Here is a 144,179-nt window from a genome sequence, read left to right as displayed (position 1 = left end):
TGGTGGAATATTTTTTTTTTTTACAGCGTAGCCAGCGAGATAACGGTCATTGTTCTCTTGTTGCTTGCATTTTCAAATCGGGTACACACCCTGTTTACAACAACCCATTTCTAAAAAGTAAGGGTAATTGAGTGTATTTCACAGTATTTTTTTTTTTGTTCGGTCAACTATAGTTTTCTAACCCCCCTGCGAACATTACAAGAACAGCCAGCTAACTGGCTAAATATGTGTTCTGTGTTGTTATGTAATTAGCTACACAGCTAAATGTGACCTTTAAACAGTTTACTTAGGTCAGCAGGCCTATGTAGCCTGCAGTCATACTGTGGTACAATTAGCAGATAACTAGATTATTTGGTCTTTACTAGCCACAGCTAATGTGGCCACAGCTAACGTTACCATTTGTGGCCTGTCTTCAAGAAGAAGTTGTGCATGCAGCATATTCGATTCCTAGATTTTGCTTTATGCACGTTGTCATTATGGAACATTCTCTATTAATCATATTATCTCAGGCACTGCCTTCCTTTGTGTATGATGAATGCTGACAGTTTGGCCTACAGGCTATATACTCTACATCAGTGGTTCCCAACCAGGGGTACAAGGAAGCCCTGGTGTATTTGGCCTATCCACAGGGGGTACTTGAGAAGACTCATGAGACCATAGGTCTACTGGTAAAATGCACATGAGGGGGTACTTCAGGGTTATTCTGGGCAGAGCAAAAAAGGTTGGGAACCACTGCTCTACGTTAACCTACATTTTAGTCATTTAGCAGACGCTCTTATCCAGAGCGACTTAAAGTTAGTGAGTGCATACATTTTTCACATCGCAACATGATTCTGATGTTTTCTTATCAGAGTCCTGCGTCCCCCCGGAGGTGGCTCCAGCGACCTGTTCGGTGCCTATGAGGAAGAAGCAGCTGCGTCGAGACGGCCCCACAAGATGGCCTCCAACCTTTTCGCCCCGCCAGAGCCCCAGGGTGTCATCAGGCGAACCAACCCCCCAGGTGAGCGAGAGAAGGCCCCTTACTGGGTATACAAATTCCCTTTTCACACTACTGGGCTGAATTGATCCAAGCTGCTTTGCACTGGCCTGGTTATGCATCCAAACAATGGGTGGCAGTCTGTTCTTTTAGTCCTTAATACAAAATAAAGGTTACGCATCCACCATAGATGCTGGAACCATGATAGAAAGGACTGTGAAAGGAAAATATCAGAGCCAGGAGAGTACAGTTCAGGTCAGCACAATAGTGTGGAAAGGGAAGATGCTTCCTGGGACTTCCTACCAGGTGAGATGGCCCCTGACTAAGCAAACAGACAAGCAACGACTGCCCTCCCTGGTCCTCGAGCTGTCAGAGCCTTTTCAGGTCTATGTGGTGTGAAAACTGCCACTATGGTGCTACGTTAGCTTTTTTAAAGTTCAGAAAAGGAGCCATTGATAAGTGTGAACTTACTCACTATCTCTTCCCCAAATCCTGTTTGGATCGCATTGACATGCTGCAGTGCTTATGTGTGTATTGAAAATGTGATGTGACACACGCCAGGCTACTATTCTAGCCTAATAACAATCAGTAGTAGGCCATTGTCGTTCCATGCAGTGAAATAACTGAGTGCTTAAGAGCATATTCATTATTGAGTCCAATGTAGGATTACACCCTGGCCAGGGTTTCCGTTAGCCGGTAAATGCCAGCTTTTGGCAAAAAATTAATAATTGAAAAGCTGGTAAATAAAATGGTTGCTGGCCCAATTGTCAGAGAGAAGGAAAAAAAAATCCATTGCAAAACAATGTTGATTGTCCCCGTTTCCAGTGTTCCCACCGAGACGGGATTCTTTCTCCAAAACAGAGTATAGATCACACCTACTTTTACATTTACTTGAGGACAAAGTAACGAGGCTGATGCACATCGCAAGCTTCTCCAAGGAGTTGGACAGTTTTGACTTCCCAACAGCAGCGGCTAACTTTGAGCATGCCAAGGTCCGCCGCAAACGCAAATAAATTAGAGGGAAATTGTGTTTGTCAGGCCCGGTCCTAGCAGTTCTGCTGCCTTCCAGGGCAAGATCAACATATACTGCCCGTGTCGTATAGTATAAAGATTTGGAATGGATTGATAGACTAGAGTAGAGTAATGATGTGTATCAATTTAGCTTATTCAGTAGCTCTTGGAAATGAAACATTGTTGCCAACTATTCACATCGGAGAGTTACAATGTTGCGATCACTAGGCAGCCAACTGCCTATAGTGGGAAAGAGTTATCTATAAGCCACGTACAGTGCATTCGGAAAGTATTCAGACCCTTTACTTTTTCCACATTTTGTTACGTTACAGCCTTATTCTAAAATTGATTAAATTGTTTTTTCCATCAATCTACACACAATACCCCATAATGACACAGCAAATACAGATTTTTTTGAAATGTTAACAAGTCTTTTAGAAATAAAATTGAAATATCACATTTACATAAGTATTCAGACCGTTTGACAGCGATTACAGCCATGAGTCTTCTTGGGTATGACGCTACAAGCTTGGCACACCTGTATTTGGGGAGTTTCTCCCATTCTTCTCTGCAGATCCTCTCAAGCTCTGTCAGGTTGGATGGGGAGCGTCGCTGCACAGCTTTTTTCAGGTCTCTCCAGAGATGTTCGATCGGGTTCAAGTCCGGGCTCTGGCTGGGCCACCCAAGGACATTCAGAAACTTGTCCTGAAGCCACTCCTGCGTTGTCTTGGCTGTGTGCTTAGGGTTGTTGTCCTGTTGGAAGGTGAACCTTCGCCTCAGTCTGAGGTCCTGGGCGCTCTGGAGCAGGTTTTCATCAAGGATCTCTCTGTACTTTGCTCCGTTCATCTCTCCCTCGATCCTGACTAGTCTCCCAGTCCCTGCTGCTGAAAAAGCAGGCCAGAGGTGGATGAACGCAATGCCCTCGTTTGGGTGTGGGACTGATCAGAGCCTGAAGGTACGGAGGTGCCGTTCCCCTCACAGCTCCGTAGGCAAGCACCATGGTCTTGTAGCAGATGCGAGCTTCAACTGGAAGCCAGTGGAGTGTGCGGAGGAGCGGGGTGACGTGAGAGAACTTGGGAAGGTTGAACACCAGACGGGCTGCGACATTCTGGATGAGTTGTAGGGGTTTAATGGCACAGGCAGGGAGCCCAGCCAACAGCGAGTTGCAGTAATCCAGACGGGAGATGACAAGTGCCTGGATTAGGACCTGTGCTGCTTCCTGTGTAAGGCAGGGTCGTACTCTCCGAATGTTGTAGAGCATGAACCTACAGGATCGGGTCACCGCCTTGATGTTAGCGGAGAACGACAGGGTGTTGTCCAGAGTCACGCCAAGGCTCTTTGCACTCTGGGAGGAGGACACAACGGAGTTGTCAACCGTGATGGCGAGATCATGGAACGGGCAGTCCTTCCCCGGGAGGAAGAGCAGCTCCGTCTTGCCAAGGTTCAGCTTGAGGTGGTGATCCGTCATCCACACTGATATGTCTGCCAGACATGCAGAGATGCGATTCGCCACCTGGTTATCAGAAGGGGGAAAGGAGAAGATTAGTTGTGTCGTCTGCGTAGCAATGATAGGAGAGGCCATGTGAGGATATGACAGAGCCAAGTGACTTGGTGTATAGCGAGAATAGGAGAGGGCCTAGAACTGAGCCCTGGATCACACCAGTGGTGAGAACACGTGGTGCGGAGACATTCTCCCCACGCCACTTGGTAGGAGCGACCGGTCAGGTAGGACGCAATCCAAGAGTGAGCTGCGCTGGAGATGCCCAACTCGGAGAGGGTGGAGAGGAGGATCTGATGGTTCACAGTATCAAAGGCAGCAGACGGGTCTAGAAGGACAAGAGCAGAGGAGAGAGAGTTAGCTTTAGCAGTGCGGAGAGCCTCCGTGACACAGAAGAGCAGTCTCAGTTGAATGACCAGTCTTGAAACCTGACTGGTTTGGATCAAGAAGGTCATTCTGAGAGAGATAGCAAGAGAGTTGGCTAAAGACGGCACGCTCAAGAGTTTGAGAGAAAAGAAAGAAGGGATACTGGTCTGTAGTTGTTGACATCGGAGGGATCGAGTGTAGGTTTTTTGAGAAGGGGTGCAACTCTCGCTCTCTTGAAGACGGAAGGGACATAGCCAGCGGTCAAGGATGAGTTGATGAGCGAGGTGAGGTAAGGGAGAAGGTCACCGGAGATGGTCTTGAGAAGAGGGGAGGGGATAGGGTCAAGCGGGCAGGTTGTTGGGCGGCCGGCCGTCACAAGTCGCAAGATTTCATCTGGAGAGAGAGGGGAGAAAGAAGTCAAAGCATAGGGTAGGGCAGTGTGAGCAGGACCAGCAGTGTCATTTGACTTAACAAACGAGGATCGGATGTCGTCAACCTTCTTTTCAAAATGGTTGACGAAGTCATCCACAGAGAGGGAGGAGGGAGGGGGGGGGGGAGGATTCAGCAGGGAGGAGAAGGTGGGAAAGAGCTTCCTAGGTTTAGAGGTAGATGCTTGGAATTTAGTGGTAGAAAGTGGCTTTAGCAGCAGAAACAGAGGAAGAAAATGTAGAGAGGAGGGAGTGAAAAGATGCCAGGTCCGCAGGGAGTCTAGTCTTCCTCCATTTCCGCTCGGCTGCCCGGAGCCCTGTTCTGTGAGCTCGCAATGAGTCATCAAGCCACGGAGCAGGAGGGGAGGACCGAGCCGGCCGGGAGGATAGGGGACATAAAGTCAAAGGATGCAGAAAGGGAGGAGAGGAGGGTTGAGGAGGCAGAATCAGGAGATTGGAGGGAGAAGGATGGAGCAGAGGGAAGAGATGATAGGATGGAAGAGGAGAGAGTAGCGGGAGAGAGAGAGCGAAGGTTGCGACGGCGCATTACCATCTGAGTAGGGGCAGAGTGAGTGGTGTTGGAGGAGAGCGAGAGAGAAAAGGATACAAAGTAGTGGTCGAGGAGACATGGAGGGGAGTTGCAGTGAGATTAGTAGAAGAACAGCATCTAGTAAAGATGAGGTCAAGCGTATTGCCTGCCTTGTGAGTAGGGGGGGACGGTGAGAGGGTGAGGTCAAAAGAGGAGAGGAGTGAGGAGGCAGAGAGAAATTAGTCAAAGGTAGACGTAGGGAGGTTAAAGTCACCCAGAACTGTGAGGGGTGAGCCATCCTCAGGAAAGGAACTTATCAAGGCGTCAAGCTCATTGATGAACTCTCCAAGGGAACCTGGAGGGCGATAAATGACAAGGATGTTAAGCTTGAATGGGCTGTGACAGCATGGAATTCAAATGAGGAGATAGACAGATGGGTCAGGGGAAAAAGAGAGAATGTCCACTTGGGAGAGATGAGGATTCCTGTGCCACCACCCCGCTGACCAGATGCTCTCGGGGTATGCGAGAACACATGGTCAGACGAGGAGAGAGCAGTAGGAGTAGCAGTGTTGCTCAGTTTGGCCGGGCTGCCAGCGCTAGGAAGAGTCTTGGTGGTTCCAGACTTCTTCCATTTTATGAATGATGGAGGACACTGTGTTCTTGGGGACCTTCAATGCTGTAGAAATTGTTTGGTACCCTTCCCCAGATCTGTGCCTCGACGCAATCCTGTCTCGGAGCTCTACGGACAATTCCTTTGACCTCATGGCTTGGTTTTTGCTCTGACATGCACTGTCAACTGTGGGACCTTTATATAGACGGGTGTGTGCCTTTCCAAATCATGCCCAATCAATTTAATATAACACAGGTGGACTCCAATCAAGTTGTAGAAACATCTCAAGGATGATCAATGGAAACAGGATGCACCTGAGCTCAATTTCGAGTCTCCTAGCTAAGGGTCTGAATACTTATGTAAATAAGCTATTTCTGTTTTTTATTTTGAATACATTTGCAAAAATGTCTAAACCTGTTTTTGATTTGTCATTATGGGGTATTGTGTGTAGATTGAGGAGGGGGAAAAAATAATTTAATCAATTTTAGAATAAGTCTGTAACGTAACAAAATGTGAAGGAAGGGGTCTTAATACTTTCCGAATGCACTGTATATCACACATGACGAGTCACGACCCCACGATAGTTCAAATTACAATAAACATAACATTTATTAACATCATCCAGTAGAACTGTAAAGAATGTGATATCATTTGAAACAAGTGCTTTCATAAATGCATGGCACGGGCCTCGTTTCACAGGAGCATTGTAAAATAAGCTTTCTCTCAATGAACCAGCCTTAACGAATTTTGTTTATTTATAAATCGAATTTGATTGTCCAACATCGGATTTATTGGGCTCGATTGGGTCTAATGTAGCAAAATGTGATATTGTGTTTTTTCATTGGATAAAAGTAGAGACTCAGAGCTAGAAAATGGTATATCATACACTACAGTTGAGGAGCAATGGGAAAGTAATTCTGCTTTGAAAATTGATAAACTTGTAACCTCACTTTTGAGAAAATGGCCTTCGAATGTTTTGTCTACACCCATTCAGCATTGTTCACACCCTCTTAAGTATTAGCTCCACCCATCTCTTTAAGGGTTGATCCGAGCGTTCTGTCCTAACAGCAGTGAAGCACTCAAGCTAACTGGCTAAAAATAGCTAGCTACTTCCAGACACAAATGAGAGAATAAATGATAATATGCCATTTAGCAGACGCTTTTATCCAAAGCGACTTACAGTCATGCGTGCATAATTTTTTTTGTGTATGGGTGGTCCCGGGGATCGAACCCACTACCTTGGCGTTACAAGCGCCGTGCTCTACCAGCTGAGCTACTGCTCACTGCTCACTCACCATTTTACTCGCCCTAGCAGAGCTGGTTAGGCAGTTTTTATGTTATCCAGAGCGTTGGTGACTGCAACTGTGCGGCTGGCAACAATTTACGCTTTTTTGGCAACGTTTACTGACACCGGCCATATTCAACGGGTGTTGAGTGTTTGTAAATTCGTCAGTTATTCTGCGCTCTGGCACACTCAGACGAGAGTGCTCTCAAATCGGCGTAGATGGGCAGAGCGAATTTACGCGCTACGTCTATCAACAGTTGTCGCAGTTACATTCTATTGAAATGGTTACTTGCATAGTGGAGTCTTTTAAGACATGTAGCTAGCTAGCTAGTTAGTTAGGTAAACAATGAACCATAATCTCAACTCATGACGTTACTACCCTGCCTGAATCTGCAGGTAGCTAACCAACCAGGTTCAATGTTAGCTAGCTAACATTAGGCTATAACTAGCAAAGCAAATGGCTCTGAGATACGAATAATATTACTACACAGATCATACATGTAACGTTAGCTAGCGAGCCAGCCAGCTAACGTTAGCTAGCTAGCTAACAGTACACTTTAACTTGAAATGAAAACGACATTCTGTCAAGAAGCATGTGATATCTGAAAATGTAGCTAGCTAGACTATCCTACCCGTATACATCATGGATGGACGCTTCTCCCTGTCACGGATGCCATGGTTGCCCTTAGTTTTATTGAAGATGTAATCTGGAGACGGGTGTTTCTCCATCTCCTTAGCGATCATACTCATTCCACTGATTTCAAAACTCGGTCCTCCAGAAAGAGGAGAGCAACACTTATGCAGTTCTACTACACAATATATATATTTTTAAAGCCGCGTTAGACAGGATTACCTACACATACTGACCAGCTCAAATAGACAGAAGCGTTCCACATAGCAGATCAATCCCAACTCATCTCTCGGCATGTCCAGCCCACTCATTATCTCAGCCAATCATGGCTAGCGGGAAGGTTGCTGTCTTTCTGTGGCTAAACCAACTAGGCTCATAATTTAACAATTGTATTCGTATTTACAGATGGCATACGAGTTTGTTATTAAGGCATATGAAAGTTCACATGTTCCAGAAGGCATTTCTGCCAAAAAACGCATTTTGATTTAAAAAAAGTTTATGTTAAAATGGCTTTCCTGTGAAGTAGTGACCCGCGACATATGCTTAGTTTCCTGAAACGAGTCACAAATTTGTTTACATCCCTGTTAGTGAGCGTTTTATCTTTGCCAAGATAATCCACACAGGTGACAGGTGTGGCATATCAATAAGTTGATTAAACAGTGTGTTCATTACACAGGTGCCTCCAGTGATGCTATCTCTTTCATTGTTACCCAACGCTTAGGTTTACCTCCACTTTACTCATATCCTTCCATATCCTTGTCTGTACATAATGCCCTGAATCTTTTCTACAACGCCCGGAAATCTGCCCCCTTTATTCTATGTACCCAACGCACTAGAAGACCAGTTCTTAAAGCCTTTAGCCGTATCCTTATTCTAGTCCTCCTCTGTTCCTCTGGTGATGTAGAGGCTAACCCAGGCCCTGCAGCCCTCAGTATCACTCCTACTCCCCAGGCGCTATCATTTGCTGACTTCTGTAATCGCAAAAGTCTTGGTTTCTTGCACGTAAATATCAGAAGTCTACTTCCTAAGTTTGAGTTATTCACTGCGTTAGCACACTCCGCCAACCCTGATGTTCTAGCAGTGTCTTTATCCTGGCTTAGGAAGGCCACCGAAAGTTCCATCCCCAACTATAACATTTCCCGTCTAGATAGAACTGCCAAAGGGGGTGGAGTTGCAATCTACTGTAGAGAGAGCCTGCAGAGCTCTATCATACTATCCAGGTCTGTGCCCAAACAGTTTGAGCTTCTACTTCTAAAAATCCACCTTTCCAGAAATAAGTCTCTCACTGTTGCCGCTTGCTACAGACCCCCCTCAGCCACCAGCTGTGCCCTGGACACCATATGTGAATTGATTGCCCCCGATTTATCCTCAGAGTTCGTACTGCTTGGTGACCTAAATTGGGATATGCTTAACACCCCGGCCATCCTACAATCCAAACTAGATGCCCTCAATCTCACACAAATTATCAACGAACCTACCAGGTACAATACTAAATCCGTAAACATGGGTACCCTCATAGATATCATCCTGACTAACTTACCCTCTAAATACACCTCCGCTGTCTTCAACCAGGATCTCAGCGATCACTGCCTTATTGCCTGCGTCCGTAACGGGTCCGCGGTCAAACGACCACCCCTCATCACTGTCAAACGCTCCCTAAAACTATTTAGCGAGCAGGCCTTCCTAATTGACCTGGCCAAGGTATCCTGGATGGATATAGATCTCATTCCGTCAGTAGAGGATGCCTGGTTGTTCTTTAAAAGTAATTTCCTCTCAATCTTAAATAAACATGCCCCATTCAAAAAATACAGAACTAAGAACAGATATAGCCCCTGGTTCTCCTCAGACTTGACTGCCCTTGACCAGCACAAAAACATCCTGTGGCGTACTACATTAGCATCAAATAGCCCCCGCGATATGCAACTTTTCAGGGAAGTTAGGAACCAATATACACAAGCAGTCAGGAAAGCAAAGGCTAACTTTTTCAAACAGAAATTTGCATCCTGTAGCACTAACTCCAAAAAGTTTTGGGACACTGTAAAGTCCATGGAGAATAAGAGCACTTCCTCCCAGCTGCCCACTGCACTGAGGCTAGGAAACACTATCACCACCGATAAATCTACAATAATCGAGAATTTCAACAAGCATTTTGCTACGGCTGGCCATGCTTTCCACCTGGCTACCACTACCCCGGCCACCAACTCTGCACCCTCCGCTGCAACTTGCCCATGCCCCCCCGCTTCTCCTTCACACAAATTCAGACAGCTGATGTTCTGAAAGAGCTGCAAAATCTGGACCCCTACAAATCAGCTGGGCTAGACAATCTGGACCCTTTCTTTCTAAAACTAGCCGCCGAAATTGTTGCAACCCCTATTACTAGCCTGTTCAACCTCTCTTTCGTAACGTCTGAGATCCCCAGAGATTGGAAAGCTGCCGCGGTCATCCCCCTCTTCAAAGGGGGTGACACTCTAGATCCAAACTGTTACAGACCTATATCCATCCTGCCCTGCCTTTCGAAAGTATTTGAAAGCCAAGTTAACAAACAGATCACAGACCATTTCGAATCCCACCGTACCTTCTCCGCTATGCAATCCGGTTTCCGAGCTGGTCATGGGTGCACTTCAGCCACGCTCAAGGTCCTAAACGATATTATAACCGCGATCGATAATAGACAGTACTGTGCAGCCGTCTTCATTGACCTGGCCAAGGCTTTCGACTCTGTCAACCACCGCATTCTTATTGGCAGACTAAATAGCCTTGGTTTCTCAAATGACTGCCTCGCCTGGTTCACCAACTACTTCTCAGATAGAGTTCAATGTGTCAAATCAGAGGGCCTGTTGTCTGGACCTATGGCAGTCTCTATGGGGGTGCCACAGGGTTCAATTCTTGGGCCGACTCTCTTCTCCGTGTATATCAATGATGTCGCTCTTGCTGCTGGTGACTCTCAGATCCACCTCTACGCAGACGACACCATTTTGTATACATCTGGCCCTTCATTGGACACTGTGTTAACAAACCTCCAAACGAGCTTCAATGCCATACAACACTCCTTCAGTAGCCTCCAACTGCTCTTAAACACTAGTAAAACTAAATGCATGCTCTTCAATCGAACGCTGCTGGCACCCGCCCACCCGACTAGAATCACCACTCTCGACGGGTCTGACCTAGAGTATGTGGACAACTACAAATACCTAGGTGTCTGGTTAGACTGTAAACTCTCCTTCCAGACTCACATTAAGAATCTCCAATCCAAAGTTAAATCTAGAATCGGCTTCCTAATTCGCAACAAAGCCTCCTTCACTCATGCTGCCAAACATGCCCTCGTAAAACTGACTATCCTACCGATCCTTGACTTCGGCGATGTCATTTACAAAATAGCCTCCAACACTCTACTCAGCAAATTGGATGTAGTCTATCACAGTGCCATCCGTTTTGTCTCCAAAGCCCCATACACTACCCACCACTGTGACCTGTACGCTCTTGTTGGCTGGTCCTCACTACATGTTCGTCGTCAAACCCACTGGCTCCAGGCCATCTATAAATCACTGCTAGGCAAATCCCCGCCTTATCTTAGCTCATTGGTCACCATAGCAGCACCCACCCGTAGTCTGCGCTCCAGCAGGTATATCTCACTGGTCATTCCCAAAGCCAACACCTCCTTTGGCCGCCATTCCTTCCAGTTCTCTGCTGCCAATGACTGGAACGAATTGCAAAAATCTCTGAAGCTGGAGACTCTTATCTCCCTCACTAACTTTAAGCATCAGTTGTCAGAGCACCTTACCGATCACTGCATCTGTACACAGCCCATCTGAAATTAGCCCACCCAACTACCTCATCCCTATATTGTTATTTATTTTGCTCTTTTGCACCCCAGTATCTCTATTTGCACATAATCTCTTGCACATCTAGCATTCCAGTGTTAATACTAATTGTAATTATTTTGCACTATAGCCTATTTATTGCCTTACCTCCATAACTTGCTACATTTGCACACACTGTATATATATTTTCTGTTGTATTTTTTTTTACTTTGTTTTTTTACCCCATATGTAACTCTGTTGTTTTTATCGCACTGCTTTGCTTTATCTTGGCCAGGTCGCAGTTGTAAATGAGAACTTGTTCTCAACTGGCCTACCTGGTTAAATAAAGGTGAAATAAAAATAAAAGGTGCACCCTGTGCTGGGGACAATAAAAGGCCACTCTAAAATGTGCATTTTTGTCACACAACACAATGCGACAGATGTCTCAAGTTTTGAGGGAGCGTGCAATTGGCAGAACTGTATCCAGAGAATTTAATGTCAATTTCTCTTCCATAAGCCGCCTCCAACGTCATTTAGAGAATTTGGCAGTACGTCCAACCAACCTCACAACCGCAGACCACGTGTAAGTGCGCCCGCCCGGGACCTGCACATCCGGCTTCTTCACCTCTGGGATCGTCTGACACCAGCCACCCAGACAGCTGATGAAACTGTGGGTTTGCACAAATGCAGAATTTCTGCACAAACTGTCAGAAACCGTCTCAGGGAAGCTCATCTGTGTGCTCGTCGTCCTCACCAGGGTCTTGACCTGACTGCAGTTTGGCGTCGTAACCGACTTCAGTGGGCAAATGCTAACCTTCGATGGCCACTGGCACGCTGGAGAAGTGTGCTCTTCACAGAATAATCCCGGTTTCAACTGTACCGGGCAGACAGCATGTATGGCGTTGTGTGTGTGAGCGATTTGCTGATGTCAACATTGTGAACAGAGTGCCCCGTGGTGGCAGTGGGGTTATGATACGGGCAGGCATAAGCTACAGACAACGAACACAATGGCATTTTATCGATGGCAATTTGAATGCACAGAGATACCGTGACGAGATCTTGAGGCCCATTGTCGTGCCATTCATCCGCTGACATCACCTCATGTTTCAGCATGATAATGCACGGCCCCATGTTGCAAGGATCTGTACACAGTTCCTGGAAGCTGAAAATATCCCAGTTCTTCCATGGCCTACATACACACCAGACATGGGACAACATTCCACAGGCCACAATCAACTCTATGCACAACAGCCTGATCAACTCTATGCGAAGGAGATGTGTCACGCTGCATGAGGCAAATAGTGGTCACACCAGATATTGACTGGTTTTCTTATCCATGCCCCTACCTTTTTTTAAGGTATCTGTGACCAACCGATACATATCTGTATTCCCAGTCGTGAAATCCATAGATTAGGGCCTAATTAATTAATTTAAATTGCCTGATTTTCCTTATATGAACTGTAACTCAGTCAAAGCTTTAAAATTGTTGCATGTTGCGTTTTTATATTTTTGTTCAATGTATATTATACAAACATTATATTTAGAAGTTACTGTGTAGGCGACTTGTTGTTCTAGGCGAAATGTTTTCTTTTTTCAACTGATATTCATTTATAGAAGGGATGAAGACACAACTGGTAATGTTTTGCTTTTCAGTAAAACCTGTCATGTTGGTATAAGAACGTAATTCTTTATTTTATTACAACTTTACAGGCTAATTTCTATTCTGTCAAGATTAATTACAATAATCTAAATGTGATTTTGAGTACCGTGGGTGGACGCCCTAATGCGGTACACACTCAATGCATATGGCTGTCTGGTAAATTTCTCTAATGTCCGGTAAATTTAAAATCTTGCCGGTGATGTTGTCTGGCGCCAAATTTTCCTAACAGAAACCATGACCGAGATTTTCATTAGTTACCGAGATTTTCATTAGTTAAACGAAGTTTGGGCCACGTAATCTAATGACATCACATGACTGGATCAATATGTCTATATTGAGGCCAATAATTCAAATATGTTATGATATTCTATTGTATCTCTGCACATCGAGCTGGAGGCTACCAGCTTTCAGCCCTTCTGTCTCTGTGGTAGAATGTTCTAGAAAGAATTATGAAGGCACACGCCCAGATATTCAAATGTTATCTTGCTGTGAAATGTATTGCCTCATGTCAGTCCAGGCTGTGCAGAAAGCGCTTCTCCAAAACCATAGCTGTAGCATAGTGAAGGTAGGACTGAGCTTTGTGTGTGGAGGTTTGTAGCCTGGTTCAATTTGGTTGGAGGGAATCAGTCATCATGTTGCCAGTAATGGGTCAGATAGGAGGTTTGATTAGTGAAAATTCAATAGAAATGTTAATCACAAAAAAAGTGGTTTGAGTGTTGGGATTTGACTTGTTTTTCTTTTCCTCAATGTCTTGAATAATGTTCACCTTTAATGCCTTGTGTAAATTATTTAGTTTGTTCTTTCTGTATTGTATTGTAAGGCGTTGTCAGCACCATTTCACCAAGTCACATTCCTGGCGCAGGTGAAAAATTGACTCGCTATCCTTCCTCGATGCAGGGGGTAAAAGCAGTGGGATATTTGGTTCTCCAGAGGCCCCAGCCGAGCAACGGAGACCCGTACCCCCAGGCGGCAACACCAGCAACATCTTCGGAGGGCTAGAGAGCGCCCCTCCCTCGGTCAAAGCCCATTCCAACAAGCCAAAGGTAATCCAGACCACCCCTGTCCCCCAGTCTCTCCCATTCCAAATGACTAATGGTTATGAGTTGCTAATTTGCATGATGTGTAGGGTATATTGACATGTTATCCCTATTATTCCCAGGACAACATTTCTGTGGGTGAAAGTGCCATGCCCATTCCTGAGCCCCCAGGTGAGTTTGACACTGATAATGGCTAACACTTTAGAGCCCGCTGTCTACCAGGCAGTTACTAGAAATTACTTGTTGACTGCGCTAATAATGACCTAATAATTGCGTAGTAATTGACACCAAGTCTTATGTACCATTTGGTACGAGGTAAATCTCGCTCTGTTTCTCCTCTCTCATCTGTTTCTTTTATCCCTCTCTTTCTCTCTCTCTCCCTTTCGCTCTCAGCTCCTCAGCCAAAGGAGAGCCCGGCCAAAGAGGTGAAGGAGGAGGACGTAGCATCCCCTCCCCCCACACCCACCAAAGCAGCGGTGGAGCCTGCGCCTGCTCCCTCGGCCAAGATGCCAGAGCCAGAGGTCTCCCTTAGTGAGCTCTCACTGAAGGACCACGAGCCCCACCTCGGCCCCCGCCCCCGCTCCCACAACAAGGTCCTTAACCCCCCAGGAGGGAAGTCTAGCGTGGTCTTCTACTGATCCAGCTCCTCCATCCCATCATCATCTCTATTCATGTCTACATACCAAATGGCACCCTATTCCCTATATAAGTAACGCTTGTCCGAGCCAGAACGGCGCATAGGGCAGGAGCCTATTTCTTGTTTCTGTAGCGTGAGGCTGCTTGATGCACAAGACTCTAGTTTATGGGCCCTGGTCAAAATGAGTGGACTGTATAGGGAATGGTGCCATTTGGGAAACAACCCATGCCCACCATTTTTCTCTGTTCATTTTCCCTATTCACTCTCTGTCCTTCCCTCTCTTGCACTTTCTAATCTAACCCATTCTTGACCTAACCTCCCCCTGTATTTTTTGATTCTGATGCTGTCAAGCTGGAAGAAAATAATCTCAATCATTTTTGCAGGCTAAATTCCTGTCCAATCATTCAAAATGGTTAAATTCCCGATTCATTGCAAGGGTTCTATTTCTTGCTGTAAATGTTTTTTGTTACATGGTTTTGAATGTTATTGTGTTGATTACAAAGGCAGAGTGAGTTCATTTAGTCAGTTATACCAAAAACAATCACTGGCATCAAGGGTCCAGATGGAAATTCTAAGTTGTGTCGGCATTGAGACCTCTGTTGCCTATGCACACTGTTGCCATGGTAAGCCCTGAAGTGATCACAATCACGCTTTACTGTCCAGTTTGTTGAAAATAACACGTATCCCAAATCATGCTAATTCTGTCCTCCATTTCATCCCACTCCTTTACTCTCTCTCCACTAATAATCAAACTCATCTTAAGTTTCTGTCTGCAACCAGAAACAGAAACTCTTGTTCAGGGAGAAAAAAGCAAAAAATCGACTAACTAATGAATGCAAAGCGAAGAGCTACGGGCAGTACCCATGATGCATTCCCCACCCCCAAAGTTGTTCTTCTTCGGAAGAAATTCCATTATGATTTTATATATCGCCCATGCAAATGGCCGACTGTATTGTATGTTGTGGTTGTTCCCTGCTCTGTTACCATTGCTTGCTGTTTTCAGAGGATGGTATCCACTCGGGGAGGCCTCTATGTTTTAAATTAAAACGGCTGCTGCTCTTGAATAGTACATGACCGGGCAAAACACGGGTGGGGACTTGGGAGACCCTAAGGAACCCTTAGCCACCCACACACCGCACCACGTTCCAGGCTGCCTACGTAGCAGTCGCGCACCAAATCTTACAACGCCTGGATAAGCGTTTAACATGTCAGTAACCAGTATGACTAGTTTCTCATCAATAACGTATAAACCTTTTAATTAAGACTGATGGAAGTCTAGTGAGTTGAGTGTATATTTGGAGGGTCTTGCTTCTGGCATAGCCCGGAGAATTAAAAAAACATGTCAGTAGCTAGGTTACCCTCCAATTGTCAACAGATTTTCATTGAATATTCCAAATCTGCATAAAAACAATATTTGCATTTTCCCACCAGCTATGTTTCCATCAAATTGACTTGTTTTGGATAAAAGGCTGTGCGTGATGACGTAGTGCACATAAACATTTATGTACTGAATAAAAAATACAAGTAAAATGGGACCTAATTTACTCGCATATAAGGTTGGCTGGAAACCTGATTAGTAACTGCATCAACCGACTAGATGGCACGGTATTCAATCATTTGTTGATTTGTGCAGTGTGGCCAGTTTGGAGGCAGTCTGGAACGCGTGCCCCTGTTCAAGGTCTCCTGGTGCCATCTTAACCCCTGAGAGTTGGAGTGCCTGGCAGGCAAAGTTCACAGAGGAAAAGCAAAAAGAGAACCTGTGTATTGCAATAAAACTTATTTTCAGACTGATGTCTTGTCTGTTTGTTTTCAGGGCTTAGGTATTGGCCGTGTCAATATATTGATTAAATAATGGAATCGTGAATCGTCACAATTTTCAATTTTGCTGCTGTATGCTCATTTCCCCCTTTGGGAACTCAATATAGTTGAATATTCTAAACACAAACTAGGCCTTTATCACTGTAATATAATCATACAGTGGGGAGAACAAGTATTTGATACACTGCCAATTTTGCAGGTTTTCCTACTTACAAAGCATGTAGAGGTCTGTAATTTTTATCATAGGTACACTTCGACTGTGAGAGACGGAATCTAAAACAAAAATCCAGAAAATCACATTGTATGATTTTTAAGTAATTAATTTGCATTTTATTGCATGACATAAGTATTTGATACATCAGAAAAGCAGAACTTAATATTTGGTACAGAAACCTTTGTTTGCAATTACAGAGATCATACGTTTCCTGTAGGTCTTGACCAGGTTTGCACACACTGCAGCAGGGATTTTGGCCCACTCCTCCATACAGACCTTCTCCAGATCCTTCAGGTTTCGGGGCTGTCGCTGGGCAATACGGACTTTCAGCTCCCTCCACAAAGATTTTCTATTGGGTTCAGGTCTGGAGACTGGCTAGGCCACTCCAAGACCTTGAGATGCTTCTTACGGAGCCACTCCTTAGTTGCCCTGGCTGTGTGTTTCAGGTCGTTGTCATGCTGGAAGACCCAGCCACGACCCATCTTCAATGCTCTTACTGAGGGAAGGAGGTTGTTGGCCAATATCTCGCGATACATGGCCCCATCCATCCTCCCCTCAATACGGTGCAGTCGTCCTGTCCCCTTTGCAGAAAAGCATCCCCAAAGAATGTTTCCACCTCCATGCTTCACGGTTGGGATGGTGTTCTTGGGGTTGTACTCATCCTTCTTCTTCCTCCAAACACGGCGAGTGGAGTTTAGACCAAAAAGCTATATTTTTGTCTCATCAGACCACATGACCTTCTCCCATTCCTCCTCTGGATCATCCAGATGGTCATTGGCAAACTTCAGACGGGCCTGGACATGCGCTGGCTTGAGCAGGGGGACCTTGCGTGCGCTGCAGGATTTTAATCCATGACGGCGTAGTGTGTTACTAATGGTTTTCTTTGAGACTGTGGTCCCAGCTCTCTTCAGGTCATTGACCAGGTCCTGCCGTGTAGTTCTGGGCTGATCCCTCACCTTCCTCATGATCATTGATGCCCCACGAGGTGAGATCTTGCATGGAGCCCCAGACCGAGGGTGATTGACCGTCATTTTGAACTTCTTCCATTTTCTAATAATTGCGCCAACAGTTGTTGCCTTCTCACCAAGCTGCTTGCCTATTGTCCTGTAGCCCATCCCAGCCTTGTGCAGGTCTACAATTTTATCCCTGATGTCCTTACACAGCTCTCTGGTCTTGGCCATTGTGGAGAGGTTGGAGTCTGTTTGATTGAGTGTGTGGACAGGTGTCTTTTATACAGGTAACAAGTTCAAACAGGTGCAGTTAATACAGGTAATGAGTGGAGAACAGGAGGGCTTCTTAAAGAAAAACTAACAGGTCTGTGAGAGCCGGAATTCTTACTGGTTGGTAGGTGATCAAATACTTATGTCATGCAATAAAATGCAAATGAATTACTTAAAAATCATACAATGTGATTTTCTGGATTTTTGTTTTAGATTCTGTCTCCCACAGTTGAAGTGTACCTATGATAAAAATTACAGACCTCTACATGCTTTGTAAGTAGGAAAACCTGCAAAATCAGCAGTGTATCAAATACTTGTTCTCCCCACTGTATGTATTTTTGCCCCACACTTAAGAGTGAAGCCTTTGTGTGGCTCTCATATCCTTTGACTTCTGTTGGAGTAAGACTGTTCCTCTCACATGACACGTCTCATGGAGCAATGCCGGCCGCCCTCACGTGAATAGAGGCAGTCTAATACATCTGCCTGGCCTTAGGAATTTGGGCTGCTTTCGAGATCAATTGAGATAGTTTACAACGTATTTCCGTTCACTGTCAGTACCATTGTACTTGTACATGTTTGACATTCTGGCATGACAATAAGTTGCATGATGGCACAAACAGACTGGTATCCCGGCTAGCCACAAGGAGGATATAGTTCCAACTTGGAACACCAGAGGGTGCTGCTTTCCTTAACAACTACACTGCTTTATAAAACCAGGACAGAACGAATGGGGCTGCACTAGCGGAGGCTCCTCAGAGGAGGAAGGGGAGGACCATCCTCAGTGAATAAAATAAAAATAGTGAAACATTGTTATCCTTTTTAGATAAAACTACTAAATATATTCACATGTCACAAAATAATTGATTAAAACTCTGTTTTGCAATGGTCTACAATTGCTTCAGCAGCACTCTAGGCTAGCACCATGGTGTAGTTGGAAGACAGCTAGCTTCCGTCCTCCTCTGGGTACATTGACTTCAATACAAAACCTAGGAGGCTCTTGGTTCTCACCCCTTTCCATAGACTTAAACAGTAATTATGACAACTTCTGGAGGACGTCCTCCAACCCATCAGAGCTCTTGCAGCAGGAACTGACATGTTGTGGACCCAATCAAAATATCAGAGAATGAATCTAGTACTGAAAGCATCATCTACAGCTAGCTAGCACTGCAGCATAAAATGTGGTGAGTAGTTGACTCAAAGAGAGAGTTAGACAATAGTTGAACAGTGTAATTTCTTCCAAAATTAAGGAGAAGCGAGAGAGCTAGCATATATATATATATATATATATATATATATATAGATATATATATATATATACACTGCTCAAAAAAATAAAGGGAACACTTAAACAACACAATGTAACTCCAAGTCAATCACACTTCTGTGAAATCAAACTGTCCACATAGGAAGCAACACTAATTGACAATACATTTCACATGCTGTTGTGCAAATGGAATAGACAACAGGTGGAAATTATAGGCAATTAGCAAGACACCCCCCAATAAAGGACTGGTTTAGCAGGTGGTGACCACAGACCACTTCTCAGTTCCTATGCTTCCTGGCTGATGTTTTGGTCACTTTTGAATGCTGGCGGTGCTTTCACTCTAGTGGTAGCATGAGACGGAGTCTACAACCCACACAAGTGGCTCAGGTAGTGCAGCTCATCCAGGATGGCACATCAATGCGAGCTGTGGCAAGAAGGTTTGCTGTGTCTGTCAGCGTAGTGTCCAGAGCATGGAGGCGCTACCAGGAGACAGGCCAGTACATCAGGAGACGTGGAGGAGGCCGTAGGAGGGCAACAACCCAGCAGCAGGACTGCTACCGCCGCCTTTGTGCAAGGAGGAGCAGGAGGAGCACTGCCAGAGCCCTGCAAAATGACCTCCAGCAGGCCACAAATGTGCATGTGTCTGCTCAAACGGTCAGAAACAGACTCCATGAGGGTGGTATGAGGGCCCGACGTTCACAGGTGGGGGTTGTGCTTACAGCCCAACACCGTGCAGGACGTTTGGCATTTGCCAGAGAACACCAAGATTGGCAAATTCGCCACTGGCGCCCTGTGCTCTTCACAGATGAAAGCAGGTTCACACTTGAGCACGTGACAGACGTGACAGAGTCTGGAGACGCCGTGGAGAACGTTCTGCTGCCTGCAACATCCTCCAGCATGACCGGTTTGGCGGTGGGTCAGTCATGGTGTGGGGTGGCATTTCTTTGGGGGGCCGCACAGCCCTCCATGTGCACGCCAGCGGTAGCCTGACTGCCATTAGGTACCGAGATGAGATCCTCAGACCCCTTGTGAGACCATATGCTGGTGCGGTTGGCCCTGGGTTCCTCCTAATGCAAGACAATGCTAGACCTCATGTGGCTGGAGTGTGTCAGCAGTTCCTGCAAGAGGAAGGCATTGATGCTATGGACCGCCCGTTCCCCAGACCTGAATCCAATTGAGCACATCTGGGACATCATGTCTCGCTCCATCCACCAACGCCACGTTGCACCACAGACTGTCCAGGAGTTGGCGGATGCTTTAGTCCAGGTCTGGGAGGAGATCCCTCAGGAGACCATCCGCCACCTCATCAGGAGCATGCCCAGGCGTTGTAGGGAGGTCATACAGGCACGTGGAGGCCACACACACTACTGAGCCTCATTTTGACTTGTTTTAAGGACATTACATCAAAGTTGGATCAGCCTGTAGTGTGGTTTTCCACTTTAATTTTGAGGGTGACTCCAAATCCAGACCTCCATGGGTTGATAAATTTGATTTCCATTGATAATATTTGTGTGCTTTTGTTGTCAGCACATTCAACTATGTAAAGAAAAAAGTATTTAATAAGATTATTTCATTCATTCAGATCTAGGATGTGTTATTTTAGTGTTCCCTTTATTTTTTTGAGCAGTGTATATATACTTTCACTTAGCTAGCTGAATGCAGCTAGCTAGTTTAGCCTACTCAAACACCTGGATCAAACAGAGAGGGATGCTATGTTAGCTAGCTGGCTATGGCTATCCAACACCGGAACTCCAAGTCAAGGTAAGCTTTTGGTTTTATACATTTATTGCCACAGGGTTCCGCCGGTGTAACTGCTAAACTGCTTGCTGACTGTACACTGTACTGCATGATTGTAGCGACTTTACTAACACGTTAGTTCTAGTAGCTATGTTGACTATGAGGTGACAATGATGTAGGCTGTGTGTAGCAGTTTGCAGTCATGATATGATGGTTTGGCTTGGAAAGATTTTTTCGCCTGGTCTCAGACAGCTGATGTGTTGTGCACTGAAGTCCACAAGCGAAGGGAAAAGGTGAGAGGAGGAGAGTGTGTAGATAGTTGCGAGAATTAATTATATATACAAGGAGCAAAGTGATCATGCTGTTTTTATATGGCTGCTATGAAAGTGAACTGTTTGCGTGTGATCAGGGGTCTATTCATTCCGCCGATTCTGTTGAAAAATGTTTCTTAAACGGACGCAAACAACGAATAAGGGATAAACATACCTGAATTTGTCTAATAGAAACTCTTGTTTGCAACTGTTGGACTAATGATTACACCCTAGATCAGCTAGATACAGGCAAAAGTGTGCAAGGAGGTAATGAATGTGTCACTGTCTGTCACCTTGATTACACCAAATTCTCTCGACCTGTGCACCTACGTTGTAAACTTTAATTCATAGGCTAGATTGTAGCAACCTCATGACAGGGAAAGTTTGAGTATCATGTAGTAGCCTAAACCTATCAATGTTACATTGAGCTGAGGGAATGGAATATGAATGACAGTCATCCAATATGCTGTAATAGAAATAAGGCCATGCTCATAAAAAAAACATCCTCATCTGAAATGGCACTGACCGACACTGGGCTGCACCTTGACAATTTCATAAATGATAATAGTCATCAATCACTTAAATGTATTTATAAAGCCCTTTTTACATCAGCAAACAGTGCTTTTACAGTAACCCTGCGTAGACCCCAAAGAGCAATGATAAGCGGAAGCACAGTGGCCAGGAAAAAGTGAGAAACCTACACGGTAAACCCCAATGTGCTGTCATTACTCGAACATTTTTATTCACCTGCAACCTGCATTCATAATGACGCCAGGGTTAGGAACAGTGAGAGGAGACTACCTAAGACGTTTACGCTGGATCAACCATTTCATTTACGGGTGCATAAAATATAAAAATGATTGGATTAGTTTAGAAAAATGTATGTTATTTGTCTTTTGTAGCATAAGATTCATCAATCACTGACTTTTACTCAACTAGTATTTTAACTGGGTGACTTTTATGTGAGCAATTTTGTATTAAAGCTGCAATATGTAACTTTTTGGGCGACCAGACCAAATTCACATAGAAATGTATGTTATAGATCTGTCGTTCTCATTCAAAGCAAGTCTCAGAAGCGATAGATCTGTTCTGTGTGTGCTATTTCTATGCTTCCCGTTAAGTTTTGTGTTTGCGTCTTTTACTTTCGGTTTTGTACACCAGCTGAAAATACAATATTTTTGGTTATGGAAAATATATTTCACAGCGGTTTAGATGTTACAATGATTCTGTACACTATAGTTGCTTGTTTTGTCTCACAGACTGATATTAGGCGAACTATTAGAATTTTAGCAACCAGGAAATGGTGGAGTGATTTCTGCATAGTGCTGAAATTGCTCACTGGCTCATCGGTCTTTCTATAGACTAGGGTACCAGTGAGCATTTCTTGTAGTGGACATCTGTTTGGAGCTGTTAAAGTCATTAATAATATACTTTTTTTCACGTGAATACATTAGGATTTAAAGAGGGAACAAATACATTCAGTATAATTCATTAGTTGAATCAAAACCTATGTTTAAACCCTTTATCATGCTTGGAGATTTCTTTCCTTACATGTATGATACTGCTGTTTGTCGTTATATCATATACTAAGCATTTAACAATTGAATTACACATTGAATTTGATCCTGTAAAATTCCTGGATATTGCTGTCTGACTTTTGTATGGAGATCTCGGAAGTGCACTGGAACCTCATAACATTTCGTATCTCCCTATGTTATGGTTTTACATATCCAAAATAATGTACGGATTGCAAAATCGCATGCTTCTAACAGAAAGACTAACTTTAACAAGATGAATCACAAAAATCGATACTGTCGTTAACGGGGTTCTTCAATAACTATGCATAATAGTTGTTTGATGCGGATTTGATGTCTAGCTGTTTAGTTACATGGGGAAATTGGTTCAGGAAAGGATTTTTTGAATGACAGTCAAGTGATAGAGTGGGTGTGATACTGCACGTGATAGGAGAAAACTGAGAATTTGATCAACAACATTGTAGTTACTCCACAATATTAACCTAAACAACAGAGTGGAAAGGAAGCCGGTACAGAATACAAATATTCCAAAACATGCACCTGTTTGCAATAGAGTACCACAGTATGAGTCATAATACCCATAAAACCTAGCGGGTTCCAATCGTTTTTCCACCATTCATTTTTCCAATAGGGGATTTTAGAAACACTTCAAATAAGGGCTGTGCTTCGTGTAGGCTTACCCTGGCGTGACATTTTTGATAACCGTGTAAATTTGTAGGTCAAGGTGACTTATATTCACCTGTATTCAACCCCCCCACACACACACACACACAGATTAAATGCTAATTAGCTGCTAATGTGGCTATCATAAAGAACTACAAATGCCATGACGAGACTGCCGAATCGAGGCAAAGGTAACAATCTCTGGATTGTTTATCTAATGTTAGCTAAATGTAGTAATGGACAATTATGTGAACTGTCTTGTGCAAGTTTAAAATTGTCACAATACCTGTTAGTAAAGGTGTCAGCTAGAGATGACGTGCAGGAGCTTTCAGGGATTTGTAGTTTTGCATGATGTCTACTTTGATGCTAATTAGCATAGAGTCGAGTATATTGATAAAAGTCTCCTTGTCCGAGAGAGATTTGCATGGTTATCGAAACATCATGCCAGGGTAAGCCTACACCAAACACAGCCCTCATTTCAGTTGAATGCATTCAGTTGTACAACTTACTAACTGGCCTCCTGTAGCTCAGTTGGTAGAGCATGGCGCTTGCAACGCCAGTGTTGTGGGTTTGATTCCCACGGGGGGCCAGTATGGAAAATGTATGCACTCTCTAACTGTAAGTCGCTCTGGATAAGAGCGTCTGCTAAATGACTAAAATGTAAATGTAACTAGGTATTTCTCTTTTCCTTCCTTATTTTAAGTGTTTCTAAAATCCCGTATGGGAAAACGATTGGAACCATTTCCCTGTTTGACCGCTAGATTTTATGACACCTCCACTGTGGGGCTCTATAAGGCACTAAAGTAAAACTGCAAAAAATGTGTCTAAGAAATTAACTTTATGTCCTGAATACAAAGCGTTATGTTTGGGGCAAATCCAACAACACATCACTGAGTACCACTCTTCATATTTTCAAGCATGGTGGTGGCTGTAACCTCTTATGGGTATCCTTGTCATCGGCAAGGACTACGGAATGTTTTAGGAGAAAAAGAAACGGAATAAAGCTAAACACAGGCAAAATCCTAGAGAAAAACCTGGTTCAGTCTGCTTTCCAACAGACACTGGTAGACAAATCAACTTTTAACCCTGGGACCACGGTGTGTGACTTGAGGGCTGCCATAATGATAATTTTTGTATAACCTAAAGCACAAGGCCAAATATATAGTGGAGTTGCTTACCAAGACGACATTGAATGCTCGTGAGTGGCCTAGTTACAGTTTGGACTTAAATGGGCTTGAAAATCTATGTCAAGACTTGAAAATGGCTGTCTATCAATGATCAACAACCAAGTTGACAGAGCTTGAAGAATTTAACAAATAATAATGTGCAAATATTGTACAATCCAGGTGTGCAGAGCTCTTAGAGACTTACCCAGAAAGACTCACAGCTGTAATCGCTGCCAAAGGTGATTCTAACATGTATTGACTCAGTGGTGTGAATACTTATGTAAATGAGATATTTATGTATTTCATTTTCAATACATTTGCAAACATTTCTAAAAACATGTTTTCACTTTGTCATTATTGTTTTTGTTCCGTTCCACTGTTCCGACCAGCAAAATAAAGTTCTGAACCAGTTCGAAACCCCTAAAAGTACCGGTTTATATTGTTCCTTTCTGTTCCTTTTTTAACCTCTGAAATCAACTGTTTTTTACATTTAGCTCATTAAATTACTTCACCAATCAGTGCGGTTAGAGCAGGTAAGCTATTTGTTTACATGCGTGATGGACAGACAAGTGTAGCCTATGGTGCAACATTTTACGGGTGGGGAGAGAGCTAGAGTGGGTTAAGGAGCAGGCTTGAAGAGCTACTCATCTTTTCATGATATGCATTATCTGAATTAGGTCCACAGAATTATACCTAGGAGGAGTGGTTCTATGAAGGAACTTTGAATGTCCTTTGAGCTAACAAGCTTGTGTGTGCAGAGATGCACCAGAATTACCTTTTTGTAGTTAATAAATCAAACGTGAAACGTGATAACTAGGCCTATAGTATCCTTAACTATTATTGAAAAAGTTAATACATTCTTGTTTAGCGAATAAAAAATATCTCTATCTTCTCACACTTCTAATGTCAGTACAGTAGCCTATGCTTCGGAGGGGGGAGGGGGAGGGGCAGGTAGCCTAAAAACGCACACACATTGGCAAAGATTTTCAACATGCAGGCAGATGCTGGAATAAGTTTCTGAGTGACAGAGTGAGAGCTTTGCATAGGCCCTTTGTTTGGTTTTTTGGTGGGTCTAGAAAAAAAGGCCTGGAGCATAAAATAACATTATTAACCGGTTTCCATGCTTTTAAAATAACGGTTCTATCCCAGAACAGTATTGATCACTTTCGTTCCAGGTTCCGCTTATGTTTCTTGAAAAATGTCATTATTTTCTGGTTTTCTGTTCTGTTCCCTGAACCGGTTCCAACCCCTGGTTCTCCTTGTTGGCTAGCGGGAGCGACACCAGTAGACAGTGTCCTTCGCTCCTGCCTGCCGAACACCTGCCCTCACCCCGTCGTTAACAGAACTGCAGGAAAACAGTGCCCGACAGGCGGTGGGCGAAGGACACTGTCTACCGGTCACCCCCGCCTCCCGCTAGCACAACAGATGGGAGGCTAGGGTGACACTGTGTGCTATCTAGCTTGCCAGTTCACTAGCACACGTTGGCGCCCCGCCTCCCTTCCTGCTGTGTACCGGAGTCCTCCTTAGGACTAGCTGGCTAAACTAGCACACATTCTCCTTCGCTCCTGCCTGCCAAACACCTGCCCTCGCCGTCGTTAACAGAACTGCGGGAAAACAGTGCCTGACAGGCAGGGGCTAAGGACACTGGCTAGCTTGCTACTGTTGTCGCCCCCGCTCCTTCTTTTGTGGGGTTTATCGGTAGCTGGCATCCAACGTTATTGTGCATTAACACCACCTACTGTACTGGAGCGCCCCTGCCTCCCGCCTGTCCTAACTAAAAAATGTAGCAATAGAACAGTGGCGATTTTAGCATGTAAATCTTGGTGGGGCAAACTTTAAAAAATGCTTTTTAGATGCATGCCAGCAAACCCACTACACAACACAACACTAAACAATACATTAATTGCACTATAACGGTGACAAATGGTGCCCCCACACCAGTGGCGGCTGGTGAAAAATATTCTCGGTGGGGCTGTGCCATACTTTTTTTTTCCTGTAACCATCGCGATATATTTTAACACAAACTGCAGGACAGCAGTGCTCAGTGAAACATTCAGTAATTATTTAATGCCAATATTAAAAAGTTGAGGCATTCTTACACAAAAACATATTACACAAACCCAAGCCTTTCATTTGCATTTAAAGTGAACTTTTCACCATTGGTAGTAAACAGGCAACGCAACAGGCATGCTGTCAGAACAGAGTGGAAAGTGGACAATAACATGAAATTATTATAAGGTTTATAGGAAATCTTACACTGTATAAAAGGATGTATAATATAGAAATGGATATCAAGTGGATGAACTCAAACCTTTGACTGGAAGAATAGCATACAGTATTTTATGATCATACTAAATGTGACTAATTGTTAATGTGCTCCAGAACTGCAACAATTAATTGATACAAAACAACATATATACAGTAATATTAGCAAAGACACTATTAAGACTTTCTAGAGTACCATATATAACTGGATTTTTTATGCTAAGGTCAACTATATACAAAGAAACATGCGGCCAGAGCTGCTCTGTGTGTGTGTGTCTGTCATCTTATTTGTACAGGAATTTTGCCCGTCTGTCCTTCTGAGTGGCAAACCTCTCAATGACCCTTTGATTAAAGTCAGGAATGTCCCTGACAAGTTTCTTCTCCATGGAGAGCATGGCCAGAGCGTTCAGGCGATCCTGTGTCATGCTGTTTCTCAGGAAGGTCTTGATCCTTTTCAGTGTAGAGAAGCACCTTTCTGACTCAGCAGTTGTCATGGGTGTGGTGATGAGGATCTTGAGGAGGCTGGCAGTCTCTGTGAAAGTGCTCTGAAGGTTGTTCTCCATGAAGAACTGGTACAGGGGCACTGCACCACTACAAGCCTTGAACTCACTGTTCTCATAGATGAGGGACAGTTCGGGTTTTGAGCTTGGCCTTGTTCAACATGGGGTACGCCTCCACGGTTGTTTCAAGCGCTGTATCGGGGAACTTCACACTGTGTTGTGGGAACAACTCTCCGTGCAATAGTGTTGCGCTGATGAGGTGCTGGGTGAAGGAGAACCTCTCTTTGGCATGACTCAGGATGGTATCACATACCTGTAAAGATACATCATCAGCTTTAATTTGCAATTAAGCTATTTTGATGCAAGTGATCCTGACTGACACATGCCTATGTCCAACTCAAGTATATGATTACCAAGGTGCTGATTGTTCAGGGTTTTGGCTACATACTACCAGGCCTGAAAAAAGTTCTAGGGGGAAACACTGACAATTACATCACAACTTACCTCTATAGCCAACCTCTGTTGTTCTCCTGGTCCCAGCATCCTCCGTCGCTTGATGGGCTGTTGCTGCTCGTCAGATGCGCTGTCCCCACACAAAGAGGGAATTGAGGCCCTGGGTCCAAAAAATAAAGTTTAATTTGATAACTTGCAATCAGACTTCTTAACTCACTGTAATTCCCCCCTCAACACACAACCAGTGACTTTTTATATATATATACAGACAGACAGACAGACAGACAGACAGATAGTGTGTATATACACACAAACTATGTCTAGTAACTGCTTTTAACCTGTGATGTACATAATTAACTGATGTTATTACGTTTTAAAGCCTTTTTCTATTACATTTGTGAGAGGGATGCAACATCATTTTGTTCTGCTGTGCACTTAGCAATAAAGTTAATCTTCAATAACAACTAGGCCTCTTCTAGAAATTGACCTGGTGGACACCTGAATAATTATTACAAACTGTGTAGTACTTTCCTGCATTATTATCAACGTCTGATTGTGTCTTCTCTTTCCTTTTAAAATACTAAAACAAATATAATTGTGACGGCTCTATGATAATCACTCACTTTGATGACCAGACACATTTAGGCTTTTAAACTGTTGTAAGTGAACTATTCATCTTTCTAACAACATCTTTATCAGCCAATAGTAAATATAGTTATTTACCTGATTGTTAGCATGCTGTCTGTGAACCTCTGGACAAGTGCTTTAATGAAGACAGGGTCGATGTTCCTCTTCTGCAGCTGGCTGAAAAGCATGTCCACATTTGGCATGATCTTGTGGAACAGTGCCAGGGAAAAAACAGAAAGCCTCGTCTTCGAGCATCCTCACAAAGCCCCCGCCTCTCTGACAGTCGGGGCATCAAAGTTCCCAGAGTCTCTGATGGTCTGGAAACACGTTAGGAGGTCATCCCTGTACTCGTACACAGTGTTTACAGCGCGACTGTGGAAGTTCCACCGTGTTGTAGAGGCTCTGGGAGTCTATGCGCAACCACTTCGTCAAGCACGGTGGTTCGCTTGGGAGACCTGGAGAAGAAAGCAGAAAATCCTGCAAGGTCGGAAAAGAAAGTGCCGATCCTGGGGATGCGTGAAGTAGCCTGCTGCATGATGAGGTTCAGCTGATGTGCATAGCAGTGGACGTAGTGCGCATTTTCGTACACATCCACTATTTTACGCTGCACTCCGCCGGTGGCTCCTCTCATCACACTTGCTCCGTCGTAAGCCTGGGCAATAAGTTTGGCCTTTTGTCCATGTGAGAGTATGGTGCTGAGCCTCTCCAGCAGCGCTGTAGCGATGGTGTCGGCGGTTGCGTTCTCGATCAAAATGAACTCGAAAAAAACGCTCTTGGACGTTACTTTTAGCATCGATGTAGCGTATCACAAGCACCAACTGGCAGTGGGTGGAAACGTCAGTCGTCTCGTCAGCTTGAATGGCGATAAAATCAGCACTCTTTACTTCCTCCAGGATGTAATCCTTAAGCACTGACAGCATACAGTCCAACAGCTCGTTCTGTATCGTCTTTGACGTGCCCTTAAAAACGGTAGCTGTCTTCAGGTGCTCCTCCAGCACACTGTCGAGGGAGGCAACAAAATCCACTAAGCCCCGGAAAATGCCGGGGTTGTCCGAGGAGTCAGTCTCCTCGTGCCCACGCAAGGCCAACTCAAAAGCCCCACAGAACTTCACACAATCGATAATTTTGGATAGAATGTGCCTGTTTTTATCCACCTCCTCATTGTGTTTCCTCACCGCAATCCTGTGGCCGTCATCCAGCTGCGTAGCAATGTTCACCCTTCCTAATACAGCTAGCTTTACAGAGTTGTCCATGTGTGCCCTGGTGTTCTCATGTTTCTTTACCTTCTCTGACAGGTGCTTCATATCCCTCACTCCGGTACCTGTCCATGCTGAATCTGACCCCGTCGTTTTAAAAAGCAAGCACGGAAAGCAAAATAAAGCATTAGCATCAGTGCACCCAGCTAGCCAAGCCTTCCTGGTGTACCAGCTACGGGAGAAGCCGCGCATATACTGCTTCCTTTTCTCGCTAGCCTGCTGTCTGATTGAGAGGTCAGGTTGATCTGGGCCCAGCTCTTTCACCCGAACTTTCTCTGACAAAGTTCTCCTCTCAAACGGATCTTGGAGGAGAGATTTCACCGAGTTAGGGTTGGGTCTTGGAGGAGTAACGTTTGCGCTCGCCATTGTCGTCTAGTAAAAATGGCGCCACTGGAGCCCGGTCCTTATTTTATCAGGGGCGAGCTTGGGCGATAAAATAATCGCCCTCCTTGGATTCGATTTAAGATCGCTGATTGGCTACATTTTATGTCATACATTCATATCTTAAATTAGCAATTGGCTTAACTGCTACGTAGACCCGCCTCCTCGGGGAACTTTCTGTATCGCCCAGAGCTGACGAGGCGTTTGACAGGCAGAGGAAAGGTTGCGAATATGATTTTCTATCATATCTTACACATATTACTGTGTGCATTCCATATTTCAAACACACAAATATTGACATACTGATGTTTTTATTATTATTATTATTATTTTTATTTATTTTTTATTTTATTTTTTAAAATAATTTTATTTAAGGGGGCGGCGCCCTAGCGCCCTCTATCGGCCAGCCGCCACTGCCCCACACACTGTTAGGGCCTACATAAGCTGCCCCAACAGCAGTCCCAACAGCAGTCCCAGCACCTTACCACTGCTACACCTGGCTATCAGAGCCTTGTCTGGCAGCGAAACAGTTCATTCAGCCTCATTTACTGCCTTTAAAAAAAACATAGCTGACATGTCTGACTTGCTTAAACAAATGTGGTTTCTGCTGACAATTGAGATGTACAACCTAAGGCATAAGGGGACGACGAGCGGATAAAAGTCAATCTAATTTCGAGTAAGACATTAATGAGCGAGCTAGGACAGACGTAGTCAATATAACTATTTGTTCAGCACTTTTGAAATGTACAGCGACAGAATTCAGAACATGGGCCGTTCTTACAGTATTCTCCCTGTACACCAAGTCAAACCGTAGGATAAATAAAGGGGGCATATAAGCAGACAATGAAAGCTCTTACAATATTCGATAATTACATTTCTCTAAAACAGGCTATAGGCTGCATGTGCACCACCAAGTCAGAACAGTAGGCGAAATTAGGAGGGGAAACGGGACCAAATTATTAGGCTGAGGCACATGGGCTACTAATGGCTTACTACACAACATACACTTAGTATTACTTTCTTAGCTACAGTATACATATCTCTCTGTCATATTACATCATTTATGCAGCAGCATACAATACATTTTTGGATTCACCTTGTTGTGCTGTGCTCACTTGAACAGGAAGTTGGTGCGGCGGTCCTTCGTGGGCAAACTTTGCCATCAAAGTCTGGCATTCTCTGGATTTATGGTGTTTTCAAGACAACTGGGAACTCTGAAAAAAACAAGGTCGAATCATGATGACTTCAGTGATCTTCAGGTCGGAGCTCTAGAAAGAGGCCAGAGTTCCTGACTTGCAATTCCGAGTTGGATGACCGTTCAAAACGTATTTTCCCAGTCGGAGCTCATTTTTTTCAGAGTTCCCAGTTGTCTTGAACTCACTGAAATCAGATTTCACAGTTCTGAGTTTCCAGTTGGTTTGAGTGCGGCAGAAGTCATGTTGGATTGACACCATGGCCAATGTTGAATGTTGATCCTTTTAAGCTTTGAAAAGAGACCCATAAACCCAGACTTGGCACCACACACCCACTCCACTGAATAGCAGGCTAGTGATTGCTTTGCAATGCTTGCAGTTAACCACTGATTCCTTCCAAGCCACTCATTGTTGAATTTGCGATTTCCAACTTGTTGTGTAATGTTTATGCACCGATACGTTTTATCTATAACTTCTCTTCATTATTTCTCTTCACATGACAAGGATTAAAAAGGATTTGCCAGTAGATTGTCGACTTGATTCATGATGATTACTGCTAGCTTGCTAGCTAAGATTTTGAAAGTATGATGTTGACATGATCAGTCCAATCAAAGCTGCTGTAGATATAACGTGATTTGACGTCATTTTATCTGTGGCCAATGACCTTGAGCCTTCTTGGATAGGCACTTCTAATGTAACTATATGGCAACACCCAAGAGGCTTGAATTTTCTAGCTCATCCCTTAGATTTGGCGGTGATGTAGTGTCCCCATGAGTGACAGAACACTGAGCCAATCACAGCACAACTAGAGAACATTACCAACCCCCTACGCTCCGTATTTTCCGCTGGCTGCCCCACCACCACAGAAAGCACTGAGCTAGGCTGAAACACCTGCATTTTGGCGATGCCTTACTCAAGAAAGCAAAAAAGAGACCAGGTTTGTATGTGGCTTTATTAACTCAAATATTATATTTTTGACATTGTTTGCAAACTAACTCAAATATTATATTTTTGACATTGTTTGCAAACTGATATGTGATACGTATTAATGCCAAAATAACATGCAAAACAGGCATCTCCCAAAATAATTTGCTAGAAAGGTGGGGCTCAAAACAGATGGGGCTCTGCCCCACCTGCCCTGAATGACAGGTCGCCACTGCAATATAAGTATAAAGAGGGATTCCTGCAGATGCAATTGCCTTCTCTCTATGGGCAGTGGTGGAAAAAGTACTAAATTGTCATACTTGTGTAAAAGTAAACATACCTTAGTAAAAGTACAAAGTAAAAGTAAATACTCTACATCAAATTCCTTATATTAAGCAAACCAGATGACGCGATTTTATTATTTTCCCTTTTTTTTTACAGACAGACGGGCAAACTCCAACACTCAGACATCATTTACAAACGCAGTATGTTTAGTGAGTCCACCAGATAAGAGGCAGTAGGGATGACAATTCGTTATATTGATAGGTGCGTGAATTTGATAGGTGCGTGAATTTGACAATTTCTGTCCTGCCTCAGCATTCAAAATGTAACGAGTACTCTTTTTGGTCTCAGGGAAAATGTATCGGAGTAAAAGTAAAAGTTGTCAAAAATATAAATGCAGAGTAGACAACATGACGTCAGCCAGAATTGGTCAGCTGGCACCTCCATCTATCTACAGCCAGGGAGAGTCCCGAGCCGATTACCGTTCTCCTAGCAGCAGGATATTATGCTGGCAGATGATCGAGAATTTTTACAAATATTCTATAAGAGTCCCCCTGCAAAGACATACTAAACTTTGGGAATATCGATTTTTGTTTTACTCTGTGCAGTGCAACTGTTTTCACAGCTTTGCAACCACCTTTGAAAAAAATATATGGATAATTTTAAATATTTTAGCCAGCATTTATTTTTTAAGTTTACACATACTGGTATGTTGAAAGCTATTGTGTAGTCTATATTTAAAGAAATACGCTTTTAATAAAATACAAATACATGTTATTGGAATTACTCAATCGAGTCTGCAAAAATGAAATGGGTCTCTTATGCTGGGCAACGGGTTTAATACAGAGTACTGGTGACTCCTTACTCTACCCACTCCATTCACTTCAATGCAATACACGGTAAAATAATAATAATAATATGCCATTTAGCAGACGCTTTTATCCAAAGCGACTTACAGTCATGCGTGCATACATTTTTGTGTATGGGTGGTCCCGGGGATCGAACCCACTACCTTGGCGTTACAAGCGCCGTGCTCTACCAGCTGAGCTACAGAGGACCACAAGGGATACCTGTCTCGGCTAAAGTGGGGTGGGAAATACTCAGTAGGGTCTCTACTAACCAAATATGTTTTTTTTTTTTGTCACACATATCCAGCAGCACTTCGTTCTCCACCCCCTCCATAGCCAAAGCCAGCAGCAGGCCGTGCGATACAGTCCACCTCCAAAACTACACATATTTGGTTAACTACCTACGCCAAGGTAGTGGGTTCGATCCCCGGGACCACCCATACACAAAAATGTATGCACGCATGACTGTAAGTCGCTTTGGATAAAAGCGTCTGCTAAATGGCATATTATTATTATTATTATTATTAATAGAGACCCTACTGAGAATCTCCCATCTCACTTTAGCTGAGACGGGTAGAAAGGTTCTCTCTCTACAAGCCAATATGTATCCCATGTACAATCTATTACATTGATTGCATTGGGCGCTTTAGAGGGGGCGGAGTGAAAAGCCAGCAGCAGGCCATGCGACACAGTCCCCCTCCAAAACTAACCATATTTGGTTAGTAGACCCTGCAGAGTATTGTCGACACATATTAGCTGAGACAGATAGAAAGGTTATCTCTACAGTCCAATATTCTCAACATCCCAGTGTCAACATTGTATTTTTTCATTATTGGTCTTAATTGTTTTGTATAAATTACTTATTGCATTTTCTTTTGGCACAATAAATGTCTCCATTGATTAAAATTGAATATAATTTGAATGAGGAATCCACATTGCAATGTTTTGAAATGTGGGCTTTTATTTAGAAGGTCTCAGCATTACCATACGAAAGTGACGTCATCGTTTGTGCTGCTGTCAGAATACTAGTTCAGAGCCTACAGCTCTACCCACACCGAAACAGCGTCGTCCTTCGCGGATAACAACATCCGTAGCAAAAAACGGATAAAATATGATTTAAGGGGCGGCTTGGGTGTTGGCGGCAAAAGGGAACGCCGTTATTCTCTTTATTCTACCTATTTATATATTTATATTTTATTTCCCAACGGATTTCGAATCCTCCCAGTAATGGCTGGGGTCCATGGCTCCGGCTGCTGAGCGGCAGGTGTATTGTTGAGGACATATTTCTCATTCGTTATGTATTCAACTACGGCCGATACACTGGTCGGTAAGGACCGAACTGACTGCTACCGGAACTGGATGCTGCTGTCGCGAGGAAGGTTTTAACTGGGTGCGTCGTTCTGTCCTCGAGGCTGCGGTGCAGCAGTGGTGGTCGGCTCGGGGAGGGCAGTCTCTCTATCCCCTTGTAAATAGACTATATATTTTTTTATTGTGAGTAAACATTTCTCAATACAGTTTAGTAGTTCAAGGTTATAAATCCTAACTGCCAAACATGGATACCACCCAAATGATAACAATCTTTGAAATCGTTTGGGATATGGAATGACACAGGAGATTTTTATTGATGATGAATCAGAACTGATTATAATTTCAATGCCTAGTATTTTCTCTTTCGTCTTGATAAGTGTGTCTTATAACTGTAGGCCTATCTAAGCAACATCATCTCACATCTGGAATCGGACCCAGGCCTCATTTTGCCAAGATGATGGAAATCGACGAGGTTGTCTATCAGGACGACTATGGCTCTGTGTCTGTTATGTCGGAGCGGGTGTCGGGCCTGGCCAACAGCATCTACCGGGAGTTTGAGCGCCTCATCCGCAGCTACGACGAGGAGGTGGTCAAGGAGCTCATGCCGCTGGTGGTGAACGTTCTGGAGAATCTGGATTCGGTTTTAACGGAGAATCAGGAGCACGAGGTGGAGCTCGAGCTGCTGAAGGAGGACAACGAACAGCTCATCACCCAGTACGAGCGCGAGAAAGCGCTGCGCAAGCAGGCAGAGGAGGTGAGGGTACACTTACTCCATCCATGGCTGTTTTGTTTATAAATACTCTACCAGTGTCTCCATCACTAGCCATATTTATGACAAAAAAAATCACTGCACATACATATTCACCTTCAATAGCAGTTCAGTTTTCATTGCCACTGTATGCCCATTTTACCAAAATGAAACCCTAAAACGAACCATTATAAGCTATACCCACATCCCATTCACATTCCTTCTGTAGGCCATTTATTTCTAGGCCTAATTGCCCAGGCCTATATAACAAGGGATACGTCTCAAATGGCACCCTATTCCCTATATAGTGCACTACTTTTGACCAGAGCTCATAGGGCCTAATGTAAAAAACACAGAGTATACCAAACATTAGGAACACCTTCCTAATATTGAGTTGCAGTCTATGTCACCTCCGATTGCATGCAGTGAGTACTCATATCTGGCCTGATGTACCATCCATATCAACACAGCAGATCAGAGACAGTGGAAAGGCCAATAGGCCTATGTAGCATCATCAGTGGTGGTTCAATGAGGATATGGGCCTGGGTATAGTGTAGTGCCTGCCTGGATTGTGCCTGGGCCAGGTTGGTGATCAGTTCAGTGTTCTTGTGTGTTTTCTGAAGGATTCTGCCAAGGCTGGTGTGTTGTGATGCTGATGTGAATGTACTGTATTTCATTACATTTTATTCAATACAAGAATTGTATTTGACACAGACTTTTATGGACAAAAATATGCCTACAATGAAACCGGCCTTTTCACAATTACAAGTTGTCCCTGTCTAGCTCAATTATGGAATTGACAGGAAGTGAAACGGGATGGATGGCAGGGCTTGCAAACTATTACGGACTACAAACGGAAACCCAGCCACGAGCTGCCCAGTGACGTGAGCCTACCAGACGGGCTAAATGCTTTTTATGCTCGCTTCGAGGCAAGCAACACTGAAGCATGCAGGAGAGCACCAGCTGTTCCAGACAACTGTGTGATCACGCTCTCCGTAACCGATGTGGGCAAGACCTTTAAACAGGTCAATATTCACAAGGCCGTGGGGCCAGACGGATTACCAGGGCGTGTACTCGGAGCATGCGCGGACCAACTGGCAAGTGTCTTCACTGACATTTTCAACCTCTCCCTGACCGAGTCTGTAATACCTACATGTTTCAAGCAGACCACCATAGTCCCTGTGCCCAAGAAAGCGAAGGTAACCTGCATAAAAGACTACCGCCCCGTAGCACTCACGTCGGTAGCCATGAAGTGCTTTGAAAGGCTGGTCATGGCTCACATCAACACCATAATCCCGGAAACCCTAGACCCACTCCAATTCGCATACCGCCATAACAGATCCGCAATCTCAATCGCACTCCACACTGCCCTTTCCCACCTGGACAAAAGGAACACCTACAGTGGGGAAAAAAAGTATTTAGTCAGCCACCAATTGTGCAAGTTCTCCCACTTAAAAAGATGAGAGAGGCCTGTAATTTTCATCATAGGTACACGTCAACTATGACAGACAAATTGAGAAAAAAAAATCCAGAAAATCCCATTGTAGGATTTTTAATGAATTTATTTGCAAATTATGGTGGAAAATAAGTATTTGGTCACCTACAAACAAGCAAGATTTCTGGCTCTCACAGACCTGTAACTTCTTCTTTAAGAGGCTCCTCTGTCCTCCACTCGTTACCTGTATTAATGGCACCTGTTTGAACTTGTTATCAGTATAAAAGACACCTGTCCACAACCTCAAACGGTCACACTCCAAACTTCACAATGGCCAAGACCAAAGAGCTGTCAAAGGACACCAAAAACAAAATTGTAGACCTGCACCAGGCTGGGAAGACTGAATCTGCAATAGGTAAGCAGCTTGGTTTGAAGAAATCAACTGTGAAAGCAATTATTAGGAAATGGAAGACATACAAGACCACTGATAATCTCCCTCGATCTGGGGCTCCACGCAAGATCTCACCCCGTGGGGTCAAAATGATCACAAGAACGGTGAGCAAAAATCCCAGAACCACACGGGGGACCTAGTGAATGACCTGCTGAGAGCTGGGACCAAAGTAACAAAGCCAACCATCAGTAACACACTACGCCGCCAGGGACTCAAATCCTGCAGTGCGAGACGTGTCCCCCTGCTTAAGCCAGTACATGTCCAGGCCCGTCTGAAGTGCATTTGGATGATCCAGAAGAGGATTGGGAGAATGTCATATGGTCAGATGAAACCAAAATATAACTTTTTGGTAAAAACTCAACTCGTCATGTTTGGAGGACAAAGAATGCTGAGTTGCATCCAAAGAACACCATACCTACTGTGAAGCATGGGGTTGGAAACATCATGCTTTGGGGCTGTTTTTCTGCAAAGGGACCAGGACGACTGATCCGTGTAAAGGAAAGAATGAATGGGGCCATGTATCGTGAGATTTTGAGTGAAACCCTCCTTCCATCAGCAAGGGCATTGAAGATGAAACGTGGCTGGGTCTTTCAGCATGACAATGATCCCAAACACACCGCCCGGGCAACGAAGGAGTGGCTTCGTAAGAAGCATTTCAAGGTCCTGGAGTGGCCTAGCCAGTCTCCAGATCTCAACCCCATAGAAAATCTTTGGAGGGAGTTGAAAGTCTGTGTTGCCCAGCGACAGCCCCAAAACATCACTGCTCTAGAGGAGATCTGCATGGAGGAATGGGCCAAAATACCAGCAACAGTGTGTGAAAACCTTGTGAAGACTTACAGAAAACGTTTGACCTGTGTCATTGCCAACAAAGGGTATATAACAAAGTATTGAGAAACTTTTGTTATTGACCAAATACTTATTTTCCACCATCATATGCCAATAAATTCATTTAAAATCCTACAATGTGATTTTCTGGAATTTTTTTTCTCATTTTGTCTGTCATAGTTGACGTGTACCTATGATGAAAATTACAGGCCTCTCTCATCTTTTTAAGTGGGAGAACTTGCACAATTGGTGGCTGACTAAATACTTTTTTTCCCCACTGTATGTGAGAATGCTGTTCATTGACTACAGCTCAGCGTTCAACACCATAGTGCCCACAAAGCTCATCACTAAGCTAAGGACCCTGGGACTAAACACCTCCCTCTGCAACTGGATCCTGGACTTCCTGATGGGCCGCCCCCAGGTGGTAAGGGTAGGCAACAACACGTCTGCCACGCTGATCCTCAACACGGGGCCCCTCAGGGGTGCGTGCTTAGTCCCCTCCTGTACTCCCTGTTCACCCACAACTGCGTGGCCAAGCAAGACTCCAACACCATCATTAAGTTTGCTGACGACACAACAGTGATAGGCCTGATCACCGACAACGATGAGACAGCCTATAGGGAGGAGGTCAGAGACCTGGCAGTGTGGTGACAGGACAACAACCTCTCCCTTAACATGAGCAAGACAAAGGAGCTGATTGTGGACTACAGGAAAAGGAGGGCCGAACATGCCCCCATTCACATCGACAGGGCTGTAGTGGAGCGGGTCGAGAGTTTCAAGTTCCTTGGTGTCCACACCACCAACAAACTATCATGGTCCAAACACACCAAGACAGTCGTGAAGACGGCACGACAACGCCTTTTCCCCCTCATGAGACTGAAAAGATTTGGCATGGGTCCCCATATCCTCAAAAGGTTCTACAGCTGCACCATCAAGAGCATCCTGACCGGTTGCATCACCGCCTGGTATGGCAACTGCTCGGCATCCGACCGTAAGGCACTACAGAGGGTAGTGCGTACAGGCCAGTACATCACTGGGGCAAAGTTCCAGCCATCCAGGACCTATATACCAGGCGATGTCAGAGGAAGGCCCAAAAAATTGTCAAAGATTCCAATCACCCAAGTCATAGACTGTTCTCTCTGCTACCGCACGGCAATCGGTACCGGAGCACCAAGTCTAGGTCCGAAAGGCTCCTTAACAGCTTCTACCCCCAAGCCATAAGACTGCTGAACAATTATTTGCATTGACCCCCCCATTGTTTTTACACTGCTGCTACTCGCTGTTTATTATCTATGCATAGTCACTTTACCCCTACCTACATGTACAAATTACCTCGACTAACCTGAACCACCGTACATTGACTCGGTACCGGTACCCCCTGTATATAGCCTCGTTATACTTTGTTAAAAAAAAATACTTTTGTTTATTTATTAAATATTTTCTTAACTCTATTTTCTTAAAACTGCATTGTTGGTTAAGGGCTTGTAAGTAAGCATTTCACGGTAAGGTGAACCTGTTGTATTCGGCGCATGTGACAAATACAATTTTATTTAAAAGTTAATTTGTGGAATTTCTTTCCTTCTTAATGCATTTGAGCCAATCAGTTGTGTTGTGACAAGGTGTGTGTGTGTGTGTGTGTGGGGGTATATACAGAAGATAGCCCTATTTGGTAAAAGACCAAGTCCATATTATGGCAACAACAGCTCAAATAAGCAAAGAGAAACGACAGTCCATCATTACTTTAAGACATGAAGGTCAGTCAATACGGAACATTTCAAAAACTTTGAAAGTTTCTTCAAGTGCAGTCACAAAAAAACCTTTAAGCGCTGTGATGAAACTGGCTCTCATAAGGACCACCACAGGAATGGAAGACCCAGAGTTACCTCTGCTGCAGAGGATAAGTTCATTGGAGTTACCAGCCTCAGAAATTGCAGCCCAAATAAATGCTTCACAGAGTTCAATTCACAAACACATCTCAACATTGACTGTTCAGAAGGGACTGTGTGAGTCAGGCTTTCATGGTCAAATGGCTGCAAAGAAACCACTACTAAAGGACACCAATAAGAAGAAGAGACCTGCTTGGGCCAAGAAACACGAGCAATGGACATTAGACCTGTGGAAATGTGTCCTTTGGTCTGGAGTCCAAATTGGAGATTTTTGATTCCACCCGCCGTGTCTTTGTATGAAGCGGTGTGGATGAACGGATGATATCCGCATGTGTAGTTCCCACCGTAAAGCATGGAGGAGGAGGCGTTATGGTGTGGGGGTGCTTTGTTGGTGACACTGTCTGTGATTTATTTAGAATTCAAGGCACACTTAACCAGCATGGCTACCACAGCGTTCTGCAGCGATACGCCAGCCCATCTGGTTTGTGCTTAGTGGGACTATCATTTGTTTTTCAACAGGACAATGACCCAACACACCTCCAGGCTGTGTAAGGGCTATTTTACCAAGAAGGAGAGTGATGGAATGCTGCATCAGATGACCTGGCCTCCAAAATCCCCCGACCTCAACCCAATTTAGATGGTTTGGGATGAGTCGGACGGCAGAGTGAAGGAAAAGCAGCCAACAAGTGCTCAGCATATGTGGGATCTCCTTCAAGAATGTTGGAAAAGCATTCCAGGTGAAGCTGGTTGAGAGAATGCCAAGAGTGTGCAAAGCTGTCATCAAGGCAAAGGGTGGCTATTTGAAGATTCTCAAATATAAAATATATTTTGATTTGTTTAACACTTTTTTGGTTACTACATGATTCCATATGTGTTATTTCATAGTTTTGATATCTTCACTATTATTCTACAATGTAGAAAATAGTAAAAATAAAGAAAAAACCTTGAATGAGTAGGTTTGTCCAAACTTTTGACCGGTACTGTACATTCCTAGGTTCAGTTAGTTTTTACAGAGAAATTGTTAAAATTGTAAGGACACTATAATAACCGATGAGTTAGGCTACTATGTTTCTATGAGATTCACTAAAACAAGGACCACTAGGCACTATTTGGTACCAGGTAGCAGTTACCAATTGTGTTGAATTCTAAAAGATGACATTAACAAGCATGACAGCTGATGACAATCACAACTACCTTCACACAGTTACAACACATGCATTATACTTGGTGTCATGGCAGTGCCCTGTCAGTTGTCATAAACAGATGTCAGCTGTTATGACTTCTTACGACATCTGTTATAATGTAAGTGACAGTGTTTCTACTAGTGTTATTAGCAACACGCATGCCCCACCCACCTGAGGATCTGTCTTTTTCAGCCATCTATTTTCTGTGTTTGAGGGATGCAAAATCCACTTGTAACTTAAATATCACTGGATTGATTGCTTTCATTTTACTCCTGCGACTCTCCTACTCCTGCTTGTGCCTGTCGTTTTTTCCCAGCGGAAATGTTTGTAATGACTTGTCAAACACAACCCGGTTGAAATGGGCTCAATTGATACATTGGCTTTCCGTTGCATCTGTAAGAATGCTAAAGCGTCATCTGGGATTTAACACTTACATCACAAGAAAGAGAAGAAAGATAACTTGATTTTGATGGGTGTTAATTTTTGGTGGAATTGATAAAAGTAATCATTTAATACATTACATTTACATTTACATTTTAGTCATTTAGCAGACGCTCTTATCCAGAGCGACTTACAGGAGCAATTAGGGTTAAGTGCCTTGCTCAAGGGCACATTAACGTCATTTAGCAGACGCTCTTAGCCAGAGCGACTCACAAATTGGTGCGTTCACCCTATAGCCAGTGGGATAACCACTTTACAATTTGGGGGGGTTAGAAGGAATACTTTATCCTATCCCAGGTATTCCTTAAAGAGGTAGGGGTTTCAAATGTCTCCGGAAGGTGGTGAGTGACTCCGCTGTCCTGGCGTCGTGAGGGAGCTTGTTCCACCATTGGGGTGCCAGAGCAGCGAACAGTTTTGACTGGGCTGAGCGGGAGCTATGCTTCCGCAGAGGAAGGGGAGCCAGCAGGCCAGAGGTGGATGAACGCAATGCCCTCGTTTGGGTGTAGGGACTGATCAGAGCCTGAAGGTACAGAGGTGCCGTTCCCCTCACTGCTCCATAGGCAAGCACCATGGTCTTGTAGCGGATGCGAGCTTCAACTGGAAGCCAGTGGAGTGTGCGGAGGAGGGGGGTGACGTGAGAGAACTTGGGAAGGTTGAACACCAGACGGGCTGCGGCATTCTGGATGAGTTGTAGGGGTTTAATGGCACAGGCAGGAGGCCAGCCAACAGCGAGTTGCAGTAGTCCAGACGGGAGATGACAAGTGCCTGGACCAGGACCTGCGCCGCTTCCTGTGTAAGGCAGGGTCGCACTCTCCGAATGTTGTAGAGCATGAACCTGCAGGAGCGGGTCACCGCCTTGATGTTGGCGGAGAACGACAGGGTGTTGTCCAGGGTCACGCCTAGGCTCTTCGCACTCTGGGAGGAGGACACAGCGGAGTTGTCAACCGTGATGGCGAGATCATGGAACGGGCAGTCCTTCCCCGGGAGGAAGAGCAGCTCCGTCTTGCCAGGGTTCAGCTTGAGGTGGTGATCCGTCATCCATACTGATATGTCTGCCAGACATGCAGAGATGCGATTCGCCACCTGGTTATCAGAAGGGGGGAAAGGAGAAGATTAGTTGTGTATCGTCAGCGTAGCAATGATAGGAAAGGCCATGTGAGGATATGACAGAGCCAAGTGACTTGGTGTATAGGGAGAAAAGGAGAGGGCCTAGAACCGAGCCCTGGGGGACACCAGTGGTGAGAGCACGTGGTGCGGAGACAGCTTCCCGCCACGCCACTTGGTAGGAGCGACCGGTCAGGTAGGACGCAATCCAGGGAGTGAGCCGCGCCGGAGATGCCCAGCTCGGAGAGGGTGGAGAGGAGGATCTGATGGTTCACAGTATCAAAGGCAGCAGACAGGTCTAGAAGGACAAGAGCAGAGGAGAGAGAGTTAGCTTTAGCAGTGCGGAGAGTCTCCGTGACACAGAGAAGAGCAGTCTCAGTTGAATGACCAGTCCTGAAACCTGATTGGTTTGGATCAAGAAGGTCATTCTGAGAGAGATAGCAAGAGAGTTGGCTAAAGACGGCACGCTCAATAGTTTTGGAAAGAAAAGAAAGAAGGGATACTGGTCTGTAGTTGTTGACATCAGTGGGGTCGAGTGTTGGTTTTTTGAGAAGGGGAGCAACTCTCGCTCTCTTGAAGACGGAAGGGACATGGCCAGCGGTCAAGGATGAGTTGATCAGCGAGGTGAGGTAGGGGGAGAAGGTCACCGGAGATGGTCTGGAGAAGGGAGGAGGGGATGGGGTCAAGCGGGCAGGTTGTTGGGCGGCCTGCAGTCACAAGTCGCAGGATTTTATCTGGAGAGAGAGGGGAGAAAGAAGTCAAAGCATAGGGTAGGGCAGTGTGAGCAGGACCAGCAGTGTCATTAGACTTAACAAACGAGGATCGGATGTCGTCAACCTTCTTTTCAAAGTGGTTGACGAAGTCATCCACAGAGAGAGAGAGGAGGGAGGGGGGAGGATTCAGGAGGGAGGAAAATGTGGCAAAGAGCTTCCTAGGGTTAGAGGCAGATGCTTGGAATTTAGAGTGGTAGAAGGTGGCCTTAGCAGCAGAAACAGATGAAGAAAATGTAGAGAGGAGGGAGGAAAAGATGCCAGGTCGGCAGGGAGTTTAGTTTTCTTCCATTTCCGCTCCGCTGCCCGGAGCTCTGTTCTGTGAGCTCGCAATGAGTCATCAAGCCACGGAGCTGGAGGGGAGGACCGAGCCGGCCGGGAGGATAGGGGACACAGAGAGTCAAAGGATGCAGAAAGGGAGGAGAGGAGGGTTGAGGAGGCAGAATCAGGAGATTGGAGGGAGAAGGATTGAGCAGAGGGAAGAGATGATAGGATGGAAGAGGAGAGAGTAGTGGGAGAGAGAGAGCGAAGGTTGCGGCGGCGCATTACCATCTGTGTAGGGGCAGAGTGAGTAGTGTGGGAGGAGAGTAGAGAGAAAAGGAAACAAAGTAGTGGTCGGAGACATGGAGGGGAGTTGCAGTGAGATTAGTAGAGGAGCAGCATCTAGTGAAGATGAGGTCAAGCGTATTGCCTGCCTTGTGAGTAGGGGGGACGGTGAGAGGGTGAGGTCAAAAGAGGAGAGAAGTGGAAAGAAGGAGGCAGAGAGAAATGAGTCAAATGTGGACATAGGGAGGTTGAAATCCCCCAAAACTGTGAGGGGTGAGCCATCCTCAGGGAAGGAACTTATCAAGGCGTCAAGCTCATTGATGAACTCTCCAAGGGAACCTGGAGGGCGATAGATGACAAGGATATTAAGCTTAAATGGGCTAGTGACTGTGACAGCATGGAATTCAAATGAGGAGATAGACAGATGGGTTAGGGGAAAAATTGAGAATGTCCACTTGGGAGAGATGAGGATTCCCTGTACCACCACCCCCTCTGACCAGATGCTCTCGGGGTATGCGAGAACACATGGTCAGACGAGGAGAGAGCAGTAGGAGTAGCAGTGTTTTCAGTGGTGATCCATGTTTCCGTCAGCGCCAGGAAGTCGAGGGACTGGAGGTTGGCATAGGCTGGGATGAAGTCAGCTTTGTTGGCAGCAGAACGGCAGTTCCAGAGGCTGCCTGCGACCTGGAACTCCACGTGGGTGGTGCGTGCAGGGACCACCAGGTTAGAGAGGCAGCAGCCACGCGGTGTGGTGCGTTTGTGTAGCCTGTGCAGAGAGGAGAGAACAGGGATAGGCAGAGGCATAGTTGACAGGCTGTAGCAAATGGCTACAAAAATGCAGAGGAGATCGGAATGAAATGGGCTAAGCATCTGGGAGCGGAGAGAGCAGGGCCTCCCTCACCAAAAACTTCTACCTCAGAAACTAAAATTGTTTCACTGAACCACCCGAACAAAAACTCTCCCAACTTCCGCCTTTAGAAATCAGGAATTGTTGTGAACCACAGCGGTTCAATGTTTAAGGAATAGACTCAACCCACTTTATTCAGCTAGCCAACTATGACACCATAGCCAACTAGCAAGCTAGCATCCAATAACAATAACACACCGTTTAGCACCAACACTTGGTCACAACAAACCACCAATAATGTGATAACACACTAAACAGATCATTCGTGTCTGTGTCAAGTTCCTTTCATGACGCAGCAATGATTAGACGTTGGCTAGCTAGGACAAGTATATTGTAGTTAGCTACTACAGTACAGCTAGCTGGTCGTGTTGGGGAGCTAGCAATGGCCACTGTGTTGACTTTGTTTGAAGAACGGCTAGCTAGCTAGCTTCGTGCTACAGCCGCACGGCCGAGGACACTGCCAAGACACAGTAACTACCCACAACAACCCACGAAGCCTAGCTATGACGCCGTAGCTAACTTGCAAGCTAGCATCCATTAACACACAATTTAGCATCAATACTTGGTTACAACAAACTGCCAAGAGTGTGTTAGCACACTAAACAGATAATTCAAGTCCGTGTCTAGTTCCTTTCATAACGCATAACGCAGCAAAAAAATTAAACGTTGGCTAGGACTACATTAACATTGGAAACAGCTCTCCAGCGTTGCTAATCGTTACCAGTAGCTACCCGCTAGCTAGCTAGCCTCGTGCTTCGATACTAACCTACAATTACCTACGGAAACCTACAATAACAACAATACTAACCTATAATAAATACAATACCTAACTACAGCTAACTACCTACCTACGATCTAATACATGGTTAAGGAAAAAATTAAACGTTGGCTAGGACTACATTAACATTGGAAACAGCTCTCCAGCGTTGCTAATCGTTACCAGTAGCTACCCGCTAGCTAGCTAGCCTCGTGCTTCGATACTAACCTACAATTACCTACGGAAACCTACAATAACAACAATACTAACCTATAATAAATACAATGCCTAACTACAGCTAACTACCTACCTACGATCTAATACATGGTTAAGGGAAAAAATTAAACGTTGGCTAGGACTACATTAACATTGGAAACAGCTCTCCAGCGTTGCTAATCGTTACCAGTAGCTACCCGCTAGCTAGCTAGCCTCGTGCTTCGATACTAACCTACAATTACCTACGGAAACCTACAATAACAACAATACTAACCTATAATAAATACAATACCTAACTACAGCTAACTACCTACCTACGATCTAATACATGGTTAAGGAAAAAATTAAACGTTGGCTAGGACTACATTAACATTGGAACCAGCTCTCCAGCGTTGCTAATCGTTACCAGTAGCTACCCGCTAGCTAGCTAGCCTCGTGCTTCGATACTAACCTACAATTACCTACGGAAACCTACAATAACAACAATACTAACCTATAATAAATACAATACCTAACTACAGCTAACTACCTACCTACGATCTAATACATGGTTAAGCAAAAAATTAAACGTTGGCTAGGACTACATTAACATTGGAAACAGCTCTCCAGCGTTGCTAATCATTACCAGTAGCTACCCGCTAGCTAGCTAGCCTCGTGCTTCGATACTAACCTACAATTACCTACGGAAACCTACAATAACAACAATACTAACCTATAATAAATACAATACCTAACTACAGCTAACTACCTACCTACGATCTAATACATGGTTAAGCTTTACTCAACACCAATACAGTTGAATTGTTTACAAATTAGATGCGGTCAAATGATAGCAACTTCCGAAAATGAACACTTGGATTATAGTGATATTATGTCTGATCTCGCAAACAATTTATATGTATTTTTAGATAGGTGTAATCTAGAGCCAAGCGTGTTGATTTATAATCCGAGGGTATCCTGCTATTGACACACTTGTTGAATTATGCAACAGAACGTGACAACAACAGTCATTAATGAGGCAGTCTAAACAGCGCAGGTGAATGCAGGTAGGCCTAGATAGAGCAAGGTTTTGGTGGTTGCAGCCCTGTTCCACCCCTTTATGTTAATGTCACATATGTGTAAATACACCCAGTGTATTTATGCAAATTAGGCACATATAATTGTCTTTATTTGAACAGAAAATAAAATAAATACCTGATACCATTAGAACATTTATATATGAGTGCATTCTAAGAAAAAAAGTGACATTTGACAATAAATTGAATACCTGAATTCCCACCAAAATCCCTGAACTCTATTCATTATTTGTCCATTCCAGTAAAATGTTTTATGTGCTATAAATTCAAAGAGTTTGGAGTATCTTCATCCATTGTCCAACTGTTTGAATTTATTAGAATTGTTTTTAAAACCTTTTAACAATTTTGATGACCGTTGCTAGTGTTATCCTAGACATTTCTAGTATAGTATAAGCAGACAGCTTTTCAAGGTTTTACCAAAAATAAAGGTCCAATGCCACATAATGCTTAGTCACAGATGTGTGTAGTCATATACCACGTCACATTGACTGTGTCCCAAATAGTACCCTATTCCCGGCATAGTACCCTATACTAGGGCCCATGGGGCTAAATAGGGAATATGGTGCCATTTGGGACACAGTGGTTATCTCTGTCTCATTGTTTGCTACATTTGAGGGAAGAGAACATGATTAAATGCATACATTTAGATTATCATGAGAGTGTAAAGAGGATTTGTTTATATGCTTTTTGAAGCAAGTGACACAAAAATAGCATGTGGAAGAATTAATGAAGTATTTTGATGAAATAGTGCTTGCTACAACCAACATGAATAATGATAATGACAACCTGTAAAGATATTGTGAAAGTCCTTTGGAGTAACTCAGGTACTCTTTTATAATGGTATTATATGAATTAGAGACTTCATGATGACCTGCAGAATAGTGTATTATACACTAAAGTAACAGTAATAATCACATGACATTACCAGCACAATGTTATAAAGGTAAGAGTTGGGGTCACAGTTATAACCTTCAGAACAGAGTCCAAGAGCTCCATTTTCAACGAGACCATAGCACACTCTATATTTGCTGTGGTGGTTTAGAACTTTGAATGCAGCAGCGAACATACGAGTGCACAGATGCTATTTCAAACATAAATGTTTTAGATGCGACCCAGGGATTGGTTTAAGGCACTGCCTGCGACAGTGGCGTGGTGCGTTGTGGGGGGATGGGGCAGGGTGCATTATGGGAAATAAATTGTACACCAAGGGAGGCTGGCGCTGTAACCTGATTTTGTGCTTATGATAGAGAGAGAGATGGAGAGAGAGGGAAAGAGGAGAGAGAGGGAAAGAGGAGAGAGGACGAGAGAGGGAGTTAGAGAGAGAGGGGGGAGGAGAGAGCGAGAGGGAATGGAGAGAGAGCAATACAGAGGAGGAGCGAGGACGAGAGAGAGATGGAATACGAGCAGGAATACAAGCCATGAAACGGGGATGGAGAGGAGAAACACAGAGGGAGTTAGAGAGAGAAAGGTAGACAAAGATTGAAAGAACAAGAGACCGAGATGGAGAGAGATACAGAGACGGAGGGAACATCTTCCCAAGTCCAGAGAGAAAACAACAACAGCCCACACCCTGGCTGGAATCTCCTCCCTGTGCCATGTGCTTCCTTTGGGAGTGATTGTCAAGGCTCCGATTTAGAAGGCTTTTCGACAGACCCAAATGGTGCCCTATTCCCTTCATAGTGCACTAGTTTTGACCAGGGCCCATAGGTAGTCAATGGTGTGCACTATATAGAGGATAGGGTACCATTTTGGACCCAGATTTAGATAGACCCACTGGTAAATAAAGGCAACAACATCTTCTATGATTCCTCTCTGAGTCTCCATTGTATCCACGAAGGAGTGTAATTGATTTGAATTGACAACCCCACTCACTCTAAGGCTGAAATGTAGATAAAGATGTTCAAAGGACCATGAATGATTGTTGGATTCCTGATAGTTTGAGATCTCAACATGTTGATCCCTATATGCTATAAAGCACTTTGTGACAAATGTTGTTTTGAAAGAACATATACACAATTTGATTTATTGATTGAAATACAGTATGTACTATCAGAATAGAAATGCAACATCCCACCGCGTGGCGCTTCAATTCATTTCCTTTGATTAAAAAGAGGGCCTGTTATTGTTTTGGCTTCATCTAGCGCTAGGCTATCTATCTGCTCACCAGACCACCCCTACTGTGGATGCTGCTGGGTCTGGCTGGGGAGGAGGGGTGCACAGGGGCAAACAGTGTCCTGGGGAGGGCATTTGAAGGGCAGGAGGGTCTGCAGGACAGTTTCCTGGGGTGTAATAGTATATTGTGGCAAGGCGGGGTGTGTGTGTGTGAAGCCAGACTGCAGCACGATGCTATTGTTTTCTCATGATGTTGCCTTGCTTTGGTCAACTGTTGAGACTGGAGTTGTGTCCCAAATGGGGCCCATGTCCCTAACTTTAGCAGGTTTGCCTCCCGATGTTCCCGGTTCCTGTTATTTGAGGTCAGCCAGGCGATGGTAGAGCATATCTCTAGCAACAAGCAGGGCCTAGCTGCAGTCGGGGGATTACAGTACTAAGACTGCAGCCCGGCCGGCCCATTGTGCAAGGCTTTATAAACCCTGCAGACTGCAGAGAGAGCCCTTGGAAGGCAGGCAGGCCAGGCAGCTGTGTTCGTTTTCTGCTTTCTGTACAAAGAGAGAGGAGAGCAGGGTCTGGTTCAGTTGGCACAACATGGGACAAAACACTTTGAAATGGAGGAGATACATGAACGTGTCACAAAAATAATGCTCATTTCCTTTTCAGGTTTCTAAATCACATTTATTCACATTTATTTATAAAGCCCTTTTTACATCAGCAGATGTACCCAGCCTAAAACTCCAAAGAGCAAGCAATGCAGAAGTAGAAGCATGGTGGCTAGGAAAAACCTAGAGAGGAACTAGGCTCTGAGGGGTGGCCAGTCCTCTTCTGGCTGTGCCGGGTGGAAATTATAAGAGTACATGGCCATTAAGGCCAGAACGTTCTTCAGTATTCAATCTCTCCCTATGACAGTCTGCTGTCAAGATGCTTGTGTCACGCCCTGGCTCTAGGGACTCTTTTATGTTGAGCCAGGGTGTGTAGTGTCTATGTGTTGTGTTCTATGTTCACGATCTAGTTTATGTGTTTCTATGTTGGCCGGGGTGGTTCTCAATCAGAGGCAACGTGAATCAGCTGTTGCTTGTTGTCTCTGATTGGGAACCATACTTAGGCAGCCTATTGTGCAATTGTCTTTTGTGGGATCTTGTTCCGTGTAGGTTTGTGTATGTTACCGAGGACTTCACGTATCGTTTTGTTGTTTTTGTTCGTGTGGTGAATTAAAATAAAAGTATGTACTCATATCACGCTGCGCCTTGGTCCGCTCCTTTTGACGATCGTGACAGAAGATCCCACCAATACTGGACCAAGCAGCGTGTCCAGGAGCACACGCAGGAGGTAACGTTAGTGGATGTCCTCCTCGGTTGGGGGCAGATTACGGAGGAGGAGGCCGTCCGTTACCGGAGGGCGATGAAAGGGGAGACCCAGGCAGGAGAGGAGAAGCGGCGCCAACCGGGTCGTCGTCGGACAGGCGAGAGGCACCCCCAAGAAATTTTTTTGGGGGGGGCACATGGCATGGACGACGGGGCTGCTGGAGGCAGATAAAGGGCGAGTTTGTGGACATGGAGAGAAGGCCACCAGGTTACGGGGGCCATTGGTCATTAGAGGGAAGGAAAGTGTAGAGGCACGGCGAGAGGTACTGAAGTGTGTTACCAGTCCGGTCTGGCCCGTTCCTGATCCCCGTATAAGGCCAGTGGTGTGTGTTCCCAGTGCGGTCCGGCCTGTTCCTGTCCCTCGCACTAAGCCTGTGATGCACGTCGCCAGCCTGGCCCGGCCTGTTCCTTTCCCTCGCACCAAGCCAATGGTGCGCGTCGTCAGCCCGGCCCGGCCCGGCCTGTTCCTGCCCCTCGCACCAAGCCAATGAGTGCGCTGCCGCCAGCCCGGCCCGGCCTGTTCCTGCCCCTCGCACCAAGCCAATGGTGCGCGTCGCCAGCCCGGCCCGGCCTGTTCCTGCCCCTCGCACCAAGCCAATGGTGCGCGTCGCCAGCCCGGCCCGGCCTGTTCCTGCCCCTCGCACCAAGCCAATGGTGCGCGTCGCCAGCCCGGCCCGGCCTGTTCCTGCTCCCCGCACCAAGCCTGTGGTGCGCATCGTCAGCCCGGCACAGCCCGTGCCCGTTTCACCGGTGCCTGGTCAGGTACCGGTCAGCTGCTCCACACCGGAGCCTAAGCAATCCGCTCCACCGATGTCCAGTCCAGCTCCAGCCAGCAGGGCCAGATCAGACCAGGGGCGCTACGGGGGGGTTGATAGAGGGTGGTGGTCACGCCCGGAGCCGGATCCGCCTCCGAGGAGGAATGCCCACCCGGCCCCTCCCCTGTTGGGTTTATGTGGTCGCAGTTCCGCGCCTTTGGGGGGGGTACTGTCACGCCCTGGCTCTAGGGACTCTTTTATGTTGAGCCAGGGTGTGTAGTGTCTATGTGTTGTGTTCTATGTTCACGATCTAGTTTATGTGTTTCTATGTTGGCCGGGGTGGTTCTCAATCAGAGGCAACGTGAATCAGCTGTTGCTTGTTGTCTCTGATTGGGAACCATACTTAGGCAGCCTATTGTGCAATTGTCTTTTGTGGGATCTTGTTCCATGTAGGTTTGTGTATGTTACCGAGGACTTCACGTATCGTTTTGTTGTTTTTGTTCGTGTGGTGAATTAAAATAAAAGTATGTACTCATATCACGCTGTGCCTTGGTCCGCTCCTTTTGACGATCGTGACAGCTTGCTTCAAGATGTCCACCATTGTTCCTATACCCAAGAAAGCAAAGGTACAGTGGCTTGCGAAAGTCTTCACCCCCCTTGGCATTTTTCCTATTTTGTTGCCTTACAACCTGGAATTAAAATGGATTTTGGGGGGGTTTGTATCATTTGATTTACACAACATGCCTACCACTTTGAAGATGCAAAATTAATTTTTTTGTGAAACAAACAAGAAATAAGACAAAAAAACAGAACTTGAGCGTGCATAACTATTCATCCCCCCAAAGTCAATACTTTGTAGAGCCACCTTTTGCAGCAATTACAGCTGCAAGTCTCTTGGGGTATGTCTCTATAAGCTTGGCACTGGGATTTTTGCCCATTCTTCAAGGCAAAACTGCTCCAGCTCCTTCAAGTTAGATGGGTTCTGCTGGTGTACAGCAATCTTTATGTCATACCACAGATACTCAATTAGATTGAGGTCTGGGCTTTGACTAGTCCATTCCAAGACATTTAAATGTTTCCCCTTAAACCACTCGAGTGTTGCTTTAGCAGTACCATCCCAGTCTCATATCTCTGGAAGACTGAAACAGGTTTCCCTCAATAATTTCCCTGTATTTAGCACCATCCATCATTCCTTCAATTCTGACCAGTTTCACAGTCCCTGCCGATGAAAAACATCCCCACAGCATGATGCTGCCACCACCATGCTTCACTGTGGGGATGGTGTTCTCGGGGTGATGAGAGGTGTTGGGTTTGCGCCAGACATAGCGTTTTCCTTGATGGCCAAAAAGCTCAATTTTAGTCTCATCTGCCCAGAGTACCTTCTTCCATATGTTTGGGGAGTCTCCCACATGCCTTTTGGCGAACACCAAACGTGTTTGCTTATTGTTTTCTTTAAGCAATGGCTTTTTTCTGGCCACTCTTCCGTAAAGCCCAGCTCTGTGGAGTGTTCGGCTTAAAGTGGTCCTATGGACAGATACTCCAATCTCCGCTGTGGAGCTTTGCAGCTTTGGTCTCTTTGTTGCCTCTCTGATTAATGCCCTCCTTGCCTGGTCCGTGAGTTTTGGTGAGCGGCCCTCTCTTGGCAGGTTTGTTGAGGTGCCATATTCTTTCAATTTTTTAATAATGGATTTAATGGTGCTCCGTGGGATGTTCAAAGTTTCTGATATTTTTTTATAACCCAATCCTGATCTGTACTTCTCCACAACTTTGTCCCTGGCCTGTTTGGAGAGCTCCTTGGTCTTCATGGTGCCGCTTGCTTGGTGGTGCCCCTTGCTTAGTGGTTTTGCAGACTATGGGGCCTTTCAGAACAGGTGTATATATACTGAGATCATGTGACAGATCATGTGACACTTAGATTGCACACAGGTGGACTTACAGTGGGGAAAAAAAGTATTTAGTCAGCCACCAATTGTTCAAGTTCTCCCACTTAAAAAGATGAGAGAGGCCTGTAATTTTCATCATAGGTACACGTCAACTATGACAGACTAATTGAGATTTTTTTTCTCCAGAAAATCACATTGTAGGATTTTTTATGTATTTATTTGCAAATTATGGTGGAAAATAAGTATTTGGTCACCTACAAACAAGCAAGATTTCTGGCTCTCACAGACCTGCAACTTCTTCTTTAAGAGGCTCCTCTGTCCTCCACTCGTTACCTGTATTAATGGCACCTGTTTGAACTTGTTATCAGTATAAAATACACCTGTCCACAACCTCAAACAGTCACACTCCAAACTCCACTATGCCAAGACCAAAGAGCTGTCAAAGGACACCAGAAACAAAATTGTAGACCTGCACCAGGCTGGGAAGACTGAATCTGCAATAGGTAAGCAGCTTGGTTTGAAGAAATCAACTGTGGGAGCAATTATTAGGAAATGGAAGACATACAAGACCACTGATAATCTCCCTCGATCTGGGGCTCCAGGCAAGATCTCACCCCGTGGGGTCAAAATGATCACAAGAACAGTGAGCAAAAATCCCAGAACCACACGGGGGGACCTAGTGAATGACCTGCAGAGAGCTGGGACCAAAGTAACAAAGCCTACCATCAGTAACACACTACGCCGCCAGGGACTCAAATCCTGCAGTGCAAGACGTGTCCCCCTGCTTAAGCCAGTACATGTCCAGGCCCGTCTGAAGTTTGCTAGAGTGCATTTGGATGATCCAGAAGAGGATTGGGAGAATGTCATATGGTCAGATGAAACCAAAATATAACCTTTTGGTAAAAACTCAACTCGTCGTGTTTGGAGGACAAAGAATGAAAAGTTGCATCCAAAGAACACCATACCTACTGTGAAGCATGGGGGTGGAAACATCATGCTTTGGGGCTGTTTTTCTGCAAAGGGACCAGGACGACTGATCCGTGTAAAGGAAAGAATGAATGGGGCCATGTATCGTGAGATTTTGAGAACCTCCTTCCATCAGCAAGGGCATTGAAGATGAAACGTGGCTGGGTCTTTCAGCATGACAATGATCCCAAACACACCGCCCGGGCAACGAAGGAGTGGCTTCGTAAGAAGCATTTCAAGGTCCTGGAGTGGCCTAGCCAGTCTCCAGATCTCAACCCCATAGAAAATCTTTGGAGGGAGTTGAAAGTCTGTGTTGCCCAGCGACAGCCCCAAAACATCACTGCTCTAGAGGAGATCCGCATGGAGGAATGGGCCAAAATACCAGCAACAGTGTGTAAAAACCTTGTTAAGACTTACAGAAAACGTTTGACCTGTGTCATTGCCAACAAAGGGTATATAACAAAGTATTGAGAAACTTTTGTTTTTGACCAAATACTTATTTTCCACCATAATTTGCAAATAAATTCATTAAAAATCCTACAATGTGATTTTCTGGATTTCTTTTTCTTATTTTGTCTGTCATAGTTGACGTGTACCTATGATGAAAATTACAGGCCTCTCTCTATTTTTAAGTGGGAGAACTTGCACAATTGGTGGCTGACTAAATACTTTTTTCCCCACTGTATTTTCAAATAAACCAAATTAGCCTTATCAACACAGTAGGCCTAAATATTTCCTAACAATATTATAACTTAAATATACTTACTCCTCAATCAGATCAAGGACATCTTGTGAATTATTTTCATTGTCTCTAAGGAACCTATCTGGGGCAGACACTCAACATTTTTTGTGTGTACCATTCCTTTGCCATAGTTTTTCCTGTTAAAAAAACTAAACAAATGAATGTCTGTGTCGCCCGTGAGCTCTCAAATACCTTGCCAGTCTCTCACTCTATGAAATGTGATTTTCTGGAGAAAAAAATTCTCAATTTGTCTGTCATAGTTGACGTGTACATATGATGAAAATTACAGGCCTCTCTCATCTTTTTAAGTAGGAGAACTTGCACAATTGGTGGCTGACTAAATACTTTTTTTCCCCACTGTACATTTACATCATTTAGCAGACGCTCTTATCCAGAACGACTTACAAATTGGTGCACTCATCTTTTGATAGCCAGTGGGACAACCACCTTTTTTATATTTTTATGGGGGGTGGGGGAAGAAGGATTACTTTATACTATTCCAGGTATTCCTTAAAGAGGTAGGGTTTCAAGTGTCTCCGGAAGGTGGTCAGTGACTCCGTTGTCCTGGCGTCATGGGGGAGCTTGTTCCACCATTGGGGTGCCAATGAAGTGACTTTATTTAACTAATTATGTGACTTCTGAAGGTAATTGGTTGCACCAGATCTTATTTAGGGGCTTCATAGCAAAGGGGGTGAATACATATGCAAGCACCACTTTTCCGTTATTTATTTTTTAGAATGTTTTGAAACAAGTTATTTTTTTCATTTCACTTCACCAATTTGGACTATTTTGTGTATGTCCATTACATGAAATCCAAATAAAAATCCATTTAAATTGCAGGTTGTAATGCAACAAAATAGGAAAAACGCCAAGGGGGTGAATACTTTTGCAAGGCACTGTAACTGAACTAAATGACTATCGCCCCGTAGCACTCACTTCTGTCATCATGAAGTGCTTTGAGAGGCTAGTTAAGGATCATATCACCTCTACCTTACCTGTCACCCTAGACCCACTTCAATTTGCTTACCGCCCCAATAGATCCACAGACGATGCCATCGCACTGCACACTGCCCTATCCCATCTGGACAAGAGGAATACCTATGTAAGAATGCTGTTCATTGACTAGCTCAGCATTCAACACCATAGTACCCTCCAAGCTCATCATTAAGCTCATGGCCATGGGTCTGAACCCCGCCCTGTGCAACTGGGTCCTGGACTTCCTGACGGGCTGCCCCCAGGTGGTGAAGGTAGGAAACAACACCTCCACTTCGCTGATCCTCAACACTGGGGCCCCACAAGGGTGCGTGCTCATCCCCCTGCTGTACTCCCTGTTCACACGACTGCGTGGCCATGCACACCTCCAACTCAATCAAGTTTGCAGACGACACAACAGTAGTAGGCCTGATTACCAACAATGACGAGACAGCCTACAGAGAGGAGGTGAAGGCCCTGGGAGTGTGGTGCCAGGAAAATAACCTCTCCCTCAATGTCGACAAAACAAAGGAGCTGATCGTAGACTTCAGGAAACAGCAGAAGGAGCACGCCCATATCCACATCGACGGGACTGCTGTGGAGCAGGTGGAAAGCTTTAAGTTCCTCAGCGTACACATCACTGACGATCTGAAATGGTCCACCCACGCAGACAGTGTGTTGAAGAAGGCGCAACAGCGCCTCTTCAACCTCAGGAGGCTGAAGAAATTTGTCTTGGCGCCTAAAACCCTCACACATTTTTACAGATGCACAATTGAGAGCATCTTGTCGGGCTGTATCACCGCCTGGTACGGCAACTGCACCACCCGCAACCACAGGGCTCTCCAGAGGGTGGTGCGGTCTGCCCATCGCATCACCGGGGGCTACACTACATGCCCTCCAGGACACCTACAGCACCCGATGTCACAGGAAGGCCAAAAGATCATCAAGGACAACAACCATCCGAGCCACTGCCTGTTCACCCCGCTATCATCCAGAAGGCGAGGTCAGTATAGGTGCATCAAAGCTGGGACCGAGAGACTGAAAAACTGCTTCAATCTCAAGGCCATCAAACTGCTTTACTCATCTCATATGTATATACTGTATTCTATTCTACTGTATTTTAGTCTGCCACTCCGACATTGTTCGTCCTAATATTTATAATATTTATATATTCCTTAATTACATTCTTTTACTTTTAGATGGTGTGTATAGTGTGTATTGTTGTGAATTGTTAGAAATTACTGCACTGTCGGAGCTAGAAACACAAGCATTTCGCTACACCCGCAATAACATCTGCTAAACATCTGTATGTGACAAACACAATTTGATTTGAAGATGTTGAAACGTCCTTGTTGCTGGCATTGTTATTTTATGAGAGACATTTCATACTGTGCATTATGCTATATTATACACTCTTAAATTATTTTAGAATAATTTATACTACATTAGAATCTAAAGGGTTCTTCTGCTGTCCCCATGGGAGAACCCTTTGAAGAACCCTTTAGGGTTTCATGTAGAACCTTTTTCATATAGGGTTCTATCTGGAACCCAAAATGGTTCTTCAAATGGTTCTCACATGAGGACAGCCGAAGAACCCTTTTGGAATCCCTTTTTCTAAGAGTGTATCAATATGATATATTTTACAATGTGAGTATTTTACCACACACCATGCATTCATGTAATTGATCAATTGTAATGCTGCATACGATAGGGTTGAACATTATTAACTTTTTCCTATGTACAGTGCATTCGGAAAGTATTCAGACCCCTTGACTTTTTCCACATTTTGTTACAGTTGAAGTCAGAAGTTTACACACACATCTTAGCCAAATACATTTAAAATACCTGTCTTAGGTCAGTTAGGATCACCACTTTATTTTAAGAATGTCAAATTTCAGAGTAATAGTAGAGAGTGATTTATTTCAGCGTTTATTTCTTTCATCACATTCCCAGTGGGTCGGAAGTTTACATACACTCAATTAGTATTTGGTAGCATTGCCTTTAAATTGTTTAACTTGGGTCAAACGTTTCGGTAGCCTTCCACAAGCTTCCCACAATAAGTTGGGTGAGTTTTGGCCTATTCCTCCTGATAGAGCTGGTGTAACTGCGTCAGGTTTGTAGGCCTCCTTGCTCGCACACGCTTTTTCAGTTCTGCCCACAAATGTTCTATAGGATTGAGGTCAGGGCTTTGTGATGGCCACTCCAATACCTTGACTTTGTTGTCCTTAAGCCATTTTGCCACAACTTTGGAAGTATGCTTGGGATCATTGTCTATTTGGAAGACCCATTTGCGACCAAGCTTTAACTTCCTGACTGATGTCTTGAGATGTTGCTTCAATATAGCCACATAATTTTCCTTCCTCATGATGCCAACTATTTTGTGAAGTGCACCAGTCCCTCCTGCAGCAAAGCACCCCCACAGCATGATGCTGCCACCCCCGTGCTTCACGGTTGGGATGGTGTTCTTCGGCTTGCAAGCAACCCCCTTTTTCCTCCAAACGTAACGATGGTCATTATGGCCAAACAGTTCTATTTTTGTTTCATCAGACCAGAGGACATTTCTCCAAAAAGTACAATCTTTGTCCCCATGTGCAGTTGCAAACCGTAGTCTGGCATTTTTATGGCGGTTTTGGAGCAGTGGCTTCTTCCTTGCTGAGCGGCCTTTCAGGTTATGTCGATATAGGACTTGTTTTACTGTGGATATAGATACTTTTGTACCTGTTTTCTCCAGCATCTTCACAAGGTCCTTTGAGGCTGTTCTGGGATTGATTTGCACTTTTCGCACCAAAGTACGTTAATCTCTAGGAGACAGAACGCGTCTCCTTCCTGAGCGGTGTGATGGCTGCGTGGTCCCATGGTGTTTATACTTGCGTACTATTGTTTGTACAGATGAACGTGGTACCTTCGGGCGTTTGGAAATTGCTCCCAAGGATGAACCAGACTTGTGGAGGTCTACAATTTTTTTCTGAGGTCTTGGCTGATTTATTTTGATTTTCCCATGATGTCAAGCAAAGAGGCACTGAGTTTGGTATGGTATGCCTTGAAATACATCCACAGGTACACCTCCAATTGACTCAAATTATGTCAATTAGCCCATCAGAAGCTTCTAAAGCCATGACATCATTTTCTGTAATTCTCCAAGCTGTTTAAAGGCACAGTCAACTTAGTGTATTTAAACTTCTGACCCACTGGAATTGTGATACAGTGAAATAATGTGTCTGTAAACAATTGTTGGAAAAATGACTTGTGTCATGCACAAAGTAGATGTCCTAACCGACTTGCCAAAACTATAGTTTGTTAACAAGAAATTTGTGGAGTGGTTGAAAAACGAGTTTTAATGACTCCAACCTAAGTGTTTGTGAACTTCCGACTTCAACTGTACGTTAGAGCCTTATTCTAAAATAGATTTTTAAAAATAAAAAAATGTCATAAATCTACACATAATACCCCATAATTACAAAGCAAAAACAGGTTTTTAGAAATGTTTGCAAATTTATTACAAATATAAACCGGAAATATCCCATTTACATAGGTATTCAGACCCTTTACTCAGTACTTTGTTGAAGCACCTTTGGCAGCGATTACAGCCTCGAGTCTTCTTGGGTGTGACGCTACAAGCTTGGCACACCTGTATTTGAGGAGTTTCCCATTCTTCTCTGCAGATCCTCTCAGGCTCTGTCAGGTTGGATGGGGAGTGTCGCTTCACAGCTATTTTCAGGTCTCTCCAGAGATGTTCGATCGGGTTGAAGTCTGGGCTCTGGCTGGGCCACTCAAGGACATTCAGAGACTTGTCCTGAAGCCACTCCTGCTTTGTCTTGGCTGTGTGCTTAGGGTCGTTGTCCTGTTGGAAGGTGAACCTTTGCCCCAGTCTGAGGTCCTGAGCTCTCTGGAGCAGGTTTTCATCAACAATCTCTCTGTACTATGCTCCGATCATCTTTCCCTCGATCCTGACTAGTCTGCCAGTCCCTGCCACTGAAAAACATCCCCACAGCATGATGCTGCCACCCCCATGCTTCACCATAGGGATGGTGCCAGGTTTCCTCCAGACGTGACACTTGGCATTCAGGCCAAAGTGTTCAATCTTGGTTTCATCAGAACAGAGAATCTTGTATTGACCCACATTATGGCGTATTGTGTGTAGATTGAGGATTTTATTAATTTAATCAATTTTAGAGTAAGGCTGTAACGTAACAAAATGTGGTCTGAATACTTTCCGAATGCACTGTATTGACTATCTATTTTATCTTTGATGAAGATTTTTCCATTCTTGATTTGCAATTTCAATTCACTTCCTGAATTAATTGTTGGTTGTTTTCTCCCACGGAAATTGATAGAGTTTGAGGATACATTTCACTGTGTGTGAATGTTCTCTCCCATAAAAATGTATATGGCCGGTTTCTTGGACACAGAGTAAACTTAGTCCTGGGCAAAAAAACACTTTCAATGGAGATTCTCCATTGAGTAAGCTTTCTAGTCCAGGACTAGGATTAATCTGTGTCCGGGAAACTGGCCCATTGCGTTTGAGGATGGTTTTGACTGACTGTGTGTGGTTGTTCTCTCCCACAGAAATTCATAGAGTTTGAGGATGCGTTGGAGGGGGAGAAGAAGGACCTGCAGACTCATGTGGAGAGCCTGGAACTGCAGGGGAAACAACTGGAGCTCAAGACCAAGAACTACTCTGACCAGAGTGAGTATTAAGGTGTTTTCACACTTGGTCCCTTTCTGACAATATTTGTGAACTCAGTGCAGTTCGCTTAATTTTTTGCCCAGTGTGAACACTCCAAAGGAACTCAGACCCCTCAAAAGGGACCCTGAAGCGAACCGAACTCGAGAGGTGGTCTGTTCGGTTCACTTGAATTCCTCGGTCCAGTTCCCTTTTTTAGGGCAATGTGAACACAAAGCTACCCAGGTTCGCTTGTCATTATTCCCGCACCACATTCTAGAATACTGCAACACCGTGTCCCCTGCCATAACCCCTCACATTGGTGCCACAAAAGAGAGAAGATGATTATCTGCCGTTCCGCAGAAAAAAATGTGTGTTTTTAGTTCAGATTATATGTTTGCAATATGTGATCTATAAAGAAAGCTTCATAACCTGTTTATTCACTTGTGGGGTTTGAATAGTGTGAGAAGACAACAATATATTTGGTGAGAATCACAACATAGGGTACAAAATCAATTATAGCTCTTAAAGGGGCAGTAGCTGACATTGGGTGTACAATTTTCAATTACATCATTATTTAACCTGCAGTTATTGATGTGTTATTTATTCTGTTACCAATCATATTTACATGTTAATAGTATCTTCTGATTATAATTATTATGTCTCATCTTTTAACTAAATGCAATCTATTAGCTTCCAAAATATACTGTGACGTCACGAGAGGCTACACAGCTTTCAGCGGGATTGCTCAAGTAGTGCAAGGAGACAAGGTTCAAACAACACAAGGATTTTATTATAGGTCTTGGGAAATTAACGAAAATATAACAAAATTCTGTTCTCTTGTGGCTTTTTAAGGGTTAACAGTTCAGGGATGTCTCTTCCACATCCAAAATCATAATTCTCACTCGCTCAGATAACTTTTCCACAGCCTTACTGTAGTCCACGTTGCAGCTAGTGGCCAACCCAGCAAAAAAGTCCTTCCAAGTGTCTCTCCCGTATTTCCACAGGTGCATATATCCAAAGGTGAGTATTTCCCAAAGGTAAGTATCTCCAAATCCTTATATTCCTCATGGAAGTGGACGTGCAGCACTCTTGTCCTCCAGAGAGCCCAGGTTGGAGACTGTGTGTCTTCCCTTCCCAAACCTTCAGCTCATCAGCTCCTCATTTGTCTCAGCTGCGTGGGAAGATTGGCCATAGAGGGGTGGAGTTCCCGACCATACCAGCAGATGGAGCCATAGCTGTCTGGGTTTGCAGCCATCTCAGGGGGATGTAACGTCCCTCCAGGACACAGCCTCTCGTGACATCACACATCCCCCTCTCGGGACCGACGTCCTCGCTGGGGTAAAGGCAGCGAAGAAGGCATCACGCCGGGAGAGGGCGTCCGCATTGCCGTGGTGCTTGCCAGACTGCTCTCTCTTCAACTCCTCCAACTCTAGGACCAGGGACTCAGCCTCCTGTTGTCGCTCCTTGAGTTTCTTACTGAACGCATCAGCCTTGGTTTTAGCAGAGTTTAGCTTCTGTTGAGCAGCTTTCAGTTCCTTCTCTCTCTCTGCCTCCGCATTCTTCATCTTGTTCTCCAACACCTTGTACTTCTCCTCTGCCTTCTTCTGGACCTCCTTACTACTGCGCAGGGTCTCCTCACACTCCTCGATGGTCCTGCGCAGCCTCTCCAGCTCCTCCTGTTGCTTAGGAAGGAGCTCTGTTGGAGTTTAGCCTGGAGGATATCTAACTCTTCTGTCTTCATGTCTAACTGTTGCTTTAACAAACGATACCTCTCAGCGGTCCCCTTCAGACCAGACAGTTCTTTGTCCAGATTCTGTAGCTCCGTCTCTGTGTCGGTCTGGGCACCTGCCATCCCTATCAGAGCCCGGGCGGGAGTGAGTAATTCGGAGGATTGCACCGGAGCCTTCCCAGGATGAGTTTTGCCTCTCCGTTTCCGAGGTACTCGGGTTATCCTCTCCTGAGACTCTCTCCAGAGTGGGTAAAAGGCTGGGCAGTCTCGTCCAATTAGGACAGGGACGGGGAGGGAATCAACCACCCCCGCCGTCGTGTGTATGGTTCCCCGTGTGCTGGTCATTGTAAGTTCAGTAATGGGGTATTCTCTGGTGTCCCCATGGACACAGGAAACTGGGAGGACCTTCCCCGGGGTCAGACACGTTGGGCCCACCAAATCCTTACGCACCAGGGTGGCCCGGCTACCAGAATCCAGTAAGGCCTCCACATCATGGTGATTCACAGTTACCGGGCAGGTGGGGGGGTCGATCTGGGCCGCCATCTACGACTCCCAAGAGCGAGGCAAAACGGTGTGTGGGTGCTGAGCTGGAGGACTCCGCAGTGGGCATAGGTTCATCGGCTGGTTTCCCACACTGCCAGGAGATATGTCCCATCTCCCCACACCGGTAACACTGTCGAGTTTCCCCCTCCTGGTGTACTCTTCTTGGACCCGCCTGGTTTCTGGCTCCCCCTGGAGCCGGGATAAGTCCTGACGTGGCTGGGTTCGAGACCTTGGGGTCCTTTGGACGGGTTCTTCCCATTTGTGGTGGGGCCGCCCTCCTGGGGTCTTTTCGGAAGCATTCAGCATCTCCGCTGTGGCCTGGTACTTTTCCACAGCTTCCACGGTCAGATCAGCCGTGGTCAAGGCCTGTTGACTGATGAACCGTTTTGCCTCATAAGGCAGGGCGCGTAGGTAACGATCCACCACAACGGCCTCCACCACCGCCGCTGCTGTATTCCTCTGCGGATCCAGCCATTTCCTTGCGATTCGGACAAGTTCATGCATCTGCGCCCGAGGAGGTTGGTCTGGTTGGAAGGTCCAGCTGTGAAAGCGCTGGGCCATACCAAACTTTGTGAGTCCATATCTGCTGAGGATCTCAGACTTCAGGGCATCATAGTCAGTAACCTGGTCAGGGCCCAGGTCCCGGACAGCATTCAGCGATTCCCCGGTTAGAAAGGGGGCTAACAGACCAACCCACTGTTGCTTGGGCCAGGCTTCCCTAGTGGCCGTGGCCTCAAATGCATGCAGGTATGCCTCAATGTCATCGGTAGCTCCCATCTTAGATATAAAGTCACTTGCCTTTATTGGGCGGGTATTTTGGACAACCATCTGTCTCTGCAACTGCAATTCCTCTGCCTTCAGAAGGTTGGCTTTCTTTTGCTCCTCCAAGAGAGCCACGTTTGCTTGCATCTGGGCTTGCTGGCCAGCAACAAGGGCTTTCAATATGTCCTCCATTTCAGTCGGCGGGGAGCCTATGGCCAACTTGGAAAACTGGGTGATCAAACCTTCGGTATCCTCCTCTGACATGCACTATTAACGCTTGAGCGTGCCCGTATTCTCCACCATCTGTGACGTCACGAGAGGCTACACAGCTTTCAGCGGGATTGCTCAAGTAGTGCAAGGAGACAAGGTTCAAACAACACAAGGATTTTATTATAGGTCTTGGGAAATTAACGAAAATATAACAAAATTCTGTTCTCTTGTGGCTTTTTAAGGGTTAACAGTTCAGGGATGTCTCTTCCACATCCAAAATCATAATTCTCACTCGCTCAGATAACTTTTCCACAGCCTTACTGTAGTCCACGTTGCAGCTAGTGGCCAACCCAGCAAAAAGTCCTTCCAAGTGTCTCTCCCGTATTTCCACAGGTGCATATATCCAAAGGTGAGTATTTCCCAAAGGTAAGTATCTCCAAATCCTTATATTCCTCATGGAAGTGGACGTGCAGCACTCTTGTCCTCCAGAGAGCCCAGGTTGGAGACTGTGTGTCTTCCCTTCCCAAACCTTCAGCTCATCAGCTCCTCATTTGTCTCAGCTGCGTGGGAAGATTGGCCATAGAGGGGTGGAGTTCCCGACCATACCAGCAGATGGAGCCATAGCTGTCTGGGTTTGCAGCCATCTCAGGGGGATGTAACGTCCCTCCAGGACACAGCCTCTCGTGACATCACAATACGTATATATAAATAGCTGTATGATAAAGCGTTCTGATGGAATGGCTTGTCCTGCACCTTGTAAAAACCCAGAGTGCATTGAATGAATGTTGGAAAAAGATCTTGGTTCCTTTCTAAACATAGCAATGTGAATGCAAAGAAGACTCGGACCACAAAATAGGTGAATTGAACTGGCAAAAGAGTCCTCATTTGAAGTCAAGGGCAGTGTGAATACAAAGAGAACTGAGTTCTTTTGCTTTTTTTACCCCAGAGTTCACTAAAGAGGACTGAGATCGGTTCTTTTAAAGAGGACTATTTGTGAAAACACCCTTAGACTTAATAACTAGAACTACTCCGACTAGAGTGAGTATAAAATTATAATAACCAGAACTACTTCGATCAGATTGAGTATAGAACTATTAATAACTAGAACTACTCCGACCAGAGTGAGTATAGACTATTAATAACTAGAACTACTCCGACCAGAGTGCAGAGTGGTCCTCTGTAGCTCAATTGGTAGAGCATTGTGCTTGTAACGCCAGGTTAGTGGGTTCGATCCCCGGGACCACCCATACGTAAAAATGTATGCACACATGACTGTAAGTCGCTTTGGATAAAAGTGTCTGCTAAATGGCATATTATATTATTATATTATTATTATAATATCTACAACTACTCTGACCAGAGTGAGTATAGACTTAATAACTAGAAGTAACAATTTGATTTCGACAATGCCATTTGCCCACTACATGGGATAAACAGCTGCAGGTGATTGCACTGTATCTAACGGCATATACAGTGAGACAGATATGCCCAGCAGTGCGATGGATCAGACTTTGTTCACTTAAGACAACACATCGATTCTGCATGTGTTTTTCAGTTGCTCATCAGTCTTTAATAACTAGAACTACTCTGACCAGAGTGAGTAGTGCCGCAGTACTAAAACACTGTGTACTACTAAGAGCTAGAACTACTTCGACCAGAGTGAGTGTGTACTTCTCAAAACTAGCACACTGCAAGTGTGCACTAATTAGAACTAGCACAACTCAGAATTAGCACACTGTGAGTCTTCACTACTCAGAACTACCACACACACTGTGAGTCTGCATTACTCATAACTAGCACAATGTGACGGTGCACTATTGACAGCCAAGCACAAAGTGTATAGCCTAGCACACAGTGACTGTGCACTATTGTCTACCTACCATACATTGTGGAGGACTACACATCGCCTACTAGCACACAGTGGTTGTGAAGAGATGAGTCTTCAGTAAAGACTTAAAGGTCGAGACCGAGTCTGCGTCTCTCACATGGATAGGCAGACCATCAATCAAGGAGGAAACGGGCCTGCTACCATTTAGTGTTTCAAAGCAGACCAGCTTTAAATGGAGAGCACCATCACACTATCCACAGTCCAATATGGAGCCATGTCCAGCAAGTCCTGGACTAATAGGCACTTTCAATGGAGAATCTCATTTGAACAGGTTTGTTGTCCAAAATCAGTGTCCGGGAAACCAGCCCGAAGTGTCTAACCCACAGTGCTGTTGCAATGGGAGGCTGGTTGACTCTGATTCTGTTTATCTGGGTTTCAGTCACTCGTCTGGAGGAGCGTGAGTCAGACATGAAGAAGGAGTACAACGCTTTGCACCAGCGACACACAGAGGTAGGAACAGCCGTGTGTGTGTGCGTGTGCGTGCATGAGAGAGTTTAGTATCTGACTCCATACTAGCTGCTAGGGTTTGTACTTGATGTTGTTTGCCTGGTACAATAGAACCAAGTCAATGGAATTACATCCATCTTCCTCACTCATCCTCTCTCTTCCTGTCAGATGATTCAAACATACGTGGAGCATATTGAGAGGTCCAAGATGCAACAGGCAGGGAACAACAGCCAGTTAGAAGGGCCAGGCAGTGGACGGACGTGAGTGGCTGACTTTTTCAACATTTTCATCAGAAAACGTTGTTATCCCCCAGTGAGGAAATCCGTTGAGCAGCATACAGACAAAACAATACAGTTCATACAACAACATAGACATAAAATAATATAGATAGTTGTGACCTTTTTGGAAAGTGTGGGTGGGTGTGTGTGTGTGGGTGGGCGTGTGTGTGCAGGGGGAAGAGTATAAAAATGTATCCTGGCATAGCTTAGTAGTAGCAACTATGCTGAGTTAATGTTCTGTGCTTTGTTTTGTTTGGAATAAGTGTGCTAGGGTATAGTGTTCTGTGTTTAGTGTGCTGTATTTGTGTTGTGCTGTGTGTGTAATGCCTTCTGTTGTGCTGCTGTGTGTTAGCCCGTGTTAGATTGTGTTGTGACACGTGATGTAGTGGTAAAAAAAAGAGGTGGGTAAAAGCTGATCGCTGTTTGTGGTGAGTAAAGTTACGCTCCTTATACTTTCAAAACCTTTTTTCCGCAAAAGGTGGGTAAATGCTTGTGCAAAATAAAAGATGTCAGTAAACAACATTTATGTGTGTTTACCCTCCCCTACACCACTTGTTGTGACCTGTTGTACCATGGTTTGGCCTCACTCTAATCACCATATGTCTGTCTCGTCTCACTCTGTGCTCGTGCTGTTGCACAGTCAACGCCACGTGTGGAGGAAAAGGTAAATCACTACCCGCAAAACCTCTTTGCCCCCATCCCCCCCCCATCCCCCCCATCCCTGTCCCCTCAATCCCAATCTCTTACATTGTTTGTCAGTTTTGGTCCTGGGTATATGACCTGGGTTGAAATACTTGAAAAATAATGTAATTAAACTTACTCAGGGGTTTGAACCAGGCTCAGATACAGTATTTATTTCACTAGTGCTGAGCGATTAGTGATTTTTTTAGGTCGGTTGCTTTCGGTTCGATTACTTATTATAGTTTTTTTTTTTACATTAAATGCATTATGAAATAATGACATTAAAATTATTAGAGCTTTTTAATGGAAAAGCCAAAAATAGTGAACATTCAATTGCCAAAACATTGGAAATATTCTATTGCCTCTATAATAGAGAATTGCTATTAAATAATAAAATGTATCTCGTCAAACTTTCTCGTCATTGTGTTGTCTACTATCCTCTCTCTCATGCGGTGGCGTATACGGTCTGTGTGTAAAAGTTTATCAGAGCCTGAAAATAACAGGCGCAATGGATTATAGTCATTGTAATTAATTACCACGTTTCTGAGCTGAACTAGGTTGAATATTTGCTTAGTGAAAACTACAACTCCCTTCAGCCCAGCATACCATATAGTTATTGACTTAATTTCTCTCGTGAATGATTTGATTTCTCTCTAGAGAAACGGCGCGTTGGACTAACAAAAAAACAAAATGGAATTCAAGTAATTGAAACGACCTTTATACCCCCCCCCCAAAAAAAATAAAAAAAAATAAAAAAAATAATAATCGGTTAATCGCTCAGCACTATTTTTCAGGTATTTAAAAACCTAGGTCTGCTGGGTATACAGGCTTTTGCTCCAGCCCAGCACTAACACACCTAATTCAACTGATGGGGGGCTTGTTGATTAGTGGAATCAGGACTGCAGACCCTGTGGTTCCCAGGACTAGGACTGACGATCACTGCCCTGGCTCCATTGACCAACCAGCCTCTCCTTGGACTAGAAATTCCCCTGCCCCCAGTATGTCCCAATATGGAATGGCCCAGAGTTCATGCCTTTGTCCTTTACCTTCTCCTCTATCACCCACTGTTTATGGTCTGTCTGTCACGCAATTCGGTTCGGTTAGTTTTAGGCAGTCGTCCTGATGAGCCCTTCCAAGCTAGTTAGCTAGTTTATGCTTGTGGCTAGAAACTTCAGCGATAATTTGAAACTTGTCTGCCGAAGTCAAGACATGGGAGTGTATTCAGAATCATTATGTTTTTATCGGAGTAATTGTTCTTTATTTTTAATTTTGTATGTAGACATTAATGGCGTAGTTGTACATTTTCTGTGAAATTCACTACAATAAATGTGCTTTCGCTGTCACCCAGGCCTGATATTGGCTACACTAGCTAGCTACTTCCCACTCCTTACTGCGGGACAGCAGTGCTCGGCAAGCGGGAGAAAATGACACTGTGCCCCGTGTTCAATTCATTTATATTTATATTTTGTTATGTTTTAACAAACCTTTTTTATTTTTGTACTTATGTATTGTATTGTAATGACCCAGCTGGGTCATAAAGTAAAAGAGAGACAGGCACCAGGTGTACAGGCAGAACACAGGTTTATTCCTGAATGGGCTATTGTTCAGGCCACAGCCCACGCCGCTAAACCTCGAACATACACAAATATAACATGTCAAGTCAAGGGTCCCAAAACAGAAGAGAGAGAGATGAGACCGTAACCCCTACTTAAGCATTCCAAAACCCAGCGGGATTACCCATCATACCCCCCCAACCTTTCCATCTGTCCTGGCATATTTAACCCCTGCTAGCACCCATGAGAACGATAACACACCCACGAACACAGAACACAATACTGGGTCGTTACATAGCCCCCCCCTTTCTAAACCCTAGCCCCTAGGGTTACAAAACAAAATCCTTAAAACGACCCGGAGGTCGCATCAGTCTCTTGTGCCTGCCCTTGACTCTCACTGGTGGACCCCCAGAACACTCATCTGCCCCAATGTCATTTCCAGCGCCCTCCGAAGAGGCAGCCCCTGTTCCAGGCTCAGGTTGCGCTAGAGTCTCCTCGCTAGACTGTCCCCGTGGGCTCACATCAGAGTCCTCACTTCCATTCCCTACCGTTTTCCTCCCTCTGTAGGGCGCCAATCGGTCCCGGTGGACCACCACCTTCCTGCTCCGTGGGGGAACCTCCACCCGGTAAGTCACCTCCCCCACTCTCTCTATCACCAGGCACGGCCCCACCCAGGCACTGTCCAGCATTGGGCACCGCCCCTTCTTGCGCGTGGGGTTGTGAAGCCACACGCGTTCTCCCGCTCCAAAGTGCCTCCCCCTAGCGCGTGAGTCATAGTGGCGCTTTTGGCGCATTCCTGCGTTCTCGAGTTGCTCTCTTGCGAAGGTGTGAGCCGCTTCTAACCGGTTCTGCAGACGACGAACATAGTTCGGGCCAGGCAAAACCCCGTCGTCGTTATCAGGAGGGTGGCCAAACAACAGTTCGGCTGGGGTGCGCAACTCACGACCTAACATTAGTAGCGCTGGGGAGCACGCAGTCGATTCTTGAACAGCCGACCTACATGCCATAAGAATAAACGGTAAGTGGGTGTCCCAATCTCTCTGGTGTTTTGAGGTAACGATGGCCAGCTGCTGTGCTAATGTTCTGTTAAATCTTTCCACCAGCCCATCACTCTGGGGGTGAAGCGGAGTAGTGCGCGTCTTCTCCGCGCCTAACCGTCTACACAACTCTGAGAACACCCGTGACTCAAAGTTTCTCCCCTGGTCGCTGTGTATAGACTGTGGCACCCCAAACCGACTGATTATTCCCCCTACCAACGCATCAGCTACTGTTTCTGCCTCCTGGTCTGGGAGAGCGTAAGCCTCTGGCCACTTGGTGAAGTAGTCCATAGCAGTTAGAATCCACCTGTTACCGCTGTCTGTGGTTGGAAACGGTCCAACTATGTCTACCCCCAGTCTCTCCATGGGCTCCCCTACTGGGAATTGTTGTAGGAGGGCGTGTGACTGACCTGGAGGTCCTTTCTTAGCAGCACACTCGTCGCACTGCCTGCAAAAGTCCTCCACATCCCTCCTGTGCCTGGCCCAATAGAAGCCTTTATGCATGCGCTTTAACGTTTTGGAGACCCCAAAATGCCCTGCACCTACTCCCCCGTGAAGCTGCTGTAACACGCTCCCTTGCAGCCTTTTGGGCACCACTACCTGCCACGTAATTTCTCCAGTAGCTGGCTTTTTCCACCCCCTCTGGAGCACTCCCTCAGCCACTCTAAGGACTGAGAATTTAGCCCACAGTCCTTTGGTGACTGGTGATAGAGGGGCTACTTCCCCCCACGGCGGTCGTCTTCTCTCTTCCACCCACCCCAGCACAGGACGCAGCTCTGCGTCCTCCTCCTGGCGACGCCTCCACTCCCCGACGTCCACAGCCTCAAGCTCCCGGCACTCTGTCACCCTCAGCTGACTCACCGTGGCGGTGACTCCCTCCTCCATGCACAGTTCCCTCTCTCGCTCCACCCGTTTGGCGCAGTACCCACAGCCGTCCTCAGCACACGGGCGTCTGCATTGCTGTGGCGAAGGCCGGCCCTGTGCTTCACCTGGAAGTCGTAGGGTTGCAGCTCCTCCAACCAGCGGGCGATCTGACCCTCTGGCTCCTTGAAGGAGAGAAGCCACTGCAGGGCGGAGTGATCCGTCCGCACCACAAACGGCAGGCCCCCCAGGTAGTACTTGAAATGGCGTACTGCTGCCACGACAGCCAAAAGCTCCCTCTTTGTCACGCAGTAGCGTTTTTCAGCCTTATCAAAAGTTCTGCTGTAATAAGCTACTACGTGCTCCCCGTCAGAACCACGCTGAGCCAGCACAGCCCCCAAGCCCTCATTGCTTGCGTCGGTGTCCAGGATAAACGGACGGTTCGGGTCTGGTGAGGACAGGACAGGGGGCCTCCACCAGGGCACGCGTTGAGGGCCTCAAACGCCCGCTGGTGCTCTTCGTTCCACTGAAAAACAGTGTCCTTCTTGAGAAGGTGGTTCAAAGGAGCTGCTATCCCCGCAAACCCTTTCACAAACCTACGATCGTAGGATGCCAGACCCAGGAAGCTCTTAACCTCTTTTTTCCCCCTTGGAATTGGCCACCCCCTCACAGCCTCCACTTTGTCTGGCATCGTGCTGATGCCCTCACCACCCAGCTGATGACCCAGGAACGCCACCTCCCTTTGCATGAAATGGCACTTTTCCGGGTGTAATTTTAGCCCCGCCCCCGAGATCCTCTCCAGCACTCGCCTAAGTGCCCCCTCAAACGATGTGCCGTGCACCAATATGTCGTCTAGGTACACGACACACTCGTCTCTCGGAACCCCCGCCAGCACTCTGTCCATGAGCCTCTCAAAGGTGGCAGGAGCATTACAAAGCCCGAAGCACAGCACCTTGAACTGCTAATGGCCCCTATCCGTGGAGAAGGCAGTTTTTTCACGTGCCCCAGGCGAGAGGGGCACCTGCCAGTAGCCACTGCGCAGATCAAGGGAAGAGAACCACGAGGACCCTCTGACGTGGTCTAGCGACTCATCGATCCTCGGTATGGGGTAAGAGTGGTGACAGAATTTAGGCCCCTGTAGTCCGCACAAAACCTAAGTTTACCCCCTTTCTTAGGCACCATGACGACCGGCGCGGACCATGGGCTATCTGACGGCTCAATGAAATCAGCCCGCAACATTTCAGCAATAGCTGTGGCTGCTGCTTCCCTCTTGGCAAGGGGAATGCGACGGGGCCGAATTTTAATGGGTTGGTTGTCCCCAGTGTCGATGTCGTGCTGAACCAGGTGCGTTTGCCCTTCCCCCCAAGGGGAAGCTATCTTTAAAGTCAAACAGCAGCTGCTTTAACTGTCTCTGTTGTCTCTCATCCAGACCTTGACAGTTTTTCAGCCACACAGCCTCAACGGCGTCGATAACTTCCTCCTTCCCCCTGTCGGGCTGATGGGGTGAAGGAGCCAGTCTGTTTTGGGCTACTGGGCTGCCTGTGCTTGCACCATTATGGGAAGTGAATGTCGTTGCCGCCGGAGACAGCTGCTGGGATGGCACAACGACCAAGGGAGCAGCCGGGACGACCAGTGGAGTTTCAGCAAGCTTGGAGGAAGACTGAGGGACAGCCCTGCCCCCTGCTGGCCCTCCCGAAGGCGACATTCCCACTGTGGGCCCCCCCGACAGCCTCAAAGTGCCCGAAGCTAAGTCCAACTGAGCCCCACAGTTTTTCAAAAAGTCCATTCCCAGTATACAGGGGTCCTGTACCGCTGCTACCCACACCGGACACTCCACAGTTCTCCCCCCCACAGTCACAGACAACCGACACTTCCCTAACATGGGGGCTAGCTCCCCCGTGACAGTCCGTAGCTGGACAAGGGTCGGCTCCACCCACACCCCAACAGGTAGTATGTCTGGTCTCACCAGGGTTACTGTAGAGCCCGTGTCGACCAGGGCCAAACATTCCACCCCCTCTACCTTGACGATGACATTGCAGAAGTCCCCAATGGTGGTACGTCCCACCACAACTACCAGACTAGGAAACACGGTGGCAGGTACACCCTGGGGAAGCAGGTCCCCACCCTCTTGCCTGTGCTGCTGGGTACCTCTTCTGCTTACTGTGGGTTCGGGGGCGGAGGGGTGGGCCCGCGCTGCCCCCTGCGCGAGAACCCGCTGTCGTTTCCCTGGTGACGGGAGAATCTGCCACACTCCCGCTGAATGTGGCCAGGCTGGCCACAACCTCAGCAGACAATGGGAGTTGAGCTGACACTGCGATGTTGTCTGGAGCCCCTCTCAATGACAAGCGAAGCGGTCTTGACTAACCCGCCCAACTCGTCGACCCACTCTGGTTTGGTAACCCCCGGCACCCCGGCCGCCGCTGCTCTCACCTCTGGTTGACTGGCAACCGCCACTCTCACTCTCTCACCCCAGATCAGCTCCCTCATCCTGGCTATCTCCACTGCAGCCCGCAGAGATGCTGGGTCCGACATCTGAACATGCTTACCCAGTTCGGTGGGGGAGAGCGCTCTAATAAAACTGTCCTGTGCCAGCTCGTCTTGCACCCCAATCGGCATAGTTGCATAAGCCCGCCTGGTCAGGCTCAGAATATCACTTGCCAACGCCTTTAATGATTCCCCCTGAAGTCTCTTTTTGTTACTCAGTCCAATCCGCAGCATGTTGGGCTGTGCATCGCTGCCGAAACGGCCCCCCAATGCCTCCACTAGCGCACCGTAGTCGCCCCTCTCGTCCGGGGCTAGCGTTAGTAGGCATTCTGACGCCTCCTCTGCCAGGCTCAGGGCAAGCTGTAACCCTTTCGTCTCGTCTGACCACCTCCCGGCTCTAGCCAACAACTCGAATTGAGTGAAAAAAACTTCCCATTTACCTTGTCCATTGAACTTTGGAAGTTTAGCCGCTACCGTGGCTAATGGCAATATGGCGCTGCCATCTCTGTTTACATAAGGAGGCCCAGCCATTTCCGCACGCGGTGACGTCGATATCTCCGTCGCGTGACGTTTGTTCTGGTCGAGCGGTTTGAAGGAAAACCCGCCCGTTCTGCCATCTTGCTGACTGACAATTTAACTTCCGCCATGTGGCTCTCCAGCTCTTCTACAGCCGTCGTCGCCTGACCCTCCCGACCGGGTACACCCGAGCCCACAACGGACACTTTGTCCGACTCTTCCTTAATTGTCCGCCTCGCCCCGATCATCATGACCGTAGATGCGAGTCACGCTAAAGCTAACCACGGCCTATACTGAAACAGCTAACTCGCCTAATCTCGATCTATCCCGTCATTCGAAAGCACTTCTGACACCAATGTAATAACCCAGCTGGGTCATAAAGTAAAAGAGAGACGGGCACCAGGTGTACAGGCAGAACACAGGTTTATTCCTGAATGGGCTATTGTTCAGGCCACAGCCCACGCCGCTAAACCTCGAACATACACAAATATAACATGTCAAGTCAAGGGTCCCAAAACAGAAGAGAGAGAGATGAGACCGTAACCCCTACTTAAGCATTCCAAAACCCAGCGGGATTACCCATCATACCCCCCCAACCTTTCCATCTGTCCTGGCATATTTAACCCCTGCTAGCACCCATGAGAACGATAACACACCCACGAACACAGAACACAATACCGGGTCGTTACAGTATATTGTTTTTTGTGGTGTGGTTTTCATAGAAGCTTCCAGCCACACCTGCACACCGTTCTTTAGTTTTTAATAAAATCAATTGGGATGGAACAAATTGGCCAGGTTAGCTACCGTAGGCGACATGTGATACAGCTGTCCTGTGGGAAGCAACTCACGTCGGCAAAACTCGATACAACACCGTTGCACTGGTCATTCGCACCGGCTTGTCGTAACGTTAACTAATTGGCATGTCACGGTGATATTCAGATGGTGACCAATGCTACAAGTTATTTCTACGTCGTCCATTTAAATAAACAACACTTTCTTTTACAAGTTTTAACAAGCGCCATGCTGCTGTTGTTGCCAGCTAGCCAGCATATACTTGCTAGCTGGGAAGGGCTCATCATGACTGAACCGAATCTGCTCATCTCCACTTTACTCAGCAGGCGTGTCCTTATAGCCTCTCGGTTTCTCCATAATATGGATATATTGTGTCATATTATGTCGGTCTTGTTGAGTGTCAGTCTGTCCAGTAGTTGGCTTTGTGTGTTTGTGCTTAATTCAAGGGATTTTCAGTTTTATGTTATGCAACCCCAAAGTTAGCTTTCACCTTTCTCCAGATACCTAATGTACAGTACATTATCTCCCTCCCTCTCTCTGCCCCTCTCCTCTCTCGTCCCCCTCACCTCTCTCTCTCTCTTTCATTCTCATTTTCTTTTTCTTCTCTCACTCAAACCTTTCCTCTTCCCCCTCTTTTTTCCCCCAGCAGCAAAGTGGAGCGTCCCCCGTCGTTGAGCCTGTACCCCAGTGGAGAGGGCATGGGGATGGTAGGTTGGGGTCTCGGGGGGGCTAGGATGATAATGCCTGGGTCTGGGACTGACGTCTAGCAGGTCAGCGAGCTCATCCAATTCCGCTACACCTCTGGCTACCAGGTGTGATAGAGGCTCCGTCACAAATGGCACCCTTTTCCCTTTATAGTCCACTACTTTTGACCAGAGCACTATGGGCCCTGGTCAAAACTAGTGCACTATAAAGGGAATAGGTTGTCATTTGGGACGGAGCCAAACACTGGACACACCTGGACCTCACGTCTGCAGAACACGTCATGCCTTAAGTCATGCCACACCCACCACCACCATCGTCATTCGGAATCATCCAGACACATCCCTCACGCCTGTTTGTGTCCCTTGTCTTCCAAGGGCTTTCCTTTGTGGTGTTTGTTGATTGTTTTAAGGCAGTGAGTATAATGAAGACATGACAGTGGATGAACGGATATGATGAATACATAATAGAACATAACTTAGCTTCTATCATCCTGTTTGCACCTGTCTTCACATCCCGTTTCACATTGCCAATCAAAAGTTTGGACACACCTACTCATTCAAGGGTTTTCCTTTATTTTAACATTTTTTTACATTGTAGAATAATAGTGAAGACATCAACACTATGAAATAACACATGGAATCATGTAGTAACCAAAAAAGTGTTAAACAAATCAAAATATATTTTATATTTGAGATTCTTAAATTGCCACCCTTTGCCTTGATGACAGCTTTGCACACTCTTGGCATTCTCTCAACCAGCTTCACCTGGAATGTTTTTCCAACAGTCTTGAATGAGTTCCCACATATGCTGAGCACTTGTTGGCTGCTTTTCCTTCACTCTGCGGTCTGACTCATCCCAAACCATCTCAATTGGGTGGAGGTCGGGGGATTGTGGAGGCCAGGTCATCTGATGCAGCACTCCATCACTCTCCTTCTTGGTAAAATAGCCCTTACACAGCCTGGATGTGTGTTGGGTCATTGTCCTGTTGAAAAACAAATGATAGTCCCACAAAGCCCAAACCAGATGGGATGGCGTATCACTGCAGAATGCTGTGGTAGCCATGCTGGTTAAGTGTGCCTTGAATTCTAAATAAATCACAGACAGTGTCACAAGCAATGCACCCCACACCATAACACCTCCTCCTCCATGCTTTTCGGTGGGAAATACACATGCGGAGATCATCCGTTCACCCACACCGCGTCTCACAAAGACATGGCGGTTGGAACCAAAAATCTCAAATTTGGACTCCAGACCAAAAGGACACATTTCCACAGGTCTAATGTCCATTGCTGGTGTTTCTTGGCCTAAGCAAGTGCCTTCTTCTTATTGGTGTCCTTTAGTAGTGGTTTCTTTGTAGCAATACAATCATGAAGGTCTGATTCACACAGTCTCTTCTGAACAGTTGATGTTGAGATGTGTCTGTTACTTGAACTTTGTGAAGCATTTATTTGGGCTGCAATTTCTGAGGCTGGTAACTCTAATGAACTTATCCTCTGCAGCAGAGGTAACTCTGGGTCTTCCATTCCTGTGGCGGTCCTCATGAGATCCAGTTTCATCATAGCACTTGATGGTTTTTGCGACTGCACTTGAAGAAACTTTAAAAGTTCTTGAAATGTTCCGTATTGATTGACCTTCATTTCTTAAAGTAATGATGGACTGTTGTTTCTCTTTGCTTATTTGAGCAGTTCTTGCCATAATATGGACTTGGTCTTTTACCAAATAGGGCTATCTTCTGTATACCCCCCCCTTGTCACCTTGTCACAACACAACTGATTGGCTCAAATGCATTAAGAAGGAAAGAAATTCCACAAATTATCTTTTAAGAAGTTGCATTCCAGGTGACTATCTCATTAAGCTGGTTGAGAGAATGCCAAGAGTGTGCAAAGCTTTCATCAAGGCAAAGGGTGGCAATTTAAGATTCTCAAATATAAAATATTTTTTGATTTGTTTAACACATTTTTGGTTACTACATGATTGCATATGTGTTATTTCATAGTTTTGATGTCTTCACTATTATTCTATAATGTAGAAAATAGTAAATATAATGAAAAACCCTTGAATGAGCAGGTCTGTTCAAACTTTTGACTGGTAGTGTGATGCTTTGTTACTAAATGTACGCGCAAGATTGTAAGTATAAGCAAGATCTTGAAGATTGCAATGAGCCTTGCAAGAGAAGAACCCTGGCTTCTCCACCCTTCAGACTAAATGTGCGCTTGCATACTCTCCGTCATTGATTTAAAAGCATTGGCTTGGTGCAAACATTGTCTGGAGGGAGTTTCCACCATTGTTAAATCCATGAAGGGAAGTGTGCAAGTGTACACTTTGGGAGAAGGGTGGAGAATTGGGATGCGGGATCTTTAACAATGTAGCCCCTTGACCTCTTTAACCCCTGACCTCTGACGCCCCAGGAGGATGGTTCCGAGTCGGATTCAGTGGCGGCCACGCCCAGTAGCACAGGAAGTAAGTCCAACACGCCCACTTCCTCCGTCCCTTCCGCCACCGTCACGCCCCTCAACGAGGGCTTCCTCCCGCCCGGCGAGTTCGACCCAATGCATGCTGTAAGCCGCGGCAGGAAGTGTGCCAAACGCCTCAGCAGAAACATGGAGGTGCAGGTCTCTCAGGAAACCAGGAACGTCAGCATCGGTGCGTGTAACGTGCAGTTTCACACACACACGCACACACACACTCACGCACACACACACGTTAGCATGAGTGGATCATTGTGTGATCAGGGCCTGTATTCATAAAGTCCCTTTGAGAAGGAGTGCTGAACTAGGATCAGGTCACCCCCTGTCCATGTAATCTTATTCATTATGATCGAAAAGGAAAAACGGATCCTAGATGATGGCTCCTATTCTGAGATGCTTTGTGAATATGGTATTGAGTGTGTATGATATTCTATATGTACTCAGGTATGGGTAGCAGTGACGAGTGGTCAGAATTCCAAGAGATCATTGATTCCACCCCAGAGCTGGATATGTGTCTTTATGGTGGAGGAAACAGGTAACGCACACACGCACACACACACACACACACACACACACACACACACACACACACAGCATTTATTACATATCAGTGTGTGTGTCAGTCCTTCCCAGGGCATCGTGAACGAGGCGTTCGGTATCAACACCGACTCTCTCTACCACGAGATCAAGGATGCCAAGTCTGACATCATCGGGGACGTGGACGCCGGGGCGGAGCTTCTAGGTAAGCCAATCAGAGGAGCATTGGGTGGGGTATATGCAAATGAGCTATTGGAAGGCAGCGTAGGCCAGTCTCTGGTTATGTTCCAGGCTGTCTACATTGCAAACGTTGCATTGCATTAACCAATGGTTGTGTGCCATGTCATCGACTGGCACACAACCTGCACAGTCGGGTTTATATTGCTATTTCAAATGATGTGGTTAGCTGATATGTTAAACACCTATCCAGCATTGTGAGTTCTGGCATGCGTCTGAAATGTAGTCATCCTGGAACCCAACCTCTGTCTGCACTAAGCAGAAAGTCATTGGGAATGTAAGCTGCAGTGCTTTGTACTAAGCTGGTGGGTGCCCCAAACACCTCAAAAAGAGCAAATGGTTATTTCTGTGAAATATGTTTTGCTTCTTTTTTTGGTATAAATATCACAATTAAGCGCTATGTTTAGAGGCTGTGTCACCAGCTGTGTCACCGTTGCCATAGCACTGGCTGGCTCTGAACTTTGACCCTGCACACAGCGCAATGTTCACCACCACCGCACATCCCCGGCAGCTCCCCCATCCTCCACCGCACCGCAAAGCACCCTGGGATATCACTTGCACCATGGCTGCAGTCCCCATTGATTTGATATATTTGAATGGTTGATTTTACAGGGCAAGCTAAATTATTCTTGATTTAGTCTTGGTTTACTTTTTGAGTTGACAGAGCATCATGATTGGTTTATTTCACTGCGATCATATTAGTTTATTGACCCGTGACCCTTCTCTGTGCTTCCTCTCTCCCTTCCTGTGTATGCTGGACATGCCCCTAGGGGAGTTCTCAGGTGTGTATCTGAACCCTCTCTTTCTCACACACACACATACACACCCCTGCCTCCCACCTTCCAAGACACACACGAAGTACCACTGTATGCCTGTAGGCTTTACCTAATGACACGATGCTGGCATTCCAGGCTACAACAGTTGTTTTAAATGTTGATCTAGTCCAGATATTGTACAGATAATGCTCTCTTTGATTGGTTGGTCGTAATGTTACAAAGCTCAACTGAACCCTGTGGTCAATGAAGGTGAATCTTTCAATGTTTGTCGCTCCGACTCTAAACGGACTACTAGTGTTCTCTGCTCTTGGACAGATCCAAGCTCTCTTATTGCTCTCTCAAGCTTTAGTATATAACAAGTGCTTATCAGCATTCTCTCTCCTCTCTCTCTTTTATCTCACCCCATTCCTCCTCTCTCTCTCTCTCTCTGGTCTGTGCCCCCCTCCCTCTTTCTTTCTCCTTCTCTCTCTCCCCATTTCTCTTCCTCTCTCCCAGTCCGTGATGATTTTTTCGGTAAGGCTCCCTCTAGCCTTATTCAGCATCTCTGGCTGTTGCTCATCCTCCCAGGTTGTTGTGTCTGTCTGTGATGTCTCGTCTTTTCTGCGTTCCATGTTGTGATGCCATTTCCTACCTGTTTCTCTGCTGTGATGTCACTTCCTCCCATTGCCTGTTGGCTTTTATTTGAGTCTAGCAAGCTATTTCTTCTTCTTTTGTATTTGTTTTTTACCTTTATTTAGATTTTAAATCCGTTGCTTCGTCCTCATGTTGTTTGACTCTGTGAAAGCGCATTTCCGTTTTATTTGAGCATGTCACAGCAAACACATCATTATCGTATCTGTATTTCTTTTGGGAAATCTTTTGGGCTTTTCTTGGTTTCGTTTCAGCTTGCGGGAGTTGGCTTAAACACCATGATGCTCCCCAAAACCTCCAAACCTTCATACATTACTGATGTAGAATTAGTCCATAAATAGCCCCAGAATTCATATTCAAAGACGATTCATGTGTTCATGAAAAAAAGGTTAACTAAGTTTATAGTTAATGAACACTTGGAGAGTCCATGAAGTTTTTTATAGATCTATAAAATGAGTGTAGCCTGGTCCCAGGTCTGTTTGTGCTCTCTTGCCAACTGTTTGGCAAGACAAACAGCACAAACAGATCTGGGATCAGGCTGGAAAGAGTGTTGTTAGTGCGAATCAATGCTAACGCTAATGCTAACTAATACGTCACAGGGATGGGCAAGGAGGTGGAAAATCTTCTGACGGAGAACAAACATCTTCTGGAGACCAAGTAAGTGTGTGTGTGTGTTATAAACTCAAACTTGTTTGTTGTGCTGCTGGATATTAACGATGGATTGGTGCAAGATAGATTTACTAGAGGGGGCTGTTGTTTTGCAAGGGTTGAGTAAAAATGCAATTATTTGGATGAATAGAGAGAGCGCACACACACAGACGTGCAAGGATAGTAAGACACGGAGAGAAAATGGGTTTTCCTTTTCTTTTCTTTCGTTTTGTCTGTTTTCTTTTGAGGCGGGGTAACAGGTACAAAAAAACTATCAAAGAAATGCATACAAAATAACCTCCAACCCATTCTCCCCCTCAGTCCCCATCCACCTGCCTGCGTCCTCCCTCCCCCCCCCGCCCTCCCCCACAACAGGTTTTCCAGTTGAAATTCCTTTCGATTGGCACCCAAAGACTTTTGTTTAATTATTGAGTTAAGCAGTACAATTATTGTGTGTGGTCTTCTGTAGCTCAGCTGGTAGAGCACGGCGCTTGTAACGCCAAGGTAGTGGGTTCGATCCCCGGGACCACCCATACACGCATGACTGTAAGTCGCTTTGGATAAAAGCGTCTGCTAAATGGCATATTATTATTATTATTCATTGATTCCCATTTCTCCCCATGCAGAAATGCTCTGAACATCGTGAAGAACGACCTGATAGCCAAAGTGGACGAGCTCTCTGGGGAGCATGAGGTGCTGCGAGAGGAACTGGAGGCCCTTAGGACTGCCAAGAACAAAGTAGATGCAAAGGTTAAAGAACTGGAAGAAGAGCTGAAGAGGTGAGGGGTGGTGGGAGTGTGTGTGTGTGTGTGCGTGCGGGCATAGTGTGTGTGACTTGGGACTCTTATCACCCTTTGCCTCCTCAGGTTGAGAGCAGAGGCTCTGACTCTGGGAGCATCTCAGGACTCCAAGGATGAAGGAGGAGAAGATGTGAGTAAAACAAACAAACAAATAAACATTTAGTCATATAGCAGACACTCTTATCCAGAGTGACTTACAGTTAGTGCATTAGTAGCTAGATACAACAACCACATATCACAGTCATATTCATAAGCTAGGTTTCCATCCAATTGGCAACAGATTTTCATGCGAATATTCTAAAATGTGTTTCCATCAGAGATGTGTTTCCATCAAATTGACTTGTTGCGGATAAAAGGCTGTGCGTGGTGACTTAGTGCACATAAAAAAAAACGTTTGCGGTTAAATTCCCATGCGACGAATAAAAATACAATTTTAATGGGTTTCCATCGCGTGTTCAACTCTACTGATGGTTTTGTCACAAAACATTTTTGGTTATATAGCGAATGTGCCCACTCTGGTCTTGGCACATGCGTTCTAGCCAATACCTCACAGATACAGTCCGGGAATAGCCTACTACGTGACGAGATTATTATGGACAAAAGAGCGAGATTGTTTTCACTTGTCAAACCGCAGCCAAGCATCGATCATCATGTCACCAGAATAAGACCCTAGATATTTATTGGAAAGGAGCATTAAGCTCATCACTGTGGACTTTCACCACTCTGTGAAGTTCATAACTTATTTCATTTGTATCATAATAAACTGCATGCTTTCCCGAGTCGTAGTGGGAGGGCCACACAACACATCATCGCGTGACTCCAAGTTTACTTCGATTTGATGGTTATTATACTGAACAAAAATATAAACACAACATGCAACAATTTCAAAGATTTTACTGAGTTACAGTTCATATAAGGAAATCAGTCAATTGAAATGAATTCATTAGGCCCTAATCTATGGATTTCACATGACTGTTGTGTGACAAAACTGCACATTTTAGATTGGCCTTTTATTGTCCCCAGCACAAGGTGCACCTGTTATCTCCCGAGTGGCCCAGTGGTCTAAGGCTGTGCCACTAGAGATCCTGGTTCGAATCCAGGCTCTGTCGTAGCCGGCTGCGACCGGGAGACCCATGGGGCGGCGCACAATTGGCCCAGTGTCGTCCAGGGTAGGGGAGGGAATGGCCGGCAGGGATGTAGCTCAGTTGGTAGAGCATGGCGTTTGCAACGCCAGGGTTGTGGGTTCGATTCCCACGGGTGGCCAGTATGAAAAAATAATAATGTATGCATTCACTAACTGTAAGTCGCTCTGGATAAGAGCGTCTGCTAAATGACTAAAATGTAAATGTAAATGTAATGATCATGCTGTTTAATCAACTTCTTGATATGCCACACCTGTCAGGTGGATGGATTATCTTGGCAAAGGAGAAATGCTCACTAACAGGAATGTAACAAAATGTTTGCACAAAACTTGAGAGACATAAGATTTTTATGCGAATGGCATATTTCTGGGATATTTTATTTCAACTCATGAAACAAGGGACCAACACTTTACATTTTGCGTTTTATATTTTTGTTTAGTATATATTAATTTTACAAACAGAAAAAGATCCCACCTTGTCTAGTGTATTTTGTTTTGTCTACATTTGGAAAGTTTACTGACAAATTTGCTATTTCCATCAGGCTTGTGGTGATATTTTTTATCCGACATGTACTTTACTCGGGACCACCCATACACAAAAATGTATGCACGCATGACTGTAAGTCACTTTGGATAAAAGCGTCTGCTAAATGGCATATTATTATTATTTATATTATATAAAAAGGTTGGATGGAAACCTGGTTTCTGTAAGTAACATTTTCTTTAATAAAGCAGAAAAATCGAGTAAGAAAAGACTAGTGCAACAAGAAAGGCAAGTACAACAGTGATTTTTAGTTTTTTTCAAATGTCGAATTACTGTAGTTGGTAGATTTGTTATATATGGGTTAATCCTGAGAGAATGCCACCTGCTACATTACTATTGAGATTCTTGTGCCAGCCTTCTCCGTAGAACTGACCTTGGTAGTTTGACAGAAATGCCTTTGCAGGAGCCCTCAATCCTAATTGAGCTCATATGAAATTCACACCCGCATTTCACATACCTACCTGTTCAACTAAGATTAGCTAGGGCAGGGGTTCCCAAACATTTTTGGCCCACGACCCCATTTTGATATTTAAAAAAAGATTGTGACCCCACCATGTAAAGAAAGTGATCAACGGTCAATGTTTACTTTTGTAGTTGGGGTTATGACAGTCTATTACAAATCACTCTGATAGTACTTTTGACAGTATTTCAATCTGAAGGAAGTATGGTTTGAAGTGACTGAAATGCATCAGAAAGGTATTTGGAAGTTCAGAAGAGTTTGTATGACCTTGATTGTTCTTTTTCCTCTGTCTGATTTAGTGCCTGGTCTTGTCCACTATGTTCTGATGAGTCCTGCGTGGCTTGTAGGCATTGTAGAGGGAAACAAAAAAACATACAGTGCATTCGGAAAGTATTCAGACCCCTTCACTTTTTCCACATTTTGTTACGTTTAGGGCTGTGGCGGTCATGACATTTTGTCAGCCAGTGATTGTCAGGCAAATAACTGCCAGTCTCACGGTAATTGATGTTAATTAACATAAACACATTTAGCTTCTCCTGTCTTCCACGCATAGCCTACAAGCCACTGATGCAGACCTTTGGAACATCTACATTTTAAAAAGTCTAATAAATTAATGTAATAAAGCCTACACCATCACAATAAATCCATTATTTATTTTAGACCAGTCTAAAGAAACATGAAATTATAGTCTATTTCAGAAGAACAGAATAGCATACTCTGGGTTGTCCTTATGTTAGGCCCTGATCTGGCTATGCCATATGGCTGTGGGCTACACTAGTTCATTTAGCAAACAAGATTTTCTTAGAATTCCGTAGCATTATTTAAATTATTTTATAGTGTGAAGAATACAATTGAACATAGCCACACATGCGGCTATTCTGTGTTAAACAGGTACTCCTATATGCTTAATTTAGAGTTATTTATGTAACTTTAGTTGTGATACAAATGTTGGGCTTTGATTTTTAATACATTCTAAGGCTGCATGATGCAACTCTAATGATGATTTGAAAAAAGTTGCATGAAAGGCATGAGCTCTGCTTTGTTTGTTGCGCAGGCTGAACACACTTCATCAGTCTCTCATTCACAATTTGCCAAGCAGTTGATAATGCCTCAAATTTCCCGGCTGCATCCCCTTCGTCTGGCCATAATCCCCCTAAAAAAATATATGCCTTTTGTGGCCAGTGGCCGTTATGCCCTTAGGTTGAATATAATTATAATTCCCTTCTTCCGGCTGCGTGCCAAAGCACCTCTCACTCACATAGCTCTCAGTCACGTGATCGGGTCTTTCTCACAGGCTACAAGTGAAGACAGACAAATTGTGGACGCAAGTGCGCACGTCCTTATCCATTTCTGAGGCGCATATTGAAGATATTGGAAGAACTGTCCACATTTACTTTTCGTCAGCCAACAATATGAGTAGGTCTAACGAACAGCAAAAGCACTAGCCTATGTCAATCTACTATCCCCCATAGTACAAAAGTTGACCTGTTCTACTCTGTGCGAGAAATAAATATTCAAAATATAGTCCGGGACAGTTGTGGGATGCGATAGATCCCAAATTAATACAACCAGTAGCATAGAAAAACCTGTTTTAAGCAATGAGCTCTACGCAACAGATGAGAACGTTTAGCTTAAATGTTGATAAACTATTAGGCTATTTCTTCACATTATAAGCGCAGCAATGCGCACACAGCAGTAGGCTATAAGCGCAAATGTTCCATTAGCAGGAAAAAACCATTCTCAAAAGTGACCACAAATGCGATTATGCATGTAATGCTTTTATAATAAAGGTGCATTTTTATGGTGAAAATTATCTTCCTCAAACTTGAAACTCACGTATGTATGCCAGTTAGGCTCTACACTGTAAAGCGGATTAATGTGCTTCATTTTAAGAAGTTATTTGGCCACTTTAGTTGTGATACAAACCTTATCAAAACATATAGGCCTATGGGCTAGGCTACATGAGGTGTGCGACTATGATTTGAAAAAGTTGCAAAGAAAAGCATGCGCTGTTTGCCTCCAGCTGGGCATCATTGACAAGTGATAGGCTAATGTTGTCAACCATCATTCTATTCTTGATTTAATCTTGTCTTTACATATACTAAATAATATATGTATGAAATTTGTTTTGATCTAGAATGGACAATTATCATGCACCTGTCTCGAAACAGGGGCAGCGGGGAAAAAATGCACTTAGATGTCATTTATGCACTTAGATAGCTTTTTCCGTGGTTCATTTTCATGCCAGCCAGGTAGGCTATACTCCTGTTGTAAAGAGAAACAATGTGCTTAATATTAGGAAGGTTGAGAAATAAATATAGTAGACCTAGCCTATAGAAAGCTGATGGGATCCTCCTCGTTTTAATAGAGGCCATCACTCTGTTTTTTATTACTGCATAGCCTATAGAAATGTTGCGCAACGTGAGCTCATGGGCTCTCATTAAGTGTTTGATTAGATTTCGAATACATTTGCATTGATGTCAGAGTGAGTAGATGGACAATAGAGTGCTGAGTACCAGGTAGTTAGCCAGTTTGGTAGGCTACTAATGACCATCAGCAGCATCAGAGCTTGGAGAAGCCTAATTACGTGACTAAACAATTACATGGAATTTGACTGCCATCATGACCGCCGGTGTGGCGGTAATGCAGTTACCGTAACAACCCTAGTTACGTTACAGCCTTATTCTAAAATGGATTCAATCATTTTTTCCCCTCATCAATTTACACACAATACCCCATAATGACAAAGTAAAAACATGTTTTTACTCTTTTGCAAATGTATAAAAATTTACGTAAGTATTCAGACCCTTTACTCAGTACTTTGTTGAAGCTCCTTTGGCAGTGACTAAAGCCTAGAGTCATCTTGGGTATGATGCTACAAGCTTGGCAGACCTGTATTTGGGTAGTTTCTCCCATTCTTCTCTGCAGATCCTCTCAAGCTCTATCAGGTTGGATGGGGAGTGTCGCTGCACAGCTATTTTCAGGTGTCTCCAGAGATGTTAAATCGGGTTCAAGTCCAGGCTCTGGCTGGGCCACTCAAGGACATTCAGAGACTTGTCCCGAAGCCACTCCTGCGTTGTCTTGTCTGTGTGTTTAGGGTCGTTGTCCTGTTGGAAGTTGAACCTTCGCCCCAGTCTGAGGTCCTGAGCACTCATGAGCATGTTATCATCAAGGATCTCTCTGTAGTTTGCTCCGTTCATATTTCCCTTGATTCTGACTAGTCTCCCAGTCCCTGCCGTTGAAAAACATCCCCACAGCATGATGCTGCCACCACCATGCTTCACCGTAGGGACGGTATTGGCCAGGTGATGAGCGGTGCATGGTTTACTCCAGACGTGACTCTTGGCATTCAGGCCAAATAGTTCAATCTTGGTTTCATCAGACCAGAGAATCTTGTTTCTCATGATCTGAGAGTTCTTTAGGTATCTTTTGGCAAATTCCAAGCGAGCTGTCATGTGACTTTTACTGAGGAGTGGCTTCTGTCTGGGTACTCTACCATAAAGGCCTGATTGGTGGAGTTCTGCAGAGATGGTTGTCCTTCTGGAAGGTTCTCCCATCTCGACAGAGGAACTCTGGAGCTCTGTCAGAGTGACCACCGGGTTATTGCTCACCTCCCTGACCAAGGCCTTCTCCCCCGATTGCTCAGTTTGGCCGGGCGGCCAGCTCTTGGTGGTTCCAAACTTCTTCAATTTAAGAATGATGGAGGCCACTGTGTTCCTGGGGACCTTCAATGTTGCAGAAAGGTTTTGGTACCCTTCCACAGATCTGTGCCTCGACACAATCCTTTCTCAGAGCTCTACGGACAATTCCTTCGACCTCATGACTTGGTTTTTGCTCTGACATGCACTGTCAACTGTGGGACCTTATATAGACAGGTGTGCCTTTCCAAATCATGTCCAATCAATTGAATTTACCACAGGTAGACTCCAATCAAGTTTTAGAAACATGTCAAGGATGATCAATGGAAAAGGGATGGACCTGAGCTCAATTTCGAGTCTCATGGTAAAGGGTCTGAATACTTATGTAAATAAGTTATTTCTGTTTTTTATTTGTAATACATTTGCAAAAAAATCTAAAACCTGTTTTTGCTTTGTCATTATGGGGTATTGTGTGTAGATTGAGGGGAAAAAATAATTTAATCAATTTTAGAATAAGGCTGTAAAGTAACAACATTTTGAAAAAGTGAAGGGGTCTGAATACTTTACAAATGCACTGTACGTGTTCCTTAGAGTCTTATCTTTAAGTGATGGGGTCAAAATATTTTGTAGTTTAAACCATTCAAAAGAAAGAAAGAAGAAAATAGAAACCGCTCTGTTTATTACAACCACATCTAGCGGCTACCAGAGATACATACGTAAAAATGTATGCACACATACAAGTCGCTTTGGATAAAAGTGTCTGCTAAATGGCATATTATTATTATTATTATTATTATTATTATTATCATAGATTCTCTCGCGACCCCATTTTCAAATCAGGTGACCCCTATTTTGGGAAACGCTGATCTAGGGGCATGTTGAGCTAACTATGCCTCTCGGGTTGGCATTGAATAGTTTGCTTTTAGCCTTCTGAAAATGTTGTGAAATAGAAAATATCTGATAGCCAGCACAGAACAGTTTGAGGTTGGCTGGCACGACAGTGTAAAAGGGTATGAATGCAACATATGCCCTCTCTCCTCCCCCCTTCTCTCTTCTTCCCTTCTCATCCTCCCCTCTCTCTTCCTCTCTTCTCTCCTCCTCCCCTCTCTCCTCCCTTCTCGCCTCCTCCCTTCTCTCCTCCTCCTTTTCTCCCTCAGTACTCGTCTCCGATGGTGGATGGGGATGTGACCATGACGCAGCGTCGGCGTTTCACGCGGGTGGAGATGGCCAGGGTCCTGATGGAGAGGAACCAGTACAAGGAGAGACTAATGGAACTACAGGAGGCCGTCCGGTGGACAGAGATGATCAGGTGAGGAGAGGAGAAGGAGGAGTGGGGGGAGGGAGGAGGGGAGTGAGGTGTGAAGGGGAGAGGAACCAGTACAAGGAGAGGCTGATGCAGTAGGCCGTCTGGTGGACAGAGATGATCAGGAGAGGCAGGCCCTGTCTCCTATATTTAGCATGACAATGACCATAGAAGTTGGCAAGACAAACAGATCTGCGACCAGGCTAGGTATATGCTGCTCCCATGCTTTATTCCTGCACAGACATGCCTCTCTCTGTCTCCTCAGGGCATCCAGGGAGAGTCCTCAGATGCAGGAGAAGAAGAAATCCACCATCTGGCAGTTGTGAGTTGTTATCAGCCTAAAGGTGTCAGCATGTTTCAGTTCGGCTGGCGCCTAGTTCGGCTGGAACCGAACAAGTGTGCTCGCATCCTCCCTTAAAAGATCTTCACTTGAAAAATGAGAAAAAAGCGGCAATAGTACTGTTTGTCAATTTTGACGTTTTTGCCGAGGAGATCTTAGTCGTGCAATTTGACATCTAACTAAGATGTTTGGTGCAGTATTTCTCAATGAAACATTTGTGCATGAAAACGAGTTGTCTCTCGTTAAATGACAACAAAGACTTTATAGAAGAATCCCTACTGTTGACCAATCACGACGAAGGGGCGAAGTCCAAAACGATCAAAAACGTCACAAAATGTCGTCATAATATGTGCACAAACTCTTCCAAACTGTTTCGGCTGGGAAGCATGCGGACGCCTTAAGACTGTGTACTGTATGCTTTGTAATGTACAGTTAATGAAATCGTTACTAAACTTTCTGACTGTATCTCCCGCTCTCTTTTCTCTCCTTCCAGTTTCGCCCGTCTGTTCAGTTCCTCGGCCAGTCCTCCACCAGTCAAGCGTCCGTACTACAGCGTCAACATCCACTACAAGTCCCCGTCCCCTGCAGGCTTCCCCCAGAGACGCAGCCACACCATGTGTCAGATCTCCACCTCAAACCGAACCCTGGAGTTCTTCCCAGAAGAGTGAGAGAAAAACACACACCAACCTTTTTTATTTACATTCTTCCCTCCCTGTCGCCGTCCATACCTTCATCCCTCTATCCCTCCACCCCTCTCTCCCTCTGATCGCCCTCCATCTCTGTCCCTCCCTCCTTCCCATCCCTCTATCCCTCCAGCCCTCTCTCCCTCTGATCGCCCTCCATCTCTGTCCCTCCCTCCTTCCCATCCCTCTATCCCTCCACCCCTCTCTCCCTCTGATCGCCCTCCATCTCTGTCCCTCCCTCCTTCCCATCCCTCTATCCCTCCAGCCCTCTCTCCCTCTGATCGCCCTCCATCTCTGTCCCTCTCTCCTTCCCATCCCTCTATCCCTCCAGCCCTCTCTCCCTCTGATCACCCTCCATCTCTGTCCCTCCTTCCTTCCCATCCCTCTATCCCTCCACCCCTCTCTCCCTCTGATCGCCCTCCATCTCTGTCCCTCCCTCCATCCCTCCAGCCCTCTCTCCCTCTGATCGCCCTCCATCTCTGTCCCTCCCTCCTCCCTCTCTCCCTCCCTCTCCTCCCTCCCTCCTCCCTCCCTCCTCCCTCCCTCCTCCCTCCCTCCATCTCTCTCCCTCCCTCCCTCCCTCCCTCCCTCCCTCCCTCCCTCCCTCCCTCCCTCTTATCTCTCCATCCCTACATCCCTTCCTCCCTCCAATCCCTCCCTTGTCCACCCTCTAACATTGTAGAGTTAGTTGTCTATGCATGTGTAGGGGAGAGTTTGGGGTTGCACTGTCGTAAGTGTAATCCTACTGTATGTGTATGTGTGATATAATATTTCCCCATATTTTTGAGGGATATGATAGGCAGAAAAACTTTCCCTCCCATCATATTTTGAATGAGTTAGTAGTGTTCTTGCTTGTGCCATCATGTTAAAGTGCAAAAGGATGTAAGAATGGTTGCTAGTTCAAAGTACTGCTTTGTGCATTGTTCTTAGTGATTAGTGCTGAGTGCAGATCACATATTGTGATTGCTTTTTATTTTGCGCTCTACTCCTGTCTATTGGTGTGTTCTTTTGTTTTCCATTCATTTTCTCATGGCTGTTTAGCTGGCTGTAGCTTAACTGCTTAAAAACACACAATGCTGCTGTAGCTTCTCTCTTTCTTTGCAGCAGCCTGCCGCGCTTGCTAACGCTTCGCTTCTCTCTCTCCGCCTCTCTCTCTCTCTCTCCGCCTTTCTTTCTTTCCCTCCTCCCTCTGTTCTAGACTGGCCAGTAATGGTGTTGCGTCTCTCCTCAGCGACTCTGCGCTGTCGGCTCGTCGTGAGCAGCGCCGGGAACAGTACCGGCAGGTCCGAGAGCACATGCGCCGCGATGACGGCATTATGCAGGCCTGCGGCTGGAGCGTACCGCCACGCTTCAAACAGGTATCGTCTCTCACCCACCTGTCCGTCTGTCCGGCCGGAGTGTTTAGCAAGCATTCAGCGTCCAAATAAAATGCCATCCATGCCATCCCAGCTCTGCAGGTTTTGCTGCGAAGAGACAGAATCATTAGATCATTTGTTTTGGTAATGTCCATATGTAGCTTGTTTTTGGTTGCAGGTCCAGGAATGGCTGAAGAATTGCAACATTTACCTGGAGCTAACTCTGCAAATAGCACTGCTGGGTGATTTGAAAAGTCATAGTCAATCGATCAATAATTTAATAATACTTTTAGCAAAAATGTTTCTTTAATTTACAATCTGTAGAAACTATGATCAATCAATCAAATGTATTTATAAAGCCCTTTTTACATCAGCAGATGTCACAAAGTGCTGTACAGAAACCCATCCTAAAACCTCAAACAGCAAGCAATGCAGATGTAGAAGAAAGGTTCAGAACTTCTGTGAAACAGCACAGTTGAAAAATATATGGCAAATAGAAATAAAAAATGGATGGTGTTAAGAGATAGATGGGAGGGGTTGAGTGGAGCTGAAGGGTGGGACTAAAAACAACAAGATAACTATTGTAAAATATACTTTGTCCGTAAAATGTATATACTGTAGGTTCAGAACTTTTGTGAAACAGCACAGGTAAAAATATATGGCGAATAGAAATCAAACTGGATGGTCTTCAGAGATAGATGGGAGGGGTTGAGGGTAGCTGAAGGATGGGATTAAAAACAAACAAATAACTATTGTAAAATACAAATTTATAAAAACCCGGAAATACCTTATTTACAGAAGTATTCAGACCCTTTGCTATGAGACTCGAAATTGAGCTCAGGATTGTGTCGAGGCACAGATCTACGGAAGGGTACCAAAAAATGCAGCAATGAAGGTCCCCAAGAACACAGTGGCCTACATCATTCTTAAATGGAAGAAGTTTGGATCCACCAAGACTCTTCCTAGAGCTGGCCGCCCGGCCGAACTGAGCAATCGGGGGAGGAAGGGCTTGGTCAGGGAGGTGACCAAGAACACAATGGTCACTCTGACAGAGCTCCAGAGTTCCTCTGTGGAGATGGGAGAACCTTCCAGAAGGACAACCATCTCTGCAGCACTCTACCAATCAGGCCTTTATGGTAGAGTGGCCAGACAGAAGCGACTCCTCAATAAAAGGCACGTTATAGCCTGCTTGGATTTTGCCAAAAGGCACCTAAAGGACTCTCAGACCATGAGAAACAAGATTCTCTGGTCTGATGAAACCAAGATTAAACTCTTTGGCCTGAATGCCAAGCGTCACGTCTGGAGGAAACCAGGCACAGCTCATCACCTGGCCAATACCATCCCTACGGTGAAGCATGGTGGTGGCAGCATCATGCTGTGGGGATGTTTTTCCGCGGCAGGGACTGGGAGACTAGTCAGGATCGAGGGAAAGATGAACAGAGAAAAGTACAGAGAGATCCTTGATGAAAACCTGCTCCAGAGCACTCAGGTCCTCAGACTTGGGCGAAGGTTCACCTTCCAACAGGACAACGACCCTAAGCACACAGCCAAGACAATGCAGGAGTTGCTTCGAGATAAGTCTCTGAATGTTCTTGAGTGGCCCAGCCAGAGCCCGGACTTGAACCCGATCGAACATCTCTGGAGAGACCTGAAAATAGCTGTGCAGCGATGCTCCCCATCCAACCTGACAGAGCTTGAGAGGATCCGCAGAGAAGAATGGGAGAAACTCCCCAAATACAGGTGTGCCAAGCTTGTAGCGTCATACTCAAGAAGAATCGAGGCTGTAATCGCTGCCAAAGGTGCTTCAACAAAGTACTGAGTAAAGGGTCTGAATACTTATGTAAATGTCATATTTCCGTTTTTTATTTATACATTTGCCAAAAATTCTAAAAACCTGTTTTTGCTTTGTCATTATGGGGTATTGTGTGTAGATTAATGAAAAAAATAAATATTGAATCAATTTTAGAATAAGGCTGTAACGTAACAAAATGTGGAAAAAGTGAAGGGGTCTGAATACTTTCCGAATTCACTGTAAGCAGGAAGTAGAAGCCTAAGTGTTGTTGTCCATTTGTTTACTCCAATTAGGGGAGGGGTGGTAGGGTTAGGGTAAAATAATAAAGGAAAAAAAATATATATATTTTTAAAAATATATATATACAGTGGGGAGAACAAGTATTTGATACACTGCCGATTTTGCAGGTTTTCCTACTTACAAAGCATGTAGAGGTCTGTAATTTTTTTATCATAGGTACACTTCAACTGTGAAAGACGGAATCTAAAACAAAAATCCAGAAAATCACATTGTATGATTTTTAAGTAATTAATTTGCATTTTATTGCATGACATAAGTATTTGATACATCAGAAAAGCAGAACTTAATATTTGGTACAGAAACCTTTGTTTGCAATTACAGAGATCATACGTTTCCTGTAGGTCTTGACCAGGTTTGCACACGCTGCAGCCGGGATTTTGGCCCACTCCTCCATACAGACCTTCTCCAGATCATTCAGGTTTCGGGGCTGTCGCTGGGCAATACAGACTTTCAGCTCCCTCCAAAGATTTTCTATTGGGTTCAGGTCTGGAGACTGGCTAGGCCACTCCAGGACCTTGAGATGGTACTTACGGAGCCACTCCTTAGTTGCCCTGGCTATGTGTTTCAGGTCGTTGTCATGCTGGAAGACCCAGCCACGACCCATCTTCAATGCTCTTACTGAGGGAAGGAGGTTGTTGGCCAAGATCTCGCGATACATGGCCCCATCCATCCTCCCCTCAATACGGTGCAGTCGTCCTGTCCCCTTTGCAGAAAAGCATCCCCAAAGAATGATGTTTCCACCACCATGCTTCACGGTTGGGATGGTGTTCTTGGGGTTGTACTCATCCTTCTTCTTCCTCCAAACACGGCGAGTGGAGTTTAGACCAAAAAGCTCTATTTTTGTCTCATCAGACCACATGACCTTCTCCCATTCCTCCTCTGGATCATCCAGATGGTCATTGGCAAACTTCAGACGGGCCTGGACATGCGCTGGCTTGAGCAGGGGGAACTTGCGTGCGCTGCAGGATTTTAATCCATGACGGCGTAGTGTGTTACTAATGGTTTTCTTTGAGACTTTGGTCCCAGCTCTATTCAGGTCATTGACCAGGTCCTGCCGTGTAGTTCTCGGCTGATCCCTCACCTTCCTCATGATCATTGATGCCCCACGAGGTGAGATCTTGCATGGAGCCCCAGACCGAGGGTGATTGACCGTCATCTTGAACTTCTTCCATTTTCTAATAATTGCACCTTCTCACCAAGCCGCTTGCCTATTGTCCTGTAGCCCATCCCAGCCTTGTGCAGGTCTACAATTTTATCCCTGATGTCCTTACACAGCTCTCTGGTCTTGGCCATTGTGGAGAGGTTGGAGTCTGTTTGATTGAGTGTGTGGACAGGTGTCTTTTATACAGGTAACGAGTTCAAACAGGTGCAGTTAATACAGGTAATGAGTGGAGAACAGGAGGGCTTCTTAAAGAAAAACTAACAGGTCTGTGAGAGCCGGAATTATTACTGGTTGGTAGGTGATCAAATACTTATGTCATGCAATAAAATGCAAATTAATTACTTAAAAATCATACAATGTGATTTTCTGAATTTTTGTTTTAGAATCCGTCTCTCACAATTGAAGTGTACCTATGATAAAAAATTACAGACCTCTACATGCTTTGTAAGTAGGAAAACCTGCAAAATCGGCAGTGTATCAAATACTTGTTCTCCCCACTGTATATATGGGGGATTGGAAATGATGCAGACAATTACATTGATGGAAGCTACAATCTATCTGCAATATTAAAGCTGATCTACCCCCTAAATTAAAAAATATCTATATAAATAAAAATGCCATCCATGTAGCACTCACAATACAGCATATAGGGTGGTCTCTCTTACTCTATTTCTCCCATAGACTGGTGCTCAGCTGGACAGTGCACTGGAAGGCCCGCTGAAGAAACAACAGGTAAGTTACACCCACAGAGTCCCTCCCTAACCTAGCATGAGCCGCTCTTAGTTACCCCAAAGACCCGTCACAAGACACATCAACAGACACCACAGTCTGACACAACACCTACTGTTAAAGTCACAGTCTCCTTTTCACCTTATTTATCAGTGGTCCAGGTATCCTCATGACATGGCACAAGTGGGGGGGGGGCTTTCCTCTTTTGTTCTCTATTTTTATTTCACCTTTATTTTTTAGCAGGAGTCCCATTGAGATGTAGGTCTCTCATACAAGGGAGCCCTGCATATACACAATTTATAAATACAACATAATACAAATACAAAATTACAAAACATACTCAAGCGAAACAATCACATTCCTCAGCATAGAGGTCCCCACAATCAACTATTTGAACTGCCCGAGAGGCACCAGTACATCTAGTTGCAGGGAGCTCTGTAGATTGTTCCATATATGGGGTGCAAAGAAACCAAATGCAGATTTAACCAGCTCTGTGGAGACTGAAGGGATCTCAATAGTTAGCCATCCCTGAGACAGGGTTTGGTCATTCGTACATCTAAAGTTTATTAATGACGTTAGGTACGGCGGAAGTTTATTGTTCCCGCAAGCAAGAGGGAGGCCGGTGACATCAGAGGGCACCATCATGCTTATAGAAAAGGACATTCAACAAGCACAGCACTTACACAAATGATTGGCTGAGAGAACTTGATGATAAAAAGATTGTGGGGGCTGTTTTGTTAGACTTCAGTGCGGCTTTTGACATTATCGATCATAGTCTGCTGCTGGAAAAACATATGTGTTATGGCTTTACACCCCCTGCTATAATGTGGATAAAGAGTTACTTGTCTAACAGAACACAGAGGGTGTTCTTTAATGGAAGCCTCTCAAACATAATCCAGGAAGAATCAGGAATTCCCCAGGGCAGCTGTCTAGGCCCCTTGCTTTTTTCCATCTTTACAAACGACATGCCACTGGCTTTGAGTATGGCCAGTGTGTCTATGTATGCGGTTGACTCAACACTATACACATCAGCTACTACAGCAACTGAAATAACTGCAACACTTAAGAAAGAGTTGCAATTAGTTTTGGAATGGGTGGCAAGGAATAAGTTAGTCCTGAATATTTCCATTGTATTTGGGTCAAATCATTCACTAAACCCTAAACCTCAACTACATCTCGTAATGAATAATGTGGAAATTGAGCGAGTTGAGGTGACTAAACTGCTAGGAGTAACCCTGGATTGTAGCCTGTCATGGTCAAAGCATATTGATACAACAGTAGCTAAAATGGGGAGAAGTATGTCCATAATTAAGCGCTGCTCTGCCTTCTTAACAACACTATCAACAAGGCAGGTCCTACAGGCCCTAGTTTTGTCGCACCTAGACTACTGTTCAGTAGTGTGGTCAGGTGCCACAAAGAGGGACTTGGGAAAATTGCAGTTGGCTCAGAACAGGGCAGCACGGCTGGCCCTTTAAAAGTACACGGAGAGCTAACATTGATGACATGCATGTCAGTCTCTCCTGGCTCAGAGTGGAAGAGAGATTGACTTCATCACTGCTTGTTTTTGTGAGAGGTGTTTACGACGAGCTGAATGTAGAGAGCTGTCTTTTGGAATACTGGCACACAGCTCGGACACCCATGCATACCCCACAAGACATGCCACCAGAGGTCTCTTCACAGTCCCCAAGTCCAGAACAGACTATGGGAGGCGCACAGTACTACATAGAGCCATGACTACATGGAACTCTATTCCATATCAGGTAACTGATGCAAGCAGTAGAATCAGATTTAAAAAAAACAGGTAAAAATACACCTTGTGGAACAGCGGGGACTGTGAAGAGACACACACACAGGCACATACACACATACTCACTCTACACACACGTACACATGGATGTTGTATTGTAAATATGTTATAGTGGAGTAGTGGCCTGAGGGAACACACTAAATGTATTGGGTTAAGTGTTATGAAATATAATGTCATGTAATATTTTAAATTGTATATAACTGCTTTAATGTTGCAGGACCCCAGGAAGAGTAGCTGCTGCCTTGGCAGGGATCCTTAATAAATACAAATACAAATACAAATCAGACCAACTTCTTAAATGGCCCACTACATGAAGTTTGCCCTTTTTTTTGCTCAAAACATATTTTTGTTACCTTAAGTGTGTGGTCTAAGGCACTGCATCGCAGTACTAGCTGTGCCACTAGAGATCCTGGTTCGAATCCAGGCTCTGTCGTAGCCGGCCGCGACTGGGAGACCCATGGGGCGGCGTACAATTGGCCCAGCGTCGTCCAGGGTAGGGGAGGGAATGGCCGGCAGGGATGTAGCTCAGTTGGTAGAGCATGGCGTTTGCAACGCCAGGGTTGTGGGTTCGATTCCCACGGGGGGTATGCACTCACTAACTGTAAGTCGCTCTGGATAAGAGCGTCTGCTAAATGACTAAAATGTAAAAATGTATATTACTGTATTAAGACTAGGGATATTGTTTTTCAGCAGGAAAAGTAAAAGAATAGCTGGAGTACGTCTTTCAGCCCCTTAAGCCTTGTCCCAAGACACACATCAACAGACACCACACAGTCTGATACAGCTAACTGACGCAATGACCCTGTCCCTCATGCATGTGAACAGACGCCACTCAACCTACTGATAGAATATCTACCTAAAACCCAAAAGCTCTGTCCCCACAATACACACGACACTTACCTCTAACCCAACACACATCAACAGATGCCACACAGTCTGACACAACACCTCCCTCTAACCCCAAAACCCTGTCCCCAAGGAGACACACATCAACAGACACCACACAATCTGACATAAGTTATTGACACAATGCCCCTGTCCCTCAGTCATGTTAACAGACACCCCACAACTTGCTGACACTGTCCCTCTGCTAAATCAACCTACCTCCAACCTCAAACCTCTTCCCCAAGAGACATCAGAAATGTCAAAAGTGTGGTTATACGGCTATATGAATACAGCAATGTGGGTTTGATTGAATTGAGTGGTAGTGGGACTTCAATTGGAGGTCTTGGAGCAGTTTTGTGATTGGAGGCTTTGTCTGTCTGTCTTCTCCCAGGCCAATGAGAAGGAGGACATCCGCATGAAGAATGTCCCTGTTCCTGTCTACTGTCGCCCCCTAGTGGAGAAGGACCCCAACAGGAAGGTAAACAAACAAACAAAGATGTACTTGGTTAAAGCCACAATCTGCAATATTTACCGCTGTTCAATCAATCGTCATGTTAATTCATTATATATATATATATATATATATATATATATACCCATTGATTCTTGAAGAGTATTACTTATAAATGCTTCAAATGCTTATAAATCATAACCAAAAAGTTGTTTTACTCCAATGTTAACGATGTGTGTAAACAAACTCTGTGTAGTTGTGGTGTGCGGCGGGCGTGGACCTGACGGGATGGAAGACGTGCACTCAGGAAGTGATGATAGTAAAGGCTGCCCCCGGCAACGGGGTTAAGAATCCTCTAGCCATAGAGGAGGGAGAGGGAGGAGACGGCAAGAGCAGCCACAGCTCACCAGAGAAGAGACAGGTACTGTCTGGATTTCTATCTCTTGATCTATATGGTTTGTTAGTTAATTTAGCTATTTGTTTTAGTTTGAAAATATACTTATTGCCACTTCTTCCGTTTCTCTCCCCCACCTCTCCCTCCTTTCTCTGTCCCTCCCCCTTTCCTTCCCCCAGTCTAAGGAGCTCCATGAAACAGACACTATGAGCAGCAGAGTCTGGATCCTGACCAGTACCCACTCGGCCAGCAAGGTGTTAAATAATACTTTTTTGAATCTAATAATTTCATTGTAAGTTGTATTTCAGCTTGTTGCTGCCGTTTGTACAATTTGAAAAATAATGAAAAAACATTATTATCATTATCATCATCAAGGTGGTCATCATTGATGCCAACCAGCCCGGCTCGTTGGTCGACCAGTTCTACGTCTGCAATGCCCACGTGCTCTGCATCTCCAGCGTGCCAGGTTAGCGGTCAAACCATAACACGACCACATAAAGTAGCATTCCCCACCTGGATCAAATCTACCGCAACATGACCATAGTATTCAACTACCATAACACAGTTACTGACCACCCAGACCCCACGTTCTCTGCATCTCCAGCGTGCCAGGTCTACCGCAACTTGACAATTTAGCACCCTACTACCATAATAACACAACCAGATCTACTACCACAACATGACCACATACAGTAGCACTCACCATCTGGACCAAATCTACTGCAATTTGACCACTTAGTAATCTACTGCTATAATAACATGACTAACGACCACCTATCCTACACCCTATCTATTAATGCAACACGACCATATAGCACTCTCCACCTGAACCAAATCTACTACCATAACATGATCATAGTATTCAGATCAAATCAACATAATATTCGGAATGTATTCAGAGCACTTGACTTTTCCACATTTTGTTACATTACAGCCTTATTCTAAAATTGATTAAATAGTTTTTGTCCCTCATCAATCTACACACATTACTCCATAATGACAAAGCAAAAACAGGTTTTTAGACATTAGACATTTTTACACACGTTTTCAGACCCTTTACTCAGTACTTTGTTGAAGCACCTTTGGCAGCAATTACAGCCTCGAGTCTTCTTGGGTATGACGCTACAAGCTTGGCACACCTGTATTTGGGGAGTTTCTCCCATTCTTCTCTGCAGGTCCTCTCAAGCTCTGTCAGGTTGGATGGGTAGCGTCGCTGCACAGCTAGTTTCAGGTCTCTCCAGAGATGTTTGATCGGGTTCAAGTCCAGGCTCTGGCTGGGCCACCCAAGGACATTCAGAAACTTGTCCTGAAGCCACTCCTGCGTTGTCTTGGCTGTGTGCTTAGGGTCGTTGTCCTGTTGGAAGGTGAACCTTCGCCCCAGTCTGAAGTCCTGAGCACTCTGGAGCAGGTTTTCATCAAGGATCTCTCTGTACTTTGCTCCGTTCATCTTTCCCTCGAGCCTAACTAGTCCCAGTCCCTGCCGCTAAAAAACATCCCCACAGCATGATGCTGCCACCACCATGCATCACCGTAGGGATGGTGCCAGGTTTCCTCCACACATTCAGGCCAAAGAGTTCAATCTTGGTTTCATCAGACCAGATAATCTTGTTTCTCATGGTCTGAGAGTTATTTCTCCACAGAGGAACTCCGAAGCTCTGTCATAGTGACCATCAGGTTCTTGGTCACCTCCCTGACCAAGGCCCTTCTCCCCCGATTGCTCAGTTTGGCCGGGCGGCCAGCTCTAGGAAAAGTCTTGGTGGTTCCAAACTTCTTCCATTTAAGAATGATGGAGGCCACTGTGTTCGTGGGAACCTTCAATGCTGCAGAAATGTTTTGGTACCCTTCCCCAGATCTGTGCCTCGACACAATCCTGTCTCTGAACTCTAAGGACAATTCCTTCGACCTCATGGCTTGTTTTTTGCTCTGACATGCACTGTCAACTGTGGGACCTTACATAGACAGGTGTGTGCCTTTCCAAATCATGTCCAATCAATTGAATTTACAACAGGTGGACTCCAATCAAGTTGTAGAAACATCTCAAGGATGATCAATGGAAACAGGATGCACCTGAGCTCAGTTTCGAGTCTCATAGCAAAGGGTCTGAATACTTATGTAAATAAGGTATTTCTGTTTTCGCTTTGTCATTATGTGGTATTGTGTGAATAAGGCTCTAGCGTAACAAAATATGGAAAAACGGAAAGGGTCTGAATACTTTCCGAATGCACTGTAATTCCACATCTACTGAACTAGAATCACCTCTAACGTTTGTGTTTTTCTGTGTTTGCATATGTGCGTGTCTATGTGTGCGTTTCTGTGTGTCTGTCTGCAGCGGCCAGTGAGAGTGACTACCCGGCGGGTGAGATCGTGCTGGACTCTGGGGAGGGTGGTGGTGGTGAGGAGACAGGCGGGGTGGAGGGCATGCTAGCAGGCATCACCCTGGTGGGCTGTGCCACCAACTGTAGCGTGGTCCGCAGCAACTGCTCCTCGCGCACCGACACACCCATACTGGACCGGGGACAAGGTGAGAAACTCAGATATTTGTTGATGTTGATGTGTGCCTTCAGAAAGTATTCATATCCCTTGACTTATTCCACATTTTGTTGTGTTACAGCCTGAATTCAAAAAGGATTAAATAGATTTTTTTTCTCACCCATCTACACACAATAACCCATAATGACAAAGTGAAAACATGTTTTTAGAAATGTTAGCAAATTAATTGAAAATGAAATACAGAAATATCTCATTTACATAAGTATTCACACCCATGGGTCAATACTTTGTAGAAGATCCTTTATCAGCGATATCTGTTTGGGTTTTTTGCGGTCAATTTGCAGTCTACAAATTATTCATAATTATGTTCCGGCCCCCTGACCATCCACTCAAGAAAAAATCGGCCCGCGGCTGAATCTAGTTGATGATCCCTGCTGTACAGGCTTACTTATTTTTCCTCTGTCAATTAGGTTAGTATTCTGGAGTAACGACAATGTGGTTGATCCATCCTCAGTTTTCTCCTATCATTGCCATTAAACTCTAACTGTTTTAAAGTGACATTTACATAATTTAGTAGACGCTCTTATCCAGAGCGACTTACATTGGCTTCATGGTGAAATCCCTGAGCGGTTTCCTTCCTCTCCGGCAACTGAGTTAGGAAGGACGCCTTTGTAGTGACTGGGTGTATTTTAATTAATAACTTCACCATGTTCAAAGGGATATTCAATGTCTGCTTTTTATTTAATTTTTTTAAATCTACCAATAGGTGCTTTGGAAAACCTCCCTGGTCTTTGTGATTGAATCTGTGTTTGAGATTCAATGCTCGACTGAGGGACCTCACAGATTGTAATTGTATGTGTGGGGAGATGAGGTAGTCATAAAAAAATCATGTTATACACTATTATTGCACACAGAGTCCATGCAACTTATTGTGTGACTTGTTAAGCAAGTTACTCATGAACATATTTAGGCTTGCCTTAACAAAGGGGTGTGAATACTTTCTGAAGACACTGTACATTACACTGTGTATGTATCATCAAGCTTGCAATGAAAAAATATAGGCTTTAATTGTGGCACTTTCAAAGTTGACACCAAGTGCTGAAATGTCTCTCCCTGTGACCCTGTCCCCCCCCCCAGCCCCTGTCAGTGGGAAGCTGCACCCAGCCCAGTCAGTTGAAGAGTTATAAGTATAGTTAATAGGCCTTCACATGTTTTTTAAATTCCAATATGATATCGATAGTAAATAAAACAAATTTCAACTGATATCGATAGGGACTTTCCATATTAGTGCCCATCTCTAGTTAATAGGTATAGTTGGTATAGTTATAGTAGTATATAGGGTATAATGTCTCTCCCTGTGTCCCTGTCGCCTCAGCCCCCATGGCTCCACCACTCAGTGGGAAGCTGCACCCAGCCCAGTCAGCAGAGGAGGCCACAGAGGCTACAGAGGTGGCTGAGCCGGCCGCCAACGAGACAGACGACACCTTGGGACCTCCAGGGCCCTTCATGGAGCACGTCTTCACAGACCCCCAGCCTCCAGTGGTTGATGCTGGCCAATACGACCGGTAAGACACACGATTTGACCAGATTTGAATTGCTAGTAGTTGTAAAGAGAGGGAATATTGCCAGTACATTTTTGAAAGGTTGTCATTGAAACTTTGAAAGAAGGTGTATTTACATGCACTAAAGTTTGATTTGATTTAGATTTAGTCTAACCTCTACTATTTAAATAGTTTAGTCATCTCTCAAAATTTCTGACGACATGCTACAGTAGTTGGATTTGCCACCGTGTGGACTGTGGTAGTCTCTAGTGGACTTCAAGACAAGTCTCTGTTTGTGTCCCCTGTCAGGTGTGCAGGCCAGTCGAAAGAGGAGTCTAACTCCCCACCCCAGGAGACGGAGGATGGAAGCGACGACCCCAAAGCTGGCACCAGCGTCGCCCCCACCATGTGGCTGGGAGCACAAAATGGCTGGTGGGTAACTAATCACTAAATACCTAGCTAGCGGCGGGAATGTAATACGGGACATCATAGTGATGTTGTTTTCTGGTTGTTTTCTGGTTTTCTAAAAAGGTGAAAAAAAATCATTTTACAACTCTTGACCACTATGTCACAAAAAACGTCATCATGATTTTTTCGCCAAACAGTTTTGCCTGCATATGTCTCCCAACCCATAACCCATAACCCTAACCCATAAAACCCTGTCTCTATCTATGTCCTACCTAACCGTAACATCCTTTCTCCAGGCTTTACGTCCATTCGGCCGTGGCCAACTGGAAGAAGTGTCTCCACTCCATCAAACTGAAGGACTCTGTGCTCAGTCTAGTGTAAGTCCCCCACTACTGACCACTGTCTGCTTTTAGAATGGCCATTTTTACCAGTCCTTGATTGATGTTGTAGTAAATGGGTGCATGTTGCTTTGTGTAACGTTGGCTTGATTGTCTCTGTTTCAGGCATGTGAAGGGTCGTGTGCTGGTGGCTCTGGCAGACGGGACACTGGCTATCTTCCACAGATCTGAGGGTAACGTAAACTTAACCCTAACCTACCTAGTTCTTCTGAGCTCTCACTTATGAGCCTTAACCATTAACTGTTTGTTGTGCTCAAAAAATGACATTCCATGAGAGCAACATAGCAAATTTACTTTTTCTAATCATGATTTAAAGCTTTACATCATTTGTTTATGTGTGTGTGGTGTATCTCTGTATCTCCAGGTGGGCAGTGGGACCTGTCTAACTACCACCTGATGGACCTGGGTAGACCGCACCACTCTATCCGCTGCATGGCCATGGTCCATGACAAGGTGTGGTGTGGCTACAAGAACAAGATCCACGTCATCCAGCCCAAGAGCATGCAGATAGAGGTGGGTCACAGGAGGGGAGGGACTGTTTGTATAGTAGAGGAAGTTGCAAAGTAACCTTTTCTGAGACCTGGAGACTCACGTTAGCTCCCAGACACAATGTCAAGACATTAGCACAGTGGGCTAACACAGTCTTGAGTCTATCTGCAGTTATGTAGCTCAGTTGGTAGAGCATGGCGCTTGCAACGCCAGGGTTGTGGGTTCGTTTCCCGCGGGGGGCCAGTATGAAAATGTATGCACTCACTAACTGTAAGTCACTCTGGATAAGAGCGTCTGCTAAATGACTCAAATGTAAAACAATGTTGGGGAGAGGTCATGTAATGTCGCTCCACATTGATAATATTCTGAAATAAATCAATGTAAATCAATCAACCAATCCTACCTTCTCCACCCTTCACCCCCCTACCCACTCTCCCCCGTCAGAAGTCCTTTGACGCCCACCCTCGCAGGGAGAGCCAGGTGAGGCAGCTGGCGTGGATCGGGGATGGGGTGTGGGTGTCAATCCGTCTGGACTCCACGCTGCGTCTCTACCATGCCCTCACACACCAGCACCTACAGGATGTCGACATCGAACCCTACGTCAGCAAGATGCTGGGTAGGAAGAACCTAAGCTAAACAGCAGGAATGGAGTCAATTTCCATTTTAATTCAGTCAATTCAGAAAGTAAACAAAAATTCCAATTCCAGTTTTCCTCTAAGAGAAAGAGGTGGAATTGGAATTACAGTTTACTTCCTGAATTGACTGAATTGAAATGGAATTGACCCCAACCATGCTATCCAGCTCTGGCTAGGCTGGTGGTCCAAGATCTGTTTGTGTTGTATAGCCAATTTCTATGTTTGTTGTCATATCAAGACAATGACTATAGGAGTTTCCAAGACAGCCCAAACAGATCAGATCTGGGACCAGCAGGCTAAGCTTCGGCCAACTCATTGATAGGACACCATATTATTTGACCCCACTTTAGTCTATTGAGATGCATCCAATGTATGTGTTCTCTCTCTCGCTCTGATTGACAGGTACTGGCAAGCTGGGCTTCTCCTTTGTGCGAATAACAGCCCTTCTGATTGGTGGAAACCGCCTGTGGGTGGGGACTGGGAATGGTGTGGTCATCTCCATACCACTGACAGAGAGTGAGTTTGAGTGGCGCGCACACGTGCTTTAACCCTACCTCTTTGATTCCACTATTCTGTATTTTTGTCTGCTTCTGTATTTTAGTTTCCCTTTCTATACTGAACAAAAATATAAATGCAACAATTTCAAAGGTTTTACTGAGTTACAGTTCATATAAGGAAATCAGTCAATTGAAATAAATAAATTAGGCCCTAATCTATGGATTTCACATGACTGGGAATACAGATATGCATCTGTTGGTCACATATACCTTAAAAATCAAAGTAGGGGCATGGGTCAGAATCTGGTGTGACCACTATTTGCCTCATACAGCGCGAGACATCTCCTTCTCATAGAGTTGATCAGACTGTTGATTTGTGGCCTGTGGAATGTTGTCCCACTCCTCTTCAATGGCTGTGCGAAGTTGCTGGATATTGACGGGAACTGGAACACGCTGTCGTACACGTCGATTCAGAGCATCCCAAACATACTAAATGTATCACGTCTGGTGAGCATGCAGGCCATGGAAGAACTGGGGCATTTTCAGCTTCCAGGAATTGTCTACAGATCCTTGCAACATGGGGCCGTGCGTTATCATGCTGAAACATGAGGTGATGTCGGCGGATGAATGGCACGACAATGGGCCTCAGGATCTCGTCACGGTATATCTGTGCATTTAAATTTCCAGCGATAAAATGCAATTGTGTTTGTTGTCCGTAGCTTATACCTGCCTATATCATAACCCCACCGCCACCACGGGGCACTCTGTTTACAATGTTGACATCAGCAAACCGCTCGCCCAAATTCTCTAAAACGACGTTGGTGGCTTATGGTAGAGAAATGAACATTAAATGGTGGACATTCCTGCAGTCAGCATGCCAATTGCATGCTCCCTCAAAACTTGAGACATCTGTGGCATTGTGTTGTGGGACAAAACTGTTCATTTTAGAGTGGGTTTGTATTGTCCCCAGCACAAGGTGCACCTGTGTAGTGATCATGCTGTTTAATTAGCTTCTTGATATGACACACCTGTCAGGTGGATGGATTATATTGGCAAAGGAGAAATGCTCACTAAAAGGGATGTAGACAAATTTGTGCACAACATTTGAGAGAAATAAGCTTTTTGTGCGTATGGAACATTTCTAGGATCTTTTATTTCACCTCATGAAACATGGGACCAACACTTTACATGTTACGTTTATATTTTTGTTCAGTGTATATTGGTCTGGCTATTTTTCTGTCTTCTCTTATTCCTTGATGGCTTCTCTTGTTTTTTTTTCTCTTTCTCTCTTTCTTTCTATCTATTTTATGGCTGGTATCCCTTTAGTTGTCCTCCCTGTCCTGATTGTCACTCTTGTCAACTCTCTCCTCTCCTCCCTCCCTCTCTCCACTCCTCCTTCTCGCCTCTCCTCCCTCCTTCCCTCCCTTAGCGGTAGTCCTTCATCGGGGACAGCTCCTAGGTCTGAGGGGTAAGTTAGGACTCCCTCTGTCCCACAGTGATGATGTCACATACATCTTCTTACCTCCATCTCGCCTTTATCGCTCTCCAACGTAGGCCTGGTTCAATTTCAATCCACCCTTATTCCCCTAATGTTCACATATCTGATAGACTGGATAGGTGTGAGTAATATAGTGATTGGACAGGAGTAAGTTATAGTATATGGCACTTGTGGAGATCTGAGAGGATTAGATAGCCCTCCAACAGGACAAGCACATGTTCTTTCATAAGGCTGCCTGCCACCTATCCAGTCATTTCAGATCTGTCGACCACAAAGGGGACGAGGTTCTAGGGGCCGAAATGCAACAGGGACAGAAACAGTGGTCCTGTGGTCTAGATCTGATTCAGGGAAATCACTTTTGTTCACGTGTAACTCTGCATGCTATCTTCAGGTGTTGTAAAGTACTGTATATAATGCATTGGCACACATATATGTCGAGTATGGTGTTAATGTATGTATATGTGTGAGTCATATTTGTATGCTATTTGTGTGATGAATGTGGATCATTTCAGCGACTTAGTCAATATATTAGGTAATGGGGTTTTGGGGATGCCTTGTCCCGTCATTATTGCATGTTGATGGCATGTTTTAGTATTGCTACTATTTCAGTATTCAGATTTCTTATTTTTCACCATCTGCAAATTCATAAGTGGATGACCACAGGCTTATTCAGTGGGTTGCCACGTACAGAGAATTGCAGGTAGAAATGTTACAGCCGACAGTTTCCTATTCTGCATGACAGAAGGATGTCTGTTCTATATTACACATTTCTATTTTAAATGCTCTGTAACGATGTAGCCTGCCCATTTGATGGGTCTTATTGGCAAGCCTGCTCTGTGTGTGCTATTGTGATTGGATGGTCTCATGCATCAATGTCCTTGTCCTATTCGCTGGTCTGTCAAATGTCAGCTGTTCTGATTGGCTATTGATTTTACTCTCATCCCGATAGCCAATAAGGTGTCTCCAACGTCGTCCGGCGGCGTGGCTGGGGGTGTGATTCATGTGTATGCGGACGACAACCCAGAGAAAAGCAGCGGCAGCTTCATCCCATACTGCTCCATGGCCCAGGCTCAGCTCTGTTTCCATGGACACAGAGATGCCGTCAAGTTCTTTGTCTCTGTGCCAGGTCAGTTAGTAATCATAATTTGATTTGATTTGATAAAGTCAATCAAAGTAAATAGAGTTTATTATCCCCTTAAACGCATTAAATCACATGTGTAGTTCTTGACTAACTAAACAAGTATACCTACTGTCAATACTCTCAACTTGATGTATTTGAGGACTGTGAGGATGGACCAGGTTGTCAACTGGGCACTAAAATGCAAAAGTGGTTCACAGTGTTTAATTTGTGGGTATCTATTGGTAAGGTCCTTTAGTACTATGTGACAACTGCTGATGTAAAAAGGGTATTATAAATACAATTGAGTGACTGATCTGTTTCTCATTACCTGTTTAAAAAAAAAATATATATACATATATAATATTTAGTTTTTCTGTCAGGCAACGTGTTGGCCACCCTAAATGGTAGTGTGCTGGACAGCCCGTCAGAGGGTCAGGGGTCCTCGGCACAGCCGGAGGCTGAGGCTCAGAGCGTACACAACGTCCTGGTGCTGAGTGGAGGGGAGGGCTACATCGACTTCCGCATCGGTGAGGAAAATCACTCACTCACTCACGCATGCACGCACACACTGCCATATACACGCAAGTCCATGTGGTGCTCTTTTTGAATTCCAAATCGAATTCTACTTGTCTCCAGATTCTCTACCCTTGTTCATTTCACTTTATGGATTTAAAATACCAATCCAATGCTTTTATATGTGTGGATGTGCAGAAACACTTCAGTACAAAGGTGACAGACACAGTTCATGTTCATGCTAACTGACTCTCTCACTTCATCTATGTGTCAGGTGATGGCGAGGACGACGAGACAGAGGAAGGGGAGGTGCCGGGGGGCGCCCCGCAGATGAAGCCTGCCGTGTGCAAAGCCGAGCGGAGCCATATCATCGTGTGGCAGGTGTCCTACGTCCCCGAGTGACACTCCCACCCTCAAGGGTCACCTTGCGTCCCCCTGTCCCCCCTTCTTGCGCCCAGATTATCACCCCCTTCCCCCATCCTAAAACTAACCCACCCTACCCACCCGCTCCTCCCTGCCCCTGTATCTACCCCTGGTCATGATGTAACTATCCCTAGGCTTGGGAACGACCCCTCAGCCCCTGTACGTACTATTACACCCCTTTTAACTATCGATATCCCCCCAAAGACCTTGTAACTACCTATTGCCTTGTAATTATCACTCCCCCAGTCCAGTAACTTTCCAAATACCTTGATTATGACTACCCCCTTCCCCTCCCTCCCTCTGTTTCTTGCCGCTTCTACCAATGTAATTATCTCCCCCCCACCATGAGCCTTTTAACTACCCCGGCCTCCTAACTATCTCCGCTATCCTGTACCTACTCCCTAAGGCCTGGAGTACGTCTTAAATGGCACCCTAGTCCCTATATGGTGCATTACTTTTAATCAGGGCCCATATGGCGCTGGACAAAAGTAATGCACTATATAGGGAATAGGGTGCCATTTCAGACGTACCTGTATTTATTTCCCCTGGAAGTACATCTGTATCTCTCCTGTATTGACCTTTGACTTGTAATGGCCTGCATCTGCCCCCAAGCTACTCCCTGATACCTACAATCACCCCTAACCCCTCCCTTTCTCGCCTTGCCCACCTGCATCTTACCAACAACACAAGTACAGGAACATTAAAGAATACTGCGTAATATAACGCCTCTCCAGAAATTACCCAAGATTTGCAGCAACCAGTAATCCCCAAACTATTTATGGTATGACTTACTAAGACCCTCTCCTCCAATCAGCTTTCAGCTCACTGAACCACGCTGGAAACAGAGACAGCTGATTGGTCAAGAGGGATTCAGAGATGGGCAGCTATTGGTCGGAGTGAGTGACACGGTAACTAGCAGCTCATTGGTGAGTTGAATGTAGAGAGCGAGAGACTGACAGTTGATTGATTGGTTGGTTCAGGGTGATTTTACCTCAGCCAGCTGTTAGTTAGAAGGTGAGGAGACGTTGTTGAATGTACTGGGAAAAAACAAGATCAGTCTTGAATGCATTGGCCTGTAAATACAGTGAAGTTTGATCAGGAGGTGTGCAGACTCAGGGTGCATCCCAAATGGCACCCAATGCCCTTTATAATGCACTACTTTTGACCAGAGCCCTATGGTTCCTTGTAATAGTAGTGTACTATATAGGGAATAGGATGCCGTTTGGGATACAAATGTAGTTAAAATCATGGGGGATGACTGAGCCAGTAAATCAGGTGTAGTGGAGTGAAGAGAAACTCTTGTTTTGGCATCAGAGGATGAACTGGGATTTTAATTGTTCCACGTTAGAAGCAAGTTTCCAGACAGCCTTATGGACATAGATTGGCCGTGTTTGAATATGTGATGTGGGTCAATTGTGACTGACGGATTGATCTACAAATAATAATGAGGAGTTATTTATGATGTAATGTGATTTGTAGATCAGTCAGTCGGTTGCACTGTCGATCAAACCCAAACTCTCCTGTAGAGAAAATGGACAGGTAAAGAGGCTGAGTTCTATTTCGGCCTTTGTAAAAACCTATCTAGTCCTCTCAGGTCTGTGAACACCAAAGGGGTAAGGGGAAAGACGAGGCTAGGGACCGAAATGTAACCGTGCCAAATAGTGGAAGGAGAGAGAGAGCCAGGCATATCCTCGAGCTGTGAGCTGATTGGTTCATAACTGATTCATCAACCGCCCACTCTACTCTGATTCGCTGTTCCCAGACTGACATTTGGACAGTGAGGTTTGTGCATGGTCGCCTGTTTTGAGTGACAGCTGTCATTGAGGATTCTGTAACTCTCCAGACATGCCCAAGGCCCCTCCCCCTCTTGTTCAGTGTGTAACTCATATGTTGATCTCTTTATCTGTGTGGATTAAATATTAAACCTATTTGTGCGCTGAAAACCAGAGGCCATGTTGTCTGTCGTTCTCTTCTCTGTTGGTTGACTTATTTTAAACCTTTTTTTAGTGATCTTTTTTTTATTTGACTTTTTGAATTAAGACCAGGATTCAATCTGATTGCAAGGCCAACCTATGCAGCATATAAAGGTAATTTCCGATTGTCGTTTGCCGTGAATGCGGTCACCGCGAACGCGGGAACATTACCTTTAGAAGGTGCATAGCCGACAAAACGCGATCGGATTAAGGACTCGATTTAATCTGTATCACAGATTGTGTGATTGAAATTTTAAAGTAATTTCCGATTGCGCCGACATACAGTATGCAGCGTTTACTGTGAATGCGGTCTCCGCTAACGCGGGAACATTGCCTTTAAATTTCAATTACGCTGTAGCGCCGAACTTCCGCGATACAGATTGAATTGAAGGTGTACAAATAATGTATGAAATGGCATCCTGTGAGACCAAACCCACTTTAAGGACAGTGGTTCAGATTCGGAAGAGTGAAGCTCAAGTCCATTTGGAACATACCCTGTCAACTTTAGGCACCTCTAACAAATCAAATCAAATCCAATTTTATTTGTCACATTCGCCAAATACAACAGGTGTAGACCTTACCGTGAAATGCTTACTTACAAGCCCTTAACCAACAATGCAGTTCAAGAATGAGTTCAGAAAATATTTACTAACAATTGTTGGAAAAATTACTTGTGTCATGCACAAAGTAGATGTCCTAACCGACTTGCTAAAACTATAGTTTGTTAACAAGAAATTTGTGGAGTGGTTGAAAAACGAGTTTTAATGACTCCAACCTAAGTGTATGGAAACTTCCGACTTCAGCTGTATATCGGCTTCAGAATATTAGGGATGAATGAATGAAAGCCATCTAAATATATGCATATTCGTCTCCGTTTCAGCACCAATTGGTAGATTTAAAAATACTCTGATCTTGTACACTGAACAAAAATATGAACGCAACATGCAACAGTTTCAAAGATTTTACTGAGTTACAGTTCATATAAGGAAATCAGTCAATTGAAATAAATTAATTAGGCCCTAATCTATGAATTTCACATGACTGGTCACAGATACCTTTAAAAAAAAAGTAGGGGCGTGGATCAGAAAACCAGTCAGTATCTGGTGTGACCACATCTCAAGCAGCGTGACACATCTCCTTCGCATAGAGTTGATCAGGCTGTTGAATGTGGCCTGTGGAATGTTGTCCCACCCCTCTTGAATGGCTGTGCAAAGTTGCTGGATATTAGTGGGAACTGGAATACGCTGTCGTACACGTTGATCCAGAGCATCCCAAACATGCTCAAATGGTGACATGTCTGGTGAGTATGCAGGCCATGGAAGAACATTTTCCGCTTCCAGGAATTATGTACGTGACGTTGGGCCGTGCATTATCATGCTGAAACATGAGGTGATGGCGGCGGATGAATGGCACGACAATGGGCCTCAGGATCTTGTTGCGGTATCTCTGTGCATTCAAATTGCCATCGCTAAAATGCAATTGTGTTCGTTGTCTGTAGCTTATGCCTGCCCATACCATAACCCCGTCGCCACCATGGGGCACTCTGTTCACATCAGCAAAAACGCTCGTCCACACGACACCATACACGTGTGGTATCTTCCCAGCAGTTGAAACCGGGATTCATCTGTGAAAAGCACACTTCTCCAGCGTGCCAGTGGCTGTCGAAAGTGAGCATTTGCCCACTGAAGTCGGTTACGACACCAAACTGCTGTCAAGACCCTGGTGAGGACGACGAGCACGCAGATGAGCTTCCTTGAGATGGTTTTTGAGAGTTTGTGCAGAAATTCTTTGGTTGTGCAAACCCACTGTTTCATCAGCTGCCTGGGTGGCTGGTCTCAGATGATCCCACAGGCATAGCCGTGGGAAGTTGGGTGCTGAGGGTGCTGCAGCACACCCTGAAAATCAGAATATTAGTTTTTTCTTCTTTTTAATCACGAAAGTAGTGCACTGGCCTTTACTAGCAGACTGATAGACATCTGTAGTGCTTTGGCATCATCTCTGCTTTGGCATAAAAGGCAGTTGTATAATTAAGAACAGTATCTTGCAGGATTCAATTGTTGGAATTGTAAGAGTTGTTGCCCTGTCCCTTTCTCTGTGATTGTCATTCTAATGGAATCCAGAAACAACGAAACCCTGTCCTCAAACATTTACATCAAAAGGTGCAAATTTATGGACACAAAATATCCACATCAAATTAAATATTTTTCTTGATCAAATAACATGGAAAACAACCACTTTTTGTGTAGTATTAATTTACCATCCTTAAAAACCACTTAATGTAAATGTACATTACTGTTTTGTACATAGGCTGGTCATCTAGGTTTGTACCTGTAGACTTTATCACCATGAAGAAAAACAATGCACAATACAGTAATTGAGCACATTCAGACATCAAGTGGTTTGTGATGGTGGTGTGATGATGTGACTCAGTTGGTATAGCATGGCACTTGCAATGCTAGGGTTGTGGGTTTGATTCCCACGGGGGACCAGTATGAAAATATATGCACTCACTACTGGAAGTTGCTCTGGATAAGAGCGTTTACTAATATGGAAAAGGAATGAATAGACCATTTCAGTTTTCACATAGAAATAAGTTGCATTTGCAAAGTATTTCAAGAAATTGGAAAACATAGTGTATCCAGATCCCTTGACTTTTTCCACATTTTGTTACTTTACAGCCTTATTCTAAAATTGATTAAATCATCAATCTACACACAATATCCCATAATGACAAAGCAAAAACTGGTTTTTAGAAATGTTTTCCAAAAAATAATAATGAAATATCAGTATTCAGACCCTTTACTCAGTACTTTGTTGACGCATCTTTGGCAGCGATTACAGCCTCGAGTCTTCTTGGTTATGACGCTACAAGCTTGGCACACCTGTATTTGGGGAGTTTCTCCCATTCTTCTCTGCAGATCTTCTCAAGCTCTGTCAGGTCGGATGGGGAGTGTCGCTGCACAGCTATTTTCAGGTCTCTCCAAAGATGTTAGATCGGGTTCAAGTCCAGGCTCTGGCTGTGCCACTCAAGGACATTCAGAAACTTGTCCCAAAGCCACTCCTGTGTTGTCTTAGCTGTGTGCTTAGGGTATTTGTCCTGTTGGAAGGTGAACCTTTGCCCCAGTCTGAGGTCCTTAGCGCTCTAGAGCAGGTTTTCATCAAGGATCTCTCTATACTTTGCTCCATTTGCCTTTTGGCAAACTCCAAGCCAGCTTCCATCTGGCCACTACCATAAAGGCCTGATTGGTGGAGTGCTGCAGAGATGGTTGTCCTTCTGGGAGGTTCTCCCATCTCCACAGAGGAACTCTGGAGTCGGTCAGAGTGACCATCAGGTTCTTGGTCACCTCCCTGACCAAGGCCCTTCTCCCCCGATTGCTCAGTTTGGCCGGGCGGCCAGCTCTAGGAAGAGTCTTGGTGGTTCCAAACTTATTCCATTTAAGAATGATGGCCTCTGTGATCTTGGGGACCTTCATTGCTGCAGAAATGTTTTGGTACCCTTCCCCAGATCTGTGCTTCGACACAATCCTGTCTCGGAGCTCTACGGACAATTCCTTCAACCACAGGTGGACTCCAATCAAGTTGTAGAAACATCTCAAGGATGATCAATGGAAACAGGATGCACCTGAGCTCAATTTCGAGCCTCATAGCAAAGGGTCTGAATACTTATGTAAATAAGCTATTTTTGTTGTAATTTGTAATAACTTTACAAAAATGTCTAAAAACCTGTTTTCGCGTTGTCATTATGGGGTATTGTGTGTAGCTTGATGAGGGATCTGGGGGTCTGAATGCTTTCCGAATGCACTCAATCAAGCAAGTATTTTTATATTCCACAAGTATTATCAGATTAACTGTTTTGTATAGATAATAATCAGACAGGTTACAAATGCTGGTAAACACTCAAATACATTTAGTTAAAATGTTTTCACAAAAGTGGTACTCTGGGGGGCCTTTACTAGTCCTGTATTAGCGGACCAATATAGACATCTTCAGCGCGGGCAAAAAAATGTGCAGCACCCCCAAACTACTTCCCGCGGTGAAGTAGCTGGATATGGCGGTCCTGGGCTGGCGTGGTTACATGTGGTCTGCAGTTGTGAGGCCGGTTGGACGTACTGCCAAATTCTCTAAAACGAGGTTGGAGGCAGCTTACGATAGAGAAATGAACATTCAATTATCTGGCAACAGCTCTGGTGGATTTTCCTGCAGTGAGCATGCCAATTGCCCGCTCAAAACTTGAGACATCTGTGCCATTATGTTGTATGACAAAACTGCACATTTTAGAGTGGCCTTTTATTGACCCCAGCACAAAGTGCACCTGTGTAATAATCATGCTGTCTAATTATCTTCTTGATATGCCACGCCTGTCAGGTGGATGGATTATCTTGGAAAAGGATAAATGCTCAATAACAGGGATGTAAACAAATGTGTGCCCAACATTTGAGAGAAATAAGCTTTTTGCGCATATGGAAATTTTCTGGGATCTTTTATTTCAGCTCATGAAACATGGGTCCAACACAGAAATATGGGCCGTATGATGCATTTAGCATCATATGATGCATTTTGCATCATACGGGCCAGATTTCTGTATTTTCAAAGTTAGATATATTGAAAACTTGATTGCTGACATGCAAAACCTTTTGGGACTAGATCAACAATGGACTAATTAAACAAATACCAAAACTTAGTTTTTCAGTGGAGTTTTCCTTTAAGTTCAAGGTCAGAATAAGCAGAGAGAAAAGTGCATAAAAAGTGAATTACGTTCCATTTAAGCGCGCTTAACTCGGATCGGATCCGGGCCCTACGTCCTTTGCACAGCTGGGTTGTACAATATTTGCACATTATTATTAAAAAAATTATTCAAGCTCTGTCAAGTTGGTTGTTGATCATTGCTAGACAGATATTTTCAAGTCTTGCCATATATTTTCAAGCTGATTTAAGTCAAAACTATAACTAGGCCACTCAGGAACATTCAACGTCGTCTTGGTAAGCAACTCCAGTGTATATTTGGCCTTGTGTTTTAGGTTATTGTCCTGCTGAAAGGTGACGGTTTCCCAGTGTCTGTTGGAAAGCAGACAACCAGGTTTTGCTCTAGGATTTTGCCTGTGCTTAACTCTGTTCTGTTTATTTTATCCTAAAAAAACTCCCCAGTCCATGCAACTTGTGTGACTTGTTTAGCAAGTCTTTACTCCTGAACTTATTTAAGCTTGACTCAAAAAAATTCAGCTTTTAAAATATTAATAAATAAAAATATTAAAACATAATTCCACTTTGACATTATGGGGTATTGTGTGTAGGCTAGTGACACAATCTCAATTTACTTCATTTTAAATTCAGGCTGTAACAACAAAATGTGGAAAAGGGGGTGTGAATACTTTCTGAAGGCAATGGAGTTGCTTACCAAGACAACATTGAATGTTCCTGAGTGGTCTAGTTACAGTTTTCACTTAAATCAGCTTGAAAATCTATGGCAGGACTTGAAAATAGCTGTCTAGCAATGATCAACAACCAACTTGACAGTGCTTGAAGAATTTAAGATTAATGTGCAAATATTGTACAATCCAGGTGTGCAAAGCTCTGAGACTTACCCAGAAAGACTAATCGCTGCCAAAGGTGATTCTAACATGTATTGACTCAGGGGGATGAATACTTATCCAAGATATATTAGTGTTGTATTTTTCATGAATATCTGTATATATGTTAGAATTTCTCTTTCACTTTGACAGAGTATTTTGTGTAGACCGTTGTCAAAAGAAAAAGACAAATCCATTTTAATCCCACCTAGAAAAACAAAACGTGGAAAAAGTCAAGGGGTGTGAATAGTTTCTGAAGTCACTTGGGTGGTCTACAAGTGGTGTGTGTGTCACTCATAGATCCAGTATCCTCCCAGCACTGTAGCTCATTCTGCCTGAACCACAGAGAGATCTCCCTCTGAGCGCTCTCTACAGAGTCACTGCCATGGATCACGTTCCTACAACACAGAAAGTAGAAAGTCAGACACATATAGACAGACAAGATATCATTTCATTGTCACTGATTATAAACACACACACAACACACTTTACCTGCCCACTTCCACACAGTAGTCTCCTCTGATGGTTCCTGGTAGGGAGTCTGCAGGGTTGGTCTCTCCCAGCATCTTGCGAGACATCTTCACCACATCCAGACCTTGCCACACCTAAACACATACATACACACCAGGATGAACAATTGCACAACTAGGGATGTGCACATTAACCTGGATAACCAGTAAAATTGTGTAAACCAGCTATTTTTATAGAATATGTAAAATGTCTTGAGAGGGAGAGAGGGTAGCTGTGTATGTAGTAGTATGCATGCTATCTCACCATGGCAACGATGGGTCCAGAGCTCATGTAGCGCACCAGTCCATTGAAGAAGGGTTTGTCTCTCAGGTCCCAGTAGTGCTCTCTCACGAGGTCCTCGGACGCCTGGCGAACACACCCACATCACATCAGAGAAAGATCGAACACAGACAGTATATCATAAGCCCCTTTCACAAACCACATTTTATTTAAATATATTTTACAAGATTTCTCCAGTGACCCCCTTCAAACTGCTCTGGAAAGGCTGGATATTGCCTGTTTGTTTTGAAAAGATGGCGTACACGTGTTTTAAACTATGTTAATAAACCGTCTAATGAAGTGGTTCCTCCTCCTCCCTGTGTGTGTTTGGTGGACGTGCATCATGGTGCGTGTTCCTACCTGCACTAGTTTCATTCCCACCAATCTGAAGCCCTTTTTCTCAAAGCGTTGGATGATCTCTCCCACCAGCCTCCGGTGCACACCGTCCGGTTTCACAGCTATGAAGCTGTGCTCGTTGACGCCCGTCCAACCTAGGGTGAAAGCATGATCATCATGTCCAGTCCCAAATCAACCCCTAGCCCATGACACTTGTTGATTGGTCATACCTCGTAGATTTGAAATAAGCGGCTGGGTGTGTGAGCAATATGGTGGAAACTCCACCTAGCCTGCTGAATATGGCAAATGTACAAATCTGTTAGGGTGGCAGGTAGCCTAGCAGTTAGAGCGTAGGGTCAGCAACTGAAAGGTTGCTGGTTGGAATACCCAAGCTGATAATGTTCTGTCTATGTGCCCTTGAGCAAGGCACTTAACCCTAAGTTGCTCCAGGGACGCCGTACTACTATGGCTAACCCTGTAAAACAACAACTTTCACTGCACCTATCCGGTGTATTTATAACAATCATGTGTGATAAACCTAATATCAGTCCAAGCAAGTACAAGCAATACAAGATCACATCTATGATATGACTATTACTACAATATCTCATGGCCAATTTAATATGCTAAATGGCATATTATATTATTATTATTAATATGTTCTAGAGAGGATTTAGTTATCTGTTGAGCTGAGCAGGTGTCGTATTACACCCACCCCCACCCACATCTTCCATAAAGTAAGTGTTGCTTGTAAAGCATACATTTTGGCTTGCGTGAAATATGAAATAGCACATTACATTTTAGTCATTTAGCAGACGCTCTTATCCATAGCGACTTACAGTTAGTGAGTGCATACATTTTCATACTGCCCCCCCCGTGGGTAACGAACCCACAACCCTGGCGTTGCAAGTGCCATGCTCTACCAACTGAGCTACAGGAATTCAGATTCCTCAATTCGTGCCTGTTTTGCCACCAAATCCTCTAGTTTTTCCTGCTGAACAGGCAATGACCGTTTTACTCCGTCCCATATCATAGACTCGCATGAGCCGAGGTGCTCGTGTGAGTGCGACCAACCAATCAGATTGCTAGCGTCACCGGCGCCTGGATCCCTAGTTACCACAACCACAAAGTCATAAACCCCGCCCATTTCGACAATTTATCTTCTTAAAATATGATTACATAACCCTAACTTTAGCCACACTACTAACCTTATGTCAAAAAGCAAGTTGACCAAAAAACAAATTTTTGTTTTCATCAATTATTTTGATATAGGCCTAGCCAATTTTGACTTTGTGGCAACTAGTGAAACCGGATACAATGTCCGTGATGGAATTATTTGAACTGTTACAGCAAAGATTATGGATATACTGACAAAATACATGTCTCTCCGCCCTAACAATGGGAGTCGTTGTCCACAAAGAGGTACAGCGGGCTGTCTAGCTGCCGCCTATCCTTTCTTTGGATTGGTGGATACATCTCATTATTGTAATATTCTCTTGAATATTCGATGAGGGTTGTCGACGTCAACCGCCTGTATTCAATAGAGAGATGCTATGCTACTAGCCTCATACATGAATATGCATAGCCATCTCGAGACAACTCCGAGTGTTTTTTCTCAAAATTGCCGGGATGTCACGTGTCCTACTTATATCAGTACACTCGTAACAACTTGTGCATTACAAAACTTATATTCGACCAAATAAGCCATTCATTTTTTTGTTGACCAAATTCGACACTCATTGACCGCCATACAAAAAACTCATTGCTTGGTGGGTGAAACACCACCACCTGCTGGAGGGAGACAGATTTTCCGCCGAGTTGGGCCTGGCCTCTCTCTTTCTATCTGGGTACAGCTGGCACGATCACGTGATCAGTGCAGGTTTTGGTGAAAGTGTTTATCGTTTTCCACTAGTTACCACAGCCACAAAGTCAAAATTAGCTATACCATAAATTAATGAAAACAAAAATATGCTTTTTGGTTTTAATTTAACGTTAGGCATAAGGTTAGCAGTGTGGTTAAGGGTTATGTTTACAATCACATTTTCAGAAGATAAATTAAAGAAATGGGCGGGGTTTATGACTTTGTGGCTGTGGTAACTAGTGACGACCCGTTTGCTCTGTTACTTGTGGTGCTGTCAAGACAACTGGGAACTCGGGAAAAAACGAGGTGAAATCATGACCTCCGTGATCTTCAGGTCGAAAATTATTTTTCCCAGTCGGAGCTCGTTTTCTTTCGAACCCAGTTGTTGTGAACGCGGCATTAGAACTCCGTAGCGTTGACATAGGAAAACACTATCAAGACAACTTCCAGTGACGATAAATAGGCTATCTACGTGTTTGAATGGTAATGTAGCCTATGAAAAAGTTAATCTTACAGCGGCTATGATTAAAACCGGCTTGAACTTCTACCCTGGCCCTCCAATATTAGCAACTCACGAAACTGCAATCACACAAATGTCACAAGGCAAGAGTCCCCCTCCATTCGCAAAATAACTCTGACCCTTCTGCTCCGTTCATAATTTGTAGGCCTACAGTGTCAGGTGGCAACTTGAAAGACTATAGCTACTAGTACTAATCACTACCGCCAGTCTGCTGCAAGCAAACAACTATCGAACATATGCAATGCATTAATTTCAATCAACAATATAAAATTGAGGAAATGTCATAAAACCGAAATAAGTGTCACCAACCTGTCTGGAAAACAGTTGCCAATATAGTCAAGAGGAAAATCATCGCTGCATCATCCATGGGGAAGAAGTGAAAAGAGAGAGGAAAAGTCCTATACCTTCAGTGGAAAGGAAACGCTCATGTATATTCGGAATGCAGCCAGGAAGTAGGGCGCGAACGCGCACTATGGGGAGTGATTCAGGCCAGAATTCAGCCTAGTGAAGCTACTGATACATTTCAACAAGTCACCTAACATCTTCCTAGCTCCATAAGATACCACCATGCCTTAACATGGACTGTCAATGGAGACAAGGGCTGCAGTCCAAACATGTCAATTTGACGTAGTGTCAGTTTCCTTGTAAATTTATTATGAAAGAACACCTACATTATTTTTTTCATTGCCAGAGTAATCTAATCAATTTAATTTGTCGATTTAGCTAAAATATGCATATAATCTCTATAAAAAAAATATATGTCTAGTTGATTTGCAGCCAGCCACCATTACTGTGTAAATATGCCTATTTCCCTCCACAGATTTCCTATGGGATTAAGGTCTGGAGACTGGCTAGGCCACTCCAGGACCTTAATGTGCTTCTTCTTGAGCCACTCCTTTGTTGCCTTGGCTGTGTGTTTTGGGTCATTGTCATGCTGGAATACCCAGCCACGACCCATTTTCAATGCCCTGACTGAGGGAAGGAGGTTCTCACCCAAGATTTGACGGTACATGGCCCCGTCCATCGTCCCTTTGATGCAGTGAAGTTGTCCTGTCCCCTTAGCAGAAAAACACCCCCAAAGCATAATGTTTCCACCTCCATGTTTGACGGTGGGGATGGTGTTCTTGGGGTCATAGGCAGCATTGCTCCTCCTCCAAACACGGCGAGTTGAGTTGATGCCAAAGAGCTCCATTTTGGTCTCATCTGACCACAACACTTTTACCTAGTTCTCATTTGAATCATTCAGATGGCAAACTTCAGACGGGCACGTATATACAGGTAAAAGTCAGTAAATTAGAATATTTTGAAAAACTTGATTTATTTCAGTAATTGCATTCAAAAGGTGTAACTTGTACATTATATTTATTCATTGCACACAGACTGATGCATTCAAATGTTTATTTCATTTAATTTTGATGATTTGAAGTGGCAACAAATGAAAATCCAAAATTCCGTGTGTCACAAAATTAGAATATTGTGTAAGGGTTACATTTTGAAGACACCTGGTGCCACAAACTAATCAGCTGATTAACTCAAAACACCTGCAAAGGGCTTTAAATGGTCTCTCAGTCCAGTTCTGAAGCCTACACAAACATGGGGAAGACTTCAGATTTGACAGCTGTCCAAAAGGCGACCATCGACACATTGCACAAGGAGGGAAAGACACAAAAGGTTATTGCAGAAGAGGCTGGCTGTTCTCAGAGCTCTGTGTCCAAACACATTAATAGAGAGGCAAAGGGAAGGAAAAACTGTGGTCAGAAAAAGTGTACAAGCGATAGGGATCACCGCGCCCTAGTCAAGATTGTGAAAAAAACCCATTCAAAAATGTGGGGGAGATTCACAAGGAGTGGACAGCTGCTGGAGTCAGGGCTTCAAGATCCACCACCAAGAGACGCTTGAAAGACATGGGTTTCAACTGCCGCATACCTCGTGTCAAGCCACTGTTGACCAAGAAACAGCGCGAAAGCGTCTCACCTGGGCTAAGGAAAAAAGAGCTGGACTGCTGCTGAGTGGTCTAAAGTCATGTTTTCTGACGAAAGCAAATTTTGCATTTCCTTTGGAAATCGAGGTCCCAGAGTCTGGAGGAAGACAGGAGAGGCACAGGATCCACGTTGCCTGAAGTCTAGTGTAAAGTTTCCACCATCAGTGATGGTTTGGGGTGCCATGTCATCTGCTGGTGTCGGTCCACTCTGTTTCCTGAGATCCAGGGTCAACGCAGCCGTCTACCAGCAAGTTTTAGAGCACTTCATGCTTCCTGCTGCTGACCTGCTCTATGGAGATGGAGATTTCAGGTTCCAACAGGACTTGGCGCCTGCACACAGCGCAAAATCTACCCGTGCCTGGTTTACGGACCATGGTATTTCTGTTCTAAATTGGCCAGCCAACTCCCCTGACCTTAGCCCCATAGAAAATCTGTGGGGTATTGTGAAAAGGAAGATGCAGAATGCCAGACCCAACAACGCAGAAGAGTTGAAGGCCACTATCAGAGCAACCTGGGCTCTCATAACACCTGAGCAGTGCCAGAAACTCATCGACTCCATGCCACGCCGCATTAATGCAGTAATTGAGGCAAAAGGAGCTCCAACCAAGTATTGAGTATTGTACATGCTCATATTTTTCATTTTCATACTTTTCAGTTGGCCAACATTTCTAAAAATCCCTTTTTTGTATTAGCCTTAAGTAATATTCTAATTTTGTGACACACGGAATTTTGGATTTTCATTTGTTGCCACTTCAAATCATCAAAATTAAATGAAATAAACATTTGAATGCATCAGTCTGTGTGCAATGAATAAATATAATGTACAAGTTACACCTTTTGAATGCAATTACTGAAATAAATCAAGTTTTTCAAAATATTCTAATTTACTGACTTTTACCTGTATGTGCTTTCTTGAGCAGGGGGACCTTGCGGGCGCTGCAGGATTTCAGTCCTTCCTGGCGTAGTGTGTTACCAATTGTTTTCTTGGTGACTATGGTCCCAGCTGCCTTGAGATCATTGACAATATCCTCACGTGTAGTTCTGGGCTGATTCCTCACCGTTCTCATGATCATTGCAACTCCACGAGGTGAGATCTTGCATGGAGCCCCAGGCCGAGGGAGATTGACAGTTATTTTGTGTTTCTTCCATTTGCGAATAATCGCACCAACTGTTGTCACCTTCTCACCAAGCTGCTTGGCGATGGTCTTGTAGCCCATTCCAGCCTTGTGTAGGTCTACAGTATTGTCCCTGACATCCTTGGAGAGCTCTTTGGTCTTGGCCATGGTGGAGAGTTTGGAATCTGATTGATTGATTGCTTCTGTGGACAGGTGTCTTTTATACAGGTAACAAGCTGAGATTAGGAGCACTCCCTTTAAGAGTGTGCTCCTAATCTCAGCTCGTTACCTGCATAAAAGACACCTGGGAGCCAGAAATCTTTCTGATTGAGAGGGGGTCAAATACTTATTTCCCTCATTAAAATGCAAATCAATTTATAACATTTTTGACATGCGTTTTTCTGGATTTTTTTGTTGTTATTCTGTCTCTCACTGTTCAAATAAACCTACCATTAAAATGATAGACTGATAATTTCTTTGTCAGTGGGCAAACGTACAAAATCAGCAGGGAATCAAATACTTTTTTCCCTCACTGTAACCTTTGCTTAAACGGAACCGAAAACACCCCAGCCTATTTTGATCACAGATCATGATAAAGCCTGAACATTTCAGCTATATTTCTCATTGATTTAGCCCACTATCGCCTACAGGTTTGATACACATGAAGGCCAGTATTTAATCCGTATTTGACAAGCAATAGCTTGACTAGGATCCTTTGACTTTTCCCCTCCCCATATGTGTTCCCAATTAGGCTAAATGTAGTCCTATTAATAAGGTTAGAATGTTTTCCGATTAATTTGCTAGACAAGATGGAGGGAATGTGTGAAGACACACTAAAGGCATGTTTCTATCTCCCGACAAATCGTGCGCATTTATTGTGTCATTGTGTGAATTGTTTAGGCTACCTTTTGTTTGTTCATGTTGATCAATTCCCCGTTACATATACATCACCACCAGTAAATGTTTACCGTTAATTCCCGTCTTTTATAATCTACAATGTTGATTTGCGATAATTTCTGTCAATGCAATTCAAACTGCTACTACACTTGATCAACAAGTTTTGTTTTATTTCATAACATTTACGAATGTTGTCAATTTCTTCATTGTTTTCTCAATTTCTTTATTGTCTTTTCATGTCTTTTTTGACTGTCCTGTCAATCTTGAGTGATCATGCATGCATAGAAGTAGGCTACTTTGCCTGCTTGCAAATGTGTGCTAAAAGTGGGATGTTTCATAGTATTTCTGATGATCTTAACTCACCACCATCAATTAACATATATATTTTTTAACAGTAAACCATGGAACCACCACTGCAATAGGCCTACACTCTTAGGAAAAAAAGGTGCTATCTAGAACCTAAAAGGATTATTCCGCTGTCCCCATAAGAGAACCCTTTAAAGAAGCCTTTTTGGTTCGAGGTAGAACCCCTTTGGTGCCTAGGTAGAACCCTTTTGGGTTCCATTCCACAGAGGGTTCTACATGGAACCCAAAAGGATTATTACTGGAACAAAAAATACTTCTACCTGGAACCAAAAAGGGTTCCCCTTTGGTGACAGCCAAAGAACCCTGTTGGAACCTCTTTTTTGAAGTATATTCAACACGTTCAACCTGTACTCAACAAACATCTGCCTGAGATGCAAGGTAACATGCAACATAGCACCACCACCTTTTAAGGTTTTCTTCAACCTCTGCTCAAATGTAAATAGCAGTTCCAAGAACCGCCACCAGGGGTGACTGTAGCATCCTCAAATTGACAAAAAGGAGACACAAGAGGCCAACCCACACTAATTTTAGATCCCAAGCGGCAGGATCCGGCACCTCTCAGTTTTGGACTTGTTTCGTTCTGGAACCCATTTGCCAGGATACGGTCCCTCTCGTGGCATGAAAAATACTTTTCACTGTTTGTAATGTAAAAATTATAATAAAAGCAATCAGAGTTAGGCTAATTCAAGTTGACTCCTCTTTAATTCTCCTCGCTGCCCCCTAAAAAACGTAAATGTGAAAACGTGCCTGATAATTGATTCGTGTTGGGCCAGACCGGGTTTATGATTTGCCCAACATTGTAGCCTGTATAGACCAATGCGTGGCCATTGCTGTTCTGAGAGAGAGAAGCGCGCCTGTATCTCGCACAGAACTAGAATGAGATTCACTTTCTATGATATCTCTCCCTCTCTCTACTCTGATAGACATGAGCCTGCAACTCTCATCTCTCCAGCATTGCACTTCGATTCCCACGGGGGGCCAGTATGAAAAAAATAAAAATAATAATAATGTATGCATTCACTAACTGTAAGTCACTCTGGATAAGAGCGTCTGCTAAATGACTAAAATGTAAAAAAATCATTTATTTCCGTATAGAATAATAGCCGCGCGAAGGGTTCTGGAGGTGCAGCACTCCTGATACCTTGAAATACATTTGCCAAAGTTATAGAATTACTGCTGTCTGTTCAGAAATAAATGAAATAACTCAGAATACTACACCAGGAGTAGGCCTATAACTTAGCCACAGATGATCAATAGTTTATTTTAAAAAATGTGCCTTGCTGTGGATTGTGTGTAGCCCAATCATGAGGCATGCCTACAGTTGGGAACACGTGACAAATCTGTCAGTGAACAGCATGCAGCCAAAACAGGCTTTTACCAAGTAAAACAACAGAGAGATAAGCTTTTGGCACAAGCTCATTGGCCATTGCGGGTGAGTGAGCTGAGCACAGGGCCGGCCCTCCCATTAGGCAAGATTAGGCAGCCGTCAATTGCAGCACTTGAATTTGGGGCGGCATTTTGACAATTGGCTGCCGCCCACCGACGCCCTTGATTGGCTGCTACACCGCCGACGGCACCCCAGCCACCAGCTCATAGCTATGGTGATGTGTGTGTTTATATGGGATTATCCAATAAAAATGAATCTGCCAATTAAATTATTGTTTAGTTTTTTATGTTTGTGTATGATGAAGACGATTAGTGATTAAGGCAGTAGCCTAACCTAGCCTGTTAATGTTAGCTAGCTACTACTAGTGGATATCATTTTAGCTAATAGTAAGCTATAGAGATTTGAAACGATTTGCTACCCTGTCTAAGGGACAAAAACTATCAGGAAGCGAATATATATTTTTTTTAAACGAATGAGAAAAGAGGCAGTCTCTAATCCAAAGAAATTTGCTACTGAAATTTATCAGCATGCAGCAATGTCCATCAGCCGGTGTGAAGAATGACAAGCCTCCAAGGACAGGCCATTCATTCGCCGAGAACAAAGAGCCCCCGTTCGCTGATTCTAGCAGCGAAGAGGGCAAACCGGAGGAGTCCGAGCCATGCACTTCCACTGATGATGACAGCTCTCTGGCTGGACAAGAACAGGTGGTTGCACCAGGCCTATCCACACCTCCAAACAATGCCGACAAAGACCCTACTATCTTGGACCCGGACTCAGATTCGTCGCTTCCGTCCCCGATGACAGTGATGGTGCTGCTGCTAAATCCAACTCCCAGACAAAAAACATAAAAGATCCTGGTGAGTGGCCAAAATATATGAATGGATCTTTACGGGATATGTTAGTGCAGGCTGGGCCACATCAGGATAAAACGGGGAATTTCCCAAGAGATGAGGGGCAACAAAAGTTTTCGGTGGCCCACTACAATGGGAGGATGGCGAATGGGGAGAGAGTGGAGAGACCATGGCTTGTCTATTCCAAGCAAAACGATGCAGCCTTCTGTTTTTGCTGCAAACTTTTTTCACACGAGTGCAAATCTGTGCTGGTCAGGGATGGAACCAGGGACTGGAAGAATCTGTGCCACCTCCTCAGCTCGCATGAGAAGTCGCATGACCACCTAGTTTCCAAAGGTGGAAGGAGCTGGAGATCAAGCTGGTGTCCAAGCAAACTATCGATGCCCAAGCCCAACGGGCTATTGACGGACAGACTCTCCACTGGCAGCAGGTGCTGCAGAGGCTCATAGCCCTGATACGCGTAATGGCCACCCAGAACATTGTGTTACGTGGGACCACCGATAGGCTCAATGAGCCAAATAATGGGAACTTTCTGAAGTTTGTGGAAATGCTGGGTATCTTTGATGGGATCATGAAGGAGCATGTAAGGAGAGTACAGTCCAAAGAAACACATGTGCACTACCTTGGTAAAAGAATCCAGAACGAAATCATTGACATGCTGGCACAAGAGATCCAGCAGACAGTGTGCAGTGATCTAAAAGCAGCCAAATATTTTTCTATAATTTTGGAATGCACACCAGACAAGAGCAAAACAGAGCAGATGACCATGGTGGTGCGTTTTGTTTCAACCGAGGATGATGGGTCAGTGCACACGAGAGAGCACTTCCTGGAGTTTAGTGAACTGCTTGACGCAATGGGGACGGGCATCTCAAAACTACAGAAACATGGCATCGCCATCATGGACATGAGAGGGCAGGGGTATGACAACGGGGCACAGCGGAGTTCAAAAGAGAGTGCAGGATATCAATCCGAGGGCCTTTTTTGTGCCATGCAGCGCGCACTAGCTGAACCTGGTTCTCTCTGATGCAGCATCGTGTTGCTTGGAGGCGGCTGAGTTTTTTAACACCATCCAAGATATTTATACATTTATACAAGGTTGGAGGCAAACAGCATTGCCGCCAAGATGAACAACTTTGGCTTCATGTGCGCAGTGGTCGTTTGGCATGACATCTTGTTCGAAGTGAACATCACCAGTAAGAGTTTGCAGGCGGTGAGTTTTAACATTTCACTAGCAGTGGAGTACATATCCAGACACCAAATGGCCTCCTTGTATCCCAATGCCTTTGTTGCCCTGAGAGTTCTTCTCACACTCCCGGTGACAGTGGCAAGTGGAGAGCGCACATTCTCCAAGCTCAAACTCATCAAAAACTACAGTGGGGGAAAAAAGTATTTAGTCAGCCACCAATTGTGCAAGTTCTCCCACTTAAAAAGATGAGAGAGGCCTGTAATTTTCATCATAGGTACACGTCAACTATGACAGACAAATTGAGAGAAAAAAAATCCAGAAAATCACATTGTAGGATTTTTAATGAATTTATTTGCAAATTATGGTGGAAAATAAGTATTTGGTCACCTACAAACAAGCAAGATTTCTGGCTCTCACAGACCTGTAACTTCTTCTTTAAGAGGCTCCTCTGTCCTCCACTCGTTACCTGTATTAATGGCACCTGTTTGAACTTGTTATCAGTATAAAAGACACCTGTCCACAACCTCAAACAGTCACACTCCAAACTCCACTATGGCCAAGACCAAAGAGCTGTCAAAGGACACCAGAAACAAAATTGTAGACCTGCACCAGGCTGGGAAGACTGCATCTGCAATAGGTAAGCAGCTTGGTTTGAAGAAATCAACTGTGGGAACAATTATTAGGAAATGGAAGACATACAAGACCACTGATAATCTCCCTCGATCTGGGGCTCCACGCAAGATCTCACCCAGACGGGGTCAAAATGATCACAAGAACGGTGAGCAAAAATCCCAGAACCACACGGGGGGACCTAGTGAATGACCTGCAGAGAGCTGGGACCAAAGTAACAAAGCCTACCATCAGTAACACACTACGCCGCCAGGGACTCAAATCCTGCAGTGCCAGACGTGTCCCCCTGCTTAAGCCAGTACATGTCCAGGCCCGTCTGAAGTTTGCTAGAGTGCATTTGGATGATCCAGAAGAGGATTGGGAGAATGTCATATGGTCAGATGAAACCAAAATATAACTTTTTGGTAAAAACTCAACTCGTCGTGTTTGGAGGACAAAGAATGCTGAGTTGCAGCCAAAGAACACCATACCTACTGTGAAGCATGGGGGGTGGAAACATCATGCTTTGGGGCTGTTTTTTCTGCAAAGGGACCAGGACGACTGATCCGTGTAAAGGAAAGAATGAATGGGGCCATGTATCGTGAGATTTTGAGTGAAAACCTCCTTCCATCAGCAAGGGCATTGAAGATGAAACGTGGCTGGGTCTTTCAGCATGACAATGATCCCAAACACACCGCCCGGGCAACGAAGGAGTGGCTTCGTAAGAAGCATTTCAAGGTCCTGGAGTGGCCTAGCCAGTCTCCAGATCTCAACCCCATAGAAAATCTTTGGAGGGAGTTGAAAGTCCGTGTTGCCCAGCGACAGCCCCAAAACATCACTGCTCTAGAGGAGATCTGCATGGAGGAATGGGCCAAAATACCAGCAACAGTGTGTGAAAACCTTGTGAAGACTTACAGAAAACGTTTGACCTGTGTCATTGCCAACAAAGGGTATATAACAAAGTATTGAGAAACTTTTGTTATTGACCAAATACTTATTCTCCACCATAATTTGCAAATAAATTCATTAAAAATCCTACAATGTGATTTTCTGGATTTCTTTCTCATTTTGTCTGTCATAGTTGACGTGTACCTATGATGAAAATTACAGGCCTCTCTCTCTTTTTAAGTGGGAGAACTTGCACAATTGGTGGCTGACTAAATACTTTTTTTCCCCACTGTATTTTCAAATAAACCAAATTTGCCTTATCAACACAGTAGGCCTAAATATTTCCTAACAATATTATAACTTAAATATACTTACTCCTCAATCAGATCAAGGACATCTTGTGAATTATTTTCATTGTCTCTAAGGAAACTATCTGGGGCAGACACTCGAAAAATTTTGTGTGTACCATTCCTTTGCCATAGTTTTTCCTGTTAAAAAAACAAAACAAATGAATGTCTGTGTCGCCCGTGAGCTCTCAAATACCTTGCCAGTCTCTCACTCTATGAACGGTCACTGCTATCCGGATTCCTTGGGACGTCCCTACCCTGAACCAAACCCTAAACCCTAACTATAATCATAACCCTTACCTATCACTAAACTTAACCTTTACCTTAACCATTTTACATTTCTACTTGATTGAGGTAGGGACATAAGGATCCCAGATAGCATGGACCCTCTGGGAAATCCTATGAACTCCTCTATTAGACTGAAAGTCATGGACACAACTCCTATTGGTCGTCTGACGTACTTGGAACTTGTAACAACACAGTCTGTGATTGGCTAACAACATTTAGATCTGTATACAGTGAGATAAGATAACGTACCATCCCATGAGGTGTTGAGGGAAAGCAAGATTACCTATAGATTGGACGTCATATTTTCTAGGCCATAATAATCAGAAATACACAAGCTGTAGGCAACACTATAGCTCAATGTGGCAAGCTATATTAGAATGTCGGCTTGCACAGGAAAAATTGTACGTTTCTAACATTTATGGTTGAGATTTAATTAATATAAATATAAACTATGCACCTTGTGACTTTTATTAATATGCAGGCGTCACACAGACATTAGTAAGGTGTTGGTATGATGACATGTTAGTTACACGGTCAATGGTAGGAGACAGCATAATTGTATTAACATGCAGGCATCACGCAGACGTTAGTAAGGCCTTGATATCACATCATGTCAGTCAGACGTTCAATGATAGGCAACAGCCAAACAGTGGTACTGTTGCCTAGGCTTAATTTTGGCCTGAATCACTCCCCATAGCGCACTACAGGTTTTGTATTTGTATTTATTATGGATCCCCATTAGTTGCTGCCAAGGCACATGCTGCTCTTCCTGGGGTCCAGCAAAATTAAGGTAGTTATAAATGCTTTATAACATTACAATACATTCACAACAGATTTCACAACATATTAAGTGTGTGCCCTCAGGCCTCTACTCTACTACCATATATCTACAACACAAAATCCATGTGTATGTATAGTCTGTATGTTATCGTGTGTTTGTATGAATGTGTTTGTGCTTATGTTTGTGTTGCTTCACAGTCCCCGCTGTTCCATAAGGTGTATTTTTATCTGTTTTTTAAATCTAATTTTACTGCTTGCATGAGTTACTTGGTGTGGAATATAGTTCCATGTAGTCATGGCTCTATGTAGTACTGTGCGCCTAGTCAGAGAGGAAGAGGAAGAGAGAGGCCCCAACTCAGTAGAAAATCTGTCTCCCACCAGCAGCCCGGTCGCTTTTTGGGGGGGTTTCATGCACCAAGCGAGGAATTTTTGTATGGAGGTCAATGAGTATTGAATTTGGTCAACAAGAAAATGAATGGCTTATTTGCTACATTTTTTATTTATTTTTATTTAACCTTGATTTTAATAAGGAAGACATATTGAGTCCTAGGTCTATTTTTCAAATGCGCCCTGTAAAATACAACAAAGTGTATGATGAAATGAACCCTCTATGAAATGTTCCAGTTCCCACCAATATCCAGCAACTTCGCACAGACATTGAAGACGAGTGGGACAACATTCCACAATCAACAGCCTGATCAACTCTATGCAAAGGAGATGAGTCGCGCTTGCATGAGGAAAATAGTGGTCACACCAGATACTAACTGGTTTTCCGATCCACGCCCCTACCTTTTTTTAAAGGTGTCTGGGACCAACAGATTTATATCTGTATTCCCAGTCATGTGAAATCCATAGATTAGGGCCTAATTTATTTATTTCAATTGACTGATTTCCTGATATGAACTGTAACTCTTTGAAATTGTTGCATGTTGCGTTTTTATTTTCGTTCAGTGTATATACTGTATATATACACATTAAAATACAAAAACACATTAATGGTAAGCACAAATAAAACATCACAAGTCACGCATAAAAACAGTTACATTCCTCCACAAATAAGTCCCCAATCTATACTTTACATTGCCCGAACGGCAACAGAATATCAAGATTAAATGTATTTAGAATTTTGTTCAAGCGATACGGTGCATTAAAACTAAAAGCAGATTTACCGAGCTCGGTGGATATCCTTGGAACCTCAAGCTAACCAATCCTGTGAACGGGTTAGGCAACTCAGGTGTCTATACTTCAACAGCAAAGTTAGATATGACGGAGGTATGAAGTAGGGCCTTGTAAACAAAAATGGAGTGATGTAGAGATCTACAGGGCTTTAGCGAAGTTCAGCCAACCTTTTAACACAGGATGCAGTGATAAGTATTAAAACTGTCACCTGTAACAAAACGAAGGGCACTAAACGATGGTATCCCAAGGTTTAAGAGTAGTAGAAGCTGCACTTTGAAAAATAATATCACCATAATCAAGAACAGATAAAAAGGTTGACTGAATAATCTGCTTCCTACTGCTTAGAGAAATGCACGTTTGGTTTTTAAACCTAAGTATTTATATGCGGGAACACGTTCGATTGGAGAACCATCTAATGAGTGAACATGTAGTTAATCGGAAACATTCTTACATGTTTAAAAACATGTATTTCGTTTTTCCCGTATTAAGCACAAGGTTTATTTGATCTAAACTAAATTTCGTAATGCTTAAATTGTTATGAGTGTACTGATATGAGTAGGACACGTGACATCCCGACAACTTTGATAAAAAACACGTTATACCGGAGTTGACGAGATGGCTATGCATATTCATGGCATGAGGCTAGAAGCATAGCATCTCTCTCCATTGACATCAACAACCCTCATCGAATATTCAAAAAGGATTACAATAATGAGATGTATCCACCAATCCAAAGTATGGATAGGCAGGAGCTAGACAGGCCGCCGTGCCGCTTTATGGGCGACTCCCAATGTTAGGGCGGAGAGACATGTATCTGTCAGTATACTCAATCTTTGTCGTAGTCAGCCAGGTGATGATGGCGCGCCCTCTCCTGTTCAGCAACAGGTTTCAACGTCACCAGGACCAATGTCATCTATCATGCATGGAAGTGGAATAATAATTGCTTTTACATGGGTGGGAGAATAATCAAATCTATTTTAACCCAGCCATCCAGTTAGAATGAATCCGGTTTAATAAAAACTAAGAGTGCCCATTCTTTTCATAATGTAGTATATTTTAATATTTACAATACAAACACACAAGCATCACATCACAATATGGGTAAGAGACAAGTGCCAGTTGTGGAAACCTTACAGCAAGTTGTCACTCAAGTCCATCTGATGATCCCAAATTCTTTCTATTCAGAATAATCTTTATAGAAGGCTCATATGAATGTAAAAGAAACGGCTATAGCTGTTGTCCAATTCTCTACCCTTCTCCTGAGATGTGCACTCCTACACCCCCTCATGGATTTAAAAGGAATTGATTGGTGCAAAGGATATGGTTGAAACTCCCTTCATCCATGCTTGTAACAATTCAATGCTTTTGGACGAAGGGTGTAGGATCTATCCAAGTTCACATCACAGTCCCTTGTAGGTAACCTTTCACCTCTTTTCCTCTTGACCCCTCTCTCACACTGCTGTCCCCTCCTGCCTCTCCCGCTCCCTCTCTTTCTCCTGACTTCTGAAGTACTCTTTGCTGAGTAGGACATCCCTCTTCAGGGGTAAGGTTGGCTCCTCAACCGCCGCCCCTAGCTTATCTTTCTGCCGCTGGGCGAGAAGCATGGCACGGAGCAGGGGCGGGTACGACACATAGCGTATGGGGGGCTCGGGAACAGGGTTGTAGAGTTTGAACTGCTCCTCCTCGTGTTTGGGCACCAGACGCCAGTCATGGTACATCACCTTGTCAATCTCCTTCACTTCACTCTCCTGCTTGCCTGTGGAAAATAATAATACACATAATGTTGACTTGGTCTTTTCCTAATCTCTTTTCACAACCACTGCTGTGATAAATGTCAAATGACAGTAATGCGGAGGTAGTCTCGCCCACCAGCCAGCTCTCTCTGTCGAGACGGGACTTGAAGGAGCGGCGAAAACAGCCAATGGTTTTAATTGGCTGATCTCTCAGTCCATCACCATCTAGCACAGGGGTCTCCAACTTTTTCTAGCATGAGAAAATTAAACATGTCGAGAGCTACACATTCTAGCTTTCAAATAGGCACATTCTTCTCCTCTCCCCTCCCCTCCACTCTTCCCCAGGTCCTTAGTGTACAAGAGAAAGTAGTACACTATGTTTTCTGTCAATATACCTGGTAAAATAATTGTTAATAAACAACTAAGGGGGGCCCTATAAAATGTTTTTTCCCCAAAATTCTATTTATATTTTCCCAAATTATGTTCAGTTTTATTTTTCCTGGTTTTATATTTTGTTAGTTTTTTTACTCTGAAAATTACAATTGAGTGCCGCAGCAGTCTAAGGCACTGTATCGCAGTGCTAGAGGCGTCACTACAGAACCGGGTTCGTCCCGGGCTGTGTCGCAGCCGGCCACGACGGGGAGACCCATGAGGCGGCGCACAATTGACCCAGTGTCGTCCAGGTTAGGGGAGGGTTTGGCTGGCTGGGATGTCCTTGTCCCATTGCGCTCTAGCGACTCCTTGTGACGGCCGGGCGCATGCACGCTGACTTCGGTCGCCAGCTGTACAGTGTTTCCTCCGACACATTGTTGCGGCTGGCTTCCGGGTTAAGCATGCAGTGTGTCAAGAAGCAGTGCGGCTTGGCGGGGTCGGTGTTTCAAAGGACACATGGCTCTCGACCTTCGCCTCTCCCAAGTCCGTACGGGAGTTGCAGCGATGGGACAAGACTCTAACTACCAATTGGATATCACGAAATTGGGGAGAAAAAGGGGTAAAAAGTACCCCCCAAAAATAAAAGTACAATTGTTCGTAGAGAAACAACAAAATTGATGTTCTGAGTTCATGTCAATGCTTAAATCACATCTGAAGACAATTCTGTTAGGCCTGGAAGAAAAAAAAGTGTAATTCCCCTTTAATTGTGCATCTGGCCCTTTAATTGCGCATCTAGCGAGTAAGGAATGTGCCATCTAATGTTCTGGTCTAGTGATGGTTCTGTACTGCTGCAGCTCATTTCATGGCAAGTTTGCAAATAACAAAAAATTAATTGGCAGATATGTTAGGTTTGGCTTTTTAAGCCAATAGTGGCTAACCAGGGGTGGGATAATGTCAATGTTGCATTGGCTAGATATAGTAGCTGGGAGCTTGCGGTCTCTGATACTTGAGATTTGTTTATGACAGTTTTGTGGTGGAACACGTGAAAATTGCATGTACTTTCTGAATTGTTTGGCGAGTGCCTTCAGAAAGTATTCAGACCCCTTGACTTTCTCCACATTTTGTTACGTTACAGCCTTATTCTAAAATTGATTAAATATTTTTTTCCCCTCATCAATCTACACACAATACCCCATAATGACAAAGCAAAAACTTTTTTCGAAATCTTATATTCTAATTTATTAAAAATGAAACACTGAAATATCACATTTACATAAGTATTCAGACCCTTTACTCAGTACTTTGTGGAAGCACCTTTGGCAGCGATTATAGCATGGAGTCTTCTTGGGTATGACGCTACAAGCTTGGCACACCTGTATTTGGGGAGTTTCTCCCATTCTTCTCTGCAGATGTTCTCAAGCTCTGTCAGCTTGGATGGGGAGCGTTGCTGCACAGCTATTTTCAGGTCTCTCCAGAGATGTTCGATCGGGTTCAAGTCCGGGCTCTGGCTGGGCCACTCAAGGACATTAGGAGACTTGTCCCGAAGCCACTCCTGCGTTATCTTGGATGTGTGCTTAGAGTCGTTGCCCTGTTGGAAAGTGAACTTTCGCCCCAGTCTGAGATCCTGAGCGCTCTGGAGCAGGTTTTCATCAAGGATCTCTCTGTACTTTGCTCCGTTCATCTTTGCCTCAATTCTGACTAGGCTCCCAGTCCCTGCCGCTGAAAAACATCCCCACAGCATGATGCTGCCACCACCATGCTTCACCGTAGGGATGGTGCCAGGTTTCCTCCAGACGTGACGCTTTCCCTAATATGGTTTCTGACTGTTTGTGCAGAAATTCTTTGGTTGTGCTGTTTCATCAGCTGTCCGGGTGGCTGGTGTCAGATTTTCCCGCAGGTGAAGAAGCCGGATGTGGAGGTCCTGGGCTGGCGTGGTTACACGTGGTCTGCTGTTGTGAGGCCGGTTGGAAGTATTGCCAAGTTCTCTAAAACTATGTTGGAGGTGGCTTATGGTAGAGAAATTAACATAAAATTATCTGGCAACAGCTCTGGTGGATATTCCTGCAGTCAGCATGCCAATTGCACGCTCTCTCAACCTAAGACATCTGTGGCATTGTGTGACAAAACTGGACATTTTAGAGTGATCTTTTGTCCACAGCACAAGGTGCACCTGTGTAATGATCATGCTGTCTAATCAGCGTCTTGATATGCCACACCTGCCAGGTGGGTGGATTATCTTGGCAAAGGAGAAATGCTCACTAACAGGGATGTAAACAAATTCGTGCACAACATTTGAGAAATAAGCTTTTTGTGCGTATGGACTACTTCTGGGATCTTTTACTTCAGCTCATGAAACATGGGACCAACACTTTCCATTTTGCGTTTATATTTTTGTTCAGTGTAATAGGCCAAGGCACAGCTGTAGCAGGCTCTCTCCCTCTCCCGCCTCAATTTGAACTACACCCCTTTCAAGTCCCACATTAATGCACACTGTTGTCTATCCCAATAGTGGACTAAAGGAGCCGATAGTATTTTTCAGTTACAACACGTTTGTGGCGTCCGTCTTCCGTTTACACACAGGTGTTCGGAGACGCAGATAGCTAATTAGCACAGGTAGTCCACTTTTTCCGTCAGTGTTTTCCATAAACAAGCGCTGTAACATGGAAATATGGCTGTGTGGGAACACTAAGCCTATAAAAAGGTGTAGTAATTTCACTTTTTTAAATGTATTATTATTTCTCACTGATATGAAAGGTACATTCCTTATGCTTCCAAAACTGTAGCGCAAGCGATGCGTGTTAATGTTTAGTGCAAGCTAAACTCTTAACAAAACTTCCCCGGTCAGAAGAAACGGTTACCAGGCTCTATGAGCCAGCAACACGAGCCTGGGGACGAGGTTAATGCTGAAGAAACCTAAACCTAGGCATTCTTTCATCTGTGAGAGATCATGCAATGACAGAGAGGCATATGAAAAGCTGCTGAAATGTCATTCTGTAAAAACAAATAAAAAGGCTTTTCACACTACGGAGTCGAACCGAGCAGCACTGAACCAAGCTGTGCTGAGGATCGGAACGGTAGTGTGAAAAGGCTGTCTTGGTCGTCATCTCTTATCTGTTCATGACCACTATTGTGAATCACGTCGGTACTACAAAGGAAAGCTACACCTATTCTTTCTTCAGTGAGAGAGCATGATATATGATGTGTGAATGGGAAATTCTCACCTTTATAGGTCAGGATTCCCCATGCTCTGCCGTGGTCCATGTTCTACAGAGAAGAAGAGAGCGGAGTTATAAACATGTAAACGACATGACAAACAGTATGTGGACACCTGCTCGTCGAACATCTCATTCCAAAATCATAGTTATTAATATGGAGTTAGTCCCCCCCTTTCCTGCTATAACAGCTTCCACCCTTCTGGGAAGGTTTTCCACTAGATGTTGGAACATTACCGCAGGGACTTGAGGTCGGGCACTGATGTTGGGCGATTAGGCCTGTATCGCAGTTGCCGTTCCAATTCATCCCAAAGGTGTTCGATGAGGTTGAGTTCATGTCTCTGTGCAGGCCAGTCAAGTTCTTCCATACCGATCTCAACAAACCATTTCTGTATTGACCTCGCTTTGTGCACGGGGGCACTGTCATCCTGAAACAGGAAAGGTCCTTCCCCAAACAGTTGCCACATAGTAGGAAGCACAATCGTCTAGAATGTCATTGTATGCTGTAGCGTTAAGATTTCCCTTCACTGGAACTAAGGGGCCTAGCCCAAACCATGAAAAACAGACCCAGACCATTATTCTTCCTCCACCAAACTTTACAGTTGGCACTATGCATTGGGGCAGGTAGTGTTCTCCTGGCATCTGCCAAACCCCGATTTGTCCGTCAGACTGCCAAATGGTGAAGTGTGATTCATCACTCCAGAGAACACGTTTCCACTGCTCCAGAGTTCAATGGCGGCGAGCTTTACACCACTCCAGCCGACACTTGGCATTGCGCATGGTGATCTTAGGCTAGTGTGCGGCTACTCGGCTATGGAAACCCATTTCATGAAGCTCCCGACGAACAGTTCTTGTGCTGACATTTCTTCCTCAGGCAGTTTGGAACTCTGTAGTGAGTGTTGCAGCCGAGGACAGACGATCTTCAGCGGTACCGTTCTGTGAGCAGAAGTTTCCACTTCTCAATAACAGCACTTACAGTTGACCGGGGCAGCTCTAGCAAGGCAGAAATGTTAAGAACTGACTTGTTAGAAAGGTGGCATCCTATGACGGTGCCACGTTGAAAGTCACTGAGCTCTTCAGTAAGGCCATTCTACAGTCGTGGTCAAAAGTTTTGAGAATGATACAAATACCAATTTTCACAAAGTCTGCTGCCTCAGTTTTGATGATGGCAATTTGCATATACTCCAGAATGTCATGAAGAGTGATCAGATGAATTGCAATTAATTGCAAAGTCCCTCTTTGCCATGAAAATGAACTTAATCCCAAAAAAACTTTTCCACTGCATTTCAGCCCTGCCACAAAAGGACCAGCTGCCATAATGTCAGTGATTCTCTCGTTAACACAGGTGAGAGTGTTGACGAGGACAAGGCTGGAGATCACTCTGTCATGCTGATTGAGTTAGAATAACAGACTGGAAGCTTTAAAAGGAGGGTGGTGCTTGAAATCATTGTTCTTCCTCTGTCAACCATGGTTACCTGCAAGGAAACACGTGCCGTCATCATTACTTTACACAAAAAGGGCTTCACAGAAAGGTATTGCTGCTTGTAAGATTGCACCTAAATCAACTATTTATCGGATCATCAAGAACTTCAAGGAGAGAGGTTAAATTGTTGTGAAGAAGGCGTCAGGGCGCCCAAGAAAGTCCAGCAAGCGCCAGAACCGTCTCCTAAAGTTGATTCAACTGCGGGATTGGGGCACCACCAGTGCAGAGCTTGCTCAGGAATGGCAGCAGGCAGGTGTGAGTGCATCTGCACGCACAGTGAGGTGAAGACTTTTGGAGGATGGCCTGGTGTCAAGAAGGGCAGCAAAGAAGCCACTTCTCTCCAGGAAAAGCATCAGAGACAGACGGATATTCTGCAAAAGGTACAAGGATTGGACTGCTGAGGACTGGGGTAAAGTCATTTTCTCTGATGAATCCCCTTTCCGATTGTTTGGGGCATCCGGAAAAAACCTTGTCCAGAGAAGACAAGGTGAGTGCTACCATCAGTCCTGTGTCATGCCAACAGTAAAGCATCCTGAGACCATTCATGTGTGGGGTTGCTTCTCAGCCAAGGGAGTGGGCTCACTCACAATTTTGCCTAAGAACACAGCCATGAATAAAGAATGGTACCAACACATCCTCTGAGAGCAACTTCTCCCACCATCCAAGAACAGTTTGGTGACGACCAATGCCTTTTCCAGCATGATGGAGCACCTTGCCATAAGGCAAAAGTGATAACTAAGTGGCTCGGGGAACAAAACATCAACATTATGGGTCCATGGCCTGGAAACTCCCCAGACCTTAATCCAATTGAGAACTTTAGTTCGATCCTCAAGAGGCAGGTGGACAAACAAAAACCCACAAATTCTGACAAACTCCAAGCATTGATTATGCAAGAATGGGCTGCCATCAGTCAGGATGTGGGCCGAAGTTAATTGACAGCATGCCAGGGCGGATTGCAGAGGTCTTGAAAAAGAAGGGTCAACACTGCAAATATTGACTCTTTGCATGAACTTAATGTAATTGTCAATAAAAGCCTTTGACACTTATGGAATGCTTGTAATTATACTTCAGTATACCATAGTAACATCTGACAAAAATATCTCATAACACTGAAGCAGCGAACTTTGTGAAGACCAATACTTGTGTCATTCTCAAAACTTTTGACCACGACTGTACTGCCAATGTTTGTCTATGGAGATTGCATGGCTATGTGCTCGATTTTATACACCTGTCAGCAACAGGTGTGGCTGAAATAGCCGAATCCACTAATTTGAAGGCGTGTCCACATACTTTTGTATAAATAGTGTATGTATGAGGCTTTATAGGGCTCCCGAGTGGCGCAGCGGTCTAAGGCACTGCATCTCAGTGCTTGAGGCGTCACTACAGACTCCCTGGTTCGATTCCAGGCTGTATCACAACCGGCCGTGATTGGGAGTCTCATAGGGCGGCGCACAATTGGCACAGCGTCGTCCGGGTTTGGCCGGTGTAGGCCGTCATTGTAAATAAGAATTTGTTCTTAACTGACTTGCCTAGTTAAATAAAGGTAAAATAAAAAATAAAATAAATAAATATAGTAACAGTGTAATAACAGTGTTATAAGCCTCCACTCCCATTACTCACCCTCTTTCCCTTACCTCTGTCCCCCCTCTTACCTTTTTCACTCCCCCCATTTCCTCTCCCCACTCACTTCTGCAGTGTAGTCCACCTTGACCTTGGTGACCTGCCAGTAGCTAGGTGCTTCAGGGTGCTCTGTCAGCCAAGACTTGCGTGTGAACAGGTGGCCAACCCCGAACAGCCTGAGGCCAGACAGCAGGGAGAAGAGACGGCTCTCTCTCCTCACGTCCTGAATAGAAACGAAAGCAGTTTTAGGGTTTTATCAATTTTCTTTCCCTTGTTCGAGGGCTAGGGTTCCCAGGTTTCTGAAATTCCCAGGTTTTCCTTAAAACACGGTCGGAAGGTTCCCAGGATCTTGCAGAAATAAGCTGGAAATCCAGGAATCCGCCCAACCATGATTTCTGGAAAACTTTTGGGAATGTTACCGGACTTATCAAGGGCACAACAGTAGTCGATGGGATCTGGCATCACAGACCCACAGCCCTCCATCTAGTTGCCAGTTAAATTCCCACTTTTTACACCTGGCCTGGGGCTTGAACCATCAACCTTCTGGCCCTGCTTTCTAACCTCTAGGCTACCTGGTGCCCCACACACATACCTGCCAGGCAAGCACGGGCAGGGTCTTCATGGTGTGTGGTCGCGTCATGGTGTCGTAGTCCAGTGCGTACTTCTCAGACTCCCGTGGCCGATTCTTCAGCTCCCGGTACACACGGATCTTCCGGGCCATCTCAGCGATCAGGCGGACGCGCTTCTTCTTCACCATGATTGGTCGATAATGATGTCACTGGGTCTCCTTCAGAACCTGGGGGTTAGGAGGTTAGGCTCACATAAAGGAATAAATAAAGACAGTTCTGACCATTTTACAAAAGAGGTACTCATGAAGACATTCACAGATCTGATAACCTGGAGACACTCGCAGGTCTGATAACCTAGAATGACCCAAATACACTGAATGCAAACCCAAGTAAAACCAGAGTTTCTGGTCTGGTGTATTTGGGACTAACGATTCTGTTTCAGCAGATATCTAGACAGATACAGCCCCAAATTCACCAGACTATGGAACCCTAGTTTTTCCTGGGCCTGCATTCAGTGTGCTATTCAAGAGGTGTTACCGTTAACAACATACTAGTTAGTCATCATACTGTAGTTCATCTCGTTAAGTAAAGCCAAACATCTTAAGAACCACAATCAATACTGCTCAATTGAATAATGACTACCGTTAACGTTAGATAGCTAAATGTGGTCTGCTAACGTTAGCTACTATTTCACGTGCTAGGACCGGCAGTCTTGTCTGTCGCAAGCTAGCTAATACAGATAGCCAGAGAGATGGCACGCTAACGGTAGTTATCGACGTTAGCGGGCTAGCTAGCGAAGTATTCCACTATTCAACAGACAGTATTCTTGTTATCACCATTTTTAAAATAGTAGCTTACATTTCCAGGGGATGTTTTATTTTGCATACCTAACTACCTGAGATTTGACTTGACCTCCACAACGCACAACTTCTGTGACGACTTCCTCCGAAATTGTCAAACGACGGACGCAAAACCTCCCTGGAAGTACTGATACATTTCTTTAGTTCCGGGATAGACATGTTCCGCTTTGAAACGTTTTGGGGGTGGTCACTCCGGGGACACTCCAGACTTAGTTTTTTTTGCTTTGGCGTTGTTTGCAAAGATTGAAGTGATATTTTAACTACTATCACAAACTATTGGAAGGAAACAAGAGAGGGTGCGAAATACACTGCTCAAAAAAATTAAGGGAACACTTAAACAACACAATGTAACTCCAAGTCAATCACACTTCTGTGAAATCAAACTGTCCACTTAGGAAGCAACACTGATTGACAATACATTTCACATGCTGTTGTGCAAATGGAATAGACAACAGGTGGAAATTATAGGCAATTAGCAAGACACCCCCAATACAAAAGTGGTTCTGCAGGTGGTGACCACAGACCACTTCTCAGTTCCTATGCTTCCTGGCTGATGTTTTGGTCAATTTTGAATGCTGGCGGTGCTTTCACTCTAGTGGTAGCATGAGACAGAGTCTACAACCCACACAAGTGGCTCAGGTAGTGCAGCTCATCCAGGATGGCACATCAATGCGAGCTGTGGCAAGAAGGTTTGCTGTGTCTGTCAGCGTAGTGTCCAGAATATGGAGGCGCTACCAGGAGACAGGCCAGTACATCAGGAGACGTGGAGGAGGCCGTAGGAGGGCAACAACCCAGCAGCAGGACCGCTACCTCCGCCTTTGTGCAAGGAGGAGCAGGAGGAGCACTACCAGAGCCCTGCAAAATGACCTCCAGCAGGCCACAAGTGTGCATGTGTCTGCTCAAACGGTCAGAAACAGACTCCATGAGGGTGGTATGAGGGCCCGACATCCACAGGTGGGGGTTGTGCTTACAGCCCAACACCGTGCAGGACGTTTGGAATTTGCCAGAGAACACCAAGATTGGCAAATTCGCCACTGGCGCCCTGTGCTCTTCACAGATGAAAGAAGGTTCACACTGAGCATGTGACAGACGTGAAAGAGTCTGGAGACGCCGTGGAGAACGTTCTGCTGCCTGCAACATCCTCCAGCATGACCGGTTTGGCGGTGGGTCAGTCATGGTGTGGGGTGGCATTTCTTTGGGGGGCCGCACAGCCCTCCATGTGCTCACCAGAGGTAGCCTGACTGCCATTAGGTACCGAGATGAGATCCTCAGACCCCTTGTGAGACCACATGCTGGTGCGGTTGGCCCTGGGTTCCTCCTAATGCAAGACAATGCTAGACCTCATGTGGCTGGAGTGTGTCAGCAGTTCCTGCAAGAGGAAGGCATTGATGCTATGGACTGGCCCGCCCATTCCCCAGACCTGAATCCAATTAAGCACATCTGGGACATCATGTCTCGCTCCATCCACCAACGCCACGTTGCACCACAGACTGTCCAGGAGTTGGCGGATGCTTTAGTCCAGGTCCGGGAGAAGATCCCTCAGGAGACCATCCGCCACCTCATCAGGAGCATGCCCAGGCGTTGTAGGGAGGTCATACAGGCACGTGGAGGCCACACACACTACTGAGCCTCATTTTGACTTGTTTTAAGGACATTACTTCAAAGTTGGATCAGCCTGTAGTGTGGTTTTCCACTTTAATTTTGAGGGTGACTCCAAATCCAGACCTCCATGTGTTGATACATTTGATTTCCATTGATAATTTTTGTGTGATTTTGTTGTCAGCACATTCAACTATGTAAAGAAAAAAGTATTTAATAAGATTATTTCATTCATTCAGATCTAGGATGTGTTGTTGAAGTGTTCCCTTTATTTTTTTGAGCAGTGTATTATCAGAAGCACTGACTTCCACCTGCTGCTGAAGAAATTAGTATATAAAAAAAGAATCTAAATTAGAACAAAAGCAAAAGTAAAGTTCAGAGACAGGGGGGTAGCTACTAAGTGGCTAGTTAGCTAAGATGGTTAGCTCAGAGAGAGGACTCTAGACTCTAATTTCAGTAGTCCTCTATTATGATTTCTTTTTTTCTATCTCGCATAGCTCATTAGTACGCCCTTGTGGTTGAATATATATTTATCTATTGTTGGTCCTAGGATACAATGAATAATGTGGAACTAATAAATACCATCAAAGGATACCTTACAATAATTAACCTTGTGAAACAGCTGTGAAAACCAAACTGGCAATACTTAAGATTTTAATATATAAACTTTGATTTAGTTTGGTACAGTTGTGTCATTAATTTATTTTCACTGATTTTTGTACACTCACATAGACTAAACTACTGAATTCTGGTGTGGAATATAGAAGGTGTTTGCTGTGGGGTGGGAGGCTCTGCTTGTCACTTGTTCTCAACAGGCTGCCAGTTTCAGAAAGGGGACTTGAAGAGGGAGACTGGAAAGTCCAGGCACTGCTGCTCTCTTTGAGTGTTTGCAGTGCTAGTGTTTTTAGTTCATCTGTGTATCTCACATATTATGTGCCCAGTATGATAGAGCAAGAAAACTTTCTTAGAAGATAATGACAACATGATAATAACAGTAGCTGTAGATGATGTAATGAAAAGTTGGAGGGTGGTTGGTAATGGAGGACATCAGGTGGATCCATGTCTGGGTGTTGGGCAGAACCCCTAGGTCCTGGAGAATAGGAGTAGAGTTAAAAGGGAACGGGGTAGGAGACAGAGATGTAAACAAGCAAACACACAGGTTACACTTTACTGTGAGAAAATGTGATGGATTAGTGCAGTGTTATAAATGGGAGATATGTACTTTTCAACAGTTTTGGAAGGTATAGCCTACCTCGATGGTCCCCCTCCGACTCAGAACACAGAGAATCAGACTGTTCCGAACTCACTGGCTCTGGTGGATGGGATACCTCCTGGGGGCCTCGGACAGTCGATGGTCCTAAAGTCATTTGGAGAGGTAAATTGAAGAGGTACATTTTTATAAGCTCAGCATAACTACCATTTCTTGCTTTCTCAAATGTCAACCAAAGCTTAACATACTTTGTCTATTGGGCTTCACCAAAGTGTAGGGCATCAGGGCTTTCAGTGGTCGATCGTCCAACAGCTCCAACTGGAGAAGATTGTTGGCTTCCACCGAGGTAACCCAAGGAAGACGAAGGGAAAAATATCAGTGATTTTTTATATTCACATTAACAGATGGTGACCACAGCTAGGAGCGAAAGAGCAGCAAGGTTTCCCAGCTCTCGCCCTCCTTTCGTCCTTCTTCCAAACCAAGTATTTTGCCCGTATGTCGAAGCGCTTGGTTCCCTTCTTGATTCCCCTCCGGTAGCTCTCCTTCTGTTTCTCCTGCGCCTTGTCAATATTCAGTCTCACCTTGATTGATAACAGGAATAAATGCAATTATATTTCATATTACAAATACATTTCTTACATATCTCTTGGAGGGCCTGAAAATAAATTAACAGCGGACAATCATTTTTACCTGGTCAAAAACCTCCACATCCTTCTCAGTCCGTGCCTGAAGGTGGTCCTCGAAGGCGTTCTGATCTGGTTCGACAACTTCCACCACATGAGGT

The 144,179-nt window shown here is 44.7% G+C and overlaps 3 protein-coding genes and 1 pseudogene across 16 annotated transcripts in view; 2 read left to right on the top strand and 2 right to left on the bottom strand.

Moving 5' to 3' along the window:
* Positions 1-16,255, top strand: part of LOC121550277 (jupiter microtubule associated homolog 2) — a 16,947-nt gene extending 692 nt beyond the window's left edge. The window contains exons 2-5 of the mRNA XM_041862466.1: positions 852-1,000; positions 13,692-13,837; positions 13,954-14,002; positions 14,225-16,255. Of these exons, the coding sequence (XP_041718400.1) occupies positions 852-1,000; positions 13,692-13,837; positions 13,954-14,002; positions 14,225-14,469 (589 nt within the window). The 3' untranslated portion in view covers positions 14,470-16,255. The remainder of the gene's footprint in view (positions 1-851; positions 1,001-13,691; positions 13,838-13,953; positions 14,003-14,224) is intronic.
* Positions 16,256-34,159: 17,904 nt separating this feature from the next.
* Positions 34,160-109,765, top strand: LOC121550276 (C-Jun-amino-terminal kinase-interacting protein 3-like). 12 transcript variants are annotated; one of them, XM_045210817.1, is made up of 36 exons: positions 34,160-34,616; positions 34,829-35,187; positions 60,140-60,260; positions 65,751-65,821; positions 65,987-66,078; positions 66,737-66,760; positions 74,667-74,727; positions 77,134-77,368; positions 77,638-77,728; positions 77,817-77,935; positions 78,738-78,749; positions 79,239-79,256; positions 79,973-80,030; positions 80,648-80,800; positions 80,888-80,951; positions 87,762-87,913; positions 88,173-88,229; positions 88,741-88,911; positions 90,129-90,288; positions 94,221-94,271; positions 97,352-97,438; positions 97,668-97,832; positions 97,985-98,059; positions 98,181-98,271; positions 100,135-100,326; positions 101,671-101,860; positions 102,146-102,268; positions 102,541-102,621; positions 102,748-102,815; positions 103,007-103,155; positions 103,576-103,747; positions 104,169-104,282; positions 105,693-105,731; positions 106,711-106,887; positions 107,262-107,408; positions 107,669-109,765. In XM_045210817.1, the coding sequence occupies exons 2-36, from the start codon at positions 34,888-34,890 to the stop codon at positions 107,794-107,796; spliced, it is 4,008 nt and encodes a 1,335-aa protein (XP_045066752.1). In that variant the 5' UTR covers positions 34,160-34,616; positions 34,829-34,887; the 3' UTR covers positions 107,797-109,765. The 12 variants fall into 12 exon arrangements, with proteins under 12 accessions (XP_045066752.1, XP_045066760.1, XP_045066753.1 ...); XM_045210825.1 differs by having other exon boundaries at positions 34,160-35,187; positions 74,670-74,727; positions 90,162-90,288; XM_045210818.1 differs by having other exon boundaries at positions 34,160-35,187; positions 74,670-74,727.
* Positions 109,766-115,381: 5,616 nt separating this feature from the next.
* LOC121550273 lies at positions 115,382-119,326 on the bottom strand (annotated as a pseudogene).
* A 12,444-nt stretch (positions 119,327-131,770) lies between these two features.
* Positions 131,771-140,723, bottom strand: mrps34 (mitochondrial ribosomal protein S34). Of its 3 annotated transcripts, none has more exons than XM_041862460.2 (5): positions 140,622-140,723; positions 139,750-139,953; positions 139,225-139,380; positions 136,064-136,106; positions 131,771-132,493 (listed from the first exon to the last, which is right to left on the bottom strand). In XM_041862460.2, the coding sequence occupies exons 2-5, from the start codon at positions 139,912-139,914 to the stop codon at positions 132,189-132,191; spliced, it is 669 nt and encodes a 222-aa protein (XP_041718394.1). In that variant the 5' UTR covers positions 139,915-139,953; positions 140,622-140,723; the 3' UTR covers positions 131,771-132,188. The 3 variants fall into 3 exon arrangements, with proteins under 3 accessions (XP_041718394.1, XP_041718392.1, XP_041718393.1); XM_041862458.2 differs by having other exon boundaries at positions 140,614-140,716; XM_041862459.2 differs by having other exon boundaries at positions 140,585-140,686.
* Positions 140,724-144,179: the final 3,456 nt, after the last annotated feature.

The sequence above is a fragment of the Coregonus clupeaformis genome, chromosome 35, assembly GCF_020615455.1.
Source record: "Coregonus clupeaformis isolate EN_2021a chromosome 35, ASM2061545v1, whole genome shotgun sequence".
In the NCBI taxonomy this organism is placed as follows: domain Eukaryota; kingdom Metazoa; phylum Chordata; class Actinopteri; order Salmoniformes; family Salmonidae; genus Coregonus; species Coregonus clupeaformis.
The sequence above is the reverse complement of the archived record's forward strand: the minus strand, read 5'-3'. Positions and strand labels throughout refer to the sequence as shown.

Bases quoted from the DNA above. Each gene is read 5' to 3' on its own strand.
- LOC121550276 (XM_045210817.1), top strand. From the start codon at position 34,888: ATGATGGAAATCGACGAGGTTGTCTATCAGGACGACTATGGCTCTGTG. The intron at 98,060-98,180 runs GTGTTAAATAAT...ATCATCATCAAG, and splicing joins GTACCCACTCGGCCAGCAAG to GTGGTCATCATTGATGCCAA. The intron at 103,748-104,168 runs GTAGGAAGAACC...TCTGATTGACAG, and splicing joins CTACGTCAGCAAGATGCTGG to GTACTGGCAAGCTGGGCTTC.
- mrps34 (XM_041862460.2), bottom strand. From the start codon at position 139,914: ATGGTGAAGAAGAAGCGCGTCCGCCTGATCGCTGAGATGGCCCGGAAG. The intron at 139,381-139,749 runs GTATGTGTGTGG...GTTTCTATTCAG, and splicing joins TGCCCGTGCTTGCCTGGCAG to GACGTGAGGAGAGAGAGCCG. The intron at 132,494-136,063 runs GTGAGAATTTCC...TATTTTCCACAG, and splicing joins GGGAATCCTGACCTATAAAG to GCAAGCAGGAGAGTGAAGTG.